The sequence below is a fragment of the Struthio camelus genome, chromosome 18 (assembly GCF_040807025.1).
Source record: "Struthio camelus isolate bStrCam1 chromosome 18, bStrCam1.hap1, whole genome shotgun sequence".
Taxonomy (NCBI): domain Eukaryota; kingdom Metazoa; phylum Chordata; class Aves; order Struthioniformes; family Struthionidae; genus Struthio; species Struthio camelus.
In genome coordinates this window covers 17,026,785-17,153,094 of record NC_090959.1, presented here as the reverse complement: position 1 = coordinate 17,153,094, position 126,310 = coordinate 17,026,785, and the positions used below count along the sequence as shown (strand labels likewise).

At 48.0% G+C, this 126,310-nt stretch overlaps 5 protein-coding genes and 1 long non-coding RNA gene across 12 annotated transcripts; 4 read left to right on the top strand and 2 right to left on the bottom strand.

Moving 5' to 3' along the window:
• Positions 1-9,169: 9,169 nt before the first annotated feature.
• Positions 9,170-11,168, bottom strand: LOC138061466 (uncharacterized). 2 transcript variants are annotated; one of them, XR_011135236.1, is made up of 3 exons: positions 11,050-11,168; positions 9,569-10,205; positions 9,170-9,473 (listed from the first exon to the last, which is right to left on the bottom strand). It is a non-coding gene; the product is annotated as an uncharacterized lncRNA (long non-coding RNA). The 2 variants fall into 2 exon arrangements; XR_011135235.1 differs by having other exon boundaries at positions 9,569-9,876; positions 11,050-11,146.
• Positions 11,162-24,550, top strand: PCMTD2 (protein-L-isoaspartate (D-aspartate) O-methyltransferase domain containing 2). 2 transcript variants are annotated; one of them, XM_068912007.1, is made up of 6 exons: positions 11,162-11,292; positions 14,114-14,448; positions 16,021-16,123; positions 18,285-18,456; positions 19,458-19,581; positions 21,089-24,550. In XM_068912007.1, the coding sequence occupies exons 2-6, from the start codon at positions 14,142-14,144 to the stop codon at positions 21,466-21,468; spliced, it is 1,086 nt and encodes a 361-aa protein (XP_068768108.1). In that variant the 5' UTR covers positions 11,162-11,292; positions 14,114-14,141; the 3' UTR covers positions 21,469-24,550. The 2 variants fall into 2 exon arrangements, with proteins under 2 accessions (XP_068768108.1, XP_009669302.1); XM_009671007.2 differs by lacking the exon at positions 11,162-11,292 and adding an exon at positions 13,512-13,531.
• A 3,864-nt stretch (positions 24,551-28,414) lies between these two features.
• On the top strand, positions 28,415-76,350 carry LOC104141630 (peroxidasin). 4 transcript variants are annotated; one of them, XM_009671025.2, is made up of 23 exons: positions 28,415-28,730; positions 39,421-39,492; positions 48,700-48,771; positions 49,021-49,092; positions 52,038-52,109; positions 53,733-53,804; positions 55,655-55,824; positions 57,701-57,818; positions 59,408-59,577; positions 60,068-60,340; positions 60,528-60,644; positions 61,843-62,001; positions 63,367-63,479; positions 64,773-64,929; positions 66,588-66,696; positions 67,453-67,610; positions 68,675-70,178; positions 70,643-70,777; positions 71,454-71,662; positions 72,441-72,555; positions 73,111-73,204; positions 73,552-73,669; positions 74,823-76,350. In XM_009671025.2, exons 1-22 carry the CDS (start codon positions 28,567-28,569, stop codon positions 73,645-73,647), a joined length of 4,221 nt encoding a protein of 1,406 aa, XP_009669320.1. In that variant the 5' UTR covers positions 28,415-28,566; the 3' UTR covers positions 73,648-73,669; positions 74,823-76,350. The 4 variants fall into 4 exon arrangements, with proteins under 4 accessions (XP_009669320.1, XP_009669313.1, XP_068768106.1 ...); XM_068912005.1 differs by lacking the exons at positions 28,415-28,730; positions 73,552-73,669; positions 74,823-76,350 and adding exons at positions 37,011-37,030; positions 39,060-39,144 and having other exon boundaries at positions 73,111-73,494; XM_009671018.2 differs by lacking the exons at positions 73,552-73,669; positions 74,823-76,350 and having other exon boundaries at positions 73,111-73,494.
• Positions 76,351-78,560: 2,210 nt separating this feature from the next.
• On the top strand, positions 78,561-87,461 carry SRMS (src-related kinase lacking C-terminal regulatory tyrosine and N-terminal myristylation sites). The gene is made up of 8 exons (XM_068912202.1): positions 78,561-78,913; positions 80,936-81,057; positions 81,925-82,091; positions 83,524-83,662; positions 84,096-84,254; positions 85,303-85,484; positions 86,146-86,302; positions 86,757-87,461. The coding sequence occupies exons 1-8, from the start codon at positions 78,561-78,563 to the stop codon at positions 86,948-86,950; spliced, it is 1,473 nt and encodes a 490-aa protein (XP_068768303.1). The 3' UTR covers positions 86,951-87,461.
• Positions 87,462-92,111: 4,650 nt separating this feature from the next.
• On the bottom strand, positions 92,112-95,783 carry PPDPF (pancreatic progenitor cell differentiation and proliferation factor). Its single transcript, XM_068912809.1, has 5 exons — positions 95,638-95,783; positions 93,996-94,082; positions 93,112-93,189; positions 92,671-92,767; positions 92,112-92,441 (listed from the first exon to the last, which is right to left on the bottom strand). Exons 2-5 carry the CDS (start codon positions 94,048-94,050, stop codon positions 92,327-92,329), a joined length of 345 nt encoding a protein of 114 aa, XP_068768910.1. The 5' UTR covers positions 94,051-94,082; positions 95,638-95,783; the 3' UTR covers positions 92,112-92,326.
• Positions 95,784-99,284: 3,501 nt separating this feature from the next.
• Positions 99,285-120,506, top strand: EEF1A2 (eukaryotic translation elongation factor 1 alpha 2). Of its 2 annotated transcripts, none has more exons than XM_068912807.1 (8): positions 99,285-104,631; positions 106,110-106,326; positions 110,280-110,459; positions 111,596-111,892; positions 116,968-117,118; positions 118,383-118,639; positions 119,181-119,415; positions 120,159-120,506. In XM_068912807.1, the coding sequence occupies exons 2-8, from the start codon at positions 106,183-106,185 to the stop codon at positions 120,284-120,286; spliced, it is 1,392 nt and encodes a 463-aa protein (XP_068768908.1). In that variant the 5' UTR covers positions 99,285-104,631; positions 106,110-106,182; the 3' UTR covers positions 120,287-120,506. The 2 variants fall into 2 exon arrangements, with proteins under 2 accessions (XP_068768908.1, XP_068768909.1); XM_068912808.1 differs by lacking the exon at positions 99,285-104,631 and adding an exon at positions 105,613-105,724.
• Positions 120,507-126,310: the final 5,804 nt, after the last annotated feature.

Genomic DNA, 126,310 nt, shown 5'->3' with positions numbered 1-126,310 from the left:
GATTTGCTGAACTTCCTTGAATGTCCCCATGCAAGAGGCAAGAGCGCCGCCAGGGCAAGAGGCCGTGGCCACACCACCGAGAAACAAGGGTGAGAGATGGGAAGAAATGGAGGTATGTCCCACATCCATCGCTTGCTACCAGCAGGCAGGAGAGGGTGAGGGAACGTCAGCCGCTGGGTCAAAGCCCACCACCTGGTATGGGGACCACAGCAGCCTCAGGAGAAGAATCACGGGGCTTACTTAGTCGACGTGCAAACGGCTGCTTAACCCCTTGGCTTGGAGCCTGGTAGCGCTTTTCCTCCAGCCTCTCTGCCCTGTCCAGCGGGTCATGGGAAGCGCAGATTTACTGCGCTGTGAGATGAGGGGTAAGGGCAAAGCTCAGCAGCTATTGGGCACCGCTGCCCAAGAGGAGGCCGCTTCTGTAGTTTGCTTTAACCCACTTTCACAGTGGACAAAGCCAGACTTCTAGCGGAAGATGCGTGTGCAGAGGAGGAAATAAACATATTCACCTTCTGGGTTTATTTTCACATTTAGACCAGCCAGAGACATCTGCTCCAGGGCTGCTCCTCCAAAGCACATGCTCCTCCAGTCCCTGCCCCATCTTTTGCTCCAGTCTTGTCTAGCAGCATCTTTGGCTTTATCCCCTCTGAGCTGTCAGATTTGGGACCTGACCTGGATGTCTTGGCCACGTAGGCCCAAATGTGTGAGCAGAAATAGGCTCAGGAGCAAGGACTGTGGGATGCCAAGCCCAGCTGCCTTGGGAACCGAGGCAGTGCCTAGCCTAAGGACTGAGCTGGGCAGCCTCCAGAGTTGAAAACTGAGTTTAGACTTTAGTTGAGACTAAAAGGTTCCTGTTCAACCTGAGCACAGGGCTACCGTGCTTAGCCATGCAGGCAGAGCACTCCAGAAAAATGAGGCTGTAAAATCTGTGCAGGGTTTCAGGGGGTGAAAGTCACTCTAAATAGAAACCAAGAGGGTCTGCAGGCCCCAAACGCTGCCATTTACCAGCTCATCTGAAAAACCTGGGCTCGCCTCGCCTGCGCTCCTGCTGCGGAGCGGGTTCCTGAAGCTTCCCAGGGAAGGACCCTCCAAGGCTTTGCTGGAGCAGGCAAGGCTGCAAAAGGCTGCAGGTCTTCCAAGGGGGAACGGGCAGACCCTCATGCAATTGTTCATCTAAAACTGGCTGTCATGCTTTTTTTTTTTTTTTCTGAAGGGCACATAATAGTTTTAGGGTTTTTTTAGATAGACTTTGCACTGCCAAGCAGTTCATTGTGCCAATATTTGATTATGATGATGGAGCTAATAGACATGCTTGCTTGTCCTTTCTTAACGAATTGGCTGTGCTGCATAATAGAGCGGTTAGATTTGTGTTAAATTGCAGCTTTGGGAGCCATCACTGTGAGATGTTATCTTCTCTGAACTGGCATCCTTTATCGCAGGGAAGGGAATTGAATTGGTTTAAGATGGTACACTGTAAGTTTATAGGTGTGCTTAGGAGAGCTCTTAAGCCTCCTCCAATGTGCTTAGGGTGGGAGAGCCAAATGGCAGAGAAGAACGGGTCTTTCGCTTCAAATATGCAAGGGAGAAGATAACTGTCAGTGTATGGTTGTTTCTAAACATGTCAATAAACCAGTGACCTAGGAGAGCATTATTTGGCCTCACTGATGCTGCTGTTAATTGCTCAAAGCAGCTAACGACCCGTCCCTCCATTCCTGTGCCAAGATGGTACGTTCTGCTCATCAGCATTTACCTAGCCTCTCCCGGGAGAAGCATCCTTCACCCAGAGCCCCCAGCCCAGTGACGGCTTTCAGATGTTAGCAAAAAAGGGTTTTCTTTCTCAGTCACATTCATTTATTCTGATTTTTTTTTTCCCCTACAGCTCCCCTGAATGAATTCTTAAGGCTTGGTCCATCTCAACCTGTTCCTGTGAGATGGATGTCCTCCTTTTTGCCTGCTTCTTGCTGCTGGGCTTAGCGAGTAAGCCAAAGCCCCCTGGTGAGTGGTGTCAGGCCTGAGCACCACATGCATCCCACTCACCTCCCACCCATGAGCGCACATGGACGGTGGGGGCAGACACACGTGACCGCCTGCGGAAAGGGCAGGTATGGTCCACCAAGAGATCCCAAGAAGCGCAGGGGTGGGTGACAGCAAGGGGCTGCCTCTGCCCGTCCTGAGGAAAGAAGGTAACTTCACTCCCCAGAGCTGCCACTTAGCATCAAATTCGCTACCTTTGGCCCCAAGCAGATGGTGCTCTACTGGTCTGGAGTGATCAGATGGAGGCCGCTTCAGCCAGGAAATGGAGCAGCCCCTGCCTGGAAATTGCTCCCCTCACAACCGGCATTTAGCACAGCTTGGCTGGATTAAAGGCTCTGTACTGCACTTGTTAATACACTCACTGCTTCTACACTTTTATGAGAAAATATATCCTTAAATGACCTTCCGCTTTAGACAGACGTGCTCGTGGGACCGAGGCTGTAAGAAAGCACACAGATGATGCATTCTTCAGACAAATTGTTCTCGTTATTCCAGATGCCTTCATCTCCTTCCTTCAGTGTGATGAATAAATCACCAATTGTTGTAAAAATGGCAGTATCAGATTTACAGAGTTTTTCAACCCTGTCAACAAGGAAGTATAACAACATTAAAGCCTGCTTTCATTTTTATAACTGTGATGCTGTTTTGTTTGAATGTCAGTGACTATCTGTGATCATATGAAGAAACATGAGCCATAAAGGGATGGGGCAAGGGCATGTGCTCTGCCTGAACTCCAGGAGTGGCATGAGGGACCGGATGGTACCGTAAGGAGCCTGGCCCACTTTGCTGGCTCCTGCTAAGACACTATGTCCAACTCCACAGCATCATGGGCTACGCGAGGCAAACTCAGCCAGGCAGATGTGGTTAGCTCCAGCATGGCCACGATGAAGCCAGGACGTGCTAAAGCTTTTTCCTGCCTCTTCCCTCCTCCCATCAAGTCCCAGAGTTCGCCCAAACTGAGCATGGCCAAACAGTTGGGATGTGAGGTAAGTCTGGGCTCAAATATGGGCTAACCTGAACTTAGCACCAGTCTAATATCACTGACTTTCAGGGAACCATTCTTAGGCTAAACCTCATTCAAGTCCAAGATCAAGAATCAGCTTCTCAGGTTTTGCCATTTGCCAGAGGAATCCTTCTCGGGCGTCAACATGTAATAATCCAGCCCATCCATGCTGAGGCTGTTCAGCAATTAAGTAACATAAATCCAGAAGCTAGATTAATAAACAGTCTAGTCTGTCTAGAGCAGTCTACAGGGTGGAGAGATACAATTGTAAAATATTTATTACTGGCTTGGGGATGAAATCATTAATTTAATAACTACCCATTGCTTTGGTTCTTACAGTTGTTAGTAGTCTGAAGGTTACAGGAGATTAGGTGGGAAACTCCCTGCCTCCCTGCTGGGAAGAGCCTTTCCCATGAAAGCCAGAGTCCAGCTCCCATCTGTCACCCCCATTACATTCGAGGGCGGTGAATATATTACCGTGCTGCTTCTTGAAATAAAACAAAACAAAATTTCGGCTGTCCACATGGCAACACTCTGCAAAATTTAATGAGGACGCTGCCCTTTGTGTGCAGGGCCATTTCAAGCAGCTGCAGAGATGAAGGCAGTGCAATCTTTGCTGGCGTGAGCCGGTTTCTCAGAACTTTGCTCCCACAAACCACCCGCCACCGGCGAGCATGGCAAGAGGAGGGATGTTCGAGGCTCTCCCTCTGGGCTGCCTGCTGTTCTGCAAAGTCAGGAGCATTGTCACAACCTCCCTTTTCCCAGATTTCTCAGTGGGTCTTCACGTTTTCAGAAGAGGGAACATGGATATTAGTTTAGTCCCTGCTGTGATCTGATATTGGGGAACTTCCAGGACTTACATATAAGCATCTTCTTTATACTGATTGTGGAGGGAGCCCTCTGATGAGTATGGTCCCCTGCTGATAGCTACAATTTGCAGCGATGCTACAGCAAAAGTTCCGGGGGGGGGGGGGGGGTGTCCGGTTGTGCATCCTTGGCATATTTTGTCACTAGTTTCATCCAGGGACAGGAAAGAGCTTTCATCCAAAGGAAGAGCACAGGGCAGGACTGCACAGGAGGCGGCATGTGACGCAGGGACAGATGCACCCCGCCAGCCACTGCTGACGAGGGGCTGAGATGCTTTCAATTCTCCCCCATGACTGTACTGGCTGCAGAGGTAATCGAATTGCCTAAATCATTTAATCACATCTTTAGCCTGCTTTGTAAAACAAAATAAAAAGGGGCACATGCTGTGAGCACGCAACGCAGCCCCGCGTCTGCGCCAGAGCACGGACAAGCACACCGGTGCAATCGCCCAGCCCCTGCCGGGGCTGCCTCTGGCTGCAGCCTCTCCTGGGGCCTAGGAACGTGCTGTTTGGCACTTTCTGTAGCCTCCCCGTAAAGTCTGCTCCTCTCACCCCACCACTCTTGGAAGACTCCCTTTGCTTAAGGGCATCTCTGGTACCACCAAAGCCTCAGGGAGCAGCAGAGCCAGATGGCCAAAGCAATGCAGAAACGAGAGAGAGCCCTAAGCCAATGTCTCAAGGAAGTAAGAGGGGCTGGCAGGAGAGGTGGTGGCCAGCACTGGCAGGCTAGTGATGGAGAAAGGCACCTGGGCTCTCCTTTAAAAACTGCAGAAGCGATGACAAACACCTGCACACTGAGCAGTGAAGAACATTGATTTTTATGTGGCACCATTTGGTATGAATGTAGCTCTACTGCTCATGCAGAGAGCACAAGGTAGCCTTGGTTTTGGGTAATTCATTTGACTCAATTTATCCTTGATGACAGCACAGGGGAGAAAGGTGAATAACAGCTCTGAAATAACTGTGCTGCTCTTGCAGGCTCCAGCAAAGACACTTGGGTGAGACTTATGGGCAGCTTGAAGCAGGTAAGTACCATCCTGGGTCTCCAGGTACTGGGGACAAGAAGCTCTGGACATGCGGAGCAACTGTAATGGCTTGACCAAGTCTTCACATGGTGGCTTAACGATGTTGGGCTGAGTGTTATCATAGACAGAGTGATACGTTAGTGCTGCCTTAAGCAGGGATGGCGAGAGAGAGCGCACGCATGCAAAAATGCTTGCAAATCAGATGGGCTTCATTAGTACTGAATGGCATGACAGACCAGCAAGATATTTTTGTTGCCACCAAAAAGTAACAGAGAAACATTTCTGCAGAATGTTAACCTCAATTTTTTTTCCCTCACAGCAGGCTAATTTGCAACCGTCAGCACAGGCACCTTTGTCCTGACCATTCTGTGCTCTGGTACACCTCCAGCAAGGGCAGGGCTAACTCCAGAGGCCCTACCCCAGTATCATGTCATCACGTTACCCTTTCATTTCTCTTATCAACGCCACCATTCAGTTCCGCTTCTTATTCTCAGCCGTTATCGCAACGAGTCAAGAAAGTGCAGAGCTTCAGCCAGAAAAAAAAGAGAACAGGTTAAATTCTGATGCTGTCAGCTAAAATAGGTTCCACATGAGTTCTGTCCATAAAGAAGCTGAATCTTAGTGATTTAGTTGACAAATTTTATATTTCCTCCTTCTCCCTCCCGCTCCATCTCTCCCCTTCGCTTCTCGAAGGGGAATCCTGACAATGCCGAGCGTTAATAGAATTAGTCTCCTGCTATAAACTGTTCACTGGGGCTTGTTAACTCAATTGTTGATGCTAAACTCTTATCAGAAGCACCTAAAAGAACATTAATCAAGAAAGGCTGAACTCCCTGCCTGGGTCACAGAAATTTAATTAAACCCAAAGCAAAAATGGAAAATCATTTTGAAAAGAGAAGAGAGGAATGCAAAATGGTTTTCATCATTTGACTCTGCATCTTTTTAGTTCAAATCCTTACTCATGATTTCAAAGATAGTTTGGCCAGAGCAAAAGCTGAGCAAAACACAGACTTTTCTCAGTGTCTCCTTTAACAGAAGGTCCTGATACTCCCCTCCTGTAAACAGGGGTGGTTCAATTGACCTAGATGGAGCAATGCTGATTAAAGCCTGCTAAGCACTGGGACCTACAAACGGGAAGAAGCGGAGTGCCCTTCCAAGTGAAATAATTATCTTCATGAGTAAAATTCTGTTATGGTTATTGGTTTATGGATTTGTATCTATTTTCCATTTGCTCTGCAAAAAGGCTCATGCAACTTCCAAATCTAGAAGGCAGAACATTTGCTCAGTAGACACAGAGGAATATTAATCCCACTGTACGAGGCACTGATAAGACCTTGTGTGGGATATTGTGCGCAGTTCTGGGCCCTCTCTTCGAAAAAGTAAAAGATGAATTTATACTTGAACAGGTGCAGAAAAGGCCTGGCAGGGTGATTAGCAGAATGGAGAACCTTTCTTATGAGAGGAGATTAAAAGAGCTTGGCCTGTTTAGCCTAGAAACACAAAGGTTAAGAGGGGATATGATTACTCTTCATGAATACATTCAGGGAAGGAGGGGAGGGCAATGATTTAAGTTAGGAGATAATACTTGTAGGAGATCATCTAGGTGCATATTGGCCTGGAATAAATTTCCATTGGAAATGTGAAGATGTTTTCCTATTGCTGGAGAAGGGAGGTGTTGGAGTGGCCTTCCAAGCAGGACAGCTGGGCAACGAGCCCCTGTGATTTTTAAGGGGAGCCTGACAGAGGTTGTGGCTGGGGCCATCTGACAGGCGAGGGGGAGTTTGCAGTTAGAATCAGAAGCTCAGCACATTAAGACTGCCAAAGTCAAAGTAGGAGAAAGAAAATGCGATGGGTGAGGTCTTTCCGCATTTCTATTTTATTAATCCCATGTCAATCCATGAACCGCCTGAAAGATCCAGGAAGTACTTTCCCCCATGCATATGAAAAACTTGATTTTTGAGATTTTTTTTATTTAGCAACCTCTCCTAAACCATGGCAGATGGGCCATAATGAGAGACAGAAGAGACGCAGGACACTAAATGGGGCTCACCAGTGTTCCTAGCAGTACCAAGAAGTCACTCAGGCACCTCACTGCTCTATGTCTGCCATGGCCGGGACTTCTGGTGATGCTTTCTGATACTCTCAGTGGGTCTGCACTGTCTCCAGGATGTGCCTCTTCCTTTCCTTCGACTATCTAGTATTATATAGCAATTTCCTCCCTTTAACGCAGACGTCTCAGTTAAGTGAGATGAATTCAGGTCTTTACGGGTCCTTTTTCCAAGCGGCAGTGGTTATGCACGGTGCAATACAGTGGAAATCAAGACATATGTTATTCCTCTTAGTCCAGCAATTACTCACAGAGTCCTCCGACGAAGTAAGGCAAGAGGAAAGCTTTGGGAGATGTGCACACACATGCGCACACACATACTCTGCATGGGCAGGAGGTTCTGAGGCTATTTGCTGCCAGCATGTTAATAATAATATTAGCATACATGCATATGTGTATGTGTATACACATATACATACCTGGGTGTATGCATGTATGCATATGTCTATTCTTCTGAAAGTGGTATAGTGCTAAACTGACCAAAAAACAAAACACGGTATATTTTGCCAAAAAAAAAAAAAAAAAAGGAAACGGTGAAAATATGACCCAATGATCTAATGCTCCTCCAGCTCTTAATTTCTGTGAATCGTCCTTTCACCCACAAATTAGCCTGTTGACTTCAATAGCGTTCTGTATTCGGAAGGCTGCAGGTTGGGTTGTCTGCGTGCAAGAGCAGCACAGTGCAAACTCACTAGCTCAGGCTCCTATGCCCTGACAAATGCTCCCTCTGCTTGGTTCCTAAAATTAGTTTTGACAATTTGCTCTTGCAAAGTAACAAAAACATCCCGTTTTAACAGGCCATCACTGAAATGGGCTTCTGAAAGTTAGTTCATGTTGAGTGATATTTTAAACAGCATTCATAAAATAAATTGGTTAAAAAAAAAAAAGGAAGATAGAAACAACATAAAATACAGGGAAATACAGGGAAGTAAACAGGGGAAAGTAAGAAAAATCTAAGCACTGGATTCAGCTCTCCCTCATGGATGGAGTCCTGGTTCTTACAGGTGAGATGACTGAAGCTGTGGGTTTGCTGCAAGTCGGTACAGAGCGAACTTGGCCTGGGCTTGTGCCAAGGGTTTCTGTCATGCCTGAGCCCAGGGAGCTGCCAAAATGCACCCGCCAAAGCCTGTCGCAATGCCTGTACTGCTGGAGACACCTTGTGGTAAATAGCAGATAAATAAATGCTGTGATTTACCAGTGTCACAGGCACGGCTTCCTCAACCTCACTTGGCTTTTGGCCGCTCTCAGAAGCTGGTGGGGCTCTGCAAGTGGGGAGAGCTGCCCACACGCATTTGCAGACAACACGGACTCAGGAGTTAATTACCCATCTATTGCTGACTGCAACTCACGGATAACAAAGCCCCAGGTGAGCCATAAGGATGAAGGGACGATCTTTTTAAAGTGCAAGGAAAGAAGTATCACAAAGATTCAGCACTTACAGACTCATGAAGTCATAAAAAAACCTCAGTCATTCCGTTTTTCTAATTCTGGATACTTTTGCAACAATATTAGACTACTTTGTGTTTATTCCGGAGCTAAAGCCCAGTGCTATGACCTACACGGAGCCATATTCAGCAATAGCTAAATTTTCAAAAAGTAGCTACATTTTCAAAGAATCCAGAAGGGAAAAAATGCTGCCGGGACAGCAGAGTCAGAGAGAAGTTCGCGGCACACTGCGGTGATGCCATACAGCAGCCAGGGTGAGTCTGACCAGGCACAGATTTGCATGATTTCTGTTACTTGTCCCACTTAGCCCATAACAGGCCTTGTACTTCACAGATGCGTATGAGTTAGAAGTGCAGAAAACCTGGCTTCTCCTGACAAATTTCTGTAATTCTGCTCCAGCCACTATCAGGAGACAGAGAGACCATCGTCTCACATGTTCTGGCAGTGAAAGGCTAGAAGGAATCACTAATACACCCTGGAGGGCTCAGCATATTTGGGAATCCCTAAAACATTCCTCCAGCTCTTTCTGATCTTCTGAGAGATTTGCTGCAAGAGGGACAACCCACCCTGCCCAGCTGAATCTTCGCTCTCTCCCGCTGGAGCAGTTTGCTGTGTGGCACCGTGGTGCCCCCCTCTCTTCCTGCTGCAGTGGGTTCAGCCTACATCACAAGTGAGCTACTGATAATGGGAAATTTGTATCCAGCTTTTATTTTAACAATTTTTGTGCAAAAAAATAAACAAACTGCTATTTTTCAAGCAGCTCGGTGGGAAGGGGAGCACCCGCCGAATGGAAGCTCTTGATTCATACGTGTATGGAGTTTATCTGTTCTGCGTTGGCAGATTTCAACTGCGTTGCCATTTGCTTGAGTGCTTTCCTTATCAAACAAGACGAGGCACACACAATCAACACATCCTGTTTCGGTTGAATCAGCAAGGAGGAGTTCCAGTGCTCACACTCCACAAATAATCCCATTCTCCCAAGCAGCTGTCTTCTGTGAAATGAAAGTGCAGACATCTACAGTATTACCCTGTGCCTGTTTGCGCAGTCTGCTGTTATCATGCTAATGAAGGGAGCTGAGATAATCACCTTAAAGCATAAATACATCTTGAATGCTGATTCACTTTCTCCTATTTGAGTCTCGTTTACCAGGGGTATTTCTTTTTCTTCCACTGCATGCTTGTTGTGTCTGGGAGGATGGCTATTTTTTCCCCACAAGTGATCTCCAGTCGACTTCAATCAGCAAGCCTCTTCTCTAGATGCTGTTATTCTGTCTCATTGTGTAGCCACATGTAGCATCAAATGATGGATCTGAGGCCAGTCCAGACAATGTAGTTGGATCTGTAGCCTTAGCGGTCACACAGGTCATGTAGCCTCAGTCAATGCTGTGTGGGTCACTTAAGGATGAAGAGGGACAGGCACTTTCAGAGGATAATGTCCCTCATCCTAAAATGGGTGGGAGGAACCATCTTTTCCCCCCATGTCCTGTCTGGTCCTGCTATGCTGGGTACTAACGAAGCCTGTGTGACCTGGTAACATCTAAATTGTATGTCTAACACTTTTAGCCAAATAGCATTAGGCGACTGGGAAGCCTGTACTGCACAATTGCAGAATTGGAATATCGTGGCACTCCTGCATGTTTTCCTTCGAGCCCCAGCTCCTGGAGTCAAGCAAATATGCTTCTCACTTATTTTCTTCTCAGTGAGTTTCGTCCTGGCATTTATGGCTGCAGCAGAAAGCGCTAGCATGTGACCCAGGCTGGACGTTTATAGGCTCAAATTGCAGAACACAAATTAGCCCCCGGAGTAATTTTTTTTTTTCCCCTCAAGTTCCCATGATATTTCCCAAGCCTGGCTGATGATATCAGAACATCTGGTGTTGGCCAGGCTTCACGCAGGAGGCTCAGCTACAGCACGCAGCAGGCGGTGCGTGCCAGCCAGAGACCGGCGCCAGCGCGGCTCTGCCGATCCCCCAGCCGGCCTGCTCGGCGCCTCCGGCCAGCAGCGAGGGCAGAGCAGGAGGGCGACGGGCTGGGCAGACGTCCCCACTGGGGGACAGACTGGAGCCTGGCCTGTGTTTAGGCCTGCTCTGCCAGCTGCTCTGTATTTAGGCTCAGCCCTGCGGGCCTGCTCTGTACTGAGGCCTGGTCTGCGTGTAGGCCCAGCCCGTATTTATGCCTGGCCCTTTGGCCCTGTCTGTATTTAGGCTCAGTCCTGCAGACCTGGTCTGTATTTAGGCCCTGTCTGCAGGCCCAGTCCGTGGGCCCGGTCTGGATTCAGACTCAGCGCGTACTTAGGCCCGGCCTGTATCTACCCCCGGCCGGTTGCCTGGGTCTGTGTTTGGGCCCGGCCTGTTGACCTGATCCCTACGAAGGCCCGGTCTGTGTCTGGGCCGGGTTTGTCATCCCGGGGCGCTGCGAGGAGAGGGGCGACCGGCTCCGGCTGCCCCCGCACCCGGAGGCGCCGGCCCTGCCCCTTCCCCCGCCCGAAGCCACAGCTGCCGCCGCCGGCTGCCCCCCCCCCGCGCCCCGACATGGTACAGCCCGTTCTCCCCCCTCGCAGTGGCCTCACGGCTCAATGGTCGGTGCTTAGCCAGCGCCTCCCCTGCGCGCCGCAGTGGTCCGCCCCATGCTCGCCTCCCCGGCGCGGTGGTCTGCGCCGCGCGTGCGCAGGCGGTGCCGCGGCCCGGCGCTCAGCTGGGGAGTGTTTACAGCGGGAGCGCGGCGGGCCGGGCCGAGCCGAGCCGAGCCGGGCCGCGGGGGAGGGCAGCGGGCCGAAGCCGGCCGCGCCGCCCCGCTCCGCTCCGGTGCTCAGGTACGGCCGCGGGCGGCGGCAGCGGCGAGACCCCGCTCTCGACCTGACCAGGCCGCCCCCCCCCTCCACCTCAGCGGCGGCCGGGACCCTCCCGTCCCCTCAGCACCCTCCCCCGCCGGGGCCGCCCCGCAGCCTCCCCTCGGGGCGGCCTGGCCCCCCTTCTCCCCTTCCCCCCCCCCCGGCAGCGCGGGGCCGGCGCCGTGCGGAGGCCGCGGTGGCGCAGATGTCGCTGAGGGGAGGGGAAGGAGGAGGGCGGCATCAGGCTTCCCCCCACCCCGGCCCCGCCGTCTCCTCACGGCAGCCTGGTGATGCAGGCAGCGGGCCGGGCACGGAGCGCTGTGCCGTGTTTTGTTTATTCTCTTAACTTGTTGTTCGAGGGGGTTAAGGTGTTGGCTGGGATTCGCTTCGTAGCAAGTTGCTTTAATTTCGGTGTTTTGTCTTCAGTGCTGCCTGAATGCAGCTTCTCACGTCAGACTTCTGTTTTACCTCCCCTCTCCTGCCTGGAAAGGGGAAGATGGTAACATGCGTTTAAAGGGATGCTTCAACGCTGAAAGGCTGCTTGGTTTGAAATCTCGTGTTCTCATCTGCTAACGATCGTAGTTTTTGCCCTGCAGACTTCATGCCTGTTTAAAGCTGTGGAAATCTGTTACTTCATCCAAAAGCTGTGAAGAGTGCAGCTGCACTAACTGTGGAGGGAGGGGATCTTGTTTTAAAAGGGTTTTTTTTGTTGTTTTAAAGTAAGTCCTGCTTGTAGTCTGTGTTGCCTTCTTTCCTTCCGTGACAGGAAACAAAGGTAGAGTTATCAGAAAAGGGATTTAAATGGGCAGGTCTTAAAATCTGGAGCTGAAACATGTATTTTATTGAAAATGAACCAGCGTTCTGTAGAAACAGTCACTTAAAAGTAACTGACACCTGATATTCCTTGATTGTATTAAAAAAATGTCTGCTGTTTGTAGAATACGCAAGAACGGTTGTGGAGTTAAACCAGGTCTGGCTAGTTGTCCCAGTGGGACATGCATCTATTGGAGACAGCAAGAATTTTAGGGGGACCCAGACTGGAGGAACACTCCTAAAGCCACAACTGTTCTTCATGCTTTAAATCTAAAAATGCGGATTTTAATAGCAAAAAAGAGACTAAGTGGAAGAAAGTAAGCATGGAAACAAAACGCACTAAAGACAGTCAAGAGAATTAACACCTGAAAGGGAGAGAATGTTTTAATGCTGAATGGTATGTGAAGTGTAGTGACCAAACCTGGAGGCATTTTGCAACTGTGCAGTTGCAACAAGTTGTACGTAAGAGGAAAAAAATCGAAGAATAAAATTGGAGCATGAACCCACTTAAGTCTTAAATTTGATGTTTTTCCACTGTGAAGTAATAATAAAGCACAATAATTTTGTGTAAGGGAGATGAAGGAGTAACTATAGGAAGGACAGAGATGGCATTTTTTGAAGTGCTTTTAATGGTCTGGAACCAGATTGTGTTTTGAGATATAAATGTATTAAAAAAACTGGCTAGAGTTCCCTGAATATATCATGTTTTGTGTGTCTCTACGGGTATTCAGGATGTTATGCTATTTGAATAGCTGTGAAACTTCCACAGACTCCTGCAGTTGTTTTTTTTGTTTCCTTTAAAAATGAAAGTCAGTAACTTCTTACTGACTGGAACAACCTCCCACCTCTGATAAGTTAGCTGTAGGCAGATGTTCTGATCCTCATCAAGAACTCTAAAGCTGCTGCTTCTGTGGTTATTTTTAGCAGAGAAAGGCACTGTAAATACATGCATTTTAAAATACCGTTGGGTTTTCTGTAATGGATTTTTTTAGGAGATGGGGGAAAACCTAGATTATTATGAAATGAAAAGTACTTGTCCCTCTATACCTTCTTCTTCATGCCGTAAAATATCTATAACTTTTGAAGTGCATAGCCTTGCTTAGTGAAGTGCACAGTCAAGGAAGATTACTTTTCTTTCTCCTAGGAAAGAACACCTGAATCTATTACTAGAGATGATCAGTGAAATTAGCAGTGCTTGTAATTCATAAAAAAAAAAAAAAAACTGCGTCACCGAAGTGCTTCCGAATTGGGGATTAGCTCATTAGGATTTAAGGGGACCTAAGAAATTCCACTTGCTTCAGTGGAATTTTTCTCTTCAGTTGCTGTCTGTACTGCTGTGTCCTTTACTGATGATGATGCTTGAAGCTCTAAAGACAAGAGCTGTACAGAAGTGTATTTACTGAAGGAAGTAAGTTTGTACTTGTGTGTGTGTCTAGATTAGGTTTTTTTTAATGGCTGTGGACTTGATATCCTGATGTCTTGTCTTTGAATACACAGTTTGAGATTTTCTGGTTTTTGCTGTCTGCCTTTTAGTCTCTTAACTTCTCCATGATACTGTTAGAAATACAAAGTCTGCATGTAGCAAGAATTCTGACAGGCAAGCTGAACTTTTATTATTGCTTGGACTTGCAATGAAAAATGATTTGTAAGCACAGGAGCTAGAATAATCCTTTTACGTAAAAGGCTTCAGTGAAACAGCTGACATGCTGGTAAAATGTTGTTAGTGTTTAAGACAGGCATTGCACACCTTAATTGTATATTATGATTTTCCCTGCAGAAATGCTGGTGTCAGGTGCTAGATGCCAGATCTGCTGTATTTTAGTTTTAGCTGTTTGACTGGGGCAGGGGAGAAGGTGGCAGTATTCTTCTGCTGCTTGCTGTCCTTTAAGTCCCCAAATAAATTGTCTCCTTCAAATTACTTTACAGGCAGCAACTTCATTTAGTGTTCAAATGCGCGTTCTATGCCTCACCTTCCCTTATTCCTCTTTAGTTATAGAACTTGTAGAAAACTGTTGAAGATGGGAGGCGCAGTGAGCGCGGGAGAAGATAATGATGAGTTAATTGATAACCTGAAGGAAGCGCAATACATACGGACAGAATTGGTAGAACAGGCATTCCGAGCCATTGATCGAGCAGACTACTATCTGGAAGAGTTCAAGGACAATGCCTACAAAGACTTGGCCTGGAAACATGGAAATATTCATCTCTCGGCACCGTGCATTTACTCTGAGGTGATGGAAGCTTTGGATCTACAACCAGGGCTGTCATTTTTGAATCTCGGCAGTGGCACTGGTTATCTGAGTTCTATGGTTGGACTCATCTTGGGTAAATATCTTTTTAGCCGTATTAACTATTTACAGTGAATTAAAGCAAAAAAAAAAAAGTCATGAAATTAGAACAGAAGCATTCCTGGTGCAATGAAACTAAAATGTAGCCAGAAAACTAAAGAATGCATTAATCAGATTGGCTAATTAATTGGGGTTCTTGCAGCCTGTACTCAGGAACTGGCTGGAGTCCACATTTCTGTGGCAAGTTAGAGTAGGCAATGATGCAGTTGCACATACAGCTGCAATGGATTCCTGCAGAACTGGGCACAGACTTGGGTTTGTTGTCCCTTAAGCAAGAGTCCAGCTCAAGATTGCACGAGTGTCACGTTATTTACACAAAGATTGACGTGTCTGAGGAACCTGTGACTCGTTGCTCTGTGCCTCATTTGTTTTTGCGCTGTACTGTCTAGATCAAAATGTGTTTGAGATCTAATTTTGACTCTTACCAATGTACAGCTGGGAACAAAACGTGTGTAAGAGCAGTTACGACATCAGAACTGGCTACATTGAACACTTCTACAGTAGGCACAAAGCCAAGCATCAAAGTGCAATTGTATAAGTATTATACTGGTAATTCTGGTGCTCTACATACTGAAAGCTTGGCTTCTACCTTTGAAGGAGTAAATAGAGTATGCTGCTTCTGATTTAGATCTTTTGTTGAGTGTAAAGAATTTGTGGTGTATCTGCATTTGATCATGCAATATTCTTCTCCTGGTAAGACTCGTGTGGTCTGGGTGAAGACCAGAGTTTCAAACTGTTCACTCTGAAGGTTTTTAGTCAGTAAATGTGTTTCTGCTGGCTATCAGGATAGATAAGGAATGACTGTAGGGTACCTATTATCCTCTTGTGTGGGGGTCAAGAATTTTAATTGCTGAAATATTTGTTGTCAGGATGGAGTTTACTCCCATCTCCAGTGACTTTTCATGAAATTGCATTTGTGGCTTTCTGCTCGATTTCTTGAGATTATTTAGAATGTCAACATATAACTTCAGGGCTCTTGAATTCTTTTTCTGGAAACGATATCAAGTCAGTTTTGAATAAAAAAGTATAAGCAATGAAAAACATCTGTGTTTTCCAAATTATTTTTGTAGTTAATTGAGGTAAAATATCTGGTGACTGTTCCGGATTTCTTTGCTGAAGAGATTTTTAGCATATCAGCAAGGAAGGGAGTATAAAAACTATATAAAGATTTTTGAGGTTTTTATTAAAACAAGCAGGCTGTGGTTCTACATGTGCATGCTTTATCTGAGTTCTTTCCATGTGGTCGGTTTTACAGCAATAGTGTTTCTCAGTATTAATACTCCCTTATTATAGAGGAATTTCCTGCATAAGTAAGAGAAAATAATTCAAAAGAGGCTGTACAAACAGCCTCATTTACTGTCAGAAATGGCAGGTACAGCCTTGCACTTCACATCGTATTACTAAAATACCTGACCCTAGATAAGCTGTAATCGTCTGACACTCAAGGGACAATCAATCTCATAAGAAGTAACCAAAACTGCGTTGAATTCTTCTAGATTTTATATGGTTGTCTTTTAGCCGTTATCTGGGTGTTCTTCTAAATTTGCAGGTCCTTTTGGTGTTAATCATGGTGTGGAGCTTCATTCTGATGTGATCGAATATGCGAAACAGAAACTGGACTTCTTCATCAAAACAAGTGATAGCTTTGACAAGTAAGACTACAGAATACCCATCAGGTCTCATTTTGTGAGTTTGGTTTTAGCTGTGGCAGTTCTTGCTCCCACATGGCAGCTCTGGATTCCAGGGTAATCTGAGGATTCTGGCTCCTTAGACTTGCTGAGCTGAAGTGTGTGACCTTCTAAGCTGATGTGAATTGTGAAGGAGGGTGTTTCAGAAATTTTTGTTGTGTTTTAGTAGCAGTTCTAATGTTGCATAGCTTAAGGAAGCTGAAAAGATTATTTTAACATCAAATTACAGGTAACATCTTGAAACCTGTAAATAATAATACCTATATTTGTGATCTGAGAACATGATTAGCACAAGAATATAAACTGATTCCTGTGATGGCCTAATATGTTCATCTGAGATGAAAAAAGGATATTTAAAATACAAAGGTATTTTTATGATGATTAAGCTGGTGCTAAAGCTGCTTGAGATCTGATTTATGTTCTTCCTTACAACCTCCAATCTGCTGCTGTCACAAGTAATAACTTTCTAGCAAGATAACTATTGCCAATAGTAACGCCAGCAATAACAGCTGCGGCTGCCATCTTTTTGGATCTGCCCCACAGTTTGTTCACACAAGGGAGTAAAGTATCTCTGGCTACCTGAAAGTCATCCTATTATGTGAGGAATAAAAAGTCTTTAAATGCTGGAATTTAAACTACTCAGCCTCGTGCTGTTCCTGCTGTCCTGGAAAGCTGCTGGGACTGTACTTTCTTGATATTGGCAGCAGACTGAAGGTTTTCTGCTTAGAAGGTACATAGATGACTGTTTTTTTGTTTGCTTGTTTTTTTCTCTCTCAGAGTAAAGAGCCACTTTTCCTTAGAACATCTGTTCAAACAATAGCAGACTTTTTTTTCTTTTTTCCAGACAAGTAGATAAAGAGGAGGAGAGTCAGCTGAACTAGAGTATTTGTTAGATAAATGCTGGGGAGGGGGGAAAAATTGAGTGAGGCTACGGTTCTAGTATGAGGAATGGGTTTTCATAGCATTAATGAGGGGTTTGTATAGAGGACAGGTTTCTAGACGTGAATGGTCCATTGAAATTCTGTGTAAACTGGATATTGATCTTGTCTTATTATACATTTAAGCTCATTTAAGCTGATAAGTCTCTATAAAAGCTAGTGACTTCTGCAGTAATTACGCAGGTAAATTGGCCAATAGCTTCTTCCTTTTTTTTTTTTTTCTTTTTTTTTTAAACTGAAACGCTTTGGATTGTCTTCAGCAAGAAGGAAATATGTTAAAAACAAACTAGAGTTGATCAATCTGAGTTTCAAAAGTCAATATGACTGAAAAATAGGCATTGCTGACAGAAGTAGCTGCTGGGTAATGTTGTTAGAACACTGCACGTAGGAATTGTTAGCCAAATGCTACGAATGTCTAGCACGCTTTGCGAAGGCAAAAAGCTTCAGGAAGAGTTTGTGAATAAACATGTACTATGTTAAGCTGCCTCTCTCTCCAGATAACAGTAGAGGAATGGATATGTTGTGCAACTTCTATCGACATCATCCTTTAAATGTAGGGCTTAATGTTTTTGTAGATTTGGAGCATGTAAGAAATATCATAAAGTTACTCATTTTGCTTCTAACCTGAATCAGAAATGTTACGGGCAGAAATTCTGTATATGAAGGGTGAAATCATGGTTCTTCTGAAGCTAATGGCAAAACTCCCATTGGCTTCAGCAAAGCCAGCATATTTCTGAAGCATCAGGCTGTAGTTCCTCAGAACATCTGAAAGGCATTTAAAAGCTTATGAAAATGCCAAAAAACACTGATGCACTCCTCAAAAGACTTTTACAGTTGGAATTGCAGGTTCAGTATCTACATGCAGATATTACAACCGAACCTGTGTCAGGTAGCTAAAAATGGCTGGTCCTGAACAGTTATATGCAAATCAAGTATGAAGTTATGTGTATGTACTCTGTGGAAATTTTCATCTGTGACTTCTCATTTCAGTATTCTTGTGGTATTGAGACGTGCAGCTGTGGTCCGTTCTGATAATCTACAGAATACTTGGGCTTGGGAAAAGAAATCTTATGAAATGTTTTTCAAGTATTTTTCATTGTTTCATTTCTTTCAGAATCATTAAAATAATTTGTGTGATAAATTGTAATATTTGTGTATGATAGATGTCTTAATGTCTTCATTTTCAGATTTGAATTTTGTGAGCCATCTTTTGTTACCGGGAATTGTTTAGAAATTTCTCCAGACTGTACTCAGTATGACCGTGTTTACTGCGGTGCAGGAGTACAGAAGGAACATGAAGACTACATGAAGAATCTGCTGAAAGTTGGGGGGATTCTTGTCATGCCTTTGGAGGAGAAGGTGAGATGCCTTTCTATCCATGGTTCCCTTTCAGATATTTTTAATTCTGTTCTTAATTTAGTCAGTAGCTCTTCTTTGAGGTTACCCTTCTTATGTAGCAGCAGCTATTTAGTAGACTGAAGAAAGCATAGGATGCACCAGTTTTCACTGTGAGTGAAATTGAACTCTGCACATTTCATAACATTTAATTAAGAGATTCGTAGTTCTACCAGTCTGTCCCGTATTCTGCTCTTTTGTTGTTAATTCCAAAGTTAGTTTCATGCTGCAGAAAAATGTAAGAAGGCTTTGTTCAAGTTACATAATCTGGCCTGTTTACTGCAAACTATTAAAATGTTTTTAGACGATTTTATGCCCGAACCAGCATATGAAAACGCGTCCAAGATGCCCATATTTGCAAATGTCAGTGGATTCCTTTTTAATAAAAAGTGGGTAACTGCCCTGTGCGCAGGCTCAGGTTTGTCATTCAGGTCATCTTTTTGTTGAAGGGATGTATTGTTTTAATGGACTTGAACGCCTAGATGTGATAGGTAAGTAACCTTTTGCCTTTAGCTGAGTAGTTCAGATTAGCAGATTGCAGAATTTCTTCCCAGTAAAATGCTGTGAAATTAATTAGTGTAAGAAATGTGAGTTGTAGCAGAAATCCAGTGAGCTGCAGACCTTTTTTGAGAGCTAATGTTCATCAGTGAGTATGTTTTCTCAATAGTCAGATGTAGCTGTTCTGGTTCAGAAGTGGTGAAGAGCTGGAAGGACAGTATGACCCCAAACTGCCAGTGCCCCTATTCTGTTGTAATGGATGAAGTTACTTGGGGATAATCCCTTTAGGAGTTCTGAATTTTATTAAAAGATAAGATTCTCCTTATTTTACCTAGCTTTTTACTGATTGTAGTTTCTAGTACTTTAACCATTTGTCTTGGCAGAAGGAAGGAGTTTTTGTACTCTTTCTGTTTAAAAATCTTGATATAGTTCACACAATGGACAATGATCTACTTGTTTTGGTTTAGTTGACGAAGATAACTCGCATTGGTCCTTCTGCCTGGGAAACAAAGAAGATTCTTGCTGTTTCTTTTGCTCCTTTGATTCAGCCTAACCATGCAGATTCAGGAAAATCGAGGCTTGTTCACTTGCGTGAGTACAAACATTCTTAAATACGGGGGCTATTTCTTCTGCTATGTGGTTGCTAGCTGTACATTGCTTCCTCAGGCATAACATCCCTATGAATCCTTTCTTTTTTATGAAAATTACTCCAGCTCCTTCCTCCTTTGAACAGTTGTCCTAATAGTCTCGTTTTTGATCTATTTTTGAGGGTGTCTGAGGAGGCCTGGTGCAAGAATCAGAATCGCATAACAATGATTTGTGAAATTGTACGGAAGCTTTGAGATACTTGGTCGTGGTTTTTGTATATGCAGGCATCTGTTTAAACCCTGAACCACATACTATCCTGGCTCTCGGTTACTGTGCCATGATGAGAGCGTATCGCAGATGGAAAATGCGCAGACTGTACCTGTGAACATAACGTTGCATCTGCATTCACTGCCCACCCAGAATTTTCCTGAACCTGAAACACTTTAAGGACCTAAGCTATGCGGTTTTTGGTTAGCTGGTTCAAGTGCAGGTTGTACCCAGTGGCCTCAATCTTTAGATTAAGATTTTAGTGTGGAGAGTCCTCTTAAGGACACGTGAAGACAGAAATGCTTCCATAAAGAGATTAGTTGGGCTTTGCTCTTATTCTGGAAAGGTGTTTCTGCATGACAGAAAGCAGCTCAGCAGTCTGCACGTTACTATGAAGCCCTTTAAGTGCACGCTTGAGCATATTTTGTATGGTGTCTGCCGTAGTGAGGCCTGCGGGTATTGTGTTTCACTCTCCCAATTCCTTGGTTCAGATCAGGAGGATACCTCTTCTTCAGTAGAGGAAAGGTTTTGTTTCAGTTTTAATTCATCTTAGTTTATGGATGTGTGTGCATCAGTATGTCTTTTTCTTTGTTGCATGAGATGTGTGTTGTACATTTGTGTCCTGGCAGCGTGCAGAAGATAGAAGTCTTCCAAGCCATTTATATGGGAGTTGTTTCTTTTTAATACAATAACTTATTCTGTGCTTCTGTAATTACTTTTACCAAATGGTTTCCAGCCAGTCTTTGCCCAAAGTGGCAGCAGTTTTGCAGAGCAAAAGTGTTACTCATGTTTTATAAACGGAGAACTTGGCGAAGCAGCAGTATCTTTCTGAAAGGAAAGCCATTGTATGGAAGAGTTAAATAGACTTCAAGTCTACTTATCTGCAATGGGAAAATGTCCTTCGTCTATGTTATTAAACAGTCAGTTTCAGTGACTAAGCCTTACAGTCTTTAAGACGCGCGTGTATCTTAAAATAATTGTGAGGACTTGACATCAAAATATGAAACTTCTTTCATCCCATTCTTTTTCTTCAGTTAATGAGGGAAATGGGTAATTAAATTTTGTTTGGGAAGCTACAATACAGTTTATTGGAACTGACAGGAATTGAATAGAGCCATTTTTGTAATTGCAGCAGGGAATTCAAGTGGCCTGATTTAACTTGAGTGAATATAACTTTTCTGTGAGTGTTCCTGGGGTGTTTTTTCTTCCTCAATATCTGTTTATGGTTTTTATTTTGTTCTAGCCCCAGTGGCTGTTCGCAGCCTCCAGGATCTGGCTCGCATAGCCATCAGAGGAACCATTAAAAAAATAATACATCAAGAAACGCTGAGCAAAAATGGAAACGGGTTGAAGAACCCCCCAAGGTTTAAACGAAGACGCGTGCGTCGTCGTCGCATGGAAACTATTGTTTTCTTGGACAAAGAGGTCTTCGCTAGTCGTATCTCCAACCCTTCAGATGAAAACAACAGTGAAGAGCTCGAGGATGAGAGACGAGAAGAGGAAGAAACTAAACCCTCTGAACTAAAGCCGGATCCCCCTGTAAACTTTCTGAGAGAAAAGGTCTTGAGTCTGCCTCTGCCTGATCCCTTGAAATATTACCTGCTTTATTACAGAGAGAAGTAATTTCCTTCTTCTAGAAAGTGGGAAGTAGGCAGAAAATAGAGTACTACTTAGGGCTTGACAAATGTATGCCACTTGCTTGCCTGCTAATATGACCACACAAGGCAGTAGGCTGGCTGGGGAATGTGGCTGCTGTATACTTAAACGTAATAGCTTTTTTAAGTTTCCTCTTTCTTCTTGGTCGTGTGCTATAGTTTTATCCTACAGCAGGATTTCCTTAGGAAGCAAGTTGGTGAAATGCTCGGCTGCTTACAGAAAGGAAGGTTTAATTCCCTGAACCTAACTGCACAGAGATGTTCTGAAATCTCATGGCTGCTCTACCAAATTGCAGTTTTGAAATATTCTTAAGCAGCTCCCCAAAGACCTTTGTCCATGCTCTCTCCCACTAAACCTGCCTTGGGTTTATACTGGTGTGTGTTTAATGGAGGATGAAGATTATTAGTAAAAACTGATCTGGCAAATCTTGTTTCTTCCAGCAATCTGAAAAAGCACAACTTTTACAAACATGAAAGAAAAGTTTTTGGCGTTAACCCTTGGGGCATCCAGGTTTTGAATGCAGAAGGAAAGCATCAGCTCCCCTTTGGTTGGTCTCAGTTTTGCTTAAAAACTATATATTTTTAGTAAAAGGTAGAAAAGTCTTACAAAGCATTGATTTTCTTCATGGGAAACGTCTATTTTAGTGAAATGCAGTCTAATATGAGACATGGGTTTTTTTTTCTATTTCGTAAAAAGAACAAGGCAAAGGACTGCGAAGCTGCTTAGCTGGCTTTGACAGGATGCTAGGGTAGTTAGATTTGTGACTGTTGTCTCTGGAAATGTTTACAGAGTAATTTTGAATGGGGAAAAGGGCAGACAAGGAGGTGTGTAGCAGTGAGCTTGTGAAAACTGCAGAAGCAAACTCTGCAGACTTTGCTGTTGTATAAGACAGCTTATGTCGATTGGGTTGAACACAGTGGTTTGCAGAGAGCTAGCCTGGACAGAGTGGCTTGTACTGTGGGAAATCAGCCAAACTTTTTGTTTGGGTATGTAGAAACTGGAAACAGTCTAGAGAGCCAAATTTAGTGGTTGTGCTACTGATGCAGTTCTTAGGTTGTCTCTCTCTGGGCCTCTGCTGGAGTAAGGCAACTAGAATGCAACTTGAGTACACCTAGCCCGCGCACAACAGGTGGAATGAGGTCTTGGTAGTTTATTTTATACCTGCAGCAATTAAGCGGTTGCTCTAACTGGTTTGTATAGAAGGACTTTGCACTCTGCAGTTTTGTGAATGTGAATTCTAGTCTATTCCCAAGTCTTCCTGTAGTGATGGAAAGAGACTTCATGTTTGGAAGGGTGAGTTTACTTAGTTCCACCTGTCTGAAAAACTTATGTAAATTAGCAGAGGCTGGAAAGAAACCCATGAACTTGTGCTTGTGTGGAGTACCCTTACAGCTGGAAGAAAACAAAATTCTCTCAGTAGGTACTACAGCTGTGTTAAGAAAGTATTGCCCCATCAGAAACACTTAAGTTGGTATCATTTTGATATATATTTATATATATATTTTTTATGCTATGTGGTTTCTGAAGAGTGAAATGAAGACTGTCTTGCCAAAAACATGCTGGGTATTCGGTAAATGGCATTGAGTTGCACATTTGCATTAATGATGAGTAGTGTTTTAAAGTTCTGACATAGCTTTGAAGCTAAATAGATAACTCCTGTGCATCTAAGCCCGAGGTGGAGAATTCTTCCTTGCTTAGTAGGCTTTTTGTGTATCTTTGAGAATATTCTCAGATAATACACAAAGTGTCATGTGGCTAGTGTCCTATAATAGGCAATAGTCATAGGCTGTATCTTGCCTCTGGTGTCTTAATTCTCCTCTTCTGGTCTAAATGGAACCCCCAAGCTATCTTCCTACCTTCGATTTCCATTTCTGTATTTTAAATGGGGCAGTTTTGTGGCCGCTGAGCTGATAGTTTTCTGTAGATTTACAAGTAGCCATTTCATAACTGTGGCAACTACAATGAATTTCTTTTTCTACAAATGAATATCCTGAATATGGTAGTAAATGGAGGCCTAATAGAATCTATATGTAGTATTTCTTTGTGCTTCCCCAAAGGCTGTTATTTCTAGATTTGTTAGCTATTTCTGCTTAATAGCTGTCATGCTAGGAATGTGCCTTTCTATATCATGGCACAATTTCCATGCTCTTGCGTAGTATGGGGTGCCTCCTACATTAGCCTATCAGGTCATCCTTTAGTTGAATCGCAAAACTTTTTATAGATGTCATAAAGAAGTTACTTTTAAAAATTACCATTAAAGTTGAGGTTTATATGAATAAACCTCATTGACTTTCTATTAAAACTGACTTAGTTAAAGGCGAGTGTCTTTCATTTAGCCATGTTTGATTCTTCCTTCCCTCTCCTCATACTTATAAAAGGTATTTTATCAGATTTTTCACCAGATCTGCCTTTTTTTATTACATTTGCTAGATTTTTGTAGCACTCTATAAAATGCATAAAATACTGCTATTTTTCCTGGATAAGGTTGAATAAATATATATATACAGGCAATTTATGTTCTAAGTTGTCAGATTGTCCTCTTGTCCAAAAAAAAAAAAAAAAGACCCCACAGATCCAAACCAACCCAGAGTAGAAATTTTATGTGTAATATAATTGTGAAATAGTATTGCCTATAGTCTGTAAATGAAGGGGAACTGTAAATATTTTCCCTGTGCACAAGCATTTGCACTGTAGTTTTGTATGCGTTTTTAGTAGAGTAATTGTAGCATAATTGTTTTCGTATAGTCTATCTGTAAGCTCTCTAGGAATTTTCCCTGCTTTTACTGTGTGTGGGTTTTTCTTCATATTCTAAGAAGTCTTCATTTTAATTGTATGTGACTCCATTCTAGGTTTCGATAGCACAGTAAATGTGCAAAAAGAAACAAACTTCAAACTGCTTTAATCATCAGTGTGTAAGTTGAAATATCTATGTATAGAAGTTATAGTAAAATTGGCTTGAGGCATGCAAAAATGTTATGCGATTTAAAAACTTTATTAAATGAGTGTTTCTGTATCAATAAATTCAGTAAAGACTTTTTAGCCTTCTTAACATGGCTTTGCATCATGTTGTGATTAGATAAGCTTTGTAGATAAGTACTTATTTCCATAAGTGAAGGTTAAGACACTAGAAAAAGCATTTAATAGTATGAGGCTGGTGTATAGTTGTAGAGGAACTCCTCAGAATATAATCTCTTAAAACGATCGGGGGGAAAAAAACCAAACCTGCTTAGTTAATGACTTCTAAACCTTTATGCAATGGAGTTGTGCAAGATATGTTTTGGAATTAGCGCACACAGCACTCACTTAAGTTTAATATATCGGAAAAGTTAGAGGGAATTCACTTGGCTGTTAGACTTGCAGACAGTAGAGATACCAAGAGGTCATTTAGTCCATTTTTCTTCTTCAAGGCCGGATCACCTAAACCAAACATGACAGGAGTTTAATCAATCCATTCTGAATTACTACTATTTCTGCAACTCTCCTCGTGTCTCCAGTGGTCTATTTCAGTGCTTAATTAATGCAGATTTTAAGAACTGACGTTCACTGCTTCCATTTCACTCGTACTGAGAGTAATTTTGTTTTGGCTTCAGCTGTAATAGCAAAGTAATCATAATAGTAAATATAGCTGTTGCTAATTAAGTACATCTGTTAACCTTTAATCTGTAGGATGGTTATCTATAGACTATATTTCTTCCTGTCATCTGCATGTATGATAGCTGTCCTCTTCCTAGCTATAAAATGAGACTAGTGTAGTAGTAATGCTTTCTACCTGCAATGCTTGCTAGAAAAAATACTTTTCTGCTTTGGAAAGCTATGAATACGTTATACCAATGCTATCAAGTAAACGAAATATGTAAGATGAGTGATGTTTATGTTCACTTCAAAGCTCTTCATTAATGAAGGTTTTATAATGTGTCTAGTTTAAATGCAATCCACATCTGTGTGACTTGAAGCCAAGATGAGAGAGGTGAAACCTTAAGGTGTTGGAAGATGCTGATGACTCAAATGCGTTGAACTGAACTCTTCTGCTGAGAAAAAGCTATCGAGTAAAATGTACCATGTCACAGTTCCCTGGAAAGTAATGATTAACTCTTCAGAGGACATACTCAGTGAAATTGTTCTCCTGAGGCAGAAGTGATATTTAAAAATAAAACAAAGGAGAGTAAAAGGAGGAAAAACCTTCGTATTCTACCAGTGTCAAAAAGCCTTTCTGGAAGAGGCTGGAAACGTTTAAGCACAGGACACAAGCATTAACTTTGATTCCTGTCACTGAGCTGCTAACTTCTGCTGCTTATTTAGAGCTGCACGCTTATTTTTAAACAATTTGTCGTGTTGATGGAAAATAAGATAAATTAATGCAGGTGAAAAGGAAGTGCGATCGTTCGTGCTTCATAACATCTCACAAACATCCCGTTTGTCAAATAGAGGAGAAGAGCAGGATGGAAAAGATGTTTTTCAACTAAGTGAAGATATGCTTTTAAGTAAATATATAGGTTGCAGAACTTTGTTTTTTTGTACACAAATTATTCCCTGTGGTGTGGCTTGCTAATGATCCAAATGCCACGAAATAGTAAGTAGATACCCATCAGACCTGCCAGAATCTACCACCAACTGCACAACCAGGCCCTAAGTGAAGGTTCCAGAGAAAGTATGTGTAGAAACATGACTGATGTCTCGTCTAGCTCTCCTGTTAACAAAATAAATAAACCTTGGAGGGAATGCTTTTTTGCTGATGGTTGGTTTAGAGCTCAGGTTTTATGCATCAAGGGGTAATGGGGGCAGAGGGAAGGAGTGTTGTATTTGTAAACTGGCTAGATGTGCTTGGGAAGGTGTTGACAAACTGCGTAAATGCTAAAGCAAAATGATTTGAAGAGGGTGTTTTTGTTTGTTTTTCCTAGCACTTTTCCATAGGGAGGGGCTTTTAAGAAGTTCTGTTACTCTGTCTTTGAACAAAGTTCACTATGCTTTGGAAAGAGTTGATATGGGGAACAGTCAGACTGGGAAAAAATATACCAGCAAAGTCTGTATGACTTAAGTCAAAATCTACGTTGTCTTTTTTTAACGCGCATACAGGAGTGAACTGCACTTCTCAAATTGGAGTGAGAAGCTGTCACTTACCTGGAGCGAGCTGCTCTGGGCTGCCCTTAGATTGTTTATATAAAGGCTGAATGAAGCAGGTACTTTAGCCTTTCACAATTTGCAGTCATAAGGGGGTAGGGTGAGTGGCCACTAGAGGACACTGTGCTCCCAACCAAGAGTTGTGTCTGCAGAGGGAGGCTGGAGGAGCTCCGACAAACCTGCACTGGCACCACTTTGAAAGTTAGGCAAACAGACGAAAGATTGCTTGAGGGTAAGAAAACCTGCTGTATAATGTGACCTTTTTCTGGCTAGAAAAAAATTACTTTTACCATCTATGACGTGACTGCTACTCAAGAATTTGTAAGTGATTGGGTGCAAGACATCAATTACTGTATAATGTTCATTTGCCCAATGTCTTATGTGTCACCAAAATCTAAATACCTGGCAGATTTCTGGGTGAGGATGAGGAGAGAGAGAGAGATAAATGTTATTAATATATTCTGGAATGTATTATCTAAGTTTGATTTACAAGGTTATTAAGACTGGGACACTGGCAAGAATAACCACTTAGAAGGCAAAAAAGCTCCAACCCTCTCCTCCCAATACTTAAATAACAAGCTGAGGGGAAAGAGAACAAAATCAAGAAAATATAGGATGAAAGGTAAACGTTCCAGTAATTCATTCTGGTGTTTGTAGGAATGTAGCATTCAAAGCAACCGGCTGTTGAGAAAATATCTTATGACTGGAACTCCTCAACTTATTTCCTAGTGTCTCTGTATTTTGGAGGTTTAAATGTTACTCTGGCTAATTGCTATTTTGTCACAGGAATTGTGCCTTACAGTTTACAATATAGAGCAGACTGCAGATTTGGAGGAAACTTTGGGTTGATTCTCCAGGTAGCGTGGAATGTTGCCATGTCTGGAATTCCAGAAGTAGCCATATATCCTAATGAGCCTTGATATTTTATGCGTGTGCTAAAACCACACATTTATGATCTTGTCTAGTGATAACTAAAAACTTTGAGACAAGTTATTTCACTGAAAGCTTCTTTATCATTATAAAAGACAATTAATTCAGTTGGAAACATGTCTTCCCTTTTGCATCTCAATTTTTTGTTGCCCACTGAAAGATAGAGGTTGAGGTCTGCATTTCCTATGTGAATTGCTGCATTTCAAACTCAGTTCCATTGTTTTCCTCCTTTACCTCTCAACTGCTTTTAATTTTTCTAAAAACTAAATTGTTTTTAAACGTGACAGCCTTGTTTAAAGAAAAAAAATTGTATTAGTTGGAATGTCCTTGAAATGAATTAACTTCTACTCTGTTTGCATTCTGCCAATGCCTACAATCAGTTTTTGTCTTATTTATCTGCAGGTTGTTTATCTCTGTTTAGCCATCTCCCTTTAAAAATCACTTATCTGTTGCACTCGGAGTTTCCATCTATGGTTGGAAACTTATTTTGCCAGATGTTAGGCATGCACATAATAAGAGGCAATCTCTATCCTAGAAGTCATGCTGTCTGATATGTTTGACAGAGGCTTTTAGATGGGATGCTATTCTTAGTGTGCAAGGAGTGTGCTAGGGTAAAAATATTGGCTTCCCAAAATTGTCCACAATTTGTACCCAGACGTTCTGAGTTCCAGCACAGCACTGTAGGCACGGGTACGTTTTGTATGCTTTTAGATAAATGTGCCCAAGGAGAAGGTAAAGAGTTAATTTGCTGCTCATAGTAAGAGATGAGACAAGAATAAGTCAGAATTAAGCATTTGTACTTAAACACCACAACTAAAGGAGGTAGGGAGCAGTCTGATCTTCAGTGATGTACATAATGGCAGAGAGGGTGGGTGGCTGGACTGTCAAAGTGCCTTAATTTAATTGCAAACACATGCTGATGAGTCCCCTCCTCCTGGACCTCAGGGCTGGGAAACTTTTTTTGTGTGTCAGCTCCCTGCAGTTCAGAACTGAGGAAAATACACTCCAGCAAACACCATGCTCATCAAAGCTTCAGCTCTTCTAGGCTTTTTGTGTTTTTTCCTCTTGCCTAGTTTCTCCTGCTCCTGTCCTAGTCGCTGCTTGTGCTTCAGGACTACAGTAAGATGCATGCATCTGATGTTGGAAACAATCCCTGATATCCCACCCCAGACAAACATATTGTGAGTAGCCATTTCATTTTACTATCTATCTTACCAGGTTAGTCTTTAGGAAGAGGAAAGAAAAACGCGAGGCAAAAGGCATGCCTTTTAATCCTTTTTTTTTTTCCCTGCAAGTTTTCTGCATTGCAGATTGTTTCATGTTTTTAGAGCATAAAACAAACTGCTTAATTGTTAACAGGGCAATTGAGGAGACCAAAAAAAAAGAATGGGAATAATGCCAGTGCAATCACTAGAAGACAGTTTTGGAGAATCAAAGGTCACAAGCATTAAACTGCTTCTAGAAAGGTACAGCTTTCATTTGAGAAAACTTTGAATGCAGCTGTGTGTGTGAGAGAGAGAGAGAGAGGAAGTAAGTAGTTCAAGCTTTTGTCTCTACAGAGTAGAGAAAGTACTTTTTAATAAATGCAACCCCATTTCTTTCCTAGAGGATAGGTTCTGGCTTTCCAGTCTCTATCTGAACTACACAAGCTAAACTTAAACTTATTGGTAATGCAAAAGTTGTGGCAGCTCGCAGATCTTATTTTTAAGAAATAAAATACCAATTGGGCTGACTGTGCCTTTTGAAGTCCCTTGAAGGTACAAGAAAAGGGCATGTAACATTTGGAGACTCCTAAACAGTTTTTACTAATAGACCCAGAAGACCACTTTCCTATGGTTCCATAGTAGTCAATTCTAAACTTTGAGATGGTTTTAAGATGCACTGGCATATGACAAAATACTTTTCTCTGTGTTACTCTTATCTGATCCCTTCATTTAGAGGATTTTTTCTGTAAATAGTAGGAAGGAATAGTCAAATATTTATCATCATGTTCATCTTGCTTAAATTAATGCTGACTGTAAAACACGTTCAACACTAGCGGGCTGAGAAGCCTTTCCCTGTGCCTGTAACAAACTAAATTTGGTCTCAGCTAGCATATCTATACTAGCATTTCTCCTGTAAATATCTCTCTAATAATACTTGTGCAACTTCTCTGCTGGCAGCCTAAGGAACATGTTGTGACCAGGATGCTGGCATTTTAATTGCTGCCATGCAGATGGGTTTTGGTGGATGGAAAACACAGAGGTTCTATCATTAGTAGCACACAAGAAAATGTCTACACTTTTTACTGAAAAATTATGCTGATGGGGAAACCGATTGCAGCCGGGCTTCTTGGAATTTCCCCTGACAAGGGATAGATCAGAATCTGTGCTTGCTTTCTCACTAGGCTAGCAATAGGATGGTTATTGTACAGTGTGAAACTGGGCTGTACTATGTGGGTTGTTGCAAAATAAATAAGTAGTAGTAATCGGTCCTACACTTTCAGAATGGAAACTTTCAGAGTCTGACTTGCCAAATTGTCACCAAACATTTTTTCCGTTATGGATTTTCTGCAACTTGAACTACTAATGTGTTTTAAATATGTTTACTCTGTTTGTTTTTAACAGAATAGTTTATTTCTTCTGGTTTAAACATGGGTTTTATTGGGGAAAAGTGTTTGTTTTGCCAGCTGAATGAAGAAATTTCTGAGCTCTGAGAGTTTAATTTCTACTCTTTATTCAAAACAAGACAACGTTTACTTTTGCAGGGAACAGTCTCAGTGCGTTTCCTGTACATACTGCAGAGGAAGGGACGTTTGCTGTGGTCACTCTTTTCCTATATTGCAATGGTGTATTTCTAAATGCCCTCAGGCAACAACACACTTTATTCTTTTTGTACTTCAGGTAACAAAATGTGACTGTGATCCATGGCTTGTCCTCCTACCTGTAGTAAAATCCCAAGTAGTATCTTGTTGCAATTTAGGAAGCACTGAGTTGTCTGTGAGACTCCATCTAGACAAGGGACCAGATTTTCAGGTACAATGTATGCAGTCGCTGCTTCCCTCTCCCTGGCTCTGCCACCTAACTAGTTTGCATGCACACTGCTTGTAAATGGTCGATGTCTTGCATGCTTAACCATTAGGAAAGCTATCTTATTTAGTTTAACATGACAGGCACAGGTTTCAGTGGTAAACAGGATTTTAAATGTTAAATGGGAGTATGCTGGTAAAGGTGTGAGACACAGAAGTAGTAAAACTCTAAAATGAGATGGCTGACAGACATTTTTGCAGGAGAATTGTGTCTGGTTTGTTCTCTTCTAGTACTTCTGCATAATTAAAAGCAAAATCCATACTAATAAATAATGTTCCCCATAAATACAGAGTAATATGAGCCTGTTAAGTATTTTCTATTGGCAGGTCATTTGCCTGTGTGTGGTGTGTGGCAAGCAAAAATACTGACTTTCTAGTTATCTCGAGGATCTAAAGTACATAAATGCGTTTGCCAGCTAGCATCCCATTGTATGTGTTATAAATAGCATTTGAATAATTAAACCTTTTTTTTTATTTAATTGTGGAAGATCAAAGAATGCTTCCTAACCAAGCCCCTGACTACTCCAACTTTTTGGTATGTTAATCTTTCTCTTGGGAGGAGAACTGTTGTATCAGTGTGAACATTCAGAATTATGGCAAGAACAGTCAGATCATGGAGTTATTCTGAGTAGAAAACTCAGAAAATTCTGTACAATTATGATATTTGCACACTTGTAATGGAGTATGAATAGGACCAACTCTGTGGGTCTAGATACAAACGCTGATTTCAGGCTGCATCTCTGTTGCCCGGCAGAACAGCTGCAGTTCCCAGATGGGGTTTGCTTTGATGTTGGGAGCTTGGAACTCTGACGTCCGTGACTCTGTGACACCCTCTCTCTAACAATCCTTGAAGAAGAGTGGCAAAGTTTTCTAGCAGGCACACACTGTGCTTCGGCAAGCCCTGTTGGCAGGTGGTCCCCTCAGGGCCGTAGCCAGCTGGCCTAACTTAGAGAAGCCTATAGCCTTCTCTAAACGATGCTGGGATTGGCATGGAACCAGCTCCAGGATTGATGAGCTGTTATTGGCTCCTCTTTGGTTCCCATTTCCCTCCTCCCTTCCCCAACCCCAGCTGGGTGCAGCTGAGGATCTGGCCCAATGTTTGGTTTTAGCAATAGACTATTTATCTTTGGTAATGAAGTCTTTTCATTTTATCCTGAGTAGAGAACAGGATGGCAATAATGGCTACATGTATACAGATAAGTAAGCTATAAAGATTCATGGTGTATAACTGCAAATGTGTTTTGGCTGCTGTCTGTTCAACTGGAACATGATTATCCAGATGTGATCTGTTGGTTACTGCTCGGATTCAAGCAGTTCTTTTAGCCGGCAACCCAAAGGAGGCAACAGCTGTGAAACATACACTCAGAAAATTTCAATAGGTCTTTAACCTTCTAAGTCATTTGTTCTACAGTGTGACATTTAAAACAATAAACTCTGAAACGTGGGCATGAGTAGAAGAAACCCATGGAAAGAAATTCCCCTCTGGCTGGCAGCTAATGGATTCCAATCCAATTATCCATGGGTTATTCTCTTTTTTTGCATTATGCATAACACATAATGAGTCTTTCCTGAGAAACATAGCTCAGGGCACAAGCAAAGATGGCACAGTATCTGGGATCTGAACACATTGCTGGCATGAACTGAAGGTGACCCAATTGTTCATAGACCTGGTTGCTAATCGGGCAGTGTAAGCATCTCCAATTTGACAAGTTGGTTTCCCTTCATCATTGTGTGGCGTTGTGTGTGTTGGTTGGCCACTCAGTTCCTCCCCACAGGTCGCTATGCTGCAGTAGGGAAGTCTGGTAGGACTCCTCAGTGTATCTTAAGGATCATAGTTTTGAGAAAGAACCTTACATGTTTGTGGGGAGGGAGATTTGCTGAGCAAATGAGTTCTTGCAGATGCTGCTCCTGTTGCGATCTCTGTCGTGTGCTTTTGGACTTTTGGGTGAAGAATGGATTAGTCATTTCCTTTGTGTGTGATAGTTTTGTATGTAGTCATTAAACATACACCCACGTGTTCTGGATGTGCCAGGTGTGATCTCTTCCTGGCTGCTGTTACTAGAGGTTTTAACTAATCCTCCTGAAACCGTTTAGAGGTGGCCAAAGTCTTTCGTATGTCCTGTTTATAGAAGTCTCTTCATCGGAAGGAGAATGGAGAGGGAAGATATTCAGAACACTATTGGTTTCCTTTGTGAAAACATTCCAGCATCTTTTGATGAAAACAACTACAATCCCAAGAGTTAAGACATCTCAACTGTTCTGTGAGGGCAAGATTTCTAAACTGAGGTGTCCCATCATCTGGTTCCAGCTTGAGATTTTGCATTCTCACTGACTACCTTTGCCTCACCACATCCTTCTTCTGCTATTTGTACCAGATCTCTTGCTGAAGGACAAAATTGCTGTGGTCTTTAACGCAGCTTCCTCCAAGAGGAGTACAGTAGTGGATTGGGGAAGTCAGTATTTTTTTGGTGAAAGAATGGGTTTGTATTCTGGATGAAGAGTTGATTGGTGGTCTTAGGGAGGGGGGGGGGAAAAAAAGCAACCAAAAATCTGACGCCCTACAGACATGCTGCAAGAAAATCAATATTAAAGAATGCCACAGCAGTTGACTTCAGCTGGCAAAGTGTGACTGCTTCTTGGATTCCCTGAAGAAGGTAAATGTACCTTTATGCTCTGAAACTTCCTTTTACTGCTTCTGGATCAGTGTCAGAATACAGCTCGGGAATAACAAAAATTGTCTTGATTTGCTGTGAGCAATATCTTGAATAAGCATTAGGAAATATGCATTAGGTTAAAAGAGTCATGCTGCTTGCTGACATGAATACCCGAGAACAGACTTAGCTGCTTTGATTAGGATCAGACCCTAATCTCCATAAGGGCTGTTAATGCATAATAGCTCAAATTATCTGGGCTTGTCCAGGGCAACAGTTTGCTGTGTAAAATCACTACGTCCAGGAGCAAAACTATGTTTTGGAGACATTCTTGCTCCTGCCTTTACTGGCAAGAGCTGAAGAGATGGTCTGTGGCAGGTGACACGGTCAGGCTGTGAAGCATAACGTTAACAATGCTAAACACAGAGATCTTTCCTGAGATGAATTTAGGAGTGCTCTGTCATGCCTTGCAGCGCTTACTCACCTGGAACTCGCTCAGGCATTTTGCATGATCTGCTATCCTCCAAACCAGGCCACCTAAAACACTGAACCATACAAAAGAAAAAAGGAATTGCGTTCTTGATAACTGAGCTCCCAGGAGAATTGTGGGGAGTGGGTCACTGCCTGTGGTGCCCACCACTCAGAACTACTCATTTTTGTTTAAAGGAGTGCCATGATCTTGCACAGACACCCACAGCTGGACATACATTGTGACTGCTCACCAGCACGCATACGCAGAGCAAGTGGGAGCAAAAAGGGCTTAGTGCACTGACAGGTGAATCACCCGTTCTTGTCCCGGTTAGAACAGTGGGAGCCAAGCCCTCCTGAAAACCTGACCTCTGTTTGTGGGTGCTGAAATCTTTAAAATCTGGATTCAGGAGTGCCTGTGGTCATTTCTTAATGAAAATCTAGTATGCCTATATCTCTAACTTTAAAAAGTAAGCAGCGTGACGGTACAAGAGCACAGCAGCCTGTTCTGCAGCATGAGGGTCTCCGCATTTGCTCTTCCTCTTGTGTTTCAACCTTGATCTTACTGTCTGGTTTAACAGTATTTCCAAGCTAAATGTATTTCCTTTCTCTTCACTCCTCGAACAATCAAATCTTGATGTCTTAAACTGATACACCCCCAAAATAGCAAGCGCTTGGGGGGGAAAAAAAAAAAAAAACGGCCGTTAACCTCCCTGTGGTCCCCTCATTTGTCTAGCAGAGATGACAAAGCTCAGCTGTCCATCTAGGGATTCAGAGATGAAGACTGTCATTTATTAAAGCCATTTGAGGACTTGTGTATGAGAAGGACATTCCTGAGCTGGGAAGCTGATGACAATGGGTCTGGAAGCTTTCTTTTCCAACTGAGCAAGACTGTTTTCCCTTCCTGCCAGGACTATAGCTGTTTGGCAGGATAGGGGAACCTGCAGAGCTGATTCTGATGGTCTGTGGATAAGTAAAGGAAATGAACATCTTCTGACAAGTGTTCTGGCTGTTCTTATAAATGGGATACTTGACTTGAAAATTGTGTTTAGGATGTTTTTCACTCCCTTCCCAAGCAAGTACTGGAAGGAACCTCAGTGTCCTAAGCACTTATCCCTGTTTGCAAAACAACTGTTACTCTCTATGTCTTTGTTTGTAACGATTGGGTGGCTGCCACTTACACAGCTAGTTCTGGGTTAAATGGTCCAGAACTACCAGCATCTTTGCTGCGCATATTCTGAACATGAAAGATGCTTCAATAAAACAAACGCAGTAGTTTTCATGGAACTGCAGTAAAATGTGTCTTGTAGCTGATTGTCTGCCTAGGAAACATGGTAATAAAAGTATGTAAAAGTGTGAACAGATTAAACAGAAATGGAAATTTCTTATAAAAGCCATTGATTTCTTTATATGCTAGCTACTATCAATTATTCAACACTGTGATCTGAGGAACGATTATTCTGATAAAAGCTGAGAGGATCAGAAAGATTGGAGCGTCATTCATCTGTGAAAATCTATTCACCTAGCCATTTGCAATTCTGTCACTCTTTGCAAGTTCTCTGGATGGGGGTCAGCATCCCCTGAAAATACGAGGTATTTCAAGGGCAGATTCTATCTTGTCCGCATATTTCAGCCCAGTTTCCTGTCTGGGCTATGGTGCCTGGGCATGAGGATTTGGTGAGATTTTCTTCTGAGCCAGTCAAAGTGGTGTTGTCCAGAGGGTTCAGTATTGAATAACACAGGACAGCTTGTTGCGCCAGGCCTCTGAGCACACTAACACTGCACTGGGTATGTGAAGGCAGAAAAGGATCTGGGATCCTTTAGCGGTAGATATCCCCTTTGTTCCTTGCAGAAGGGTATCTTGTAATCCCAGGCTGTCAGCCCTGAAAACATGGAGGAAGAGTGAAATTCCAAGGGATTATTATTATTTTTCATTTTGCAAATTCCGAGGTGAAAAGAAGCAGGGGGGAATGAGGCAGTCCAGCTGCTCATATGCAAAGCAGCTGGAACTGGCTGGCACAGGAGAAGCTGTGTGGTAGGTCTCAGTGAAAAGCATGCTTGTTAGTTTAAAGAAATGTAAAGTTTTCAGTGCAAGCACCCTTGCAGAACAGAAAGAAACAAGTATTCCTATGCAAGAAGGGATGAACTCGGAAGGAGATGCTCTCAGTCAAACATGCACATGGCAAGAATTTCCCAGCGCAGTCCTACATTGCACTACTTCACCACTTAAGCCTCAGGCTAAGGCAAGGTCTGGAGAAAATGAAGAGCTAAAGTCAGTTTTTGTGTGTTGGTAGGGATGAAGGTGCAAGTTCCTCTCAGACTCCTTGGGAATTCGTTGCTATGTAGAGACACCCACCCTGGTTTGTTTACTGCTCTCTTGGATACAGGGAGCTGAATAGACTCAAGGAGTCACCTGGTCCATCCTCCTGCCTCCAGGGCCGGATCAATGCTACTTAAACTATATGCAGTTGAGGTCTGTCTCACCTGCAGTCTGAGTGTTTCATTAACCTTGCTGTTTAAGATATTTTTTAAAAATCTGAGTTAATCTTTCTGCAATTTTAGCCAATGCCTATTTGCCCTTTTCTGTTTGTAGCGCTGTTCTGACACGGTTATTGTGTCTTCTCCCCTCCTCTCAGTGCTTTTGTAAAATAAGCCATCTCAGATCGTTCTCACTGCTTTCCTCTGGATTCTCTTCAGTGAATTCACATCTCTCTTGAAATGAAGTGCTCAGAATAAATACACAGTTTCAGTTCCCTTTCTTGTCTGTAGGGATGGCTGTTGCCATTATGCTATGGAGAGTAAACCAAAGGATGAGCTTGTCAGAGGAGTGCAAGACAGCTGAGTTTGGAATTTGAGGTTCCTCAGACTCATTTAAAAATCTTATCTGGAGTGAAAAAGAAAGAAGAATCAAGATATTTCGTTAAAAACAATAAGCTAAGTTTTTTATGTGATATTTGGGAGTGGGGGGCCAGAATCAGTCTTGCACGGAAGTTTCTGAGTTTGTGCCGCATGAAATCAAACCCTCACTGCTCACCCAGTAGTGGGAACTATTGTGAGCGTTTCTCCATCCGTATACTTTTCATCAGCAGGAACATTATCGATAGATGGTGCAGCCAAGCTACAATTGTGAGACCTCTGTTAGTGACACGCAGTCATTCTTGCCAGTCTGCGCAGCCCGGGTTTGCTTCGTTGCTCTCACAGTTGAGAAACCCACAGTCTGGGAGGTCAAACTTGCTTGGGAAGCTGAAGACCAGAGGCAGACTTCCCCAGCGCCGTTTCCGTGGAGTTGTTTTCGGTATGTGACCAACAGTGAAAAAGACTCCTGGGGCAGAGGAGCTTGTATTTCATTTTGCTACGTTTTTAGACGTGTTTTCAGTCACCTGTGATTCTGGGTCTCACTTTTTGTCAGCTGTGGAAACCGAGCTCTTCTGTGTGCATAGTGGGATGTGAGGGGTTGCGCTTGTCTTTGTTCAGTAGAATATTCTGGGTTTTTTTTTTTTTCACCTGCAGTCTGTGACCCAAAATGGTGTTTTACACTTCACTGCCTGCTTCCTGCTGCCTTTCATGAGCATCAACAGCCTCAGCCCTGACTCGTGTGTATTTCTTCCATTTGTTTCTTAGGTTTCCTATTACCTGTAGCCAGCTGCCTGGACTAATTACACAGTTCTTTACAGCCCCCTGGGGGGATGCAGAGTTTGTGCCTGTGTGTTACAGTGTATAAATCAAGTTTGCATTTCTTCACCTCTTCTCCAGGTCTAGTCTTTCCTCATTTCGTTTAATGAGACCATGGAGAATAGTCAGTGAATTGTGCTATCACCTTTGCCAATACTTAATTGTATTTGGCTTCATGGAGTAGGCCATTGCCTTGACAAATCTGCACATATATCATGCAATTCACATCATCAGGGAGGAGGGATATGTAAAATCACCCTCAAACAAAGGAGAGTAAGGAACATATATTTGGAACAATAAAAAACAAACAACAGGAAATGTCAGGGGCAAAGCTACTGTTAAAAATTGCAGTTCCAAAGGCTGATCCTGTGGGAACTGCAGAGTTTGCAATGGAAGAATATTTCACATAAGTTATGATTTAAACACTTTTTTTTTTTGAAATGTTGAGGCTGTATTCTTTCTTGCCTTCTAACTCTTCACTGTACAGTACTTTAACAAAGCGGAGAGACTCCTCTCTAAATTACCCTTACTATTCCTTTTTTTCCAAATCTGAGAAATTGCAGACAGGGAAAAACATAAGAGAAAAGAGAACTGTGTGTCATGTATTTTATTGTTTTGAGTAATAAAAAAGGGGATAATGAGGCAGAGATTTAGTATTTCAGTTTAATCTGAGTTAAATAAAAATGAGATGTTTTCTATCTAAAAAATATGAAGATGTAAAGGGAATTCATGCTAGAAAATAGAATTTTTTAACAGGAAAATAACCTGCTTTGCAAACTGTTCAGCTGAAGAAACATTATATCTTAAATAAAAATCAGGTTTACTTTTTGTGTGTCATCTTCCTGAGCACTCGCTCAAAGATGTTTCAGCCGCCTTTGAAACTCACTTTCATCTCACATGTAGAGCTACCTACAGTGAATGCTCCTTTTTCTAATGTTAATTTACTAAGGCCAAGAGTCCTGTTGATGCTTATTCTAAAAATAAATGCTGAAATTGTAGCTCTTTGTAGAATTCTTATTTTAAACTGTGGTTCCAAATGCTCTGTAACTTACCACCAGAATGAAAGGCATTTCAGCAAGTTCATGTTGGCTGCTTTTTTTCCCCCTTAAAACACGTGCCCTTAAATGGCTATTTTAAATAGAGAAATAGCTATGTGTTCTCTAAATGTGATAGATAGGCAGCATAGGAGAAAAATCTTTGTTGTTGTGCTTTGGATAGAAACTGACAGCAGAAAAGCATTTGTCGGTCTTGCAATTTGTAGTAATGTGCTGGACCATGGAAGGTGCCAAATCAATGCACGTTCCCTATAGAAGTGTTTCTACTTGGTTAACCACTTTAAACCACTTAGTTCTTATTTTATTATCTCATTAGCAATCAAAAAACATGCTTTAGGGTTCCAAGTCAATGTAGTTACGTGGACAGCCCTTGAAATTTGCCAGAATCCCCTGGACTCCACTAATTCTAATTGTAGTTGGCACAAATTGGAAATGCAGGCAGCGATAAGCTGTTCTGAGTCTTGGAGCATTCTGAAGCAGAATGTGGAATGCTTATTATATGAGGTTATTTGACTAGATTTAACCATTTTAGGGCAAAGATAATTTTGCTAGGGACCTAAAAAATGGGTTCACACGGTTATGTGCATTCATCTACAGATCAGTCTGAGATGCACGTGTAATTGCAAACTTGGGGTGTTGATGAGGGCAGCAGACCTTGTCCAGAGTTCACGCAGATGATCATGTGAGTCCTTTCAGTCTTCAGTCTCCTATAAAATGAATGTAGATTTTGTAAACGTGGGGTTGTTGTGGCTGCTGGCCGACTTCACGAACAGCAGCAGCCCTTCAGCCTCCTCCCCGCTCCTCCCTCACCCCTTTCCCTACATCTTTGTCTTTATTTCTCAAGTTCTTGTAGGCCTGGTACAACAGACTCTCCCAGCACCCCTCCTCCTGTGGATGATGTTGACTGCTAATGGTTTATCTTTATTGTGCATCCACTGATTATATTTTCTACTTTCAGAGATTTACGTTTCAACCACATCAAGGAGATCAAGCCTGGAGCCTTCAGGAAACTGAAGAACCTTAACACGCTGTAAGTTCCACGCATCTTCCCCCGCTTCCGGTTGTTGTGTCATTACCGTTGTAAAAAAGGAAGGAATCTGAAAATGAAGCCTTCAAGGTTTTGTAGCCAAACTGCTGGTTCAGTACCAGTAGGACCCACCCTATTCCCTAGCTCCCTAGTTTAGGACTTTGATGTACAGAGGTAGAGTTTGAATTAGAGTGAGACTGCAGTAAGACTATCAGTTTAGTATGTACATTAGTACTAACCCCTATAAGAGCTTAAAGATGGCCTTGGTCTTTTTGGTTATTTCAGCCAAGTTGTGTATATCCACCTAAAGCTTTCTGCATAAAATTCCCTCCATTCTGCCCTGGATCATGTTTCTTACCATTTTCAATTAAACGTGCAATTTAATAACTTCCATTTTGGCAATTAAACTATCTTCTTTAAAAAATTTCCTGGTGCATACTGTTACTGCAGATATGGCTTTAGAGTAGCCTGTAAAAACAGTTCTGGCCTGCAGTCAAGAGAGCAGAGAGATGCATTAAAAGCCTCTTCCTTTCCATGGCCTCCCCAAATGCATCAGCCACATTAGTTATTCTACAGGATTTTTACTGAAGTGCTAGTGCATCGTCCCCAATGCCTTCTTGTCACTACGCCTTGCCCTAGGATAAATGTCTCCACCCACCCTAATGCAGATAGGAATGTGAATAGAACACAGTTCCTCTAGTGTTACACCCCAGCCGGAGCAGGTGCACTCACGTGCGTGTGATATGCTACCACGCGCTTTACTAACAAGTTTCTCAGTCTGCTAGAAGGAAATAGTGGGAGCCTTTGCTTCTTCTTGCCCCTGGTAAGGCTGAGGTTATGAAGATAGGTTAGAATACGTCTGTGCCACGTAGCCAGGAAGCTGAAAACAAACCACCTCCCAAATCAGAAACGGAAGCTATGTCAGCACAGCACTGTGCTGTATTTAATTGGCCTGACAAGGATCAGATCTGATGATTGTTCAAGCTGTAGCGTGGCACTAACAGAGTTGTAAGATTTCCGGGCTCAAGCAAGAATCTATCTGTTAGGCAAACCAGCTAGCCTGGGGATCTGCACTGCATGACAGACTTGTTCTTATTTCCTTGTTCTTACATTCTTGGTCCCAAATGGCAAGAAAGAGTCCAGATTTTCCTTTCTGACCTTGAGAGAACTGAAGTCTGTGATCCAGTAAAGATCAAGATGTTGAAAGGGTTATGGGAGGAAGACCTGAGCTATAAGAAGTTTAGTCAATTGTAAGAAGTTGTTGAAGGAGTAGCAGGACTACTCCTTCAACAGCAGGACTTCATCACAGAGACCTGCTTAACAGCTGTCTTTTAAAAATAAGCCTGCGCTGAAGATTGTTCTACTGTGTGTTGGGGGCTGATTGGCCAAACTATGTGGCTTAACTGCAAGTTTTTTAATGTGCACTCTTGTCTCTGGGTTCTTTATAGGAACAAGCTGGGTGAAAAGTAGGTATGTTTTAGGGCAGCTTTGGGTGGTGTTGTCAGTTTTCATGACTTGGTTAAAGCAGGGGCATCTGGAAGATGTAGATATTGCACAAGAACCTCTTTCATTAAAAAAAAAATCTAGGAAAGATGTTAGCAGTTGTGACTATGGACAGAAGCTAGAAAATATGAAACAAACACATCTTACAGGCTTATGAGTAGCAGAGAAGTCTCGGTGTGAATACTCTCCTTTTTTCCTAAAAACTTGCCCTTTTTGTAGGTCTGACTCATTTTTGGATGCTGAAGCTGGACTGTGGTGTCTGTCTGTTAAAATGGGGAGATATGCAGACTCCCTGCTGCTCTTGATATTTGGCCTACTAGGGCTTGTGGGAGATGGATGAGGCAGCCCGTTTTAGGAAACGGTTCAGTAATGCTCACAAACCTGGGGGAGCAAAATTGGAAGTGGGATTAGCAGAAGATGCAGCAGCTGGGGCAAGTTCAGCCCTATTAGTCTGGGCTGATGACTCAGTGAGAGAGGTCTGTATTGCAACAATTCACTCAGCTCTGCTCGTAAGCCAAGAGAAACTTTGAATAACAAGACTGAGTGTAGGTCATTCTCACTCTTCCTTTTGTTTAATCTTTGCTTGGCTTTAAAGTAAAACTGAAGCAGAATTCAGCCCTGGAAGTGCAGGGCGGATAGTGGGAACAAGCTTCATGGGTCAGCGAATGCAGTCTTTTGCAGTCATAGGGGATGGTGTACTGAGGGGTTCTTCTGCAGTGACTTTGAGAAGATGATTATGAATTGTGATTGCACTTTTTGTTGATGCTAAAGCTCATCTACGTTTATAGTCGCGTGGGGTAGTTGTAATACAGTTTTACAAACAGGTAATCAAACAGGCAACTCACCCATAAAATTTACCAGGAAGTTAACACGGGGAAGGCTTTATTGACAAAGATGCTGTTCGTCCAGAGCAACCCTTGTTAATCTCAAACGCCACCATGTTTGGAACTTAAATACCAAAAATCATAGAGAGAAAAGATCCAGAATATTAATCCTGATTGATTCCTGTCATTCGAGATAGACAGGATGAGAAAGGTGACTAAAACATCTAGAGAGAAAGTAGAGACAGAGTGCCGAGAATTTTACCTTATCATAAAGTTCTGCTAAGGCGTCGTGATATCTGGGCCTGCTCTTCCACCACTGAAGGTCTCTTGAGTCAAGAAAACAAATGATTCCAAATTATGTCATCTTTGTGTGATGCAGACAGATGTTTGGCAGGGAGCACGGCAGGACCGCTGAGCTCGTTTCAGCTGAACCCTAGGGAAACTAAAGAGGCTGGCAGGCCTTCATTTGGAGAGACGCTCCACCTAAGCTGTGGAGTTTTGTAAGATATCCCCCTTCCTGTCCTGTCAATGCTTAGGTCTAGACAGGTCTTTGACATATACAAGACTTCTGCTGTTTTTTTTTCTGGTCCCTGCCATTCTGCTTAAAGCTCCAGTAGATGTGCATACACACAGCTGAGGTGGAAAGACCTGTCTCCCTATTAGATCCATTTATGGACCTATTGTCCATGAATTTGTCCAAACCTCTTTGCTGTCTGCCTCTCCAAACTCCTGGACAGGGACCTCAGGGACAGCAGGTCCGTGAACAGATACGAAAGGTAAAGGGATAAACAGGGATGTACCTTCTAAAATCTCTTACCTTATGATTAGGAATGCCATGGGAGTCATAAGGGCACTGTTTGCACGGAGAGTAGCCAGGCTCTCGTGCTTTCCCTAAATGGCATGTCCTACTGCCGTCGTTAGAGCCAGAATACTGGGCTAGATGGACCGCTGCTCTGACAAAGTAGGACATTTTTATGTTTGAATGCTAAAAATCAAATGTTTTGTGAATGAAACCCTTCCATTTAGATAGTACTTCATATGCTCTCTTGTATTTCTTGGTTTGGCCAGCAAACTGAAAAATCAATTATTCTCACACTTGTAGACGTTAACTCCCACGTATGAGGAGCTTGATAACTGAATGAGAGAAAACCAGATCTTGCACTCCTCATGCAAGTTTCTTTCCAGGAACTAGTGGCTAGTCCAATTCGCACATCAAAACTGAAAAGAGCTGGAGAATTTGCTGGTGTTTGTTAGATGGTAAACTTTTGCCTGAGGATGTGTATAGGTTTTGAAGTGATAAAGAGAATAGATCATTAAAAATCCCTGAGAGACTTACTGGGGAAGTTTGGCCAGAATATTTGAACTGAGCAGTTCAGAGGACAGAATAGCTCGGGTTCTGTGCACAAGAGCTCTGAGCTTGCAGCTGTCTGCCATGAGACTTACAGAATTAAACGTGCCTTAAATAAATACTTAAAAAAGAGCCTTTTCCTACAATGCTTTAGGCTGGCAGAGGAAGGGCAGCGGATTCTGGTGAAGTTTGTTCTGCATCTCCACTCAGACAGGATGGCTGCAGTATATCCCTGTTTGACAGTTTATAAACCACCCTGATAAGGAAACGTTTGTACTCCGCATTGGAGGGAGAGTGAGGCAGAGAGGTGAGCTGTGAGCTTTCCTGGTAGAAAAGGAGCCTGCCATGAATGTCCAGTGGGGCTTTTAAACAGCCTGAGTAAAGTTCGGCTCTTCCCCTGGCTCTCCTCTCTTCTTTTCTCTCCCTGGTACAGGAGATTTGATAAATTAGAGAGCACTTCTTTGAAATTAAAAACAGGAGTCCTGTTTGTCTGTGAAAGAGTTATGATCATTATATGCTTCTGGCTGGAGACTCCTGGCACAGCATCGCGGGCAATAAGCAATTATTCTAAATGCTCCGGCCCTGAGAACTTGCTTACCAGCTACCTGCAATGCTGTGTGCACCAGGGAAGTTCCCTTTGTCCAAAGGTCTCCTAGTGGTAAGGTTTCCTGGTCCCTCCCTGTTGCCTCTTCTCAGTCCCCATGCAGATGTTGGTGTCAGAATCCCCTCTGCATGTTTTTAAACTATTTCAGTGTCCCTTCATTAAGAATTAGCTTATCAGGGAGAGGGAGGGAAAAAAAATCTTGTATGCCATCCTCAAAACTCAGACAGCGCCTCAACAGTTGTTTTGCTGGAATTTGCCAAAGCCAGTCAGATCACTTAACCCAGCATTAGCTCACAGCAGCTGGTGTGCTGGGGAAGAGCGCAAACACATTGCAAGCCCTTGGTGAGGCATAGCATCTCTTGGCTTTCCAAGCTTTTGCTCCTTTAGGTCATCTTTGGATGAAGATGGATGATTACTCCCCTGCATTACCATCCCCTTATATATTCCCACCGGAGGGTCAGCACCCTGCCATGTTGACCCAACTAGTCGATTCCTGTGTTTTCAAACCAAGGCTCTCACAGCCACAGCCAAATGTGTGCAACCTCTTTGGGTCTCTGCAGCATCATCTATGGAAAATTCCAGCCCTGAGACCAAAGCTGTGTTTCTTAACTTCCCCGGTAGGCTTTTTGCTCCCCTGCCTGGAGACTGAGTAAAGGTGTGTGCCTCTGTCCCTGCCTTTGCCCTCTGACCTGGGTCACATCACATTTCTCTTTCTGCCTTCTTTCATCCATCTGTTTTCATAAGACTTGCCTGTCCTTGTAAAGTGCTTTGAAAACTATTTAGGAAGCATTAGGTGAGAGCAAAAGGCACTTCTGGTGAGCTCTGTGATTCTCCTTTAGATGCTACTTGTAAAGGATTTTGGGAGAAAGGCAGGAATAACGTGAAGGCTCTGTCTGGAATCCCGTAGCAGTTCTTGACGAATGTATTCCTGCAAGCAAGGAGGGGAAGTTGCAGCCTGCTGTGTTTCACAACCAAAGTTATTCTCTCAATTATGGGAAATAGCAATTCCAGATTGTTTTGTCAACAAGAGAGAATGTATGGCTGAACATTAGACTAGCTTTTTCTCCCCCTTTAAATATGCTTCATGATGATTTCTACTAATGGTATGAAGGAAAAAATAGTTGTAACGTCACAATGATTGGAGCATGTGGTTTGTCAAGTGAAAAGAGGAAAGGCTACACGTTCTGAGTCTGAATTCCCTGCTGTCACATCATTTAATATGTTCAAAATAGAAAAACATCTCATTTAATGCAACTTAAGCCTCTGCTTGGTATCCGTGAGACAGGGTGGGGAAGGAGAAGGGGGAGGCAGTCGAGACATAAAACCAAAAGGAAACTGAATTTGAAATGTTCTCTTACTGAATCTGGGCCAGATCTTGTGGTTCTTGTATAGCTCAAACCAAAACTCAAAATTCCCAGAAGAATTTTGCAGGAATAAAACTTACATGATTAAGTTCACCTACTCGTTTTGAGCCAAATTCACCAGCTGGCATGAAGAGGAACACCACACCGTTTTGCTATCTTTTGATAAGGTCAAAGAAATAAGCTTCTTATCCATTTTGATTTGTTTTGCTTCAAGGTGTCCTTAAGACATGCATAGGTAATGATCTTGCTAACGTCTCTCTGCCAGAGCATTTATTCCCAGCAGATCTGGTTAGCAGTAGATCTTATTTTTCAATCCCTTTTAGTATAAGTAGAAATTTGGGAGTTTTGCTATTGATTTCAGCTGGAATCTATATCAGTCTATGTGAGATCTTGCAAACCATAGCCAGGATTTTGCACACCTCTCTGCCTGGGTGAACTGCACTGGAGTGAAGGAGCAGACAGCTGTCCCAACGGCATCTAAAATCTTTCTAGGGTCCAGAAGTGCTGTCTTGGCTACTGATTCTCTGACAGCAGCTCTTTGATGGGTCTGCCCACCTTGCTCCATACAATGCAGTTTTTCTGCCACATGCAAAACCTTTTTTTTTTTTTGGAAGGAAAGTCAAGGCTTATCTTTTCCATTTTCATTGCAGTTTCAAGCAATAATTCAATCTGTAACAATTGAATTGTTACAGGAAAGTTACTTTGTTACAGCTCTGTCTGGATCAGCTTTCTCTGCTCTGTGGAATATGACGGACATTATAAGTTATCTCACTTTTGAGCGTATTCCAGGATGTATCGCTCTATTACAGAGGGAAATCCTGAGAAGGGAAGTGGAGCTTGCTTCTTCCATACCTTTAATCAGCTTTTTAACCTTTAATCAGCAAGGAATGATTTTTTAAGTATCAGATGATGAGATAAGAGGCCTGCATGCTGCATGCCGTTTGAACTTCCACAGTTGGTCTTATTTGGCTTAAATCACTGATTACACTCCTCTTCAACTGTCCTAAATAGCTGATACAACAAAAGGGACAAGGTTAATGTTTTACAATAGCAGCAGAATTCAGCCAGACAATGTGTTTCAGTCTGAAATCCCCCTTGGATTTCAGTTCTGGTCTGAACTCAATGCATTAAAGATAGAGGGTGGGCAAAGTTTAGAACATTATCGTGCCTGTTCGCACGTCCGTGCCTCCAAGAGATACGATCCCCTGGTAGCTGTTGCAGACCGCTGTGGAACGAGGGGTTGTTGTGAACTGCGTTGCTAGAGGACAGGTGTTTGCTTCCACGGGAATGACATCGGAGCTGGCACTCGTTTATCAGACCATCTAGCCTTCTCAGAAGCAGGGCCAAGGATCAAATAATAGAGAACAAGCTGCCTTCTTTCTCTTCTGGCTCAAGATGAAAGTCCTCTGATAGAGGGCAGGGAAGGAAGCTTGCGCGGCTGGTGCTTGTGTTGTCTTTGTCCTGTGGGCAAATAGACAAAATCCCTCTCCCACACTGCTTTCAAGCAGTTATTTCCAGCTCTTGAGTGTTTGATCATCAAATAAACTTTTGGGTTGGTTTTTCAGGGGCTGTACCTTCATTCAGCATATCTGGCTGCCAAAGCAAGATAAAATGTTCTAAGGCCTTGACATCATTTTTGCATCCTTATGAGTGAAATCAGATTATTTAGCCTCAGCCGTTATGTATTGAGCCATTGCTTCCAGCTGTGGAAAAACTTTCTGACATCTTTCTGCCTTTAACCTCTTCAGGCTCCTCACCCGCAACCCTAGCAATCTACAGGTTGGTAGTGGCACCCAACTCTAAGGCAGCAGGATCGTGAGATTCTTTTCAAGCCCTTATTGCTCTGATTTCCAATGGGTTTTTTTGCACTCCAGTTGCTTATGTGCTTTTTGGACCCTTAATTTAAAAAGCTGCCTAAGGACAAGCTGATGGAGGTTTATGCAGCTCAGGTGGCTGATGAAAACTTGTGAAGCTGCCATAACAGGTGTATGTTTCTGAGATCTTATTTCATCTTTTTATGCCTGAGGTGTTTGATTGTATTTTCATCTCTCTCTCTCTCTCTCTTCTTTTTCCCACACTTTTTCTTTTATTGCTCTCCACCTCTTCGTCTTTTTTCTTCATCTCTTACCCATGCAAACTGTTCTCAGAAAGTTAACTTTACTGGTGGTGCCAAAGGCTATGATATACCATTTATCCTTTTTTCTCCAGCAAAGGGTGCAGAAAATTGATGCTTACTGCTGGGAACGCTCTGAACTGTGTTCTCTCATGCTCTCAAGCGACAGATGATTTCTGAGAAACACAGCTATCGCAAAAAGGGAAAGAGAATCAACTTGTGAAGTAAGGAATGCCACATCCATGGACAGTAGGGAGAATTTAGAGCTTTTGTGTTGAATTTGACTCAATATCATAAGGTCTGACTGCTGAGTTTTTCCTACAACACCAGGAAAACAAATCTGTCCAATAGATGATCACAGTGTCCCTCTCCATTCACACCTCCATTTAAGAATTTAGAAAATAAGTATATCCTGCAAAATACTTACTCTGAGCCATTGGGCTATAAAATCCACCATCTCTGTGGCTGCAGTGAAGTTTACCAGATCTGAACATCAGTGGGACACCAGAGTGAAATACTCAGAGGGGTACAGTTAGGCATCAACAATGCATAGTTTAACATCGTGTATTAAAGAGCTATTTATAGGTGATTTGTTTAGTTTTCTTAGTGTTGAGCTTGGCCGTAGTTGAAGAAGAGATTGTTGTAGTGTTCAGATGTGTGGTTACTGGTACTGCACACAAAGTGCGGCTATTACAAAGGTGAACATGCATTTTTGGTCATTGGCACAGGGAGTCATTTGCATGCACAGTCATGGCAACTGCACACACAAGTCAGAGACTGCTTGCCAATGCAATGTGGTCCATAACTTTTACATTAAAATCTGGCACAGGGCTCTCTAGATTGAAAGAGGCTGTTTCTGAATAGCCTCAGGAGTCAGATTTGTATTATTTATTTTTGTTTTGTACATGTTTGTATATAAACTTACTACATCACAGAACACTCTGTTATCATTTTATAATTCCTATAACATATGAAATAGCATTTTAAAATCATTTCTGCTCTTGAGAATTGGCTATGCATGCCCCTTCTTACACTTTATTGGTTAACACAACCATGCACTTTCAAAAGCAATTGCAGTTGTACAAAAATGGCAGCAATGTTTTAATTTGGTCCTCCCCTCCACTTCCTTCTACCCCTTTGTCTCCCTTTCCCTCGCCCCTTTCCTGGCCAAAACTGTAACTTTTGCATGAAAGTTACTATAGCGAAAGGTAAGGAAATGCCTTTGACCATTGTATGTATGGGAAGCTCTTGGCACCTCTAGACAAGAGACCTTTGCACTGACATAATAGCAGTTGTACCTATCGAAACTTTGATATAATAGTCCCTTCAAGGCTTAAACTCTGTGAAATGCGTGGATTAAGAATTTTTTTAGTGAGCATCCAGGAACACAAATGTCACAAGTTACAGGTGGGCTGAATTAACGTATTATATTTTTCCTTCTTGATTTGGAACAGGCTGCTGAACAATAATTTGATAAAACAAATTGTGAGAAGATCCTTTGAAGATCTGGAGAACTTGAAATACCTGTGAGTTGGCAGTTCAGTAGTTTTAAAACCTCTTTGAAACATAACAGCACGTTTTTAACCTTTGCCAGTCAAAAACATACTGTCTGCGCTCAGAATTTTTAAATGATAATGTCACAGCTATAAAGGATAGTCATTGAATCCAATTGGAAAGTTCTACTTTGGAATGAGGTTCATAGCTCTCTCCTGTGTTTTTTTTAAACAAAATTGCTGACCACTTATTCTAATGCTTTTTTTCTCTCCTTTTGAAAGCTACCTTTACAAAAATGAAATCCAGAGTATCCAGCAACACGCCTTCCATGGGCTTCGTTCTCTGGAACAACTGTAAGTACAAATGAGCATTGTTTGTTTCTTAGGATTGTGATGTGCTTCAGAGCATAAGAGCTGACTTAGCGGCTCAGATCGAAGGCTCATCTAACCCAGGTTCTGTTTCCAGCAGTGGAGAGTACCAGGTACTTAGCAAGGAGTAGGATAGGGCTTCTACTGTTTTCTCCTCCACCTTTGCAAGACTACACTGCCTTCATTTCAGGATGGCTGGTCCCAGTACTGATTTTGCTTAGTTAAAACTCAGGGATCTTCCTACTGAATCCCGCGTGCCCTCTCCTGACCTAACTCTCTGGAGTATAGGATGAGCCCAGCTGTGCTTGTGTTTCCCTGTAAGTCCAAGGACATGTTCCTTGTGCAGGGAGGGAAGTAAGGGCCTGTAGGATGGCTTGAAACAGAAGGCAGTTGGCCTGCTATGTCTGCATCTGCTATGCACTCCTGGAATGGAGCCTAGGATCTGGCCCTTTGCTTGAATTGAGAGCGCCAGCTCAATTTTCCTTTTATTCAAAACTTTGCTGAAAGTGAATGAATGCAGCACAAGCTGAAAGCTGAGAAGGTTGAGTATTTATGAAGACTATCAGGATGGTGATGTTCGTGTGCTTTAAAGCATTTGGAAATTCAGGCTGGAGGAAGATGACTGAGACAGCCAACAAAGTAATGACCTTCCTTCTAAGCTACATGGCACCCTGGTGATGAAAGGAGCCTTGCATGTTTTGCAGGCAGCTGGATCCTGTAGCAATGACACTTTAGCATTCCTTAATTACTTCCCTTAATTACTACTTCTGCGTGTAGCAGATCTGTGTTGTTTGTTCAATCAAAGTAACTTTTTTTTTTTTTTTTGACTCTCAGCGCTCCATACTCAAGGTGAGATGGAGGAAAGACTCAAGGAAAGACTCAGGTCTAAATCTTCTAAAGTGTCTTGCTAACTGGGATTGGATTTTTCATGCAGTGGGTCATGATGTATATGTGCGTGTGTATGTATAGGGAGAAAGCGTGAGTGTGGATATTTGAAGTATAGGAATTATTTGCATGTATTGAAGAAGAAGGACCAAAGTTGAACCCTTTTTCAATGTATGTATCATCCCAAAGGCAGTGTTTATAGGAGTGGAATATAACTAGGGACTAGGGATATAACTTTTGTTGTGCAGGGAATAGAATCCAGCTTATTCTCCATTCTGACTGCAGTAAGTAGAGAGAGTTATAATGAAAAGCCTCAGGCAAGCTTAATAATAGGTATGCTACCAGCTTTGGGTAGAATATGTTTTGTCATCAGCTAGCTAAGCAAAGATACCTGGGAGAAAACATAAAAAGCGGATACTGGCCAGCTATGCTTAAAGAGGAGATGATGCTGGCCGCAGTTATATTTTAGCAGTGAACATACCAGACTTCATGTCAGGAATAAAAAAAAAACCCACAAAAAACAACAAACAAACCTCTGAAATGTCCATCTGTTTTCAATCTCTCAGGCAGGCATGGTTCCAAAAGAATTAGGTTTGCTCAAATCCTACCCCATTTTCCTGTACCCCACAAGCCAGCTTTTCAAGAAAAAATATAAGCTGATTGATGGACAGTATCAGATGCTTTTCTCAAGGTCCAAAGTAATGACAGCAGACATCTGAGAGTTATTAGAGCAGACACATTTCCCTTTCCCCCACCACTAACCTCCACTACAGAATCTGAGTCACTGTGTCTTGGTTTATGTTGTGATAGTGAACCATTTATCAGGAATTGTTCCATTACAAATCAAACAGCCATGTGGTGGCTTATGCAATTAATTCTCAAAGAAGTCAGCTACAGTAGCAGAATGCGTTTTCTTAGGTCCGTGTTTAATCAGTGTCCACTATGAAATCCATGAGTGTGTAAAATTAGGCAGAAGAGTCTGGGCAACTTTGAAACCATACTGAAAGCCATCTAAAAGTCAGGAACATGTTAATCACGTCATTTAGTGTCACAGCTAATGGGAACATGATATCTCAAATGTTTTGATATGTGTTGCTGTGGAGACCCCAGGTTTCCATTACTAATGGTAACGAGTAACCTGAGGCAGTACGGAAGGTCACTTAGGCCTCTGTACTTCTGGAACAGCAGGTCACACTTGAGATTTTAGTGAACTAAAAACATCGACCTGCATTAGCAAGAACTGGGTTGTTCATGTTAACGTACAGTTTAGATCCTAGCGTTCCAGCTGCTTGCACCATCTCTGTCTTTTGGGACTGCATTTCCCCTCTACAGAAACAGAATAGCCCAATGACAGCCGTTTCTAGAAGTTCCTGCTCTTGCGTGAGGAGCATTTGCTGGGAGCCCCTGTTGAAATCATAGAAATACACAGGTTAGAAGAGACCTTTGGATATGTCCAGTCCAACCTGACCAATTTCAAAGTTTTATCAGGTTGTTCAGGGCCACTTTTTGCAAAGGAGTTCTCAGCAAACTCATGATTCCACTCGGAAATGTTACGATTCCTACTCTGGGAACAAGTGAGTTATAGTAAGGCTATTCCTTCCTTCCCGAGAGTCCAAAGATGCATTGGGGAAGGCTGAGGCACTAGGAGAAAGGTAGGCAAAATTCCGTTATGTTAGTGAGATAGGGAACAAATGGTGTTGACTGAACAGCAATTTCTTCCTGAAATTTAACCGTGTAACAAGTAATTCATAGCGATGGTGGTGTTCTTAGGTTTGAGGAAAGAGCTTAGAAAATGTGTCCTCCTGCATATGGGTGTTACAGTTTATTAAAAGAAAGACTAAATAATGCAGAATAGGGAAAAGCCAGTGCAGGCTACTATTTTTGCACATGGGAATTGGAGACGCTGAAGAGAATGACAGCTTCTAAAAGTCTTCCCTGAGGTGTGTGATGACCAATTAGTGGACATTGGTGGACTGATCTGAAAGCACTTTCGTCTTTTAAATTGTGATCTACAACCCTGTCCCTTGTGATTTTCTGTGTGACAGTTACCTGCATTTCAACAGTCTGGAAACCCTGGAGCCAGAGACTTTTAGCGACCTGTCTAAACTTGAAAGGCTGTAAGTAAAGATGGGATCTTGCTTGTGAATAGTTATTGTCACCTACTGTTGGGGTGGGGGAGGGGGGGGGGAAGAGGGGAAAAAACCCTTAATTTTATGGGATGGTGATGTTTCTGTAGCTTTAATTCCAGAATCTTACTAGGGCTTTACCGACATGATGCCCTAAATGGGGAGAATTGCAGAAAACAGTTTCTTTAAATGAGGAAATGTTATGTACTTGTGAATTAGATGGGTTATTGAGATTATGAAGGGAATTTCCCATGTTGTGTTATGTTCGTGTTTCCACACAAGTAGGGGTAAATCTACAGAAATCCCTATAGTTGGCCAAGCCATGCTAAAATACTGCAGTTTTACTCTAGCTTTAAGGTCAACATTAGTCACTGCTGGGCAGTGTATATGAAAAAAGGGGTGGAAATGGAACAAAGTCAGAAAAAAGCTAACAAGAAAAACATGCGTCCTTCTTGAAAGCATCTAGGAAAGTAATTCCTGTGTCTCTTGCTCCCCAGTATTGCTTGTAGTAATACTGCAGCCATGAGGAAAAATTTCAAGTGAAGGTTCCCGCCCTGCAATGAAACCAGCAAGCCCCTTCTGTGCAGCACAGAAACGTACCTTACATCCATACGTGCTGGGGAAAAAAAAAACTCATGAGATCCAAATACACCTAGGAAAATTCAGACCTGGATCAATATACAATGACTGATCTCAGTGTCTGTATTTAGTCTAACAATACTTTTGGATCTGAATTTCAGAGGAAGGGTTGTCAGGATCCTAGCTGGGCAGCTGGACTGAAGTTGAGTGTAGACACGTCTATGCATACGTTTGTACTCGAGCTGTTCTACTTTTCCATTTCCTACCTGTTCCATTGTTTACTAAAATTACTTCCCATCTTTCGTTAATGTTCTTTTATGAGTTTTAGGTGTAAGTGACATAGCTAAATTTCACCCTCCCTTAAGAAAATGGAGAGTTTATTCCCTCTTGCTCCTCACTGGTGCACTTCAGTACAATTAGATTTTTCCTAAGAACCAGGAGCCTTACCTGTGTGCTAAAACTCTGTAAGTGAGAATTTACCTTGGCTCTATTCAGAGGTAAGCCCAGGTTAGGAGGATGTTGTTTGAATTCGATTTACACGTGGATTTGAGTTAACAAGTACACCGAGTCTAGGGCATACATTGTCTAGCTTCTTCTGCTGCAGCCTTACTTTAATGGCTGCGCTTGTAAAATTTCCCTATCTTCTGTGGGGGGAAAAAAAGAAAAGGTCCCTTCTGCTGACCCAGGCACAGACAACGTAGGGTGGGTCCAGTCTATAGGGATTTCATGCCCTTTCTCCTCCCTTTGCAGAGCATGAAGCAGATTAAGTTCAAGGTTCCAGTTTAAATCTGTTACATCACACCTTGAGTCACCATTTCCAGTACACACCCACTTTCTGCTTTGGTGTACTGCATTGCACTCCCTTGCAAATGAATGAAATCCCTATAGCTCATAGAAACAAACACAGTAAGTTTGAAATCTGAGCTCCGTTTTGATGAGCAGCCTTTTTATTTAAACTGAGTTTTGACCTAGGATGTTATCATCTGTGTAATGTAAATAACGAATAATGCTTTGGCATGGGTTCTTCCATTACAGATTCTTGCACAACAACAAAATTTCTAGGATTCATCCAGGGACGTTCTCTCAACTGGAATCCCTCAAACGGCTGTAAGTAAAAAACATTGCCTGCAAAGAAAAGCTGTTTATCTTTGATCAGATGGCCAGGAGCTGAGGAGAAATCTGCCTGTTTGGCAAAGATTCTTGTTATTGCACTTCTAAGACCACTTTTAATTATATTAAATAGTTATGGTTGGATCTGAGAGCTGATTTAACCAGTCAGTAGTTTCTTCATGCAGGTGTCTAATTATAATCTAACTATAATCTTCCTACAGCTCAAAAATGCCACAGGAAATTTTTCCTGGAGAGTCTTCACAGCCCTCTGCTGTCCTACATGATTTGAGCCCATAAAACTTCATTAAAAATCTGGAAAATCCAGGTCACAGATATGACCCCAATCATGACTTCAGATCAATATGTTCATGTGAAACGAAAATCATAGTTGTAAAACAAAAGTCTTGTTTGTAGAGACCGAAAATACTCAAAAGGTTGCCAAGGTGCACAGTTCTTATCCAGTGAAGACATGCCCTGATATGTTATTCCCTCTTAACCTTAGTGTCTCTTAAGCTTACTTTTTACTTGCTTAAATCCTTCAGAGCTTGGTTTTGTTTGTCTTTTATAATCTCTGGAAATGAGTTCTATGACAAATTTTGGGAAAGAAGCAAAAACTGAAGAATGTTGGGGTTCTGCCATGACTTTAAATTACAAGAAAGCAACGTGTTTCTCCCTGCAGCCTTTTCCACTTTCTGCAAGCGGGAGCAATGCGTCATGTTTCTTTAATAGATAATAACTTGTGAAATTTTGTTGTGTGTGTCAGAGAGAAAAAGCAGGTTTAAAAATGCTGTATTATGGCACTGCATGAAATCTCCCATTCTCAACTTTTTGTCTATTAAAATATCAGGTCTATCTTTGGTAGTTTTTTTTTTTTTTTTTTTAAGATGGCCGAGACGCATCTACAGCAAAGCTGTCAGTGGGGAAGGAGGCATAAACTAAGTTCTCTATAGTCTCTTTTATCCTTATGCATAGCACCGAACATAGTGATGAGGTCAATGGAGGGAAAAGCATGGGTGGACTAGGAGGTCACCGTTTTTCTCATTCGACATGGTTCAGGCATATGTTGCAGTAATAAAAAGTTCTTTCCAGTCATGCAGAAATGATATAACATCTAGCAATCCGATGCAGAAAAAGATTGATCCAAAGCTCACTAAAATCAATGAGGAGTCTTTTATTTTGGTGTACTCTTGTTAATGGCTTATGCCAGTGGAATATCACATTGCTGTTATTCACTACGTGTTCATTTGAACACATTAAATCTTGTGCTCTTTCTGTGGCTGGGAACAAAAAATAAAAATGTATGCCTGTCTTTGTGTTCCTACAAATAAAATGTGGATTTAAATTTTAGCACTTGGACCCTGAGGTACACAATTTTCTGGTTTCAGAACAGATGAAATATCTGTACGTCATGCAGTGAACTAAGAGTAAAAGAGCGCAAAAAGCTTCAACAGGAACAGCATTGTCTGCCATTCTTATGGAATTCAGTAAGCATTGAAATCTGCATCCTATGGAAAATTTCAATATTTCAGAGTCTCTTTTTGCCCCAAATTAAGACCGATATTCGTAGTTCAGCTTAATAGAATAACTTGCATTTGAAACTGGAATAGCTGATAAATTATGTTAGTTTCTCAACAAAAAAAGTCCTGACCTGGTCAAGGATACTATTTAAACACTGTCAAAATGAAACATCTTGAATTTCCTCTTGGGATGTAATCGAAGGTAAGGAACAACAGCCAAGAGATGCCTCATTCTGAAGGGCCATTCCCCTGCGGTATACTAGGGGAGGCAGGAGGCAGAGGGGTTGGCAGGAAGCTGGGGAATGAAATGACTTTTCTTTGATCTCACAGGCGACTGGATTCCAATGCCCTGCTTTGCGATTGCGACTTGATGTGGCTGGCTGAACTACTGAGGTCATACGCAGAGCAAGGCAGTATCCAGACAGCTGCCACCTGCGAGGCTCCTAGGGAGCTGCATGGGCGCTCCATCGTTACCCTAACCGCTCAAGAGTTTAACTGTGGTGAGTGAGCCAAGTTAAAGCCCTCCGCCAGGCCATCCTCAGTCTGTGCATGTGTGCTGGAGAGCAGACTCTGGCCTAGGAGCTCTCCTGCCATCTCTCTCCCCTCGTCTTCCCCATCCTGTGATCCTGCTTGCTGTCTGCTTTTCCTGCTGAGATGAAGAAGTCCCAGTAAGGTCACAAGGGGTTGATCGGTATAAGGCAGAGAAAGTTGACAATCACACGGACGTCACGGAAAGGAGTTCTGTTTTGTCTGGCAGTTGTGATCTTAGTTTTTAGATGGGGTAGGTCAGTAAAGGATCTTTTAGAGGTCAGTGGCTGAAGCAGAAATCAGAAGTGTCCTTCAGGTGGAGCAGAAGACGAAAACTGGGAGACTTTCTGTTGCTGAAAACAACAAACCTAAGGAAACATATAGTAGATACATAGCTAAATGTTTTGTTTGGCAGTGGTAATAATATATTCCATTTGCTAATTTGTTATTCTTTAAATTCAGATAATTTCTCACTGAAAAATGCCACTTTGAAATTAAAGATTTTATTCTGAAAAATTCCAAGATGGAATATTTCATATAGAAAAAGATAAAACAGACTTTTGTGTCCTGGCATCAGCAGAAGAAGGTGCAAGCTTTGACTCTGGTTCCCTGATAATATTTCATTGTTGGAAGATTCATGTTAAGATATGTTCCCACACACCCTGGCCATATAGCACCCCACTTCGATATACCAATTCAACAGTGTGTGTGGCCACGCTGCAAGCCAGATATGTGAAATCAGCTGAATTTTGAAGAACTCTCCCAGAAATTCTGTTTTTCTTCTGTGATTTTGATTTTTTAATCTTGGCTGTTTCATCGCCCAGTTTAGAGGGCAGCTGTGCAAAAAGCAGAACTGCCCTGGAAAGGACAGTTAAGCTCCAGTGAGGAAGAAATGGAAGGGGAGGTATAGCGAGAGTCTGGAGAGAGCACCTGGGGACACAGGGACTGAGACTCACTTAACCTGGCTGCACTGCACAAGGGTTGTCCCTGACACATAGCCAGTGCCATGGTGCCTTAGCCATTAATACAAATTTGTTCTGGTTTAGGCACGGTGCACAGTGGGATGTCTGTCAAATTAGCCAGAGCACCTGGTGGGAGGATTTTGTTGGCATTAGGCTTTTCTGCTGGTATAATGCCAGCTGTAGGAAGACAAATGATACATAATTCAGCATTAAATTCTAATGATGCAGCCAGCTGATATCTGAATCAGTATGAAGCCTGCTGGCATAAAGTTAATCCAGCACTTTTTAACAGATGTGAGCCAGCAGAGCAGGTTTGTACTGGATCAGCATTTTTGATCACATGGCTGTGGCTGTGGTGGTTTTGCTCCACGACTGGAGTCCCAGAAGCCAATTGCCTGTCATTTATTTGTAGCCTAAGGAGTAAGAGCATGGGCCTTTCACTAGAAAAGTGTCAGGTTCTCACTTAATCTTATGAGTAATCCAGTTGGTTTTACTGGATTCCTGGTGAGCATCAAGTGTATGAGTAAGTATTCTGCTGAGTCAAGGTCAAGGGCTCCAGAGCACGTATTTCCCATTTTAGCACATCCTTTAGTTGTGTTTAACTTGCTTAGGACTTGAGTACATCTTAAAATGAAGCACGTAGTGAATTAGGGACATAATGAATAAAATTCAGTCAAAAGGGAAGTGTTGTAATTTGCACAGAGCTGACATTATATTCAGGTGAAACAGGCAGTTGCTGAGAGCAGCAGGCTGCCAGGGGCAGAAAAATAACCCGGCTAGAGATGCCCCTGACTTCTTTGCTTATACTTGGTGAGCCAGTGGTGTGGACTGTAGGCTTTATCTTTGTACTACCTGGAATGGGCTGTGTTAAAATGATCTTTTGCAGAGAGCCCTCGTATAACCTTAGAGCCCCGCGATGTCGACGTCCACTTGGGAAACACTGTTTATTTCACCTGCAGGGCAGAAGGCAACCCAAAGCCTGTGATTATATGGCTGCACAACAAGTAAGTCGCACACAATGAGCCCTGGGGTAGCAAAGGTTTCTACCAAGCATCAAGCTCTTCAGCTACTGCCTGTAATTACAAAAGCCATTTCACGCAACATAAAAAAATAGAAATGGATATTCCATGAATTGTATTTACCTTCCTTTTAATAGCATTCTCTGGTGACCATGTATTCCAAGTGGTGTTTTCATCTGCATTTGAAATGTTTCATCTGCATTTGTAATGGATTCCAAGAGCTTATAACTTTCCCAAAAAACATACTCTGCAGGCTGAAAGCAATTGTCTTTTGATAATAAGAAAAAAAAAATCAGTATTTCGTGTCACTCTGAGCCACCATGCTTGCCATTTATTAACTGCTGAAATGCTTCTCATCTCATCTCAAATGGGTCTTTTCTCACTGAAAGACTAGCATGCTGGGAGAGCACCTTTCTTTCAAAGGGAAAATTGCTGTGTTCGACTGAAAGACAGATATTGCAAAGCAGCATATAGATTAATGTTCTATACAGCAACACTGAAAAAATATATGGCTGTTCTAGATGCCAAAGTATTTCTGGGAAATGCTACACAGTAAAATATTCTGTGCTTGAGCAGTTGCCCATTATGGAAGTGAAGTTACTTAGCTGCTTTATGAGCTTCTTGTCTGTGGAAGGCTGAGTGGGGCCCAGATATTAATAAAAATGATCAATGTATGATTCCTCAGCTAACTCTCCGCTAGGCAAAGTTGCAGTACAGAGCAAAAGTTTATGGCTGAGTTAAGTCCCCTGGAAGGAAGGTTTTGTTAGGGAAACGCTGGCAGGCTCCCAATGATAGCATTGTAAGAGAGGTAATGATAATAAATGTTCCCCAAACTAGATATGACTACAATGAGGAGATACCAGGGAAATTAAACAAATGCCCAGCAAGCATATTAGTTTGCATAGTGGATTCAGCCTTTGTCCTAGGGGGAGAGAGGTTCCTTCTCTCTTTTCAATCATTCTCAGCCATCCAAAATTCTTTTGTGCTGGGACAAATGGTATCCCAATCCCCCAGCAATGGGACCTTCTGCCACGGGCTGGCTTCCAGGAGTTGCAGGTCATTGTAGAAAGAAAGAAGATATTTCACAGCTCTCAGATCTGGGAAAGGAATCCAGACTGTGTTGAGGTCCCATGGTGAATTGCTCAGAGCTCTTTACCCCCCTGAAGCCTTTGAGCCTTGTTCAAATAGAAATGGCTGCACACAATAACAATATTAATTCATTACTATATTTGCATTTAGTAAATAAGGAGAATAAACTTTCCAGGCCTAGATGTCCTGACAATAGCAACGAACTTTTGTACGGGAGCAGTCTTCCCTCCCAATGGGCTGTACATGTCATAAGTAGTCAGTGGTGAGACGGAGTGACGCACCCAGGGAGTAAATCATATTTGGAGCTTAATTTCAGTGCTCTAAATCATAACTCTTGCTGTAAATTTCATGGAGTCTCAGAACAGCTCCAAGGAACAGCAGCTTAGTACAATGCATGCGAGGCCTTCCCTCTCCCCTGATGTCTAGTGGGAAGAACACTAGTCTTTTCTCCTTCCAGGCTTAGCCTCCTTGTGGTTGTTTTTCAGTAACGAGATTGACATGAAAGATGACAACCGTCTTAACCTGTTGCAAGATGGAACCCTGATGATCCAGAACACCAAGGAGTCGGACAAGGGCATCTACCAGTGCATGGCCAAGAACATAGCTGGGGAGGTCAAGACGCAGGAAGTCGTTCTGCGCTATTTTGGCACCCCGTGTAAATGAGCTTTGCACACTCTTGAAGGCCCAGCTTGGGAGTGCTGAGGGCTGAAAATTGAGCTAGTCAGATTCAATCCCTGCTTTGTATGCGTCAAGCTGTTCTTGATACACTGGGGCAGAGTACGGCTAGCAGCACAGTGGTCTGAGCTGTAAGCTGGTTCTTCATGGGAGTGCGAAGTAGGAGATTTAGAGATGGGAGGTAATTTGGGACCGGGGAGGGAATTTGGAGATTGCAGAGAATTTTGCAGCACAGAAGTGTCAAGGGTGAAGGGAAAGCAGCGGTGGAGAATGTCAGCAGTCAGTGACAGAGAGGGGGAAACAGAGATGAAGGAAATAGTGCTGTGGGAATTATTCACGCTGAAGGTTCGGAGGTCAGGGAAGAGCCAGGTGAAGACTAGCTGGGCTGCATGAAGAGTCCAAGTGACTTCTGTCCATAACTAAGCAGACAGCAGGGCTTATGGTTTCTGAAGCACTCAATTTCCTTCCAGCCAAGCCCACTTTTGTGATCCAGCCGCAGAACACTGAAGTGCTGGTTGGGGAAAGCGTCACCTTGGAGTGTGGGGTCTCTGGGCACCCCCACCCTCGCATCAGCTGGACACTTGGCACAGGCTCTCCTTTACCACAGGATTCCCGTTTCGCTATCACCAGCTCAGGAGGGCTCTACATTCAGAACGTCACCTTCTCGGACCAGGGGCAGTACAACTGCAATGCCAGCAACACTGAGGGATCCATCCAGGCTACAGCAAAGATCATAGTGCAAGGTGAGGATTCCGTGGCTGACGTTATTTAGGGATTAAAGCACTCAATCAGCAGATGTGTATTTAAGCCATGCACATTGTGACCAGTTTTGTTCCCATGCACTAAGAATTGATTTAAGCTTGCTGTGCGATTTTTTTGCCTGCTGTGCAATTTTTTTGCCTACTGCTCTGTCATCGCTTTCCCCTTCAGATTCTCCCAGCTTTCTCCTCATCCCCACCGATCAGACAGTAACAGAGGGGCAAAGCGTGGATTTCCCGTGCTCTGCTGAGGGTCATCCTCCGCCTGTTATTGCCTGGACAAGGGCAGGTACTTCTTCCTTTGTCTTGGGTTTCCTTTCTCTTCCATGCCACCTTCTGTAGGGAGTGGGTAAGAACAGTTAAGCTACTGATCCAGGGCAATGAATTGCAGTGGTGACACATAACAGATGGCGAGTTAGTAGACACTGCAGCACAGACCTAGTCACGCTAGATGTCTTGGATCACCAAGGATAACATTAAATATCAGGGAAGGAAGGTACACTCTTAGGTCTCTGATAACTTAAGTCATCATATGGGAAGGAAGCAGTGTGCATTCTGTCATGCACATGAAGCCCCTAAAGCCTTGAACTTCGTCCTGCTGTGGCTTCTTACCTCATTCGAAAGGGCAAGGTCTGGACACTCCAGGTTGATGGGTATCACTGCATACCAGCTCTCCATCATTGTCATCGCTTTTGTCCTCTTGGGGACAGTGTTGCAGAAGAGCACCAGTTCACCACTGACACACCTCTGAGGTTTCTTTCTGCTTAGGAAAAAAACACTTTGGGCCAACAGGTGGTGGTGAACTTTGGAAGTCTTGAGTGGCTGTTAGCTCTGGCTCCACTGAGCTGATCCCATCCAACGCTTTCTGGGACAGAAGCCAATAATGCTTGGCCCAGAGGCCCTCCGACTTTTCCTCATGCTTCACAAGCCATAATTAATGGTTTAGTGCTGTGGAGAATTCATAGTTATTGTATTCCAGCTTCCACAGCAATAGCCCTGACACTGAGCTAAGAAAGACCAGCTGAAATTCTCCTTCACCAACACGTTCTCCATCTCCTTTAACCTGTTCCATTCCCCTGCCCGGATTTCAGAAGATACCTCTTAGAGAGAGATATTGAAAGGAGCACAGTGACAAGAACTAGGATTAATAAGACTGTTTTATAACCAGGCTTGGTAGGTCACTCAGCAATGCGAAGGTTAACTAAACTTTACAGTGTTTTAGTAGAAGACACGCTAAGAACAGGGCAAGAGGAAGAAAAATGATCGAACATAGCTCATTCTCAAAACTACTCTTGATGGTGTGCCAAGGATTCAGATTCCTTTTGGTATTAGAGATGACTAAATAGCAGACCCTTTGGTTTAGAGCAAAACTGAGTATTTTAAGAAAATTGTCAGTAAACCGACAAATGCAAAAACTGTGCTTTGGTTTGGTAAAATATTTAACAAGCTAAATATTTAACAGTATTTAACTCTACTTTTTTGACCAGGTGGGCCTTTGCCAAATGACCGGAGACATAGCATCCTCTCCACTGGAACCCTGCGGGTGATGAGGGTGGCTTTACATGACCAAGGTCAATATGAATGCCATGCTATCAGTGCCATCGGTGTAAGGAGCCTCCCAGTACAGCTGTCAGTGACCCCCCGAGGTAAGCAGGTGAAAGCTAGAGTTTGTGGGCAATGAAGGCTGGCAAATGGGCTTCATTAAGTTTATGTTAGCTAAGTAATGCATTGTCTGACAAGACAGGGAATTGCCCTAATTCCCCTGAGATGTGATTTTTGCTTTTGCCGCGGAGCATAAGTCTAGCCATAAAAGCTCCGGCAGTTGGTGGGAACCTTTAATGTTAGTTTTCCAGAGTGTCGAGATCTATAAATTGGAAGAAGCTGCTTCAGTTCTCGTTATGTGAAAATTTATGTTGTTGTCTAGAAAGTATATAGTTGTGGGGATGAAACTCCTCGTCTGCTGTGGTCAATAAAAGGGAGACTGTATCAGTCTGCATCTGCGAGAATAAACATTAGGGCAGGAGTTGTATAATCAGAAATGACCAGTTACTTTGACAAGTTACCACCTATCAGATGAGCAATGATATCTAACCAGCTGAGTGAGAAATGAAGATGTGGGCTTTTTAATGTGTTTGGAGGTTATTATTAAGAATAATGATTTTAGTAAAGAAAAGGAAACAGAGGATATTTGTTGGAGACTTGGGAGAAAGTTTAATTAATGACATTCTTGGTAATTTTTTTTTTATTTTTAATTTTGGGTTTCCTACCAGATGGATTGTGTATTTTTAAATTAAATATTCTGCAAAAAAGCAATTATTTACCAGCAAGGTTTACCTTTGGTTTAGATGTGTTTGTCTTAAACATCAGCTACCAGATTGTAGTTCACCCTAAATTCAGGTGTTCTTGAATCAAGCCTTCATAAAACACAATTCATGAAGAAATGCCTTCATGTTTTTATTTTCTTTTTTATTCCCATGTAAATAATCTTTCTCAGTAAGAAAACATGCCTGCTGTTTCACAAATATGCTAGCATTTTACCAATGGTGAACTGCAGAGAAGGAAACCAGCTAGAAACATGTGAAAGTAGTGATGGTTCAGATGAAGAATTCACAGATTGTTTTAAGACCGGGAGATCGATATGATCAGTTAGTTTGACCTGGCTAACACATGCCACAGAGCCCCTTACAGTAATTCCTGAATGAATTCACAATAGTTATTTCAGCTAGAGCATCTCTTCTAGAAAGTCTTTGACTTAAAGACTGTGACACGTTCCTATGTAATTGTCCCAAGTTGAGACACAAACAGTAGCCAAAAATAATGACTGTAAATTACGGAGGGCTTTGCAGAGAGACAGAGAACATGGTTAAACTAACACCCCTTTACAGAGTTCTTGCAACAGCAGAAAATGCTCAGCAGCTCTACTTTCATAGGAGTAAGATGTTTCAAACACAAATGTGTCTGTTTTCCTCAATATATTTCTTGTGCTGGTGACTCTTTTTAATGTGTTGCAGTGGTACCTGTGTTTCTTCATCCCCCCCAAGATGTGGTGGCAGAGACAGGCCAGGATGTTGCGATTACCTGTGCAGCCCAAGGAGATCCACAACCCACCATAACCTGGATCAAAGTAAGAGACTATCTTGCTTGGCAGTCACCATGGGCCCTGCACAGCTCTCTAGCTAAACAGGTCTCTCAGCTCAGTCACTTTGTGCAGTAGACATGGGAGAAGTTGTGCTTGAAGCAATGTTGAGACCAACTTTTCCACTGACTGGGTTTTTAAATGGTTTAAAAGAATGTTTATTTTTCTCAAGCTTGAGGACGAGCAATACAGATTGCCTTTTTCCCTTGCTTTTCCTTCCAAACAGGTAACATCCTCCCGAACAACTGACCTTCCAGTATGTTATTCCCATTGTTTGACTAATCCTGGAAAATACTGAAAACAGATACTTTTTAAGTAGTGTTTCCTTATTGCCAGGTTTCCCGCTAGCAGAAATGGGATGTGATGCTTTTGTGTAATAGTTCTGGCTGGCTCCGGCTTTGGTGGGTCAAAGCCATGGTCAATCACAACCACACTGCGGTTTGGCTACTGTTTTAAAAAATTCGTTAGGTGGAGCTCTTCGGACTTTGCCCTGCTGTGCCTGTTGTGCCACAACACCTCTGACCTTCGCTGGGACCTATCCTGCCTGTGAAGACAATCAGGCATGGAAGAATTGTAGGGAAAATGCATGAGCCTCAGTTACCCTGCTGAGGTCTCTTGGAGGTTATCTGCAGCCTGTCGTGGGCTCCAGCCAACAGCGAGAGCTGAATAAGAGTCTATCAGGGTAGCAAAATAAGCATTAGACTGGGCACAGGGCAGCAAAAAGACTCTAAGAATGAGTATAAACACATGAGATCTGGGGCAACTTCTGCAGCTGGCCAGGCTGAGAAACGGAGATTGAGTGTACTGCTGCTCTCAGCACTTTGATTGCTCGGTGATGCTGCTCGGAGCCAGCAAAAGCTGGTGTATTTGCAGTTCAAGGTCAGCAAAATCCATCAGTTTCAGATTGTGCCCAAACTATAGGTATTTAGAACTTATGTGGCTCTAAATTTCTCTGATAGCATGCGGGTACAGCACTCACTCCTGCGAGCTGGTCTGAGAGAGGTGCAGTGAAATGCATGCAGCACCTTTGTCTTGCAGTGAGCGCCTGAGGGCAGATCAGGGTGAAGGAGCTGAACAAGGATGTCTTTGCAGTGGGTCCAGTTAGGCAGGATCAGATGCGCTTTGGTGCCTTTCTGGTTTTTCTGGAAGAGCAATGCTAACATCTGGTGGCCGCAATAGTTAATCGCATCTATTGGTGGGTTTGTTGGGAAGGGTGAAGGCTGGGATGACTGGAGGCTTTCCACACGCTGACGCCTTTTTTGTCTTTTGATCATTCAACAGGAGGGTATTCAGATTACAGAGAGTGGCAAGTTCCACGTAAGCTCGGATGGGACCCTTTCCATCCAAGACCTCGGTGTGGCTGATCAGGGCAGATACGAGTGTATAGCAAGAAACCCCTTTGGCTTCACCTCCAGTACTATGCAGCTCACTATCACCGGTAGAGTATCTCCTGTGATCCTTTAGTGCCTTGTCTCTTCTCTTGCCCTCATGTAAGGGAGGGGTTATGCTGTATAGATGCCTTTGCTTTGAAAAGATAATTCTGTTAATTCTTAAGCTTGTTTGTAGATAGGTCATTCACAGGCATGATCAGACAATATTTCGGTTGTGTAAGCCCATACACCTCCCAGCTGTTCCTCACTGTTGTCTCAGCTAAGGTGCATTTGTACAGTGCAAAGAAAAAGGTGTTGTCTTAAACTACCTCTTGCAAGCCTGCTTTGTCTCACACTGCAAAGTGCTGACATTGTGCTGGTAGTTACTGTCTCTCCATTGAGAGGCAGTAACTTATTAAAATGTGCTAACATGCTCACAAGTCACTGTCTGACCATAACCTCACGCACTGGGGAAAGGAGAATGAGAACAACGCTGTCAGTGCAAATATAGGGTTTTTAAAATTCACTAAATCCCTTGGAGCTGGGAAATGATTCTCTAGTTTTCAAACTACTGCTCTGTACATTAGGGAAGGCTAAACAGAAACTGTAATGAATAAAAAAGAGTCACTCTTCCGCTAATCAAACCAGAGGTCAAGTGTGGAAATTGTGCTTCTTGGAGAGTAAGGAAGAACTGATAAGGAAAAAATTCAAAGGCAAGCAATAAGGTTAAAAATTTAAGTAGAAGCATATTTCTCAAGCACGCAGGAATAACCAGCATGAATAAGGAGTAGCTTATTAGACAAATTTAATATCATTTTCTATACAGAGATTTTATGCAAGGAGCAGAGAATAATCTGTAACTTCTTTGTTGTTTAAAACTATCCATAAAATAATTTCTATGATTTATGCCTGAACGGTACTTCATTTTCCAGCTGCCTGTTGCACTGCATCAGAAGGCCAAATGGGAACTGGTTTGCTTAGCTGTGACAAAGGCCCTGTGTATTGTCTCCCAGAATGACAGGGAGGTGGGTCACATTTAGAGCCACATTTTCAGTATGTGGGCCGGAGTTAGGTCTAAATGGAAATTTAGAGTCAAATAACTTAATAGAAATGACATTTTGTGTTGACCAAAGCTTAATAAATTAATTAATGGTTTTAAAATGCTTTCTATAGTTATTTTTAAGAATTTAAGTGTTTCCTTCTGAAGGTATTCAAGCAACAGCTTTCCTTTTTGTTTTAAAATGTGTTTGATATGTTTACACTAAATTTGAACTGAATTAGAGGTGCTCTAGAAAGGAAAAATCAATGTAATCAATATAAGCAATACATTAAAATGAATTTTATGAATTTTGTAAGTTTCCTTCATGGGAAGAAAATGCATTATTTTAGGACAGCCCACTGTAATCTGTACCTTTTCTATTTTAGCCACAAACCAAAATAAGCATTTATTTACAAAGCACTACAGCAGCAGACTCCATATGTGTCTTCCACAGACCTCTCCCAAAAAAGTCATCTGTTTTACAGTGGCTTTTCTGTCAGTTAATTTCGCTTTCAGAATATTTGTTAAAAGTTTCATGTTGTTTATGTGGCAGATGGTAATGGCGTTCTGCGTGTGGTAGAGCATGCATGATGCTCGTGCTGATAGGTAGATTTTCTTAAGCTTAGAAGACAGATTAATAACAAAGTAAATTAAGAAATTGTTATTCTCTCTCTCTCTGTTGGAAAGCCATGGATGTTGGTCGGAGTGGTGACATGTTTGTAGCCACATCAATACGGGAAGCCATCAGCAGTGTGGACTATGCCATTAATTCAACGCGCACTGAGCTGTTTAGCAAGTAAGTGCATGAAGCAGCGAGATCAGAGATGTGAGGCGGAGAAGAGATAAAAGAGATGCTGAACTAAGCTTTTTGAAATCTCATTTTATTGGTGTCAATCTATAAATAAGAGCTACAGCATTGTTTCGGGTACTGGAGATTGAAGCTACGCCATGCAGATGTAAGAATGCGATAGAGATTCATCACAGAAAGTGTTTGGGATTCTGGAAACATCTTATATGCTAACACCACCTTTTATGTCACGTATATCTGCTACGTGCGTTATGTCAGCTGGAGTTGGCTCAAGAGACAGTGCATAGAAAAGAAAATAATCAGCAGAGTCATTTTATAAATGCAACTGACTTAGTGCAGAGTGAATAAAAATAATAATATAATTATAACCATTTCCTTAATGAAAAATTACTGCCAAGTGAGTGGAAATTCCCTCCTCTTCTATCCAAAAATAAGCTTATTGAAAAGATAAACACTTTGTGTTAAGCCAAAAACCTCTGGGTTTCAGCTGTTGAAAAGTACATTACTAGAGCAGAGGAAATAGAGATGCTGAGGAAATTAAATGTGTGCATTTTCCTAGGGAAAAATATCCTGTCTCTAATCATCTGCAATATGCAGGCAAGCCACATCGTTCATATGCACTAGTTTTTGGGGTTGAGCACAGTCAAGGCTTAAAACCTGCCTCCTGCTGCCTGTAGTGTCTCATTGGTCTGAACAACATACTCATTTCGATGTTTCTGCATCACTTTTAATTCCTTGAAACAGGCGCCCCAAAACTCCCAATGACCTTCTGGCTCTCTTCCGTTACCCCCGGGACCCCTATACCATTGAAACAGCCAGGGCGGGTGAGATCTTTGAAAGAACCTTGCAGCTGATTCAAGAACACGTGCAACAAGGTTTAATTGTGGATATGAATGTCACAGGTATGAAAGATATATTTCCCTTCCTAACTTTGAACAGATTTCTGGGTAAGGTTTAATTAAAACAACAATTTATCCAGAAAAATAAAACGTGCAACATTGTACCAAAAGTCCAGATCAGTTATGAATATGCCAAGAAATGTTTTGTCAGGGTTGCAAATCTCTCTCTGACATATAATGTTTTTTATAACAGCCAGAGGGCTGGTCTTGTGGTTACTGTACCAATCTGGTACTCAGGAAATTGTGGTTCAGTCCCCCATTTTGCTAAGTATTTCCTGAGTGGCTACTAAGGCCCTAATCCTTAGAAATGTTTAGCCGTCTACCTCCCATCAATTCCAAAGACGAGTAGGCGTTTCAGTACCTTTATGGATCTGAGATTCAGCCCCTCTGCAGGGGGAAGAGAGACGTTTCTTTTGTGCAAAATGGACATTCTCATACACTGCACATTTCTACCTCTACGTGTTAGTCATCATGTACATTTGGGCATATAAATATTTTTGCCTGTCTGGATCTATTCCAGCCTGCGAGGAGTCTCACTCCAAGCTGCAGGTCTAGTCTGGGCTAGTCAGACTGCAACCTCTTGTCCTCGTGGCCCTGTCAGCATCCGCACGACTCGGCCTTATTCAGCGCTTTCACGGAGCGCCATGCCCCGGCAGCCACTGACAGCTTCTCTGCTGCTTGTCACGTATAATTTGGATGATCAGTTATGCTTGAGGCTGCAGTAATAACCCAGACAGACATAAAAATAAACCCAGTGCTGACTGCAGAATGGAGACCAAGAGCACTAAGAGCACGGCTTGGTCTTCTGTTTAATGTTTTAGTTTTTGATCTCCGGGCAGTTTAAACTCTTCTCTTCTTCTCTTCCTCTCTTTGGGCCTGATATGATCCTGTGCTTCATTTAGCTTTCCTAAATCACATGGCAATACCACGATTGGAGATTGGGTCTTCATGCCCATCACAAAAATCCCAGAAACGGATTCCAGTCAGAGGCCTTACATGGGATAGCAGGAACTAGATGGCTAATGTGGCCGTGGTCTGATGCGTCACTTTGATATTTACCTTTGCAGGCTATCGTTACAATGATTTGGTCTCCCCTCACTACCTGAACATGATTGCCAATCTGTCTGGCTGCTCTGCCCATCGCCGTACACCTAATTGCTCAGATATCTGCTTCCACAAGAAGTACAGGACCCACGATGGCTCTTGCAACAACCTCCAGCACCCAATGTGGGGTGCATCTCTCACAGCCTTCCAGAGACTCCTCAAGCCAGCCTACCAGAATGGATTTAACCTCCCCCGGGGATTTTCTTTGGCAGAAGACTCCAGGGACCTGCCCCTTCCGTTACCCCGCCTTGTCTCCACTGCCATGATTGGGACTGAGACCATCACCCCAGATGACCAGTTCACTCACATGCTCATGCAATGGGGCCAGTTTCTGGACCACGACATGGACCAGACAGTGGCAGCCATTAGCATGTCTCGTTTCTCAGATGGGGCACCCTGCAGTGAGGTGTGCAGCAACGACCCTCCTTGCTTCTCTGTCATGATTCCTGCAAATGACCCCCGTGTGAGGAATGGGCGCTGCATGTTCTTTGTCCGCTCGAGCCCTGTATGTGGCAGCGGGATGACCTCACTGCTGATGAACTCTGTCTACGCCAGGGAGCAGATCAACCACTTGACCTCTTACATTGATGCCTCTAATGTTTATGGCAGCACGGAGCAGGAATCACAGGAGCTGAGGGATCGGAGCAACCAGAATGGATTACTGAAGCAAGGGCCAGTTGTGCCCAGCTCGGGGAAGCACCTTCTTCCCTTTGCTGTGGGGCCGCCCACTGAATGCATGAGAGATGAGAGTGAGAGCCCCGTGCCATGCTTCCTAGCAGGAGACCACCGTGCCAATGAGCAGCTGGGTCTCACATCCATGCACACTCTTTGGTTCCGGGAGCACAACCGCATTGCCAATGACCTGTCAACCCTCAATCCCCACTGGGATGGAGACCTCATATATCACGAGGCACGGAAAATTGTGGGTGCCCAAATGCAACATATCACCTATGCCCAGTGGCTCCCCAAGATCCTTGGGGAAGCTGGAATGAAGATGCTGGGCGAGTACAAAGGCTACAACCCCAACATCAATGCGGGAATCCTCAATGCCTTTGCCACCGCTGCCTTCCGCTTTGGACACACCTTGATCAACCCCATCCTGTACCGGCTGAATGAAACCTTCCAGCCCATCCGCCAAGGCCACATCCCCCTGCACAAGGCCTTCTTCTCCCCTTTCAGGATCATACATGAGGGTGGGATTGACCCCCTCCTCCGCGGGCTCTTTGGGGTGCCTGGGAAAATGCGGGTACCATCAGAACTCCTCAACATGGAGCTGACGGAGAAGCTCTTCTCGATGGCACACTCAGTCTCACTGGACTTGGCTGCTATCAACATCCAGAGAGGGCGAGACCATGGCATCCCACCATACAATGATTTTAGGGTCTTCTGCAACCTCTCATCTGCACAGGAGTTTGAGGACCTCAGAAATGAGATAAAGAACTTGGAGATCAGGGAAAAGCTCAGGAGGTACGGTAGCCTAGCCAGGCTCGAAGGCATCACAATCACTGAAAATACATCTGTGAAAAGTTACTGCTCTTCCTAGAACATCCATCAAATGACCTTCCCAGATATTACTACCCACAGATGTTCAGATAGGGTAACAGTTTTGGTTTAAGAGCGGGGCAAGACAAATAAGGTGTCTCCAAGTGATCAGTCTAGTTCTGAGTGGAATGTCATCAGGGCCTGGTGTGGTATAGTTTGGAAGCAGATTGAGCCTTGGAGCTATTTTCCAGTGAGACTAAATTGCATCCTATCTGCACTGGCTGACATCAGCTTACTCGTTCCAAGGCAGGCCCATTGTTTTTTTGGATAAGACTATTACAAATGTTGTCCAGATGAGTTGTTTGTATAAGCATTCCTCTGATGGAATCAGATTTATTTTATCTTCACTCTTTGATACTCCCTTACCTTTTTTATATTTTATCCTGCAGCTTATATGGAACTACCAAAAACATTGACCTGTTTCCAGCGCTGATGGTGGAAGATCTTGTCCCTGGTACCAGAGTTGGACCAACACTGATGTGTCTGTTAACGACGCAATTCAGAAGGCTGAGGGATGGAGATAGGTATTGTAATCGGAGTCAACCCAAAGTCTTTGGTATTCTGTTTGGAAAGATTTGCTCCCTGCAGGAAACATGGAGGCAAGAGAATCTGTGATTTTCTCTGAGTGTTCTTCATCTTATGATATGGGAAGGGTCTCCTCTGTCCAGAATATTTGCAAAAGGACTTTCAAAGTTACAATCCTTTCCTGATTTAATGATTTCCATTCCACTGCAGGACATCGGTCACTGCTGAAGATGTGTCCAATGTCTTATGAAAATGTTAGAACATCTCTCAGAGAACTGCCTTCTAGTTCTCATTTGCTGTTCATGCTAACATGACTGTTCTTGCCCAGGTGATGCACTTAAGGCAGGTGCTTTGTGAGCCCGCCCACCCATAGCCTAACTGCTATGGTAGAATTGTCTGTCTGTTCCCCTACATGGGAATAAGTAGTGTCACTCTGCAACTCAGGTCAGCAGCTCCCTGGGATTTATGGGAGACTGTCTTCATAGCTATGTGAAGTCGTCCTACAGAGCAGGCCCTCTTTGCAGTTTAACACGGCATGGGACACCGGAATAGAAGCTCTTTTTGAGGGGTCTGGATGCTGTCACACAGATGTAGGGCAACTCTTCTCCCTCTCAGCCTCACTCTCCATCATCATCTTGTACTCCTGAGTCATGCTATGATCTGCAAATCCTGCAGATTTTGGTACGAGAATCCTGGGGTCTTCACACCAGCGCAGCTGACTCAGATCAGACAGACGTCCCTTGCTCGCATCATCTGTGACAACAGTGACCACATTCAGCAGCTCCAGAGAGACGTCTTCCAGGTGGCATCGTACCCACAGGGCATGGTTGGTTGCGAAGAGATTCCGGCGGTGGATCTCCGCTTGTGGCAGGATTGTTGTGAGGGTAGGAATGAGGCCGTTCTAGCACCGACTGACATGCGATGATTCGGGGTCACGCTCCCTTTCTGTTATCACTTCATACGACGTGTCAGGAGCTGGTTTAATGACACAGATTACTTCTCTGTGGGAAGTAGAGCCATATGTGAGGCAAATGGGTGCAAAGAGGAAAATAGCTGTATCCAATCTGACTGAAGGTCCAGCTAGTTCAGGGCTTCTGTCTCATAGCGGCCAAAAGCTCACGCTCAGGGGAAGAGACTAAAACGGCATGGGCACAGTGGTCCCTACAACGTACAGTAACTGAGGAACTGTGAGCTAGAAAGTGGCATGGAGTGCGTTTAATCATGACTTGTGGATTTATCTTCTTGCTATTCTACCTGAGCCATCGCCATTTCTGGCTTCCACAGCATCCTGTAGCAACAAGTCCTCCCGCTTATTAATGTGTGGAAGTTGTAACATCTCTTTTGGACTGCTAGCCTCTAGGCAGCTCGCAGAGCCCCTGATTCTGATGAATGCGCATTCCCCTGGTCACCTTCATGCCATTTGGGAGTCTGTAAAACTCTGCTATTAAAGAGCAGATCCTGCCATGGTTCCAGCCAAGGCATGGTAAACTTCGCAGGATGCATGCCCTATCCGCCTTTGCTGCCTCCTTTCCTCCAGCGTAACTGGTGTGTTGATGGTGGACAGTGAAGGAGGGTAGTGCTGCTTTGTTCACAGATAGTTCAAGCCAAATGGTTCTGCCTGAAGCATGAATGCTCATTCCAGATTCTCCCTTCCTTCCCAAGACTGCCAGACACGTGGACAATTCAAGGCTCTTTCTCAGCGGTTCCGAAGCAAGAGGTCTCCTGGATTCAGCTACCCAGAAGAAAACCCTTCCAAGCACAAGCCTGCATTTTCCAGGTGTGGTACTTCCATTTCTTATACCTCCACTTTCTGAAGAGTAAGAGAAGTTTGTCATGACTCTGTCCATTCAGGCTTTTGAAATTGGCATTCTGCTCTGAGGCCTGGAGTGTTTCAGAAACTCAATACAGAGCTTGATCAAAAGTCCTCCAACAGGTATGGGGGGCTTTTCCCTTTGTTTGAACAGTTACCAGGTGAAGCTCTGTCTTACTGAGAGGATGTGTGAATAGTCTTCAGAGTCCTGGGAGAATGACAGAGAAGACCATTTTAGGGGCAGGTTTTGAAAATCCCCAAAGCAGTTTCCAACCACACACAACACTAGCCAGGGGATTTAGCACAGAGCATAACTCTTGCTGCTGTTGAAGTACCTGGGCAGATCAGGCAATTGTGTGACTGTTTGGCTGGCGTCTCTTGGCATGTGAAACTGATAATTGGGCCCTTCTGTGCCCACCTTGATACTTAATCTAAGCCTGATGTTAGAGAAGGCAGAATGATTCTCCCATCCAGGAAGTCGACATTTCTGTAATATCATTCGCGTTCTATCTCTGACTCCAGAAATGAGGTGCCTTCTCCAAGCCTTCCCTCCAGAGAGAATCTTGAGTCCCTTGTGGCTGAACTAGAGAAGACTGTTGCTTCCCTACAGAAACAGGTAAAATTTTGTGCCCCAGTATTGTCTTCCATGGAGCCACACTATGAGGAAGATTTAGCTATGAGCTGTGGAAGTTGGCAGCCTCCGTGGCTTCTGTGCATTCAAGAGTTCTGTGAGCTTATACCTCTACAACTGCAAGGTAAAATGCAAGTCTGAACCACAGTGAAAGTGGCTTGAGGTGGGACTGTTTATTTGTATTTGGGATACGTGAAAGATTGTCTGTGCAATCAGTTGATGAATTGTAATTCTGTTATATTTGACTGGATGCCTCGCAGGTCACGGTATTTGGTGTGTGGAGGGTAGACTGCTCTTTTTAAAGCTGATGGTTTTTGCGTCATCGCCACTAGGTAAACATACTAGAGAGCCAGCTGAGGTGGCACCACAGGAACACTAGCGCTTTTGGACAAGGGAAGAGGACTGGAGACAAATGGAGAAAGAGATGACCGTGTTGCCTGCTCATATAAGGTCAGCATGTTTGCTCTGAGCTTAGCTGAGGTCTGAGCTTAGATCAGTGTGGCACTGCTGAGCATGGGGTGGGACACTTGAACAGTCTTCACGTACATAAAAGACTGTTGCAGAAAGGAATGGAGCAATCCAGTGATGAATGGGACAAGAGGGAATAGGCTTAAATGCAGCAGGTTAGACACCATTTCTAACAGGGATGATTAGTGACTCACTAGAATGGGTTATGTGGGGACACTGTGGCATATCCATTCCTGGAGGTCTTTTAAGAACTGGTTTTGCAAAGATGGGGAAAGACATAAGTACAGGATGGACTAGGTGGACTGGATGAGGTCTCTCTCAGGCCTTTTCTCCGGGGACTCTGGGCAGATTTCTTCTAGCAACCCTTAATATACAACCCCAAATCCAATAGCCTCTTTGGGGAGTGATATCACAGAGCACAGTCATGGGGTAGATGGACTGGTTCCTCCTCAGTGTAACAAGGACATCTGGGAGATGGAGCAATCCCTCGTGTGCTTACGTATTGACAGAGATTTCCCCCTCAGAAACTGAGTCACTATGCACATCTCTTCTGAGAGCACCAGTCTCCTGTTGGCTCAGCGCTAGCCAAGGGAGTGAGACTGTTCAAGTGTGCGTGTAAGGTCACTGTAAGCACCTGCCAGCATGGGGACTCCTGCTGCCACTCAGCTGTGGCAGGATCAGTCTCCAAGGTGCTGGTAGAAAGCTGCAAGTCCTTGCTCTCTGTATCTAGGGGCAATGGGGAAACAGAATGAGCTCCTTTAACCTTGATTTCCATGGATGTCTCTGCAGCCCTGAAAGAGAGGGTGAACAACTCACTGGCACCTGCCAGTCCGGAGGAGGTGTTTATTAGTTTTTGTGTGTCACAAATGGCTACTCCAGGGACAAGAGCAGACAGGTTATGCAGAAGTGCTGTTCTGCCAGGCAGTCTGTGCTATAAGGAACATCCTCTGGAAGTTAGGTTACAGGTGAGGGCAAACAAAGGCTGGTTTACCCAGATAATCTCAGTGGAAAGCAGAAGGGAAAGCTTTCGTGCTGCAGTTGCACACACCTCAGACCTGCCAGGAGCTGTACAAAGAGTAATCGCTACCTCAGACTCTCTCCAATATACCTTGTTTGCTTTCTCGTGCCATTTCAGGTGCCCCGTGACCTGCACTCTTGCTCTCCACTGGCCAGTCCAATTCACTCCTAATGGGCTCCGAAACAGCAACCTGCAAGGCCCAGCGATGCTCTGACTCCTCTCACACCTCCTGTATGTCTCCCTGTCCCAGGACGACTGTATTTCTACTTGTACCGAACCCTCTGCACTGACTGTTTATGAGCCCCCTCAGCCCCTGGACTGTTTCAACGCTTGTCAACCTCCTGGGAATAGGCTCTCCCACTGCACTGCCCCATTTAATGGTGACAGACTAGCAGTCTGCCGAGATGTCGCTTTCTACTGTAGTCGCCAGCACAGGAAATGGAGGATAATTGGAACTCCTTTAGTGGCACCATTCTGGCTTTCTCTCTTTCCCATGCAATGCTGTCATCATCCACTATCTCTTGTCTGCAATGTCCCGTGGCACCCAGGCTAAACAATTTATTATGCGGCAAAATCTTTCTCAGATAAGCTATCTCTAAGCTTTGGTGCCAGGAAGACCCTGGAGAAATCCTACTGTGACTGAAAAAAATTAAGCAAACAGAAAACCCTAAACAAACCCCTAGCCATCCTCATATGCAAGCAGAAAGAGCAAGAACAACTTCAGGGCCCTGGAAAGCGCTGTAGGCTGGCCTTGCAGTTCATGCCAGCAGCAACAAGATGAACCCAAGGCCCAGAGGATCTCCCGGCTGTTTGGGTGCCTCCGAACGGGATGCCAGAAACAGAAGAGCATGGTGACCCACAGTGCTGAGATCAGCTACGGTGCTTTGCCAATCATTTGATAATGAGTGGAGCATCCTCAATTATATTACTGTGTGCGTGAATCTACCGTTACGTGCTCAGTGCTAAGAAGCATTTTCCTAAACATGAACTGCGTTCTCCAAGTTTCTACGCTTTAGAGTTTTTTAATTGGATTTATGTTTCTCTCCTTCTTTCTCCCAAAAGGCTCATTGCTGGAAGATGTATTTAGAGTGTGAACATAACAGGACCTGAGACAGAACCTCAGATAATTAAATGTAATGGGCGCTCTCATTAATGGAGGGAAGCTGCTGGTTTCCATCAATTAGTACGGGAGAACACTATGTGCAGTATTTGACACTGATGAATGCAAAGCACTGTTTGTGTTTATTGCTCCCAGGTGCTCTGCAACTAAACCAGGACTATGTAACCAGCTTTGCTGAATAGATGTTATGGTTTTGTTGCTCTTTGGAGGTGCTTTTTAGTGGTGCTAGAACCAAAGTCCCTGTGAATCTACCATAGCCCAAAATCTTTGGACAGATTGGTTTTTAATACATCAATGCAAGCCAGTCGCAGGGACTAAGAGAAATACTTGATCCATTATACTATGCCTTCCTTTCTTTTTTGCTTCCTCTTCCTGTTTCCTCTCTCCTTCCTTCCCACAGTGCAAGGATCCAGAATTTTTATGAGCATGCCTTTTCTTTCCTCTTCCTCCTTTTTTCTTTTTCCCAGATGTGTTATAGTTCCAAAGGGATTCAAAGCAGCAGGGATACTCCTGGAACTTAATAGGAAAATAAAAAGACACCAGAAAAAGACTGTGATTTATCAACTATTTCCTGGCGTGGGATTCAGAGCTGTGCGTGCGTGTCTGTGTAGATACAAGTTTGCAGTGATGAGTGTGCTATGCATGTCTGGTAGGTTCAGCTCAGAGGCAGTATTTAGTCCTCAGGGATGTTTGTCCTTTTCAAGTACTCTTTCATTTAGGTGCAAATCAAGATCCAAAGCCTTGCATGTCATAAATCAGCTGCACTTGTCTATCACTTGTACCATTAGAGAATCTAATCTGGCAAAGGTCAGTAAAGGTAAATCCAGTCTCCTTCAGCAAACCACAAGCTCATCAAGTCTCCATTCAAAATAGCAAGGTGTAAACCTTCTGTGCTTGCTCTGATCAGATAATCTCCCTAAATGCATAAGGAAGCAGGCCTAGTGATGGAGCATGATGTGAGGAGTAGACTTGTCAGAAGTGCTGCAGAAATGCATCGGGAGTGGATGTCCTCCACCTTTTCCCCATGTGTTGCAACTCCAGTTTTTCCCACCCTCTATTCCTGTAGGTAAGCAAAAAGTGAGAAAAAATACACACAGAAATTAAACATCAGTGCACAACAGCAGGAGAGAGGCAGTGCGCTCGGCAGGTGGGGGAAGACCCCAGGGGGATTCTCCATATATCCAAGTGCTCCTTTCTGGTATGTAGGGAGCAGAACGTTTTGTTAAAGACTCCCTGCACCCTTTTCCACTTCTCACCTGCACAGTGATGTGCAGAGTGTCCTGCTGGAGAGCTGTGTGCTCCTCCTTCAGCGCTGGAGAAGGGTGGGGGACAAGCCAACTCCCGACCCAAATGTTCAGATCTAGTTTTTGCAGCTTGTCTGGCCATCACAGGACACCCAGGAAGTAACATACGGCAGGCTCCTAGCTGTTCACCCAGGGACCGGACCAGTTTGTTCTTCATACACCATGCAGCACCTTCCAGTTTGTTTTTTCCTAATGTCTGTGATTTTATTTACTATAACAAAAATGTCTTTCTGCAAATACTAGACCCAGGATGGTTTGCCAATCTGACACCCTAAAGTGAGTTTTTCATCAAAAAAAAAAAAAAACTTCCCAAAGTTAGATCTGGTAGGAACTCAGAAACTGAACAGCACTAGAGTGCCCGTGTGCCCACCTGCCTGGGGAAAGGCTGTTTGAGGGACTTTAGTAGCCCTCAGCCTAGGCCAGTACAATACATCTCTCCTCTTTTTTTTCTCGATAGTCTCTTTCCAAACCAAACTGCACACCCCAAGTCAGCTACACAGACCAGCTAGAGCAGAGGAGCATCACAGTAATAGGCTCAAGCACAGGAGCTGAGTTCCTGGGGGAGCAGACCACAGAGAGGACTGCCAGCCAAAAACCTCCCGCTAGTGAGATGGAAAGAGTTGAGTGACAAAACCGTCATAGGGGGCGCGTGGGCACCTGCTGGAACTGGGATTTTTTTCACTTGAGCAGCAATCTTGAGACAGCTTACGCCGAGTATGCCGGACACGAGGCATAAATCTCGGTATTTTGGTGGACGCTTGAGTTTGCCCTGGCCTGCTGGCTTTTAGCAGGGTATTTGCAGCCTGTCCACGCCAGAACATGACCGGGACTGTTGAGAGTCCGGGTCCGCTCAGCCGGCAGCGCGAGCTGGGTGGGCCGGCGTGCAAGGGCTCTGCTCCGCGTATCACCCCAGAACGGCCAAGCAGCACAGAGCCAAACCACTCCAAATCTCTTTGTGGTTATTTCTCTGTTCTAACTAATTCCTGCACGTTTGTGGATGCAATTATTTTCCTTTGGAAAAAAAAAAAAACCCTCCCACACAAGCATAATCAAGATTATTGACTGGAGCCTGCCACTCATCACAAGAGCTGCTTAAAGAACAGAGAGCTGCGTTTACCGGTGCTCCGGTAACGAGCATGAGAACCCTTTAAAATAATAATAATTAAAAAAAAAAAAAAAAGCTCCTTTCTCCTTCTTTGAGCGCAGCCAGCCTCACCCAATGGAGCAGGTTCCAGCTGTGGCTGCCTCGCCAGATGTGCCGGCAGGCCCGAGCGGATGAATCCCCGCCTGCAAACCTGCCCTACCCAATGAGCGAGTTTCCCTTTCCGAAACGGGGAGTTGCCAGCGCGGGGAAGCCCAGATGCCGCCGGCGTGCCCGCCGAGCTGCCCCGCTCGGAGCAGGCAGGCGCGCCGCCTCCGCTCGCACCGGCGATGGAGCAGTTTGTCCGGAAGCGCTTGACTTTCCTGACGTCTTTCTGGAACAAGCTCCGGCCCGGCTCCCGGGACGGCTGCTCCCTGGGGTATTTCGGTTCCGATGCCGTTTCGCTGCACTCGGAGCCGAACCCCGTTTCCCACATCCCAAAGTCCTCGCTCTTTATTGCTTTATACGCTTTCACAGCCCGGAGCGCAGACGAACTGAGCATAAATGCAGGGGACAAACTGCGCGTCCTCAAAGAAGAGGGCGAGTATGTGTTAGCCAGGAGGCTGCTGGGGGAACCGGCCACGGGTTACGTTCCTGCGACGTACGTGGCGAACCTGAGCCAGGCGACCTCCGCTCACCGGCCGTAAGTACCCGGCCGCGGCTCCGGCCGCGTGTCCGCACGGGGAAGGGAGGAGATGCCTTTGCCTTGGCATCTCCCGGGGAGGGGTGAAGTCCTTCCAGGTCCCGTAACGCACCGCAGCTGGGCCCGAGGCGTTTGCCACGGCGAGCAAAGGTGCGGCGTGCCGTGGGCTGGCGCTGCTGGTCCCCCTCGACCTGTGCACGTCAGCCGCGTACGGGTGTAGGTGTCGCACCGGCCGCGCCGAGACGTTGCCGGTGCGACTTGCTCCTAGCTGTGCCGAACGAACCGGCTGCTGTCAGAGACCCCCCCCCCTCCCCACCCTGCTTTCCGCCTGCTTCGGAGCAGGGCAGATGCCGGGGGGTTTCGACAGGGTTGGGACCGCTCCGGTGCAGCCTGCACGAACCGCGGGGGGGTGTTGGCTGATGGCTTCATTTGCACGGCACAAAATAGCCTGGCAGATCTGTGCACGCGTGTGCGTGCGTGCATGCATGTGTGCCCACACACGCCGTGCAGCTCAGCCCCGGCTCCCGGAGCGAGCACGAGCGCGCCCACTCTCCGGAGCCGCAGGGGTAACTCATTAAGCTGCAGTAACTCCAGCACGTATAATTTCCTGTGCAGCTTCTTAGAAACCAGTGATCCCGGCTCATGACGAACCCTCAAGTCCCGGCCCATGTTAGGCTGCTGGGGCTGGATGAAACCCAGCTCCTTCCCAGCACTCGCGTGCGTCATGCTGGTGTCAGGACCGAGCAACCGACCTGCCTTTTCTCGTGGGGGATTCGGTGGTAACCGCCGGCGCTGACGAGGCGCGGGAGGAGGCTTCGGCTGGGTCATCCGCTGGGCTCACACCCTGAGCCGGAGCTGCCCGCGCCCGGCCTAGCAAGAGGCACGTTTTCGTTGCCAAGATTTGCTTTTGGGCAGAAATGCGGTTGTGTCCGTGAGCCGCAGGTCAAAGACGAGCGCACCAGGATGTCGAGTGCGGAGAACTGCTCCGCAGCCGGGTTAGTCTCCTGGTAGGACGCTTGGGTGCTGCCCCCACTGGAGCCTCTTCCACAGGGCACCAACGTCGACCGCCGCTGGGAGCAGCTCCGGCTGCCGCTGGCCGACACGGCTCGGGCCGGGGGCCGGGGGCATCGGGGCCGTCTCGGGCGAGTGCTGCTGCTCCCCGCTCCTGCGGCGCTGCAAAGCGGTGCCAACATGCTCGGTGCTCACGGGAGCAGCTCCAGGATGGGCTGAGACATGGCCAGCTTGAGTCAACGGTGACTGTGCCTTGCCTCTGCCTTGGGGAGCCTCTCCCTGCGCCCCATCTGCCCTTCCCTGCCCAGGCGGGCAGCCCGGCTCCTTTAGTTTGTCCTCCGGTGGTGGACATGGACTCCATCACCTACAGCAGTGGCTTCAAGAGCCCCAGGGCTCCTCTGCACATGGTTGGTTGATGGCAAATGACGGTCCTTGATCCTGCTCCAGAGACTTGAAACAGCCCAGCGGTTTGCAGAGGGGCAGATGGAGCAGGTCTTAGCGCAGAGCCGGACGTGTCCCAGCTGTGGTCGCTCGCGTCTAACGGCGGTGCTGCCCTCCTCAGCCTGAGCGCACATCCTCCTCGCGCTCTCAAACGTGGGGACGCCCTGCCAGCAGCAAGCAGCACCGCGGAGGAGCTGCTGCAGCCCGTGCACCAGCGAAGGACTTGCGGCAGAGGAGCTGGAAATACCAGCTGCATCTGCAGGGGGGTGAACGGTGCTTTCTGCCAAGAGTTAGAAAAAGCGAGGCAACAGTTTGCACTTAGCAAGTTGCAATAGGAGGCCACAAGTGCAGGCAAAACCCAATGAACGCACCGTCCCCGAGCACCGGGGCTGGCAACAGGCTCCAGCGCGGTGCAGCCCCACGCGGGGATGCCGGCACCGCAGCTCCAGCGCATTTTGCCCTGGGTGTTGTTGCATCTTACCCCTTCCCCACATCGCGCGGGTCGCCCCCGTGGCCACGACCCGTCCCGGGACGCGCCAGCTCTGACCGGCCTCTGCTCTCCCTTCACAGCTGGTATTTCAGCAAGATCAGCCGAAATGAAGCCGAGCAGCTCCTCCTGTCGCCTCCCAACCAGCACGGCTCCTTCCTCGTGCGAGACAGCGAGAGCAGCAAGGGCGAATACTCCCTCTCAGGTAATTTGGTGCCATTTACCTAGAGAAAAACGAGCCAAGGAAAAGGAACCGGACGATGCCTTAGGAGCAGCTCCGGGCTCGGCTGGCATGAGACGGAAAAAACATGGACCTGTGTTATAAAGGCTTTTACAGCATCTTGTTAAAATGAACTAACTGCTTTCTAGAAGCCCGGGGAAGGCTAAGAGATGCTGTTGCATGCAGCTGGGGATCGCCGAGCTGCTGGGGTGGAGGAAAGCGCGTGGCTCGCACGCGGCCCATGAAGGCCGTAAAGAGTTGGGAGCGACTTAGCGACAGTTTTGTAGCACCGACTCCCAGGATTTCCTTCCAGTTTTTGTCAGCTGCAGATTGTCTAAAAACATGCTGCCGCTCCCCGTTGTCAGGGTCCGAGCTGCTCTCGCTTGCCCCGCTCTGAAGTCTTGGCTTTGCAGAGCAGACAACGCCGTTACCATCTAACCTGATCTGAGTGCCAACGGGCCGGAGAAATTCACAGTAAATCCTGCTCCCGGCCCGTAAATCCCCCCGCCCCGAGCTACGACGCACCTCTCGGGGAGGCAGCGGCTCCTGCCTTACCCACCTCGAGCGGCCGAGAGCTCAGCCCGTCTCCGAGCAGCTCGTTTCAGTGCTGAGTTATCTCCCCTAACGAAGTGCTGCCTCTCCAGGCCAAATTAGTCCAGCCTTGTGCGTTAGCTGGAAAAGCCACCTGCTGTCCAGGGTCTTCTGAGCCAGGGGCTGGGAGAAAAAGGAGGAGGCGGGTATAATACGCCAAAGACTTGCTTGGGGATAAATGCAATTGGAAGTGCGACGGCAGCAGCGTTAGGGAGGACGGAGGGAAGCTCTGAGCTGTCTCCGTTCTGCTCCTCTCGGCAGTGCGCAACCACGCCAAAGTCAGCCATTTCCGCATCTGCAAGAGCCCCGGCGGGAGCCTGCACATCCAGGAGGGGCAGCCGTTCGCCAGCATGGAGCAGCTCCTCGCCTTCTACGCCGCAAACTGGCCCATCATCCAGAGGCGCCTGCTGCAGCCCTGCGTGCCGGCGGTGGGTGCGCCTACGGCTCCCGCTGCCCCCGGCGGCGCCCGCTCGCTCGCTCCTCTCCTCCAGCTCCCTTGGCTTCGTTTAGCCGCGCGGATTCTCTTGCACATTTAAACTGGCAGATGACTGGCACGATGCAATTTTTTTTCTTTTTTTTTTTCCTTTTCTTTTCTTCTTAAACGATGCCCTGTTAAAGCGAAATGAGGGAAAGTGCGAAATGCAAAATTAGTCGTGCTTCGGGGCTCCCTTTAAAAAAAGGGAGGGTGAGTACAGACTCTGTCCTAAAGGAAGATGAAAATCATTTTATATATTTTACAAGAAATGGGAATCTAATTAGTCTAGCCATCTGTTAGTAAAACTGCCAGCTTTTCCTTTCATCAGCCGTGCTACAGCTGGGCATGGTATTTCAAGGGTTGGGGCAACTCTCTGCTCCTGGCTTTCTGTCCGGTTGTCCTCTTCTGGCCAAAATGCATGGGCTTTTCTGAAATGTCTCCTCCGTATCAAAGACTGGAAATCCTTTTGTTACAGATCTCCTCAACGCTAACTCTGGAAATACCTGAGCTTCCAAATTTATCCTAGAGTGTAATAAGAACACATTGCTTTTCTACGCTTTTTATGCTAATTACTGTAGCACACATAAAGCCAATTAGAGTATTAATCCCACATTACCAACTCACTTCCTGATTAGAATTCCATTCACCAAATATGACTTAGAAATAATAATTAAACATGTGAATAATTCAAAAGTGAAATTGAAAGGCATAAGAAATGCTTAAAGAGTTGAAGTTTAAATCAGTCATAATCTGCAATAGTATTTATCTACGTTTTTTTTTTTAAGTGTCTACAGGAAATAGAGAAAAGCTATCTTTGGGGGCTGATTTGGAATGAATTATGACTTGAATCTCTCCTAAATGGCAAAGCCAAGTTTTAACCAGCCTCCCCGGGCAGTGCAGCTTCCACTTCCCAAGCCCTGGCTGCACAGCCACTACCTACCTGGCTTGCAGAGGCAGACGAAATGGCCTCTCTTGGGTGGGTGGCTTTCAAGCAAAAGCTCCGTTGCAGGAACATTTGCTTTGCCTTTATGCTTCTTATACGGTCCAAATTTTTCCCCGAGAAAAAGCTAAGGCTGCTCAAATTCCTAATATTTTATGCAGCCCGAAAGCTCTTCTTCTGTGCACTTTTGGCTCTGAGATGTTTCCAAGGAAGAGGCTACTGCAGAGGGTTCCCCACAGCTTTTGTGTCCTGAATGAAAAATTTAGCTGAGGGAAAGGAGGTGCACACCTGGCAACACAAGTGCAACTCAAGTGGTGGAGCACCATGCTCTGGTCACTCCTCCGTGACACCTGGGCCTTGGCAGACGCCAAAAGCTTGTCCAGGGTCTCACAGTCAAGTACTGACTAGCTGGATGGTCTGAGTGTGTGGTGCTCGTTTCACACAGACACCACCCGAGAGAGATGGATGGGAGCGCCCGCGCTGGGAATTCACCCTGAGGAGAAAGCTGGGCGAAGGCTACTTTGGAGAGGTGTGGGAAGGACTGTGGAGAAACACGGTGCCGGTGGCCATCAAGATCATAAAAGGTGTGTGGAGGAGGAGGAGGAATGAGGGCCTGCGTGGTCTCTTATTCACTGCTGCGTCACCCCCTTTGGTTTCATAATTCTCTTTGTCACCATCTTATTAAGCAAATTGCGGTAGGATCTGACAAATAGCTACTGGACTATTTGCATGGACTCACCTAAACCTGGACTGGCGCCTTAATAACATGGCTCTGTTCAGTGGGCTTCTGATAAAGGGGTGCGTTGTCCCTGATGAGACTGTGATGCTGAAAGTGGCATCCAAAGCCCTGTGGAAAACCTCTCTTTGGTGTTTGGATCTGAGAAGCAGATCTAATCCTTGAAAATAGGGGTGGCCTGTGGGGAGGAAAGAGGTCCTTATCCCAGATGGGAGATGCTGAGCTCCCATTATCTGGGTGAGAAAGTCGCCCACAAAGGCTGTGCCGGCTTTCTTCCCCAGCTGACATGAAGGCAGAAGATTTCACCAAGGAGATTCAGAACCTGAAGCGCCTGAGGCACGAGAAACTGATCCAGCTCCACGCCGTGTGCTCAGTGGACGAGCCGGTATACATCATCACCGAACTCATGCGGAAAGGCAACCTCCACAGCTACCTCAACAGTGAGTACCACCCTGCAAGCACCAGGAGGGAGCTCGGAGAGGTCCTGCAGAGGCAATATTTCTGTCTTAGTGCCCATGCTCGGCAGGGGCTTTCCGTACCCCAGACTGGCCCTATGAACCTAGATGAAGCCCCTAAGAGAGCGTGAGCCTGGCTTCAGTCTTGTTTAGGCCAGTGCTAATGCAGAGCAAGCCATAGGAGCTTGGTGGAGATGGTCTTTGGCGGGCCACGTTAAGTTCGTATCAGCCACTTCAGAGCCCAGCTGTGCTCATGAGAGCTGACAGCCCACTTGCCGGTGAAGAAGTTGGGATGAAGGCTTTTGGCTTGTTTGGGGAATGCTGTCTTTGTTCTGAATGATATTGCCGGATCTTGCAACATATTTTTATTCAGGTGCAGAACTGATAACAGGGTAGGCCTCCACTCACTGCCTGGTGAGTCAGCCCTGTAACAGTGCAAAGAGGAACATGCCTATGGTATTTGTTTTTCTGCTTCTTTCTTTTCTTTCATGCCTGACCTACTAATCAATCTATCTTAAAGGGAAACAAGACAAACACTAAGACCCTGTTTTCTTCCGGATACAACCCCCCTCTTCCCCCATAGTAAGTAACTTGACCTCATTTTTGGTTAGGGCTCCAGCAGTATTTGGTGTTGGAGGAGCAGGAGCAAACAGGTAGGACAGGTTGAGAGGCCTGGCTGCCAGGCTGGACCTAGGCGTGGTAGAAGGTCACCTTTAGCTTTGCAGTAGTTAAGGATGTCTGCTTCCTCACTGCAACACAGGATACTTCTCAAAGTTCATCCGAGTGCTTTCCTGAGAAGCACTTGGGGCACACTGAATTTCACACACGTCACAGTAAAGACCGTTAGGAAAGACCTCAAATTCAAGTTTAGTTCAGTGCAGTGGAGACACATAACACAGGTTTTGCATATTCCTCCGCAACGGTTTTCCCCATATTGCCAGCACCGGCTGTCTTTCCAAACCAGAAGGCACTAGAGCACCTAAAATAGCTATTGCTAGATTGCCTTAACCGCGTAGATCTCCTGGGTTAACAGGTCCTGAAGGGAAGTCCCTGGGCACCTCCCACCTGGTCAACATCGCCTTCCAAGTGGCGGATGGGATGAGGTACCTGGAAGAGAAGCACATTGTTCACCGGGACTTGGCAGCCAGAAACATCCTGGTGGGAGATGAACTCACCTGCAAAATTGCTGATTTTGGACTTGCCCGGCTCCTCAAGGTCAGTCAGTGAGGAGCTGCAGGTCCTTCCCGTCACCCAACAAAACAGAGCTGCCTCGTATCGCTGCGGTACGCCAGTGAGAACCGTGTCCAGCTTCAGCTTTCCCCAGGCTGCTCCCCATTCCCCATCCTGCATTGTGGGCAAGGCCCAGACAGCAGGTCATGGCTTTGGAGCTGCCTTTGAGTGAGCACAGCTAGCCCTTCACTGTCTTCTCCCTGCTCCCTGGTTCTGAGTCCTGGGAACGAGGCACCAGGGCAGCCATTTGCTCTCTGCGAGCAACGACTGAGACATGGCTTCATGCTACCCACATGGGCCATGGCCATGCTTCGCTCCACACCATCAAGTCTCATTCTGGCGTGTGCTGGCATTGAAAGGCTAAATGCCCGCTGGGACCCAGTCCTGGGAACAGGGGCCAGGAAAGCACCGCTTGGGTCAGATCATGTCTCCGCTGACACACGACGTGCTTACCCTAATTAGATTCCCCCTCAGAGAGCCCCACCAGACCTTCTCAGTAATGCAGGGCTGGAATGCCATAGCCATGAACCCTACTGAGGGCCTGAGCCCTCAGAGCCACCATGGCACTTCAGCTTTCAGCTATGGCTTTTCCAGGGGAAGAGTCTGTGTTCATAGCCCTCAAGACCGATCTCCCATTTCTTTTCAGGATGATATTTATTCCACCAGCAGCAGCACCAAAATCCCAGTGAAGTGGACAGCCCCAGAGGCAGCGAACTACCGCACCTACTCCTCGAAGTCTGATGTTTGGTCCTACGGGATTCTGCTCTACGAAGTCTTCACATATGGGCAAATCCCATACGAAGGTAGGGCTGATGGGTCTCCCCACCTTCCTGAGCGGGCTGGGGAGGCTGCTGTGCCACCTCCTCCACTGCTCCCATCCTTACACCAGGTAGCTTGCTGGTGGCTCCCTGATGTGCTGAGATCCAGCATGTCACAAAAGCCTTGTCGTGTTGTCTCCTCCCCATCTGTAACTGATGCAGAAGCAGCTTCTGGAGCATGAGAAAATTACTGTCCACCCTAGAATTTGCTTCTGTAACTGCCCAGAGTGATTTTTCACTGCTTGCAGAAGGGGCTGGTGGGAGCGCAGAGGGCTGGCTGACCTCCGGCCACCTCTTCTGTACCAGCCTCATGGCAGAGAGATGCCTCTCATGTCAACGCTGGCTGACATTCTGGCCCTTTCCAGATATACTGGCAGGGCATCCTTTGGGGATGGGTCAGTGGTATGAAGAGTTAGGAGACTCTTCTCTCTTCTTGCAGGAATGACAAACCAAGAAACCATACGGCAAATCACCAGGGGCTACCGTCTTCCCCGGCCAAGCACCTGCCCTCCCGAGATCTATGTCATCATGCTGGAGTGCTGGAACCGCAACACCGAGGAACGTCCCACTTTCTCCACACTGTGTGAGAGACTCGGCTTCATTTACAGCCGTGTGCTCAGTTCGCTCTCCTGAGGGTAACCTCCTTGCACCACCCTTCTTGCATAATCACCTACAGACCAATTCTTGCCAAATGGCTCCCTTCTTCTGGTTTGCCCTCAGACGTGGCTCCAAGGAATGCACATCTCTGAAAAGAGCCCATAGCTCCTGTTGGTGAGGACATGGGGAGGTGGCTGAGGGAAAATGCAATGAGTTTTGGAGAACTCTTGTTCTTGGCTGTACTTGGTTGAAAAGCAACGTGTTAGCAAAGGCATCATTCAGGGTTTACATCTTCAGTTAGCCAGTAGGGTGGGAGTTCACCTGCCACTCGCCATACCCAAAGTGAAGGTTTGCAGTTTGTGTCCATTTCTGGCTCTGCTTGATTAACTTATAGTGTGTATTTGGTGTATTTATCAATAAATGTGTGTGCATCCATCTGCATGCCACGTGCAGCCCTCCTCATGCTCCCGTACATTGGCATGGTTGCTGACACTTGTCCTTGAGTCCTTGCAAGGCGTTGCACTGGTTTGTGTAGTGGTGGAGTCTCTGATCTGCTCAATACTCACTCTGTCCTCCCCTCCATGCCACGAATGCAATAACTTGCAATAAATTCCTCTTCTGCAACCCTTTTGCAACCACACAGATATAACTATCTTTCTATCTCTGTCGTCTCTATTCACCCAAGTGTGCACTAAACCCTCTGGGGGGGGGGGGTCTCTGTCATTCCCCTCTTCCCAGTCAACTAAAGCCTCCGCAGCAGCAGCTCTCTCTGCCCAGCACATCCCTGAGCCGGAGCCCAGCCTAATGGGCTGCTTTGCTCCATCTGCTTGTCTTTGCCACCACCTTGTGGCTGTTTCAAGTATAGCTGGGTTGTGGTGAGCTACAGGTTCCTAAAGGAATTTTGTATCCTCTTTTAAAATAAAACCTCAAATGTAGGAAAGGCAAATAAATTCTGCCAGTAGCTGCTGCTCGTGGTGACTCTGAGGGCTCCAGGTGGTCTGCAGTTGGCTGCAGAGCCCCATGAGGATGCCAGGAAGAGCTGTGGGCCTGGGCAGCCCCAGAAGCTCCCTGAGCTGGGAGCCTCAACCGTGGGGTTCACACCCCCGTGAGACCCAGCGCTCTTGTTTCAAAGGGCTGAAATATAAACATCTCTGTCGAGGCTCATTGCCTGGATGCCCTTTCTGCTTGGTGCAGAGATGTGTATTTCTAGTGTACGTAACATCCCAGCCCGAGGAGGACACCGAAAAATAGGTAAGGTGAATGTGGCCTGGAGGAGCCTATTTCTCGACCGGGGTCATGCAGAGCCCTGGCAGCTCTCACTGGTGGGACATGTACGTGGCCACAGACTGCTGAGGCACCCATGCACCCATTCAGCTTAGTTTTGCCCCAGTGCTTGGACACAGATGCGATGGGAGATCTTTGTCCTGCAAAGCATTTCGGAGCCTGGTCAAGTGCCCGATCAAGAGCGTGCCGCAGGGATGCGCACACACGTAGGCACATCCCAGGTCTCCTCCGAGGAGCAACTGGAGACCTCAGCAGCGGCCAGCAGGTGACTGACATAACCCGTGCTGAGAAGAGGCTCCGACACGAGCCATGCATGCAAGACAGATCTGTTCCGGCAGGAAAGACAGCAAATTTGCAAGTCTTGCTGCCACCAGATGGTGCTAAAAATTCAGAGGGAAGCGAAGGCCGTGCAAGGGGTGAAGGTGCAGCAGAGGGTGACGGTGCAGGGTGGCTGGCTCAGGAATCCCGCCGCATCGCTGCTCCCTGCCAGCACGCAGAGTCTGGCATTTTCTGGCATTTCTCCAAATCATTATTTGCTTCTTAAACTAAAAGCAAAGGGCTGTTTTTTTCCTCCCTGCTTCAAACACTTTAAGCCTGGGCAGGGCTCCAACTTGAGAAGCTCAAAAATGCTGCAAATTCTGCCATGAATGAAAGGAGGGGAGAACAAGGCCGGCTGGCTCAATGCTCGTGCCCACAGAGTGGTGGGGGGCTGAGCAAGCCTCCGGCCCCGTTCGGGAGCTCAGAGGGGGAGCGGGGCTGCTTGGAAGAACCGGCTGCCCGCTGCGATGGGCTCCAGCTCAGCATCGGCCGGCGTGATTTCTGCCCCCTCGATGCTCTCTGCAATGCTGCATGAAGAGTGCAGAGATTGAGCCCATTTTTAAAGGACAGTTGAACAAAATAAGGCCTGAGCTGTTTGGGGGCAAAGGGAATAGTCTGTATTTGTGTGGTCCCAGGGCTGAGGGAGACAACAAGACTCGAGTACCTTGCACTGCTGGGACACCCTGGCACCGTTTTGGGAGACCTCCGTGTGATGTCCCAGCTGCAGGCGATCCTCCCGTCCCAGGCGCTGTGTTTGGAGGAGGAGCAGCCTGGCCGGCAGCCACTCAAGCATCTCGCCTTGCCGTGCCAAGGGCCAGCGGCTGTGCAAGCTGGAAAAGGCAGCTCAGCTCTGCAGCAACAACTCGTGCTACTTGCTTGCTGCTGGGTATTAGCACGGCTTTGCAGAGCCGCGCTGGCAGGGAGCCGCAGCCCTGCACCCGCAGCAGCCCTGCCGTGATCCCGGCATCTTCCCACCATCCGGCCTTCGGGTGAGCAGCGAGGCCGGAGCCCGAAGCCTTTTAGGCGATCGCTCCCCGAGCGGCTATGGCAATCACATGTCTCCATGCCCTGGTTTCCATCTCCTGTGTGCACTGTTTGTGGCTTAAACTTGGCCTGCTGACATTAGAAAACAGCGTTAGTCTAAGGCCGCGTATTTTGGCTGCATAGTTGGGCTCTATTTTTAACATCGGCCTTTGCAAAGGGATGGGAGGAAGCAGAGTTTCTGCAAGAAAAAAAATTCTAAAAGCAACAAGATGCTGGAATAAAAGCAAGTATTTTAACATCTTGGGCTGCCTGCGAGAGCTCCTCCTACGGTAAAGGAGCGGCATGAGCGTTGCTGTAATGGCCAACGCTGAATACAAAGCACGAGCCACTTCTGCCCAAATATGAGTTAATCAATAGTCAAAACCTTGGAAACTGGCACGAGGCAGCTGCTCAAGGAGTGGAAAGGAGAATATTTGCCCCCAATGTGCAAGCACAATTCTGGTAATCGTGTGCACAAATAGCTAAGCGTGCGCGTGTGTGCAGACGCCCCTTTGCTTCTCTATCCTCTGCTGCCTAATTAATCCCTTGCTCGGAAAAGCCACCACGGCCGCGCTGGCCCCGCGCGTGCTCCCAGGACTGAACCTCCCGGCTGCGTGCAGCGGAGCAGCCCCGAGGCTGCTCTATGCTCTGCCGAGGGCACCTCGGCTTTTACTCCTTATTTTGGTTCCTTTTGAAACAGCAGAAGCCTCCGAGCCTGCCCGCCATGCCCAGCTCAGCCATCTGCCTTGGTTTGACCACGCCGGCGACCGCGCATGGGAGTTTACGGGCTTTCAGAAAATCCCCCTGCACTCAGGGAGAGAAGCGCGTGGGTTTGCTGCAGGGCTCGTCCCTAATTTGCCAGGGCTTCCGGGGAACGCAGGGCTGCGGCTGGCCCCTGTGAAGCCCCAAATCGCCGCCGCGGGGCCAGGGCGAGGCGGACAGGCGGAGGACGGCAGACAGGCACAAACCTCCCCGCAGCACCCGGCGCGACCCGTTCACCACCGGGCTGCAAAGGGTGCTGGCTCCAACCCAGCGGCCTCAGCACCCACGTCAGCATCCGACCCCGAGCGAAGGCACTGGCAGGCACAGGAGTACAAGCTGTACTGACCCGCGCGCCCGAGCGGCTGGCTCCGTGCCGGGGCCAGCGTGGACCCGGCTGCCCCACGTTTTGCAGCAGACGTGCTTCTGATTGACAGGTTTCAGCCCGGGCTCCTTTCCCGGGGCCGGAGGAGCACAGACCCACACGCAGGACCAGGGCCCTGCTGAGCGGGACACCCACATCTTGGGGCAAAGCTTGCACAAGGCATTTCTGCTAGCAGAAACGAGTAGCAAAGCTAGAAGTGACCCGGGAGGCATGTGCAGCACAGGCAAAAGCAGAATAACCACCCCCTCCCCTGGCTTTTCCTTTGGCCAGGACAGCAGTTTGCTGGGAGATGCATTAATGCACAATTTTGCCCTTTGCCTGCTGCGCTGGCATGATGTCATGGGTACAAAGTCACTGCTCAGTGCTCCCGGGTGACTCCCAGCCTCCTGCCAGCGGCAGGCACAGTGCAAAGGGGTCAGCAACGCTTCCTGCCCCCGGGGCAGGCTATAACCAAGCTGCACAGAGCGTCTGCGCAGGCTGTGTCATCCCAAAACAAAGCCACACGCTTGGCCCTTTGCACATCTTGCGCTGGGGCTGAAACCGCAGAGGATCAGCAGTTTGCATGTTTAAATTTACTCTTGCCAAGTCTCATTTGCCTGCAGCGTGAACCGGGACCTTGTCCCTCTCGCACACAGGGGACCAGCGGGTTCTTGCTTGCGTGGTACTTTATCAGGTGTCACGTGCTAAACTACCCCCCAGGTGCCACCACCATCCTCCAGCTTTCAGGCAGGTTGGCAGAGGGGCCACACAAATTCAAGGCGAAAGCTGCCCAACCGCTGCTCCGCGCAGTGCAGCAGACCACTGTCACGGTGCCTCCTCCCGAACTACCGTCCAGCACCAGCACCGACCTGCCCCTCGGCACCTCACGCCCCCAGCACATGCCTCACCGGTTCCTGGCTAAGGAGACCCCACACCATATCCAAATCCCTCCCAAGCCTCCACCAGACCGGGCTCAGGCCAGGTCAGCATCTCCCACCCCAGGCGCTGGGGCATCAGACCCAGGAGCAGGGTAGAGCTGCAACAGCAGCTCGCGTGAACGCCGCAAAGCCAGCTCGATGCCAACCCAGCTCGATGCCAACCTGCAGGGCCAGGGAAAGAGAAGGGCAGAGCAGGCGCTCGCAGCATCACCGCGCCGCAGCGTGCTCTCACGCGCAGCCGCGGCCCAGCCCCATGCAAAACGCACCGAGCATCATGCGTCATGCCCGCCCACAGGGAGAGCATGCACTGTCCTGCTCGGACACATTGGCCTCCTGCAGGAAGTCCCTCTTGACATAGCCGGACGCAGGGGAAGCACCGTCAGGAGGATCTGTAGTTGCAGGGTGGACGGTCAGAGCTGGGGACTGCATTGCCTGCAAAGAGGCAGGCTGGGCCGCTGGCACCCGTGGTGCCCAACTCCCCCCCGTGCCAGGTGAAGAACAACTCATAGCATTTGAAAAGACTGCTGGAGTTTATTCGTTGCCATTGTACAAGTAAGCAAAGGTGTTACCGAGTCTGCACAGAAAGAACGCAGTGTTAAAAAAACAGTAAAAAGGCTGGTGTAGAAATTTTTTTGGTTTTTCTTGCTTTTTCTTAAAAGCCAGGGTTGGTGACCTAGAGCAGCCTGCTTACTCTACGGAGGTGGGAGAGCTGCAGCGCCAGCCCGCTCACGCCAAGGGCCTGGCGCGGGGCTGGCTGGGCTCGCTGGCGTGGCGCTTCCTCCCGGCTCCCGGCGTCGCGCCGCACGCCAGCCCGTCGCCGGCCGCCTGCACGGCTCCCAGGCTGCAAGACAGAGCGGGCGCGGGGTCAGACCCACGCCAAGGTGGCTCGGCATCGCCCCGCCTTCCAGTTTGGCGCTCTAAGCATCCCGCGGGCTCCAGCTGAAGCCCGCAGGACCAGCCACCGTCTCCTCCCCACCGCGGCAGCCGCCCTCCTCGCAGCATCCCCACGCTGTCCTGGATGCGCTCCCGATGCCATCCCTGCGCTCAGGACGGGCCAGAGCCCCACTCACCTCTCCGGAGACTCCGACACTGTCGTCATGGCAGGGTGAGTCATCTTCCCAAAGAAGAAGCTGGCCCACCAGTGACCGGGGTCTGACTTGGGGAGACCTAGGAGACAGCGTGCCCCCATGCAGGCAGGGGTTAGCCCGGCCCGCGTGCCCCAGCTACTGCTCCAGTCTCGTCACATAGGACACGTTAGGTCAGATTTCCAGTTCATTGAAAATGCAAGATGAAATAAGACTTAGCGCCTGGCCGCTCCTTCAGGGCTTTCATATAACCCACGTGGATTTTTAAATGCGGGATATTCCCGCTATGATCCCTAGGGGAGGCAGCTCATTGCAGCCCATTAAACCAAAAGCATCCGCGCGACAACATGCAAGGACGATCTGTGCAACGGCCTCCAGAGCTGCCGCTCGGAAAAGCGCAGCCCCGCGGCGCCGGACGGCACTTACCCGGGGGGTGCGGGATGACCTCCCCAGCGTAGTCCGAGCTGCCGCAGGAGCTGTTGCTCGATGTTGAACTCACGCGCCCTGGGGACGAGATTGGGGCCATCAGAGCCATCCCCCCCCAGCCCTGGGCACGTCCCGCCGCTGCCACGCCACGAGACCCGACCCGACGCCTGGCATGCTCTGGCTGCCCCGCACGCATGACTTACTCCCATCACCAGCTCTACCTCGCTCCAGTACTTGCCTAGCTTTAACGCCAAGCCAAAAAAACACTAGCAAGGAAACACTGGTGAGATTAGAAGCTGGCCAGTGTCAGATACCAGAAAAGCACCAGTGCAGAAAAAAAAACTTCCACTCCAAGGACGTTATTTAATGGCCTTGCACTTGCATGCAGCACTTGAAGCTGCTACCAATGCCCCAAGGCCAAGAGGATGCAAATTCCCGCATATAATCTGCGCATAATCCACGCAGTTTTAGTCTGACTGCCAAAAGCCTGTTACCAGTTCCAGCTCAAGGGGAGTATTTTACCTCCTTCTGGTTAGGCAACTTATTAAACCAGAAAGTCTCTCCCCTGGAGAGGCACCAGTAGCTGCTGTTCCCCAGACTGGTTCTGCAGCTTCTCGGGAGACCTCATTTCCCCAGCAATAGCTGCGTTCTCAGCTGTCCCCTCCCCACACCTCCAACCTCAACAAGAAGCAAAGGACTTTGCTGCAAGACCCACGTCCACCTGACAGAGAGCAAAGCCCTCGCAGGGCTGAAAGCACAAATCTGAGTTCAGTCTCATCTTTGCAGCAGCAGCGTCTCGAAGGAGCCCGGCAGAGCAAACTGCCCCCTTCTCTGCACGGCACCGGCTCTGCATCCCCCCCCGGACCCAGAGCGGTCGCTCTTACTTCTGTAGTAGTTGTGCGTGGCCATGAGTGAGCCGCTCAGCGGGATTGCTGCCATGTCTCAGCGTGGGTCTTCTGCAAATCTTAAACCTGTAAGAAAAGGGACAGCAGTCAAGGTTGTGCTTCAGGATGGAGCTGACGAAAACCTGCCGCCCCAAGCAACACAAGAGAAAGCTGCAAGACAGCTGAAATAGCACCAGCATGATTTCTCCTGCAAGAGATTTGATACTCATGATCTTCAAAGCAACGCTGCCTTCTGTACAGACCTTAATACTTACAGGGCTACCTGCAGTTTTAATCTGCTGCTGGAAAGCTCGAGCTCAAGAGCCAAAGGCTAAGCTAGAATAACTCCCTCAAAAACAACGGCTTGCGCAGAGGGGAGAGACCTGGCACGTCCACGAGCAACTCCTTCCTGAACGGGAGGCGGCTGTTTGGCCTCTCTGCAGAAGCGCAGTTACTTGCGCTGCATCAACAACCCAGAGCCATGAAGTCGCCAGAGGACGTTGCATAAGCGGAGGAGCGCGTTGCCCGGGTGGGTGGGCAGGTCTCCACCGGCGCCCGCGGGAGGGGGGGCTCCGCGCACGGCAGCCCCCAGGCAGCGGCAACTCCCCACCTCTCTGCTGGCATTAATGGGGGGGGGGGGCGCGATGGGCACAAGGGGTGAAACACTGCTTATTGCACGCAGCAATATTCGGGTGCCGGCTGCCTCCGAGCAGAAGCGATCGAGTCGGGCACGCTGCGCAATCCAGCAGGTAGAGATAGGGCTGTGCATGGGAGCGCGGGGTGCTGGCGTGCCCCAGCCTGCAGCGCCGGCGCGGGTGCTTGCTTTCGGCGTTCCTGGGGACAGGCGAAGCGAGCAGCCCCTCCGGCAGCCAAACGCACGCGGCCGCCAAGGCGAGCGACAGTGCGACGACGCTCACGAGACCGCCGGCACGCGCCCCAAAACCGCCTGCCTGGGCTACCGCGTTTTGGGCCGCCTGCAAACGGCCCCAGCCGCCGCCCTCGCGATGCTCGGGGCACGTCGCCTCCCTGCTGCGGTCGCTTTCGCACCAGCGGCCGCGGGCTGGGCGAAGCGGGGATGAGCCAGCGGCCCTGCCACCTCCGCAAAGCGCCAGTTCAAGCCTTCCCACACTCCAGATGAGGCTTTCCTCTAAGGATGACCCACTCTGGGGGCTTCCTGCTGCTCAATGCTTCCACACACTTGTGTCCCCACGGGCTGGCACGTGGTCCCCGGGCTGCAAGCACACCAGCAGCCTTGGCCTTAATCGAGGTGGGAAACTGAGGCACGGGCAGTCAAGCCCAGCGCACAGGCGAAACCCCACCATCGCCAGGCGCCCCGAGTTGCCCAAACCGTGGCGGGACATGAGCCCCCAGCTCGGTGTGCCCCGAAGGGCGCTGGGCCCGGAGCCAAACCCCCACCGGGAGGGGCAGAGGCAGTGGGTGCTCTCGCTCCCCGGACCGTGCACGGCGCTGCCTGCTTTGCAGGGGCGAGATGGGCAGCGCCGGACACCCTGAGCAGCCCCCAGCACCGCATGCAGCGCCGGGCACCCCCAGCGACGCCGAGCACAGCATGCAGCACCGAGCACCCCCAGCACAGTGCGCAGCGCCCAGAACCCCCCAGCAACGCCCCGACCCCCCCGCGCACCTGGGTAGGGGGCGAGGCGAGGTGACAGCGAGGCGACGGCGCTAGGGCCGCGGGGCCCTCGGCGGCGGCGCCGCCGCCGCCCGGGGAGCGCTGGCGTGCGCGTCCGCTCCGCACGGACCCCGACGCAGCGCTGCCGGCCCCGCCCCAGCCGCGCTCTTTATATCCCCTCTGGCCCCGCCCACGCGACGCATCTCCGCCAATGGGACTCCGGGTCGCGAAGCACCGCCCCTTCCCTGGGAGGGGCGGGATGGCGGGGCTCCGCCCCCTCTCCCCCCACCCGCGCGGGGTCTGTGCGCAGCGCCGAGCACCCGGCGGGCGGGCGGCCGCAAGGGGCGGCTTTAATGCAAAAAAAACCCGAGCAAATTAAAAACTGCCTCGAACCGAGGTTCATTAAAGATGCTCTCTCTGGAAATCTGCTCTCGCTGCATGTGCCCCCCTCCCTCCCCAATGCGCGGTTTGCTGGGGTTGCTCTTGTCCTAGCCAAAACAGGAGGAAGCAAAACAAAAACATATATACATATATGTATGCACGTAAATCTATATATACACACACATATACAAAAAAAGAAAACCTTAAGTTAAAATTTAGCATTGGAAGTTAAATGTTAAAATGCAGCCTACAAATACTGCCAGCCCTAGAAAGTTGAAGAATTTAAATGTGTGATGATGCCGTTTCAGTACTTTGTTAATATTTAGCGAAAATATAGTGCCAACAACAAACAAGCTATCTAATGACCATCTTATGTAACGCGGCATTAAGAGAGAGCCAAGACAGCCTTTCTCACGAAATGCTTGCTCTGCAGAACCAAGGGGAAAAAAAGACAAAAAAAAAAAAACCCTAGCACAGTTCAATATTTGAAATTTCGTGGGAGAAAAAGATTTTAAAAATTTCAAGCAAAATATACCGGACTCAACCACATTTCAAATTAATCAAAAAAATAAATAAATAAAGCTTGAAGGGATACTGAACTGCGTCGGTTGTATTAGTTTCATATAAGAAAGGCTTGTTTGAGAAGAAGCAGCCTGCAACAAGGCCTAGGCACCTCCAGCGCTGAAGCACCGCTCCTCGACGCTTGGACACCAGTACAGTACGCTATATAAATAAAAACATACTGCTAAATAAAATATCGCTAAAATGCTGGAAGCATCGGTCCCAGCTCCAAACTTCAGACCCCAGAGGGCCTCGGCGCTCGGGTCTCGAGAAATTTATCTGACCTAGAATGAAAAAAATAGCCTAAAATTTGGGTGCTTCGGAGCAGCCAGGGAGGAATCACAGTGCTGACGGCAAGAATCCAGTTTGAGTTCCTGGGACGAAGCCTGCGCCGGGCACGTTCAGGAGACGAAGATACATTTCATTTGTAACCGGTCGAGAATCAATCGTTTTAAAAGCGGACGGATGACAAGATTTGGACGGATTTTCGCTGCGCTTTTCCTCTAATGAGAGCCTCCGAGTTTACTGCCGCTCTCTTTACAGCTGGCTTCTGAGCACCGTTTCGGTGTTTTTTTCTCTCCTTTAAGACCCCAACGGGAAGGATGTTAGGAGCCCCTTAGAGCCTCCGGTTGGGGATTCACGGCGGGAGGGAAGTATCTCGGCTCTCAGCGGGAAGAAAAATAGCTTTTCTGTCTGAACTAAGTGACTTGAAAAGAGGAGTCAAGGGTTCCCGCAGAGCATCCTGAGGACGAAGCCCCGCGTCCTTGCCGCGTGCCGCGGCCCGCTGCGCGGCGCGCACCCCGCTACACAGCAGCCTCCCCTTGCCTTCCGCGAGGCTAAAGGAAAGTTTTCAACTCCTTCGCTTGCACATGGCATCACTTAAACCCCGCTGTTACACGGGCTGCGCTCTCCGGAGGGGACCCCACGGGCGGACGCCGCCGCCGTCGGCCCAGCGCTCCCGCCTCGCTGCATCGCCGCCTCCAGCCTGCTGCAAAATCAGCTCCATCTCCCCCCCCCCCCAAAAAAAAAAAACCAGAAACAGCCGGTATAAACCTCCCACGGGGCTGCCCGGAGGTGGCATCGCCCAGGAGCCGGGTCACCATGCAGCGCGGGCAGCTGCTGCCACCTATGGATATAAATTAGCCTCGATGTTCAGCCCGGGTGCTCGGCTGAATGGGAAACGGGAGGGTGGGCACCGGCGGGAGCCTCCTGGCCGCGCAGGGCCACGCTCCCCTCCGGCGCCTGGCGGGCGCCCAGCGTGTCCGGCCGCGGGCCGAGCGCGGGCCAGGGTCCCCCTTGCACCACGCACGTCTCCCGAGTGCAGCCCGTAGCGAGTCCCAGGCTGCTTCGTTCGCTTGCGCCAAAAACTTAAGCCTCCGATCCGGGGCAAGCGGTGAGGAGACACGGAGCATCCAAGGCGGCGTAACGGAGGGTCAGCCACGCGAGCGCGACTCGGCGTCGCTCGTCCGACCAGGGCGTCTGTTTAACCCCCTTCGAAAAAGCCGTGAGATGTCTGGCTAGCAGCTACTACTTGCTGCGATAAAGCAGGCGCTAGAGAAATTTTGGTTACACAAGCAAGTTCCCACCTGCTGACCCCTCCGCTCCTTTGGCCAAGCCTTGGGGTCGAAGGACGGTGCGCAGAAGGGGACGGTTCAACGTGTGTGTCTAATCAGTAAAGCAATGTGCTAATCCGGGCAAATCTGGGAATTGCCTTGCAGAAACCAGCGGAGGAGCTGCTCAGCATTTATCTTTCCACAGAAAACTGTTAGGCCGGTGCCTCCTTTCTAGGATGAGCGCGTGCGATTTTGCTACCAATCCGTGATACAAAGCACGCAAACAAATCGATGGCTAATGTAATTCCGCAGGTTTCGATGCGGGTCAGCGCAGCAGTGAGTCTGCTCATTACTGTCTCCCTCTGGATGCGCCTGAAGCTTGTGCTGTTGGCCAGATGCTTCCATTAGCAGCCCTTCATCTACGGTGATGAGAAGATGCGGGCAGTGGGGCTCTCTCAGCTCAGTGGCCGCGGTTTAATAAGAAAAGCTGTCCCCTTGCATTGCTTTTCTTGCCTCGCGGACGTGAAGGGCTCTCCAAACGAGCGCAGCGACGGGCGGCAGCTTGATACAGCCCCGGACTCCCTCGCTGTACAAACAGTGCAGTCCGGTGCTGTGCAGCATGCCGAAAATGGCACTGAACCACAGGGCAGAGGCGTCTTATCTCCCTGCTGCTTGCCCTGCCTGGGGAACGAAGCGGCGCCCCGGGATGGGATCTCTCCCCGTCTCGGCGCGCGCTGAGATTTACAGGATCAGCTCCTCCGGCCGCTGCAGGTGTGACGTCCACCGCTCGCCCAGGCGCCGAAACTGCTGGGGCGTCCCGAAAGCAACGCATTCGAGACTACCGTATCAAGAGGCAAGTTTTCGCAGAGGACAAGTGCCTGTCTTGGCTGCTCCTCGGAGCGACAGCGGGTCAGACGGAGCAGCTGGATTGTATTCTGTGCAGCCTCTTTTGCGGCAACCGCGTCTCAAGGGAGCGCGAAGAAGCAGAGCGGCAACATTATAATAGCAAAGGGGAAGGTGAAGAGCGGAGAAGGAGTTAAAGTCGTCAGAGGAAATAGGCGTTTGGATGACGAGCTGCTTCGGCGCTGGATGTGGGGAAATGCTCCTAGGGGCAGGACTTTAGACCTCCGCTGATTTTGTAATCTGGTGCTGGCTGGTTTGCACGGCTCGGGGTCGGCGTTTCAGGCAGAGCAGGGTCTGCGCGAGCCGGCCTGGGCTCCGGCGCTGCTTTCGGGGTGGTTTTTACCTTTGAGACCACTCTTTCCAACTTGGCTGAATTTTGGCCAAGAGCCTCCTGCAAGCGATTTGCTGGGGACACGGCCACGCTATGCCCGGCCGTTATTAAAACGCTGCTCAAGTGACACCTTGCTCTGGTGCGCTCCCACGCCGGGAGCTCCGGGGCCGGGAGCCTTCCCGCGGCGGCGGTTAACCTAAGCCAGCCCTGCCTCGAGGCGATACTGTCCCACGAGAGCGCACGCCGCACCGGGGGCCCGGCACTGGGACCCCCCCATCATCCCGGATGAGCTAGGGAAGCCGGAGCCGAAGGCCTCGTTGTCTGGAGGTATTTTTAGGCTGCTTCATCCTGGAGAGCCGGATTCAGTTGCTAAGCAGACGCCGTTCCCAACCCTCCTCCAGCCCCTCAGCATCCCCGCTCGCTAGCGCAGGATTGGGCCCATCGGGCTGCTGTGTGCTGCCCTCACCCCGGCTGGCACCAAACCTTCGCTCGCCGAGCTACAAGGATGCCGGAGGGGGCACGTCTTTGCCCTATCTCAGCCTTGTAATTTCCCATCCGCTGGAGCGATTCGCCCGTCCCGGCACCTCTGCCCGTCCCGGTCCGGCGCGGTGACGCTGCGCCCAGGAGGACGGCAGGCACAGCAGCTTGCGGGAGCCCTCCGAGAACAGGGGCGACAGCGATCGCCGTCCCCAGCCGGCTGGGCTGCTGGAGGGCTTGGCCGTCTCGGCATCACCTCCAAAGTTTATTTTTAAACCTCTGGCTGTGGTTTAGCGGGATCAGCAGCGTGTGCTGCTGCAGCGCCTTGGGCCGTTCCCCGCTGCCGCCCCGCTCCTTCGCCGCCGCTGCCTGCCCAACGCTGCTGCCCTCGCCCGGAGCTGCCAGGCCTGACCCGCTCCCCGAAAGCCTTCTGCTCTCCGGCACCTCGGCCTGAGGAGCAGTAAGTCTGGCCCACGTCCGAGCCGCCCTGAATAGCAGCGTAAACATGCACCAAAATCCGCCAGGCATCACACCCGCGAATCCATCCCCTCAGAGCTGGTACCTTACTCCAAGGCCAATCCCTTTCCCTCGGCACCGGCCACGGCGCTGGGAATCGCCACGTGGCAGAGCCGTGGGCGGCTGGTTTCGTGGGGCTTTGAGCTCGCTTGGTTTGGGCACACAGTAACCTACAGCTGCTGCAACGGCGGGGTGCAAAGGCAGGGCTGGCGTGGAGGGAGCCGAAACCCCCATCATGCAAAGACGGAAACCTTACAGTCTTCATCCCTTCCCTTCCCTCCCCAAGCTCCTCTGCTGGCTGGTCCGATGCCTGTTGCTTATGGGGATGCAGAAAACAGCATGAGGCCCCACGTTTCTTCTTTTCAAGGCAAGTATCTCTCTTGCTTTGAAAGGCAAGGAGGAGGAAAATAGCAGCTTTTGCCCTCGGGAGATGCTCAAAGAGGTCATCCGTTGTGGCCATGCAGTCTGAGTCTCTGGTCCAGGCCTCGAGACAGTTCGCTGGCATTTCTCCATCGCGCCTCCAGCGTCCCCGTCGGCGAGAGCGGGGCTTCTGGAGGCTGTCGGGTCGGGCATCCCCTGTGGCTAACGCCTGCGTTGCTAAAAAACCCCGCCTTCAAACTGAGACGCGATGCATTTTGCAGAGTCAAAAATGCAACAGCTCGGCGAGCTGAACGCATTACTCATGGGAATAAACACCCCCGGCGAGAAGGCAAATTCAGACAGGCAGCTTGCGATGTTTACAGCCCAGTTACATACAAATTAAGACGCTGCGGATTACTCGTTCTCCCATGCAAACTGCAGGGGGCCTTCCGGGGGAAAAAAAAACCCCAAAAACCTCATTCATTATGCCTGGGCAAATGTGAATTTTAGCAGAGCTTAAAGCATCAGTCCCAAAGGTGGGGGCTGCGGAGTCGGCGGGAGCCGGTGCCGCTGCCCTGGGCATGGCGCGGGCGCTGCGTGGGCATCAGCCCTTGCCCGCAGCACGCAGGCAGCGGTGCCCTTCAGAGAGGAGTCTCTGTCTTCTCGAATGATCCCAAATCATTCGGTGATGGCTTTTTGCTAGGCTAAAAGAAGGGTGGGGGTACCAGAGACTGAAGAGGACGCATGGGAACGGCTTCACCCGCCACCGGGAGCCGTTCCCGAGCCAGATGGATGCAGACAAGGCGCTAAACTTCCAGCCGCCCCCAGATTTTGGCTGTCCGGGTTTATTTTTTTTTGTGCATAGCTGAGGGTTTAAAGACAGATTAGTAATATTTTTCAGATGCTTGGTCAAGCATTGGGGGGAAGTGGTTCCCCTCTGGCGTGGAAACCATGCCAAGTGCTTGATGATCCAAAAGGATCGAATGTGTTCGACCTGAAACCCTTTGCCCCGGAGCCGGAAGGCGCGCGAGACGCCGGCGGACCTCAGCAGACGGCTATCACTTTAAGTCTCGCAGAGGCTGGGCATCGCGTGGCTCAACCTAGCCCGGATTAGCCAGGTCTGACGGCGCTCTATCCTTTCCGTGCCCTGGACTATTTATAGTCTGATGGGCTGTCAGGCTCTGTTTCATTGTAGAAATAAAATGCACGCTACGGGTAGACTCTGGCCCGGTTTCCGTACGTGCCAGCAAGGCAGACTGGGCGCCACGGTGCACAACCTGCTTGTCCAAAGCAGACATGAAACTGCAAACATGTCTGTACGGGAAGGATGATCCACCTGCGCTCCCGAGCGGCGCTCGGACAGCGGCCAGGTTCTCAGGGGCGTCTGAGTTGGGCGGCGTTTGGCTGGCCTTAGGCTCCCCAGTGCTCTCATGAATTTGTCCTGCGTGGTTACCTGCCATGCTATTTTTAATGTTTGCTAGATGCACTCTTCATTTCTCTTTCTTCTGTCTGGGGAAAAGGGTAAAAATTCAAACCAGCTATTTTTACTGGAGAAAAAAAGGATACAAAAGAGGCCCATTACACACTCTCCATATCCCTGGGCTTGCAGGCAGACAGACCCTGGGTTTTGCTCTATCCTGTGACTTCAATGAAGGCCGAAGTCTTTACCAACGGACCCAGGCTGGGTCTCACCGCAGGCAATTCCCAGGCTGGCTGCAGTCATTGCATTGAAAGGGGAGATTATTCTTGGCAAAGCACTAAAACACATGCAGGAGGAGCAGGGAGCTCAAAAACATGGAGCAGGCGGCGTCCCCTGCGTGGTACTGCACGGGCCGTTAACCCGGATCGAAGCAGCACGAAGGGGCTGCAGGAGCCGCAGCGGGAGTTTGGCCTCTTCAGCAGTGCCGAGATTTCACCAAAGGGGTTAAACTTGTGTCGGGCACCAACGTCAGTAGGAAAACCTGAAGCCTCTGGCAGCGCTGGGGTACCCCAGACCTGCGGCAGCTCCACTGCTCCTAGCGGGACCAGCTCTGAATGAGTCCCTTTAAACATTGCCTTAAGCCTTCCTTTTGGAAGTTTCTTTTTACTTTTTCTGACAGTCAGTGCATTATATTTGGCACAAGGAATGCTGCATAAAAACATGATATCTTCCCTATCACGTTTTATTTCTAAGAAAATGCCACGTTCAGAAAAAAAACTGAGTGTCCCTTTATACGTTAGTGAGAGGTTAGTACACGATGTGAAGGTTTTAACCCTTAGACTAGGAAGGTGATGGTATCTGATTTAGCTGCTAAGTTCACTGAAACATAGTCTAGACCATAAAATTTTTCTGGACTATCACATAGCTTAATTCAAAATTATCTTTCTTTTGACCTATACTTGGTCTCAGGACACCAAAGATTTTGCTTTAGCCTTTTAATTGCACGGCTGACACAGGGTATGAATTTTTTGACCATCACATGCTACATTTTTATGCAAATAACGTATCATGACACTGTAGAAGAAAAGATTACTTCTGGTTTCCTTGTTTTCCTGGAACATGAATCCCATCTCATGTTAAATAAAATGATGTTAATAAGCCTCGGGTACTTGAGCAACCAATACACCTGCTGAGTGAACGCAGGTGCAGAAACATGTTTTGATTTATTTGTTCCTTGCTTCGCTGTTTTTTTGCCATTTTTTTAATGACAGATGTGGGATTTCATCATTCTTTCTGTCTAACCGACTTGGGGGGTTATGGCATTAGTTAAACCCAAGTCTACTTTGTCCTCTAGATAATTCTCATTTAAAGACTGGCAAACAAGCCTGAGGAGGAGAATGACCTGCCCAGGATTAGATGGCTAAGGAGAGGCAGGGAGCAAGAAGAAGCCGGGGCCCTGGGACTAAGCCCCACCGCTCTGATGTCCAAGGGGGTGACGCGAATGCCCACCTGTGTCAGCCAGTGCAGAGCTCCTCTCCTCCCGGCACAGCAGGCGAACCCAGCCCTCACACCCTGGCCTTGCTGGGGGACAGAGCGAGGGCCACCCCGGCCACCACTCCCACTCCAGCCCCTTCCCTCCACCCCCAGGCTGTCGTAGGGGGCCCAAGCCCCGCTTGGCCTCTATCTGCCCTGTTGCCCTGGGACCAGGACCTCCATCCTTTCCCCTCTCTCCCACACAGCGCTTCTCTCCATCTCCCTCCCATGCCTTTATTTTCCAGCCCTCCATCTCTGCCATCCCTTCATTTTCCTCCCATCCCTCCACTTTCTGTCCTTTCATCTTCCTCCCATCCCTGTCTTAAATCCCTCCATCTTCCATTCCTATACCTCTCTCCCATCCATCCATCTCTGCAATCCCTGCATCTCCCCATCCATCTCCCTCCCATCCCTTCATCTTCCATCCTTCCATCTCTGCTGTCACTCTGTCTCCCTCCCATCCCTCCATTTTTCATCCCTTTATCTTCCACCCCTCTATCTCCCTCCCATCCCTCCATCTTCCATCCCTATCTCTCTCCCCCATCCTTCCATTTTCCATCCTTCCATCTCCCCCATCCGTCTCCCTCCCATACCTCCATCTTCCATCCCTATATCTTCCTCCCATTCCTCCATCTCCCATTCCTCCACCTCCCCCCCATGCCTCCCTTTTCCATCCCGGTATCTCCCCCCATCCCTCCATCCATCCTCCCAGCCCCGCTGCCGCCGCTCCCCGTCGCCCCCAGCCCTCTCTCCTCCGCCTCGCCCTGCTCCCATCCCTCCCTCCTCCTCCTCCCTCGCCTCCTTCTCCTCCTCCTCCGCCTCCTCCTCCTCCTCCCCCCCGGTACCGCATTGCCGTAGTGCGGGGGGGTCACTGCATTGCGCTGTCGCCGTCAATAGGTGGACCCCCTCCCGGGGAGATAAAACCGCCGGAGCCCAAGCTGGCAGCCTCTGCCGCCCCGACCGCCGCTCCGGTAAGAGCTCTGGACCCCCTCGGGTCCCTCCCCGGGTCCCTGGGCCCCGCAGCGCGGGGCGCGCACGGGGCCGCTCCTTAGCGGGGGGAATCAGGGTTTGGGGGGGCCCTGCAGAGATCCCCCCATGGCCGGGGGGTGCGGAGCTGCAGAGGGGTAGCGCGGCGCCCCGATGTGCAGCCCCCCCCCCCAACTCCCCGCGGCTGGGTGCAGGGGGACGGCTGGGTGCTGCACCCCCCGCCCCAGGGTGGGGGGGTACCCCGCAGCGGGGATGGGGCTGGGCCAGCAGGCACCCAGCAGGTGCCTGTCGCCGCCGAGGCGGTGTAGGGGGAATAACCTACCTCCCTCCCACACCCAACCCCTTTGCAGCCCCCCCCCCCCGCTCAAAACCCGCCAGGATCCGCGGTGCCCAGAGCGGAGCGCACCTGGGAGCCCGCCCGCGCCGCGGCCGGCTTCAGCCGCGCAGCGCTCCGGCTCCGGGGCTGGGGCTGCCGGGGGGCGGCGGGCAGGGGCTGCCCTTGCTGCCCGCCGGGGCTTTTACTGCCTGCCTGAATCGCTCCTCGGGTAGCAAACTTTTCCTGCCTTCCTTTGCTTTTATGGGCAGATTTGTAAAATTGGATTTTGTTAGATGTCAAATTAAAGCTCCTGATTTGAGGGTGGTTTGTGTAGCAGCCGCAGAGCCCTGGTAACCATGGGAGATGCCAGCACAGCTCCCCGGATATATTGATTTTCATTTTAAGCCTCCTCCCTCTGTTTCATGCAGATCAGGGAAGCAAAACATAACAAAATCCCCCACGGCAGGCGCAGCTGGCCCCGCGGAGCTTCCTGCTGCTCCCCCTTCCCTGCTCGCTGCGCTCCTGCCCCGGGGAGTGCGGCAGGGCTCAGCATGGGCTATTTTTGTCCGTCCCATTTTGTGGGCACCATGTTGTCATCGGACTCGCGAGCTGCCCGGGCGATGCGCCGGCGCTGGCAGGCGCTGAGCCGCTGCGAGCCTTGGGGGACAGGCGCCTGCGGCTCCTCCCAGGGTGAAACGCAAGGAGATCCCCTGGGTCTGGAAAGACCGAGAAGGTCTCGGCTGCAGCCCCCTGCCCACAAGGTCAGGGGAGCGCTCTGGGAGGGTTTTGGGGAGGGGGGGAAGGCATCCTCGAAGCGTGGATGACGTAGCTTTGGGAATGAGGGTCTCCAGGGAGGCGGCGGAGAGGAGACACCTCACCGTGGCCAAAAACGCGGCATCTTGCCAAGGCTTGGAGGCTGGGCATCGTGGCCAGAAATAGCCTGGCCAGCTTGTCCGGGGGCGGCCTGGCTCCTTCACAGCACGGGGCAGCCGAGGCCGAGTGCCCCCTGCCAGGACTAGACACACTGGTCCCGCGGAAAACCCATCTGAACCAGGGATGCGGGGAGATGGGACACGGAGAGCCTGGGAGCACGGGGCGGGTGCTGCCGCGGGGACTCCTTTGATGGGTCCATCTCTTCCTCCGCAGCCCCCCCAAAACCGCAGCCGCGCTCCCCCAGCCCTCCCTGCCGTCACCGGCCCGCCGCCTGCTGCCCGCCGCCATGGGCAAGGAGAAGACGCACATCAACATCGTGGTCATCGGGCATGTGGACTCGGGCAAATCCACCACCACCGGGCACCTCATCTACAAATGCGGCGGCATTGACAAAAGGACCATAGAGAAATTTGAGAAGGAGGCTGCCGAGGTGAGGCATCCGTCCATCTGTCCATCCCTGAGCATGCCCTGCCCTCCTCCTCCTCCTCCCCAGTGGGCTGCGAGGCCCTGGCTCCCCAGCCGCTGCCTTCTCCTGCCAACACAACCATCCCCACGGGAGCATTTTCCTTTCTCTGGCTCTGCCCTTCTCGTACCTTCTATTTCTTCCTTTAGTCCCTTTTATTCCCATCCCTCCTCTTTCCTCACCTGCACCCCGGGGCCTTCCCATCCCTTCTGGCCTAGAGAAAAGAGGCCGTTTGGGCATTTCCTACCCTATTGTCCGGATTTTAGCTCCTCACTTGTGGGACTCGTTGCCGCAGGCTGCTAACGAGGGCAGGGGTGTAACGAGGTCTGGAAGTAGGATTAGGTAACCACCTGCAATCATAGGGATTCTGGGAGAGCTAGGAGCCGTAGTGCTTCAGGGCATCAAATTCTCCCTAAATATTGCAGATAAAGGAGGAAATCTTGGTAATCCTTTGCTGCCCAGTGCAGGACTTGCTGCATTTCACCCCGAATCATCGGCTTCCAGCACCTGCTGGGAAAAAGCTACAGGAATGTCAGCACTGTCAATTTGATCCTTTTTTTGGAACCCATGTTCCTGTTTTTCCCAGGCTTGTAGTCTGCTGTGTAGCTTGACTGGCAGTCTTTGATATAGAAAAGCTGGTATGAAGCACAAGCGTTTAAGTTAAATTCTTTTGTTCAGCTTTTATAATGAGGGTAATTGCAGCAATATACTCGGGCATGCCTTTATCAGGCTGTCACACAGTAAAACACTCCCCAACACACAAAATGGCAAAGAGACATTAAAGAAGAAGACATAGTCTTGGGGGCAGATAGAAAAAAGTGAATTGGAAGCGCTCAGAAACCAACGATGGTAAATTCTAGAGAAGTGAATGGCAAAGAGCCGTGATGTATTATTTATAGGGCAGATCTGATCTCTTAAAAGGCGTCTTGTCGTCATCGTTCCAGGAATATTTGACGCAAATATCCCTTGATTTTTCTGAATAAGATCCCACATTTATGGAAAAAAAGAAAGAAAAGGTTTTCAGAGGTGCCAGTCTTGATTAGACATTGTGCTGTCTGTCTGTCTTAACCCTAGGGATTTGCTGAGATAAATCATCTATTTTCCTACCTCATTGTCAGTCCCTTATTGCAGCTCTGAGATGACGAGCTTCTCCCTAAAGCTAAAATGATCCCTCTCCCTCGCTGTTTTAAAACAGTTGCCGATGTTTTCCAATATATTTCCCCCTTTTTGCCTCCAGATGTGATATGGTGGCACTAGGTTTTTCTGGATGTGATTGCAGCTATTTTAATTGAAGAGACACTTTCCCTGACTTGCCAGAATATGCAGGGACTCGAGGCTGCTATTAATAGCCTATTGACTGAGCTTACAGACTCCATTTTCTGATGCAGGGCTGGGGAAGGGTTTTCTTCCATTAGGTGGCATTCGCAGGAAATGGAGGCCTGCGTGAACCCAAAAAGCCAACAAAAACCAGGGTCTGATTTTTTTTTTTAAGGGAAGAGATAAAGGAGAAAGATTTATTTCTTTTGACTTGAGGGCAGAGGTAACAGTATCTCAGAAAGAAGGGGGGTTTTTGGTGTGTGTGGTTTTTTTAATCATTATTTGTGGGCTACAAATAGGAAACTGTCCCTCTGGTGGAGTCTGATGGAGAGAAAACAGGCAGTTTCTGGCCCTGAACAGTGAAGGTATTGTGCAAAGCTAGATAATACCATGTTTTTTCCAACAACAGCTCTGGGTAACTGAATATACCCAGTGAAAGGAGGGAAACTGTTTGCTAAATAAAGGATCTCATTGGTCCCCGAGTTATGCCCGACACTGAGTCCTGGGGCGAATTCGCGTGATCCGACCGGCTTCCCGCGTGCGTCTCCTGCAGGGTGGCCGAGAGCCCCTGCCCAGACCACGGGCTGCTCCCTGTGTCGGATGCCTGCTCGTGCCTCAGTTTCCCTATCCGCAGCCAACGGATGGGGCCGGGGAGAGCTGCATCATTGCTCGCTGAGGTCTGGGCCGAGCACCACCGATTATTTGTGCGTTGCACAAGATGAGCTGTTTTTTTCCCCGCGCGCGTCTGGCGCAGTAAACAGGCTCGGCCTACCGACCCGCTTCGTTTTCCCGCGGTGAGGCAGGGAACGCGTGTGCCGGAAGGGGTTAACCTCCTCGCTCCGCTCTGCTGCCCGGATGCCGTGCAGCGAGGGGGCTTCGGAGCAGGGATTTGCCTCTGGAATTTTCCACCTCCCTTTTCCACCCTGAGGAGCGCGAGAAAGCAGTCACCCGGGTGGCAGGGCACCGGGCTTTCTGCTGCTCCCTCGGCCTGGTGTTTCCACGGAGCAGGGGGAGGCCTGCCCATGCTTTTTGGATTTTGCCCATAATCCTTCACAGCAAGCCGCAAAGTCATTGCGGTGCTAAAGCCGTTATGTAAATGGCCCGACACCGTTAATTACTTGTGCGGCCCAAGCAGGCACATGGGGATGGCAGGGCTCTTCCTGGGGGAGCGTGGGAATCTGGGGTGGGATACAGGGCTGCTGGGGCGCCTTCTGGCCCACTGCCGCAGGGTTGGACCCTGCCCATCCAAGTACAGGAGCAGAGCATCCAGTGGGAGCCTGGACAGGCCGAGTTTAGATGTGAGGCTGGTAGTAACCTTCTCACCAAGCAACATCATCAAACCATTGCTGGCTGCGATTAGGAAACGTTTCCCTCTGAACAGGTGATTTATGATTGCCCATTACAAATTTTATGTGGCAGTCTTTGATACTGCAGAAGAAATTGCTGTTACAGAGAACGTTGCCCGAGGGGAATGGGGACTGTGGTGCAGCATCTCCTCCTTGCACGCTAAAGCCCATTAATTCATTGGCAAATGACCTATTTCTGTAGCTAAATTCAGTTTTCCATTCTACAAACTTGCAGTTCAGTCCAAGACGTGATGATCAATGCAGATTAACCCCTTCCTGAACTGTCAGGACGCCCTGGAGCCAGGCACAGCCATGAAGGGGTGATTTCATTCTCTCCTCCCTCCTTGTTTTGCTTGCACCTTTAGGAGCCTCATGCAGGTTGGGTGCTCAGGCCTCTGGTGAGAGTCAGGCTCTCCTGTTGGCAGGACTTCAAAGGATACTGACCTAAAGGAGAACTGATTCAGGACTCACATCATGATTTTACCAAGGAGTGTGCTTTATCACAGTACAGAAGTACCGTGTTTAATTTCACCCATCATGATTTTATGTATCACGTTTTGTGTTAAAACACAACTTTGGCTGTAATTTTGGCCATTTGGCAACAACAGTTGGTCAGACTGTGGCTAACAGTAGCTTTTCCTGAGAATTCACACACTCTGTGGCAAAAAAAAGTCCATCACATTTTAATCTGATCATAGCAACTGTCTTGCATTTCATTTTCTTTTAACCCATTCTCCTGTTACACCCCTGTCAGCTATGGATTCACTCACCAAGCAACACCCTTTTCTATTAGCCAGCTGTCTTACAGTTTCAGCTAATGAACTAAAATGCTATAGTAAGTTTTCCAGCATTGTGCTTTAATTCTTTGCCAGTATGATTCCGGAAGAGTTACAGCTAGTGAGAAGACGGGCCGGTGGTGTTTCATGCAGACCTTTTGGATCATCGAGCCCAGCTCCTTGCCGTGCAGTCCTACTCATACATTAATTTAAGAGCTTTTCTTCCAGCCTGCTCTTCATCCTCCTGAGGAGTTTGTTGAGAACAGTAATACCTCCTTTCATCTGTATTTAGTAGTGCATAGATGGGTGCCACTGAATTCAGGGAGGTTACTCTTAACATTTGCCTTGGGACCCTCTGTTTTCATCTGAGCTTCTGACCTGCCTAGCCTAGGGAAGGAGGGTTCCTGAGCTGACTTGGCCCTGGCACCAATGCTGATACTCAGGTTTCTCATGAAGCTTTTCCCTTTGTGTCACCCACCAGATGGGGAAGGGCTCCTTCAAATATGCTTGGGTGCTGGACAAACTGAAGGCTGAGCGCGAGCGTGGCATCACCATTGACATCTCGCTATGGAAGTTCGAGACGACCAAGTACTACATCACCATCATTGATGCGCCTGGCCACCGGGACTTCATCAAGAACATGATCACTGGGACATCCCAGGTGAGCAACCAGGGCCAGAGGAACAGGGGGGCAGCCAGACATGGGAACCAGAGCAGGCTTGCCAGCAAGCCCAGCATCACATTAGATCCTGTTGGAGTCCTTTCTGAGGGGTGTAGTTTAGACACCACACAGCCATCCAGCATCTTTGAGTCCACGTGAGAGGCCATGTGGCACCAGGTCTTGGCTTGTTGCAGGGGTCCCACATGTCTCGTTGGTGCCAGGGCAGCCGTGCCCTGCACTTCCCCAGCTGTCAAGAGTTCACTTCTCCATCCCATTTCCCCTCACCTGGATGGGGTCGGGATGAATATCCCTGGAAGGCCTTGGGAAGGATGCCTTTGAGTCATGGTATCTCCCACATTGTTCTAGCATCAGTCAACTCAGATATGGAAGAAACATCCCACAATACCTTAGGTTTTATTGGCCAAATGAGACTGCAAGGGTCTTTCCATCTTCCTTTCTCTCAAGACAGCCAACGTTGGCAATATGATGTGGTTTCTGCGACAGACTCCATGGTTTACTCCTGCAGGGTAGGGTGGCTTTCCCTCATCATGCTACAGGTCATGCCTGCCTCTCATTACAGCCAACGGGTGCAGGATTAGCCTCGTTACATGCTCAGAGGGCCCGTTGCAGCACAAGGTGAGGCTGGGCGTTGCCTTCTATCAGACCCAGGCATCTTCTACTGTGGCCCCTGAGAGCAGGAAAAATAAACTGAAGAACACAGTTTGCACTGCTGGAGCCTGATTCAGTATGTAGGGAGGTTATCTGAAAGGTTCCCAAGACTTCACTGGGGTTTTAGATAAGGCCCCTGCTAGGCCTCCCTGAGTGGTCAGGATCAGGTCAAGGCTGGATTCACACAACCTGGAGGAACCCACTCTGCTTCCATGTTGTACGACCACGTACAGTTGGCATGGAATAGCCATGCCATAGGAATGTCTGGAATAGCACAGTTAGCTCAGGTGAGGGTTGAGGTGGATCAGCAGGGTGATGTGGGTAACAGCTGGCATGGACTCTGCCCAAGCCATGCTTCTTTCTGAGTAATGTTCTTCTGGGGCTTATTCAAAGCTCTTGAGTATGTTAACAGGAGCAGAGATCTCTGGGAACAGGAGCAATTCATTAGTTATCCTCTTTCCTCCCAGGCTGACTGTGCAGTCCTGATCGTCGCTGCTGGTGTAGGTGAATTTGAAGCGGGCATCTCCAAGAACGGGCAGACTCGTGAGCATGCCCTGCTGGCTTATACCCTGGGAGTGAAGCAGCTCATTGTGGGCATCAACAAGATGGATTCTACAGAGCCCCCCTACAGCGAGAAACGCTACGATGAGATCGTCAAGGAGGTCAGCGCCTACATCAAGAAGATTGGCTACAACCCAGCCACAGTTCCCTTCGTGCCCATCTCGGGCTGGCATGGAGACAACATGCTGGAACCCTCTCCCAATGTAAGTGTGTTTGTTGCACTAGACTTTTTTATTTTTCCCCGAACTGTCTTGATCCAGGCAGAAGCCAACCTTTGTGCTGTGAAAACCACAGGCACATTTCACACACCCATTGTGCGTAATGACCCATGCTGCCAACATAGATGTGTTTGTCACGTAGCTCTGATTGAGCTGAACAAGTATGAATGGGCGCACTGTTCATGGCCCTGACTGCTGCTGCGTCATGGCCAGACACCACAGCAGCTAAACGTGAATGTCTTCGGGAGAAGTTCCGTACGGCTTTGCTTCTGGGATGTAATTTCAAGGTTTTGCATCTTCAGACCCATGGTGATGTTAGAGGCATCCACAGCGATTAGCACACTCAGCAGGAACCAAATGTGTGTTTTAGTGCATTGTCTTTCAAGGTGTTTAACATGTTCTGGTTGTAGGCTTGGAGCAGCTCCCACTACACAGCCTAGTTCCGGTTTGTATCAGGTGCATTTTCTCATCAGTGCCTCGTGCCAGTGTGGCAGCCACACCTCAGGTTCAATGCTGCCATCCCACTAATTAAGATGCCTTTTGCTTGGGGAGATACCAGCTTTCTAGTCATAAACATGGCTTGCTTGAGCATCCATTTTGGGTTGCTCCTTGTCCAATTGATTTGGAAATAACCTCCCCACTGTGCATCGTGATGAGGACTACAGAGATACAAAGACAGGGTCTTCTGGGTAGGCGCTTGCCTTTACTTTATCTGACAGCAGGAGAGATAGAAGAGCCTGAAGGGCGATGGGGGCTTCTTGGCAGGCAGGCTGTCAATAACTTTTGGTATTCTAACACTACTTTTTGGAGGAAAAGCTACCCCAGCTTTACCCTTCTAAAGAAGGATGGGCTGGGAAGCTCTGGCCGAAGGAATTTAAGTCCTAGCACCAAGTCCCTGCCCTCCCACAAGGTTCTGGGTGACCTTGAGCAAGTTGCTCAGGCCAGAACCCCCTAAGATGCCTCCTGAGACCAAGACAAATTTGATGCCTACGTAGGCTTTCGGATGTGTACCCTATTTGTGGCTTATGGGTCTTAGCTCTCTCTGATGAAGGAGGCAACGTATCTGGGTTTAGCCTCAGACTAGCAACGGAGGGAAGTCAGAGATCAAGACATTGAGTCAGGAGAGTGCTGCAAAGCAAGGTCACAGCTATGGGAAGCGTAGCTCATAGCCTTCCATAGGAAAGGCAGCTTGCGAGAAACCTGGGGCTAGTTTAAAAGATAATGTGTTTTGGTTTTGGGGGGATTCCTGTCCCTTGCAGCGCAGAGCTGGGACAAAGGTCAGCCCTGGCCATGCCAAACTGAGCAGCATAGTTTTTGGGTGCCTTCAAATCAGCTAGGCTCCAAATGTCAGCAGCTGCTGGGCTGGGAAGATGATCCCGAACAATTCTCCTATTAATAGGCTGGGTAGTTGAGGCACCAAGCAGGACGGTCCTGGCTGGCTTCGTCCATCCAGATGGACCTCCGAGCATGTTCTCAATGTGACTTGCTGCAGAAATAACTCCCCTGCACCATGATGAGGCAGCTGTCTCTGGGATGACTCCTCGGAGCTGCGTAAGCAGCAGCAGAGGCTTGACCATCAGGAGGAAAGCCCATCGGGAGGGCTGGGCAGACCACAGGGATTCAGAGATTTTGCAGGGTGCAGAGACCTCCCCATGCTGGGTGAGGGATCACCAGGGAGAAAGTGCCACCTCCTGCCTTTGCTGGGACCGTGAATGGGGACAGCTCCCTGCTTCCCTCCCTGCCTTGCATCACTTCTGCGAAAGCTCGTGCAGGAATCTGATGCAGGGCTCTCTCCTCTCATTCCTTGCCCTAAAGAGCACTGTTTTTTCACTCACATTTTCTGGCTGGGTTTCATCAGAGCACAAGGCAGTCAAGTGACTTGTCTGTCTGTCAAAGGACTTATCAGAAAGTCCTGTGGCTCTGTCAGGATTACAGGCCATGACGTCGCTGCAACGTGCAGCAGCTTCTGTCACCTCTGCGCGCGCGCGGGTTTCGTCTGGCAGAAACAGGATACAGCACGACTGCGTGGCATGGTCGGAGGGTAAAGAGAATGTAGAAAATGGAGGGTCTGAAACGTAAAGGACAGGGCTGGATGCTTTCCAGCAATGTCCAGCAGCTCCCTGAGGAACCGAGGTCTCCAGTGTCATAGGGGCTGCGTGTGCCAAGCGGGAGCCAGTCTCTGCTCCTGGAGTTTCCCACCTCAGTGGGCAACGGGTGAAGGGAATATTTCCCTTTATTGAAGGGAAACTGAGGCACTGAGTAATTTCTCCACGTTCACATAGAAAGTCGAAGAGGAAAAGGAATTTTTGAGCGCCCGTCCAGAGGCTGAAGTAGAAGGTCTTTCCTCCGTTTCAAGAGCGCTATAGAGAAGCACAACACAGGGCAGGGGGTGTGCGAACCTGTATGTCAGGATGTCAGGGCTGTAACCGAAACTGCAGGAGACACTCCAGGCCAAATCCCCATTGGGCTGGAGTGTAAGGCCAACGGAAAAATGACTGCCAGGCCGCGCTCAAATCAAACACTGACTTTTGAGAGCTTTTTGGCAAATGAGCTTTTGTATTAAGCCGGCTTTTCAGCGCTGCAGCTGGCAGAGGGAGGTGGCTGGATGTCGTTTTTGCAGACCTTTACTCTGTGGGATATTGTGACCCAACTGGGAAAGATCTCGGGGGGAAGAGAGGGCTGTGAACAGGGGGCTGTGGAGAGGCATGTGGGACCGGCAGTGCGTGGCGGGGGGTGTGTATGTGTGCACACCTTGGGGTGCTCACAATTAGCTCTCTCGCGGGGCTCTCAGGCTGGGTAAAATCAGAGAAATGCGACTGCACCGTAAAAAGTCCTCGGTGTTCATTAATTAACAGATGGGCTTTGACACTTTTGGGGGCTCGGAGGCTGCAGTGCCCAGGGCAGGTAGTACAGGGTTAACAGTTAACTTTGGGGGTTTCGGTCAGATCCTGTTTGTCACGGGAGCGGTGAAATAGGAACGGCTCTTTGGGAAGCAGATACAGGGAATAAATAGCAGAGATTTTACCTGGACGGCCCTAGGAGGCAGCACAAGCCTATTCTTGCAGATTCTCTTCCATTTCAGGCCATGAGGTTTTGCAGAAAGTATTTCCTCCTAGGATATGTCGAAATACTTCTGCATTTGTCTTTTGGGATGTCAAACTGTGGTCGAGCAGATAACAAAGTTCCCAGTCTAAAGGGCAGCGTCAAAAGGGAAGGGGACGGTGCGGGAAGCCAGGTGTCACGGGGGCAGAAATTGCCGTTTCTCCATGTCGCTGAGCTGCGCTGGAAAGGCGCTGCCGGCGGAGAGGGGCAGAGGGCTGGGGAGCCCCGCAGACACGTGGGAGCCCTCGAAAGCAGAGCCTCCGTGGTGGCTGGGGCCTTCATTGGTCTCCGCGGCCTTGGGGACGCAGATGACAGCTGCTGCCATGGGCAGCCGCCTGGCATTTGGGGCCATGCGACAGCAGATTGCGAGGGAAGGTCTGAGTCATCCTGCGCATCACATGCAGCTCCGTCACCGGCTTGATGGGTTTATAATTTCATCAGGCTCCTTGAGCCCTGGCTCTAGACTCGGCTAGGGGCCGGCCGGCTGCTTAGAAATAGCTGCAGGTCGCTCTAAGAAGGAAGGATCTCTCTGCAAAAATGCCCCCTGGGCTCCCCCCCCCCCCCCATTACTGCTGAGGAAGACAGCTCGTGACAGATGTGTGTCTCGGAGGACAGCAAAGCTGGACACGTTTAAAGCCGGCAAGACCCTGTGACCTGGTTCCCCTGGCTGAGCCCTGACAGCTGAGCTGCCCCGCTGTGCCCTTCCCGGCCGGTCGATGAGACAGCGGCAGAGATTGCGGAGCAGAAAACCGAGCCGTGGCATAGCCGGGTCCTTCCAGGGTTGGGGTGCGTGATCGGAGCTGGGGTGCGCAGACAGTAACTTAAATCCAAGTGAGGAAGTATTGTCTAAACCTGTCCTGATTGAAGAGGGGGAATGAGCTGGCGAGTGGTTACGGGAGTGTAGTGTCAGCTTGCTGTATCAGGGCTGGTTCGGACCCGGGGCGACAGGAGAGGCAGCTGTCTTGCACGCCTGGCCAAAGGGCTTTATTCCAGCAAGAAATGCGCCGTGTGCTTTCAGAAGAGGGAATTGCAGTCGCATGGGGACCCCGTGTGCTCCCTGCACCCCTGAGGCAACGACGGATGGGGCCTGCGAGCTCCAGGCACTGCGAAAGCTTCGGGATGTGCAGCGGCATCCAAAGAGGGAGCTGCGCTTTCCTGCAGCAAACAGTGTCCTCTGCTGAGCAGGTTTCCCTGTTTGTGCCCAATTTTCTTTTAGCGTCAAAGGTCAAGTTAGGGCAGAGGCAGGGAAGCTGAAAGCATGGATGAAAAACACTACTGCCCCTCATAACCCTAGTTTTCCAGTGCCCAAACCATGACAACAAAACCCCGGAGGGTTTTGGTGAGGAGCGAGCGGTGGGAAGTGTCTGTTTGCAGGTCACCTCAAAGAAACTGGTTTCCCAGGGCCGAAGGTTGGGTGCTGTGTAGCTGGGACTTGGCCGGGGGCCCTGCCGTCTCTGTGCCGGCAGCCCGGAGGCAGCCGCGCCGGAGGGCAGGAAGTGTGCTGCTGGCACAGGAAGGCAGCGCTCGGACTGGCATCGGGAACAGCAGCGGCAGGTTTCCTGGAAAGGCGCCGAGCGTTGCTAGGAGCCGGGGGACGGCCGCGAACGGGGGGACGCCGCTGCGGCCGCAGAGCCGTTTAACCACTTTTCTCTTTTGCCTTCTGTTGGGAGCAATGGAGGGATTTAACCACTTTCCTCCTTTTCCTTCTCCTGTTAAGGGATGATTTACACATTTCTTGAAAGGGGAGAACCGGGGTGGAGATGGAGCAAGTGGGTGTAGATAAGCCTGCAGGGACGATGGCGTGGGAGAGCTCCTCAGCCCCCAGGTAAAGCCAGGATGAGGCTGAACTGGCTTGATTAAGGCTGGGTGAATGGGTCAGCACCTGGTGGGGCTGCAGTAGGGTTGGGCTGCTGAGAAGTGGCACGCTCAGCCCGTCTTTTTGCTGCTCTGTTCTCCAGATGCCTTGGTTCAAAGGCTGGAAGGTGGAGCGTAAGGAAGGCAATGCCAGCGGGGTGTCCCTCCTGGAGGCCCTGGACACCATCCTGCCTCCTACCCGCCCCACAGACAAACCTCTGCGTCTGCCCCTCCAGGACGTCTACAAGATTGGAGGTGAGCAAAAGCCCTCTTAACTTCTCCCTCCCCTCCACTTCAACTGGTGACTTTGTTCCATAGGAATTTGGGAATGGCGTTTCCAGGTTTAAGGAAATTAGAGGGATTGGATTCCTCCAACTGGAGATATATTGGGCAGAGGGATATTAGCTGCAGGGCAGAGACCCCATTTGGCCCTGGGTCATCCTGGGTTGGAGACAGACATGCCAGAAGGTGCCCGGGGACCGGCGAAGACCAGCAGGCCTGTGAGTGCTCCCCAGGGAACCTGTGATGCCATGACCCGGCTGCAAATTTGGGCTTCCCAGAGGCTGAGGCTGGAAAGACAAGGTGGGGGCCTGCAGGGAATGGGATCCAATGGCAAAAACATGTTGGGGCCCCGGCTGGGGGCAAGGCCAGCTTGGAGCCCACCAGAGCAGCGCTCGGGAACGCTGCCCGTGACGAGTCTGGGCTGGGATGAGGCAGATCCATGGGACAAGCATTCGCGGCCCGCAGCTGGCAGCAGCCATGCCCGTGCTGTGCCCTCCAAATGCCGGTGTCAGTCACCAGCACCTCTGTCTACTAAGCCAGACCGCAGCGTGAGCCATGTATGGAGGGCATCAGCCTGACCATCTCCTCTTCCCTGATGGGGACACTTCTCCGAGCTATAAATACCCAATGTGACTGCCAGCCTGCTCACAGCTCTGTGCCACTTCCCCACGGGCCACAGTGGGCAGGCATGAACCCTTCCCAGCCCTTCTCCTCCCCTTTCCAAGGACATGTGCCCTGCAGAAACAAGGCAGGGGTTGAATGTCACTCCCTTGCTGTTTCAACAGGCATTTTAACAGTGTCTATTGTTCGCAAAGGCAGATTGCATGCTCCTGATCGGAGCGTCCTCCCCTCTGCTGGAAGGGAAGACAGATATCATCGCATCATGGGACCAGACAAGTCCCTAGAGAAGAGACATCATGGGAAGGGGGATGGCAAAGGCACAAGGGCTGATGCAAAGTAACTGATCTAGCCAAGCTCCCCAGCCTTTTCTCATGGTTGTTTCTCTTGATGCTTCTTTACCCAACTCCTGGGCTTCCCCAAAGTCTCCTGAAGACCCTGAGTGTAAAACGTCCCCTTCATTTAATTAGCCACCCTAGTGGCAGCGTGTATTTCTTGGTCTTTAGTGAAAACTGCTGGACTTATCTTGCTTGTATGTCTGGCCAGACTCTGGCCACGCTCCCAAGCAATATGCCAAGCTGGTCACGATTTGCTCTGCTCTCTCCCTGTCCTCCCCCAGGGATCGGCACAGTCCCTGTGGGCCGTGTGGAGACCGGCATCCTGCGGCCTGGCATGGTGGTCACCTTTGCGCCTGTGAACATCACCACTGAGGTGAAGTCTGTGGAGATGCACCACGAGGCCCTGAGTGAGGCCCTGCCCGGTGACAACGTTGGTTTCAATGTGAAGAACGTCTCCGTCAAGGACATCCGCCGCGGCAATGTCTGCGGTGACAGCAAATCGGACCCGCCACAGGAGGCGGCACAGTTCACATCTCAGGTCAGCAAAGCGGGCGGTTTTGGGGGGTGTATGAGTTGCTGGCCACAGGGTCTTCCAGCATCCCACATCCTGGGGCTGAGCCCGCTGGGATAAATCTCAGGGCAGTAGCATATCTGGGGCATATCCGTGAAAGCTGAATGGTTTAGGTTTACCTGGCAGCTTTCCCAGGGTTTAGGCAGCAGGCTTGCAATCTACCTCACGTGTGCATGTAGAAATTGCTTCCTCTCTACCAAAATGCAGCCACTTCTGGGGTGGAACAGGAGGTAGTAACCTCCAGGAACCGAGGACATGAGCCCATGTCCTTCCGCTCACCAAATAAATAAATAACAGCTTAAACAAAGCTTTAAATTAAGGCAGACTTCTGCCATGAAAGCTGATTTGCTAGCTTTTCGGTGTGTCTGCCACAAGAGGGCATTGATGCACACCGCATCGGTCAGGGCAGTGTGAGAGGCACCAGACCCTGGGACAAGTCCCTCACGATGGTGACACCACATGGGGTCTCGGGGGCCTACACCCGATCTCACGCCGCTCTGTCCCCTAGGTGATCATTCTGAACCACCCCGGCCAGATCAGCGCTGGCTACTCGCCCGTCATTGACTGCCACACCGCACATATCGCCTGCAAGTTCGCTGAGCTGAAGGAGAAGATTGACCGACGCTCCGGCAAGAAGCTGGAGGACAACCCCAAGTCCCTGAAGTCTGGCGACGCAGCTATTGTGGAGATGATCCCTGGCAAGCCTATGTGTGTGGAGAGCTTCTCCCAGTACCCTCCCCTTGGTAAGCGAGCGACTCCCTGCTGGTGTCCCCACTGGGGAGCTGGAGGGAGCCCAGCACATTCCTGCCTTCATCTCTCCCCCGTGTCCTGAGGGGTCCAAAATCTGATGCATTACCTGTGTTAGGTCGCTGAGGATCAGGCAGCCTTGCTGTTGAGCTGAGTAGCTATTTTCAAAGGCAGGGCCAGGTTTTCCTCTGAGAAAAGCAGGAGTTGCGTGTAGGGCCTCTGTGTCAAGGTTACTAGACTCTCGTGGTTGCCATGCACTGATGTTGCTCATGCAGACTTTCAGCTTCCCTGCTTCTGCCCTAAAACAAAATTGGTCAGGGAAAAAAAAAAAAGGAAATCTGCTCAGCAGAGGGCAGCTTTTGATGCAAGAAAACCACAATCCTTCCTTTGGATGATGTTGCCCACCTGGAAGCTTTAGTAATTCCTGGGGCTTGCAGAAATCAGATATGATTTAAGTTTAATAAATAGTCATTTAAACAGAGGGAAACATCAGGGCTAGCTTGATGGTCAGAACAAGTGGTGATGGCTTGGTAAGTGCTAGTTCCTGCAGAAATCTGCTCTGAGGGGAGCGGTGACAGTAGTGGCACTAGTGCTGCATGACCTGGGCTTAGCTACCCCGCACTGGAGAGATGTAAAATCCCACCTTCACGCCCCCAAAAGAGATAGAGTTGAGAGTGCTCAGTCTTAGACAGGGCAACACGGCATCATATCCCTCATCACCTTGCTCTCTGCCCCGCAGGTCGCTTCGCCGTGCGTGACATGAGGCAGACCGTGGCCGTGGGCGTCATCAAGAACGTGGAGAAGAAGAGCGGTGGGGCCGGCAAAGTCACCAAGTCTGCCCAGAAGGCCCAGAAGGCTGGCAAATGAATCGTAGGCTCCCCGTGCGTAGCGCAGAAACCATCCCTGACACCAGGACGCTGCCACCGTCTCCCCCGGGCGCATGTGTGCACATCAGCTTGTAAGAGTTTATATGTCAACGACTGGATGCTCACCATTAAGGTCCAGTGGAAATTCTTTAAAAGGAAAAGCATGTTCCAGCGTTTGTGAGGCTTCATGTTAATTTTACCAATAAAACTGGTACAACATCCACAGTGAAAAAAAAAAAAAACCAACCAACCAACCAACCCAAAAGGTGTGGAGCTCTGTGTGTGTGTGTGTGTGTGTGTGTGTCACTAACAGGGGCAGGCTGGCTGGATTTCACGTGGGCCCACTTACAGCAGACTTTGGTTGTGGGTGCCACTGGGTCTGGGGAGGGTGTCTGGAGGCAGGAGAGCTGGAGACCTGTATTTCAGTGCTGCAGGGCCATGTGTGTGCCCAGGGCCCAGGTGTTCCTGAGCTCTCGCCTCTTGGCTGGTGCAGGTGTCTGGACTGGTTCCCCTGGCCTAATGCAGGGACTGCTCTCACGGCAGCCAGGTTTTGGTACTCTCTCTAACCTGTTAACAGCTGAGCCCTTTAATACCAATTTTTCCATGCGAAATAAGCTTGAGTTAACCACCCAAAAACATATCATTTAAAGACAGAAAATAGTGCACCCCACAGCTCCTATAAAGGCTAGCCGTATCTCCTTTACTCTGAGTAATAACCTGTAATTCTGGGAGAAGTGGCCGGAAGATGCCTTCTCTCTGCACGCTCTCCTCTGCAGAGGAATTGTATCGCACACAGCTAATACCCCAGCAGGAGCATTGCTCCTCAAATGAAGCCCCAAGTCAGGGATCAGATGTGCCTGTTGGCTCTGGAGCGCCCTCAAATTCGGGGTGTTTCATCTAGGGGGGGCATTTCAGCTCCCAGCGCAAACCCGCTGTTGGGAGTGAGCAATACATCTCACCTCGCTGCCTGCCAGTGGAGGCTGCCCAAGGGCTGCGGTTGCTGCATCTGTAGGACCTGTAGACCAAAATTCAACACCGGGGTGCTCGGAGGGGAAAAGGATGGGAATATCCACTCTGGGAGGGAGCGGAAGCAAATCCAGCAGGGTGGTGGGGAGGGGAGATAGCTCAAGCTCCCCCCGCACATCCCCGGGGGTGCCACGTACCCCCATCGTGACGTTCTGGGGGCAGGGGCACATCTCATCAAAGGTGGGTTTAGCAGTGTATTGGAGCACCTTTGGGCTCATAAATCAGTTCTCGGGAAAAGTGCCGGCGCCGGGAGCTGCAGGGCAGAGGACATCACGTGTGGGCTCCGGGAAGGATGTGGTCATACGAGGTCCTTCCAGGGCAGCTTTACAAAGTGATGTCATGCAACAAATTGGAAGTAGGACACGGGTGTCCCAGCATGTGGTGGCCATTTGGCCAAGCTGGCCAAGGCTGACACAACACAGCACGGCCACGACAGAGGAGGGCGACTCGTCTCGGGAAATCTACGCTGGCTCCACTCGTCCCAAGCCAGGTGCGTGCCATGGGGAGCAGCACAGCGCTTCCCTTGGGGACTTAAATCACTGCAGGAACCACAGGGCCGAAACTTGAGCTCTCGGAGCCTGGGGAGAGAGTTAACGTGTCTGTTTACGCTCATTTGCCATGTTACATGATGACATGAGAGGCTGTTTTCCCACTGATGGTTTAATCTCATGTTCTAGCCTCCTCCTCCGTTCCCCAGCTTCCTTGGCTGACTGTCCCTGTGCCAAGCACAGGAGGTTTTGCACCACCCCGGGTTTTTCCAAACAGAAAAACATTGCCGTGTGCAGTTTTTTCCTCTGCCAGTAGCAGCAACAGGAGCCGGAGTTCCCACAGGGAATGTCCCCTTCAGCACCGAGGCAGGGAACTGCCCTCCGGTTCTCGGGTCCCCGAACAAGGGACCATCCCTGGCTCAGCAGGACCAGGGACTAAGCACGAGCTTTGCTTCCTGGTACAGAAAGGGACCAGGCACAAAGTCAGCCCCTTGTTTTGCTGGTCGGCGCTAGCTGTTCTAAAAACAAACGCAAGTTTGACAAAACCACAGCGATGTTGCCATAGAAATATGCCAGGGGAGCTCTGAGAGATGCTTGGGACTGAAATACATGTGGTATGGTAATTAATGGTGCAGTTTCAAGAAAGGAAAAATTAAAACCTCTGAGGATTTAATTCAAACCTGCTTACAGCTCATAGCAGGTCCTATTTATTTAACCCAGTCTCAGTGCAGTTTGTACCCCAGTTAACCTATAGGGCTAGAAAGAAGAAATGGGGCCTGAACAGAGGCATCTGCGATGGCACATCACCCCCAGTTTGGGAGGTCTGGGCTGGGCTCTGTAGAGAGCCAGAATAAACTAAAATGTTCTGATTTAGACCCACTTCAGAATACAAGGTTCAAAGGCAGTCAAGCAATCCCCCTTGTATGCCGAATTTCTCAGGACTTCAATTAAAAATCAAATGAAGCCATGGCCTCACTGCAGCCAAAACCTTGGATCTGAAGACTCATCAAGGACCCAGCTGGATTTTTGTGCCCAGGCCAGTGACCTGCAATGGGCAAATCACTGCCCGACCCAACAGGGCTCAGGAGGTACGTTGGGGGCGATGCTTTCTTTAGGGTGATGATGGAGAGATGACGCATTTTGGTATTCCACCAAAATTATAAGCACCCAACGTCGCTCTGAGCTGGGCCACAGGTGGCTTTGGGCAAAGCTCACAGCGAACCCAAGCGGAGTCGAAAATCATCAACGCAGTGTGAGCGCGGGCGGTGCTGCGTGGCTTGGCACTTGCAGCAGGTGACATATAGGCGAGACGCATTTTCAAGCGGTGGCTTCTCCTCCGGTTCCTCCCTGCCACGGCCGGGAGCCCTGGCACCTCGCATCTCCAAAGTGAGACAAATGTTTTTTTCCTAGAGACTTTCTCTTTTCTTTTGGAGAGGCTTTTCATCGCTGTGCTCTCTGTATCAGTGTCAGGGATGCCACCTCGTGGAAACAGGCACAAAGTCCCTTCGCCGGAGGGCCAGGAAAGCCGGCTGCATAGCGCTGCCTCCCCAAAACCCTGTCCTTGCCCCGAGCGTGTCCACGCCGAGCCTCGATGCTGGCAACCCACCGCTCCCACGCCAGGCTCTGCCGCCATCCTGCGACGCCGGAGTCCAGGGATAGGTTGCCGGAAAGGCGACGCCGGTTCCCGGGGACGGCGGCTCCCGCGGACGGCGCTCCCGGTGCGGCAACAGGAGAAGCCGCTCGCTGCGAACAGCGCCGAGGCTGAGAACGAGCCCGGCCCACGGCAGCGGCGGCAGCCGCAGGAACCAGGAGAAGGGCAGAGCCTCGGAGGCTGCAAAGTGCTTATTAGCAGCTCCTGCGGGAGCCGAGTTTGCAAACGTGGTTATATTACACCACATTTAAAGCTCGAGGGGGGAAAATTACTGGAGGTTACAGGAAAGTCGAAGAGTGCCAGAGCTGGCTCTCCCTCGCTGTTCCCACTCAGCTTTTTAAGAGGGAGCTTAAGAAACTTATGGGCCTGGGAAGAGGGCAGAAGGCGGCAGGAGAGAGGAGGAAGGCAGGCAGGCAGCAGAGGGGCACATTTCCCAGGACAGAGGACGCCTGCGGTCACTCCTGTGCCCACTGGCAGGCTCCTACCTGTGACAGGGGCCAGGGGGCTGGGCAGGGGGGAGACACCAGCTGTGAGATGAGTTCTGGCCTGTCCTCTCCTTCAAGCAACCTTGGGCTCAGCCTCAGCGCTGGCGAGGGAGTCGGAGCAGAGGCCATGGTGCCTCCGGGCAGCCAGCGCTGGGCACTCTGGCGGCGTTCGCAGGAGAAGGGGAAACGAGTAACTTTGCCTTTCCCACTGCCACCCCTCCAACCCTGTGTCTGGCTGTGTGTGGTTAATAATTTACAGTAACTTTCACTACTCTCCCAGAGCTGATTGGCCGACTCAGCAGGCACTTTGGGCTGCTCTAAAAAATGTATGAAGCTTTTGAAAGGCTGCAAGAGGCATCCACGCTGCAGCTGCTGAGCTGGGTGAATTCGAGCCACCTGCTGCCCTTCCGTGCTCGGAGGCAAGTGAAAGCAGCAGCCGTGAAATCTCCCCTCTGCCTGGGCACATCTCTGCAAAAACCCAGCGCAGAGCAGCACATCACCTGGGAGGCTGCTGGCCTCCTGCACACCAGCTCTGCGGCGGCTTGGTAGCGTGAGAAAACCTCTGCAGTTTGGCAGGAGTAGGAAATAGGGCTGTGGTCCTGTGCGAATCCACACGGCTCTTCCGGAAGAGCCTCCTCGCTGCAGGGAAGGGGTGGGATGCATGTCTGGAGGCTGCTGAGGCCACCCCAGGCAGGGTGAGGAGAAGGACTCCTGGACATGCATTGCACTGCTTCTAGGCTGAGCTGAGCAGGGAACTCGTTCCAGGGATGCCAGTAACAGCAGCATTTCCTGTTGCTTCCCTCATCGATTACCCATCTCCTGCATATTTCTTGCTGAACCTTAACTCCATGTGGCCAGTGAGGTCCTGCCCTCTTACACTGACTCACAAGGCGTGGTAACTTCTGGATTGTTTTGGTAGTCTGGAGCTGCACCCTGCTATGGACAAAGACCAAGCGGAGGTCTCTCGGTCTTCCATCCCATCCCTGTTCCCTTGGAAGTCAATGAACACATTGCCATTAACTACTGGGGAGGCTAAGTTACACTTCCAGCCACTTGGAAACCAGCATCGTCATGGGACGTCACCCAAGCTGGTCCTGCCATCACCAGCTGATGACGGAGGCACTGACCCAGGTATCTGTGGTAGATGCAGGAATGATGCAGATGCAGCACAAAGTCCATGATGTGACCTTGGAAAGTGAGTTCAGCACTGACCAAGATCTTTGTCTTGGGGGCTATACCTCCTGACAGTATCCTTCCACCTTCCTTTTGGCTTATTTCCCAACACACGGCACGTTTCACCTTGCAAAGCTTTCCCACCAGTAGGTAGCTCTCAATCTAAAGTAGGCTTATAAATCACTACCAGACCCAGGCTGCAATTATTATCCTGCCAAGACTATACACTTCCAGGTGATCCATCAAATATAGTTCCAAAATATCTCCAGAACAGAGACATGTGCCATGCTGCTGAGGGCAGCGCTCCGTTACCACCAGCCTGGCCCCAGCTGGTGGTGGGTGAGTAAGGGAGGCAGGGCTGGAAATGCAGTGCCTCGACTCCTTTCACCCAGCCGTGGGAGCTAGCCTCTCCATTAAATCAGCGTGGAGAGCTTCACACCATCAGATGACGATGCTGTCTCTGCTTAACTCCAGCTGGGACCTGGGACATGTCTGGAGATGCCTCTCTCTCCCTAAAGGTGAATCTAGACCCTGGTATCTAGACCCCTCTGTGCCCTCCCATCCCCAGCAGCGTGACTCTTATGTCCCCCACGGAGGGGGAGAAGAGAAGCAAGGGGCCGCTCGCCTCCTGGGACCACGTAGCCAGGCGTTGCCTCCCTCAGAGTAGATTTGCAAGTCACAAAGTGCCCCTGAGCCTGAGCAGAAGGTGTTCAGGCTCCCACTTCGTACAGCCCCTGGTGCAGCGAGGCTGAAGAAGAGCCAAAGGCAGGAGCTCTGCTTTCCCTGGTCTTTTTGTCCTTGGGACGGGCTTTCTGCACAATAAGCTAGTAATGCAAAACCCTCAGGATAAACCTCCTTGGGAAACAGACGATAGGCGGGATCAGAAGGGAGGAAGAAAGGCTGATCAGGGCAGAGAGAGAGAAAACCCCTCCACTGCCTGAGCATGCCTCGCCTCTCCACCTCTCCCTCCTGCTTTCGCTCGCCTATTTGCAAAGCAGGCACAACAGGCACATCTGAACGGTTTGTAGCGTGCCAAGGACCACACCTGGGAGGGCACCAGCAGATTCTTTTTACTCATTTCCTTTAACCACCCCTCTCTACATTCCCCCCATTTGAGACGTGCATTTTTCTACGGAGTACAAAGCCAACAGCTCCAGCTAGAGCTAGGTACCGTGTCCCATTTTCCTCCAGGCCTGCGGTTT

Bases quoted from the DNA above. Each gene is read 5' to 3' on its own strand.
- LOC104141630 (XM_009671018.2), top strand. From the start codon at position 28,567: ATGCTCATCAAAGCTTCAGCTCTTCTAGGCTTTTTGTGTTTTTTCCTC. The intron at 55,825-57,700 runs GTGAGTGAGCCA...GATCTTTTGCAG, and splicing joins CGCTCAAGAGTTTAACTGTG to AGAGCCCTCGTATAACCTTA. The intron at 72,556-73,110 runs GTGTGGTACTTC...CTCTGACTCCAG, and splicing joins CACAAGCCTGCATTTTCCAG to AAATGAGGTGCCTTCTCCAA.
- SRMS (XM_068912202.1), top strand. From the start codon at position 78,561: ATGGAGCAGTTTGTCCGGAAGCGCTTGACTTTCCTGACGTCTTTCTGG. The intron at 84,255-85,302 runs GTGAGTACCACC...CTGGGTTAACAG, and splicing joins CCTCCACAGCTACCTCAACA to GTCCTGAAGGGAAGTCCCTG. The intron at 86,303-86,756 runs GTAGGGCTGATG...CTCTTCTTGCAG, and splicing joins TGGGCAAATCCCATACGAAG to GAATGACAAACCAAGAAACC.
- PPDPF (XM_068912809.1), bottom strand. From the start codon at position 94,050: ATGGCAGCAATCCCGCTGAGCGGCTCACTCATGGCCACGCACAACTAC. The intron at 93,190-93,995 runs GTAAGAGCGACC...TCTCGTCCCCAG, and splicing joins CACGCACAACTACTACAGAA to GGCGCGTGAGTTCAACATCG. The intron at 92,442-92,670 runs GTGAGTGGGGCT...TCTGTCTTGCAG, and splicing joins GTGTCGGAGTCTCCGGAGAG to CCTGGGAGCCGTGCAGGCGG.
- EEF1A2 (XM_068912807.1), top strand. From the start codon at position 106,183: ATGGGCAAGGAGAAGACGCACATCAACATCGTGGTCATCGGGCATGTG. The intron at 106,327-110,279 runs GTGAGGCATCCG...GTCACCCACCAG, and splicing joins TTGAGAAGGAGGCTGCCGAG to ATGGGGAAGGGCTCCTTCAA. The intron at 119,416-120,158 runs GTAAGCGAGCGA...TCTGCCCCGCAG, and splicing joins CTCCCAGTACCCTCCCCTTG to GTCGCTTCGCCGTGCGTGAC.
- PCMTD2 (XM_068912007.1), top strand. From the start codon at position 14,142: ATGGGAGGCGCAGTGAGCGCGGGAGAAGATAATGATGAGTTAATTGAT. The intron at 14,449-16,020 runs GTAAATATCTTT...CTAAATTTGCAG, and splicing joins TATGGTTGGACTCATCTTGG to GTCCTTTTGGTGTTAATCAT. The intron at 18,457-19,457 runs GTGAGATGCCTT...GTTTTGGTTTAG, and splicing joins TCATGCCTTTGGAGGAGAAG to TTGACGAAGATAACTCGCAT.